This window comes from Chenopodium album, chromosome 18 (genome assembly GCF_948465745.1).
Source record: "Chenopodium album chromosome 18, dcCheAlbu1.1, whole genome shotgun sequence".
NCBI lineage: Eukaryota > Viridiplantae > Streptophyta > Magnoliopsida > Caryophyllales > Amaranthaceae > Chenopodium > Chenopodium album.
The window spans coordinates 48865103-48973216 of record NC_137851.1 but is presented as its reverse complement, the minus strand read 5'-3'; the positions used below and the strand labels follow the sequence as shown (position 1 = coordinate 48973216).

At 34.6% G+C, this 108114-nt stretch overlaps 7 protein-coding genes and 1 pseudogene across 7 annotated transcripts; 4 read left to right on the top strand and 4 right to left on the bottom strand.

Annotated features, from left to right (window-relative positions):
- Window positions 1-11442: 11442 nt before the first annotated feature.
- On the bottom strand, window positions 11443-18786 carry LOC145591003 (uncharacterized). Its single transcript, XM_081647391.1, has 11 exons — window positions 18409-18786; window positions 18217-18274; window positions 18026-18133; window positions 17531-17668; window positions 16737-16806; window positions 16579-16634; window positions 13830-13955; window positions 12916-13055; window positions 12353-12425; window positions 12199-12273; window positions 11443-11811 (listed from the first exon to the last, which is right to left on the bottom strand). Exons 1-11 carry the CDS (start codon window positions 18540-18542, stop codon window positions 11506-11508), a joined length of 1284 nt encoding a protein of 427 aa, XP_081503517.1. The 5' UTR covers window positions 18543-18786; the 3' UTR covers window positions 11443-11505.
- A 2547-nt stretch (window positions 18787-21333) lies between these two features.
- Window positions 21334-24930, bottom strand: LOC145591002 (butanoate--CoA ligase AAE1-like). Its single transcript, XM_081647390.1, has 3 exons — window positions 24633-24930; window positions 22292-23117; window positions 21334-22116 (listed from the first exon to the last, which is right to left on the bottom strand). The coding sequence occupies exons 1-3, from the start codon at window positions 24828-24830 to the stop codon at window positions 21464-21466; spliced, it is 1677 nt and encodes a 558-aa protein (XP_081503516.1). The 5' UTR covers window positions 24831-24930; the 3' UTR covers window positions 21334-21463.
- A 22713-nt stretch (window positions 24931-47643) lies between these two features.
- Window positions 47644-52885, top strand: LOC145592483 (metal tolerance protein 10-like). Its single transcript, XM_081648952.1, has 6 exons — window positions 47644-47864; window positions 49668-49780; window positions 50378-50623; window positions 50961-51041; window positions 51743-51973; window positions 52303-52885. The coding sequence occupies exons 1-6, from the start codon at window positions 47747-47749 to the stop codon at window positions 52645-52647; spliced, it is 1134 nt and encodes a 377-aa protein (XP_081505078.1). The 5' UTR covers window positions 47644-47746; the 3' UTR covers window positions 52648-52885.
- Window positions 52886-53233: 348 nt separating this feature from the next.
- Window positions 53234-57326, bottom strand: LOC145592482 (butanoate--CoA ligase AAE1-like). Its single transcript, XM_081648951.1, has 2 exons — window positions 56890-57326; window positions 53234-54862 (listed from the first exon to the last, which is right to left on the bottom strand). The coding sequence occupies exons 1-2, from the start codon at window positions 57085-57087 to the stop codon at window positions 53393-53395; spliced, it is 1668 nt and encodes a 555-aa protein (XP_081505077.1). The 5' UTR covers window positions 57088-57326; the 3' UTR covers window positions 53234-53392.
- A 10328-nt stretch (window positions 57327-67654) lies between these two features.
- On the top strand, window positions 67655-69561 carry LOC145592280 (putative germin-like protein 2-1). Its single transcript, XM_081648729.1, has 3 exons — window positions 67655-67778; window positions 67880-68167; window positions 69290-69561. Exons 1-3 carry the CDS (start codon window positions 67655-67657, stop codon window positions 69559-69561), a joined length of 684 nt encoding a protein of 227 aa, XP_081504855.1.
- Window positions 69562-72380: 2819 nt separating this feature from the next.
- Window positions 72381-73199, top strand: LOC145591001 (protein MIZU-KUSSEI 1-like). The gene has a single exon (XM_081647389.1). It carries the CDS (start codon window positions 72381-72383, stop codon window positions 73125-73127), a length of 747 nt encoding a protein of 248 aa, XP_081503515.1. The 3' UTR covers window positions 73128-73199.
- A 3532-nt stretch (window positions 73200-76731) lies between these two features.
- LOC145592279 (putative germin-like protein 2-1 pseudogene) lies at window positions 76732-79838 on the top strand (annotated as a pseudogene).
- Window positions 79839-82060: 2222 nt separating this feature from the next.
- Window positions 82061-104412, bottom strand: LOC145591000 (pentatricopeptide repeat-containing protein At1g76280-like). Its single transcript, XM_081647388.1, has 15 exons — window positions 104280-104412; window positions 103776-103910; window positions 103613-103673; window positions 103372-103429; window positions 102264-102457; window positions 101681-101788; window positions 100251-100433; window positions 97349-97864; window positions 93850-93945; window positions 93576-93749; window positions 88279-88506; window positions 86046-86186; window positions 85773-85961; window positions 83923-84042; window positions 82061-83169 (listed from the first exon to the last, which is right to left on the bottom strand). Exons 2-15 carry the CDS (start codon window positions 103787-103789, stop codon window positions 82768-82770), a joined length of 2484 nt encoding a protein of 827 aa, XP_081503514.1. The 5' UTR covers window positions 103790-103910; window positions 104280-104412; the 3' UTR covers window positions 82061-82767.
- Window positions 104413-108114: the final 3702 nt, after the last annotated feature.

Sequence of the window (108114 nt, the reverse complement as noted above, 5' to 3'; positions counted from 1 at the left end):
TATCATCATCTTTGCGGCTATTTATCATCGTCAATTCATTGGCAACTTGATCGTTAGAAGTATTAAGATTGTTTATTACATATTAGCATCTAAATCGTGATTAAGAATACAAGATTTTCACATTTTAGTAATGTTTGAATTTTGTTTTTGATAATAAAGTTATACCCATCAATTGGAGCTGAACTAAACTAATTGGAGCAGAACTGAACTGAACTGAACTGAATAGAGCTGAAATAAATATTTTATGAGAGACGAAAATCAGGAGCTAAACTAAATTGAACTGAATTGGACTGATTGGAGCTGAACTGAACTTATTGGAGCTGAACTGAACTGAAATTAAGCTAAATTGAGCAGGCCCTAAATGTTTCAGGGTTTTTTGGAATCCCTTGGGATACTGGTCACGCTCTGCCGACAATGAGACTCGGACACCTGCAAAAACACGAATCTCCGGTGGTCGGAGATCCGCCTCCGACGATCAAGTTAGTGACCGGAAACGGAATAAATGTAGAGGGAGAAAGTAGAGAGAAGTTGGAGCTTTTAGTGCTCTATTGAATGTTATGTCACAATCCACCCCTCCCATCATCAATGATTGGGGTATTTATAGGGGTGGGGATTTGTGCCCTTTAAGGTAAATGACCTAGAATTTAGTGCCCTGATTGGCTGCGCAATTAGTGAAGGACACGTGCCCCTTTGGGGGCGCCGTTTTTGCGGCATTCCTAAGATTTTGGGCCTCCTGATGTAAGGAGACCTTATGTCATTCTCCCCTTTTCAGGTGCTCCATTATTCTTGGTACGTGTCATCTTCCTATAGTGACACGTGTCGCCTTTTGATTGGGCCACGTGTCACCATGGGATTGGACCACGTACTTGGGATATTTTTTACCCTAAACACTAAATGTTGAAGTGGTATAAATAATTAAATATAATGCTAATAGTACAAATAAGTATGTAAATGGTACATCAAAATATTATACCATTGTGAGATATAATAGTACTACTAAAGTACTAAGACATAATGGTACAATATACATGCATAATAGTACAAAAAATATACCACTGACCATTGTAACCATTAAAAGTACCATTCTGGATGTCAAAACTCGGTGCTTTTCCACTTTTGCCCTCCTATATGCATTTTTGCACATGGGGACTATGCAACTAGTGGGACTCCTCTTATAATGTACTCCTTCCATCCCTTTATTTTTGCCCCATAGTCATTTTTTGGGTCAAACTTTAAAAACTTTGACCATAAATTACCGTTAATTTATAAAAGATTATATAGTCATATGATGAGTGGTCTTGTTAGATTCGTCTCATTGTATATTTTATTAATATCACATTTTTATAATTTTTACGTCTATGAAAATGAAAATATAAACGTTTTAAGATGCATCTTGGAGACCGTGTACGGTCAAATGGGGCAAAAATATAGGGACTGGGGGAGTAATAATATATCTTTGCCCACTAATATCCCCACTCATATTTAATTTATCATTTCTTACTCTTCCAATGGTCCACACATTATTGAATTGCCACTTTACTTTTCAATAAAAATAACTTTATCTACCACACTAACATCTTATTTTAATAAACTTCCTAAAACACCGAGCAAACTCATCTCTAGTTTATTAAAAAAACGGAAAAAAGTATGTGTTTATATAAAAGGAGGATTATACTAACAAACACCAATGTTGGTGTACGATTTTCACCTATGGAGTTATAATGTAAATAAATATTATTAACTCCCTCTTTTTTGTGTTTATAAATGTTAAATTTACCAACCGTGTTTCATTAAGAGTTACACTTACGACCTTTTTTTTTTTTTTTTTTTTTTGAGAAAATACACTTACGACTTACCACATGCGTTTGTGTTTTAAAAAGATTTGGAGGTGAGTTTATTTTTTTTGGCAAAAACCTACATAATATTATATTAATATCCTCTCATGGTCTTCACTAAATCCAAATAATAAAATTTAAAGATAATTAAGATAAATAAATAATATGGCTACTGTCCGTCTTTCCAAAATCTTATGAAAGCTAGGTACGGAGTAATTTTTTTTTAAAAAAATATTTTATATTACATCCGTTTCATATTATGTGCAACATTTACTAAAAGTAGTTGTTATCTTATGCATTATGTGCAACAATAACAACCAATTGGTTGTTGGTGCAGTGGTGATTGGGACTGCACTTGGTAGGGAGGACACCAAAAAAAAAAATTGTTGAAAGTATAAAAAATTTCATTTCTTTTAAAGTTTTTAAGTCTTTGGTCAGTTCATCCACATTCAATTCATCAAATTTGATATGAATACTTTAATCTAACTAATTAAATTTTAACCATGAGTATATTTTAATAAATTTAATACGGCCTCTGTTTTTTAAAACTTGTAACACTTTCCTAAATTAGATTCATAATACTTGTAAGTTGCAACACACCATATTTGATTTTTTTTTTATTATTATTATTTTTCTTTTAAGTTGTAATTTTTTCTTATTTAAAACTCATGACCCACATACCCTTACCAATCATTTAACCCTATTTTAAATCATGTGAGGTACATTTTTCATAAATACCGTGAAAATGGGTATGTTACATATATTAAAAACAAAAGTACAAAGTATATAGTTTTCCAAAAAGAAGTACAAGTATATATTTTGAATGGTAAATTTATTTTTTAATAAAATAATAATAAAAAAGCATAAAACATTTACATAAGATATTCAAATTTAATATCTTATTTTTTAACACTTAACAATTACAATTATATAGTTTTCAAGAAAAAAAAAAAGAAGTACAAGTATATATCAAATCTAATATCTTAAGTACAACTTGTAACCCTTAAGATATTCAAATTTAACGAACAAACAAGTAACAACCCCTATAAGAAGACAATTATTGCAATAATTCTATATTTTTGACTTTTTGTGTTTTAGATTCAAAAGTTTATTTCAATTTGAGGGTCAAATTCTAGGGGAATGGAGCAAGAAGACAATTATTACATCACTTGCAAAACAACAAATCAGTAAACCACCACCTACCAACATTAAATGCAAACACAAAATTCATCTTCCACCTTCAATCAAGTAACATCCCCTATAAGTAACAACAGCGAGCGCCGTTTACAAATAATATGCCAATGTGTATCGTTCTACTTCTAACTCGGCTGCTGAGTCGACATCCACTTACTCCAACTTCTGACATGGCATAAAAGATTGACGAAGTTCGTTAATCATGAAGATTAACTGGGCATTCCCCTAGATGGATAACGTAATAAACTTAAAATATCATAAATTATTGTGCACAAATATAAAAAATTAAAATAATGTCTTTTCTCAACTCAATGAAAATTATTATTAGTTCTATTATAACATTTTTAAGGGTTGACTTTGTAATTTGTAAAGCACATTCGTTAATTATTTAATTTAAATTCTAGCTAGTAACAAACAAGTTGTGATAAGAATATTCTAAGAATGCATGTGAAAAAATGAGACAACTTTTGTGACATTATTGGTTAGAAAAGTATAACAAAAACTACAAAAGACATAGTTGAAATAACTAGATTAAGACAAGTTAAAGATACAGTGAGAAATTGAACAAAATTAAACTAACTAAAGTAGAAAATTAAGGGTGCGTTTGGTTGGGGGTATTCAACAAAGGGAATGGGAATCAACTGCCCTGATTCCCTTCGTTGTTGTTTGTTTGGCACTTTCTTTCATTCCCTTTACCCTCTCCATTACCCCAAATCCCTCTAACTTCATTCCTTACCCCCCCTTAGACTTTTCCATTCCCTTTCCTTAGCCACCACAACACCACCATATCCAAACCAACTACCACCATCCTACCCTATCCCACCACCCAACCACCATTGCCGCATCTCCCCCATCCCTCGCCAGATCTTCCCTGCCCATCGTCGGAGCTCCCCCGTGCCTCGCCGGAGCTCTCCTCCCTCGAAAAACTCCCCCACTCCCCGCAAAAACCCTAAAAACCACCGCCTAACCGTCAACACCATTACCATCAACCGACCCAACTTCACCAACATCACCGCCCACCCAAATCACCCTAAACCCACTCGGAAAAACCCACGCACCCTCCTTGAAAACCACCCACCGAAATCTCCCAAAATCACCTCCCCGAAAACACCCACCGAAATCTCCCAAATTTGACCTAAACCCACCTTCTGTGTAAAGCCACCTCACCCAATTCGTCACAAACATCACATATCTCCAAAACCTCCAGATCCACCATGAAAACCAAGCAACTAGATCTAATACAAAATTTAAAAAAAAAAAATTGAGGGTGAAAAGGGCATCAACGACGGTAGAAGAGCAGCGAAAAAGGGTGGGAAACAGGGGAAACGGTGGTAGGTCATGAGGAGGGTGGTGGCTAATGTGGTGGTGGTGGTAAGTGAATGGCAGATTTAAGGGGTAGTGGTGGACTGGTGGTTGTAGAAGGAGGAGGGTAGTGGTGGTTGCAAATGTGATTCCCTTTGTTTATGTAAAACAAACAATAATACAAAAATGAGGGATTAGCTTTCCTTTCTCCTCCTTTCCTTTTGTTGATTCCATTCCGTTTCCCTTATGCGAACCAAACGACCCCTAAGAGTGAAAGTGCTTTACTACTCCTTACCACATCCCCCTTGGTCTTTAATGGGAGTGACGGGTCCATAATCTCTCCAATCCTTGGAATAGGGCATATCAGTGATGTTTTTGAATCGAAAGCTGGTGGTTGTCAAGTCATCTCCGGCCTTGATTCATGAAGGCGAATGAGGTTTTGAACTAGTACTCGGTATATCATTGACACGGACATTTAAATCTTCCTCCCTAATTTCCTATTAACTTCTAACTTTATTAATTAGTGGGGTACTTTGAAGTCGTTCAAGTCAATATAATTAGTATTTCGGCCTATTCACCGTGCCTTAAAAATTAAAAATTAATATTCGGGGTAAAAATAATTTCATTTCCGTTAAAATAAGTTCTATTCATTTCAATAAAATTAATTTCAGTTCAGTAAAAATTCAGTTACTTTAAAAATGAAATATAATAGAGAATCAGTTAAATTAATTTAAGTTCAGTAAAAATAATTTAAGTTTAGCAAAAATAATTTCAATTCTTTAACAATAATGTGAAGTGAATAGGGCCTTAGCAACAATTTAAAGATCGATGTATATGTAATTTTAGTTAAAGATAAAGAAGGTTTCTCCTTAAATAAAAGATATTATTCCTAATTTTCCAGATGCTTCACATAAGACATATATGGGTATAAATAGATTTCAACGACCGTAATTTTACATGGTGTAATTGTTGTATATATACGAGTACTGTTATACAATCTTTTAAGAAAAAATTATTCAAAAAAAAAAATCTTTTAAGAAAAAAACCTAGAGTTACCTAGCTAGTAAATTGGATATTTAATATTTTGTAGATACTTTTAAAGTAAAGGAAAATTTGTCAATTGCAACCATTTAAAGTTTGTATTTTATAGATTACAGGCATTTAAAAAAATTGAAAATTGCAGCTCAAAAATACTAATAACTTATTAATTGCCACCTATATCAATTTTTTCCTCGATGTGCATGTTGAAAAATTTTCCGTTAGGTTTTAGCGTCATTTCAGTCCTTGAGGGTCCGAATTGAGCTGGGAAGTGGGAAAAAAGGTAAATGTCTTGTGTTGCGTATCAAAAAAATGTATTGATTTGTGTGCAATTATTTTTTGTTGTGTAAACGAGGCACCTGCGTTAATTTTTTTTGCCGATTCCGAGCTCAATTTGGATTCTTAAGAATAAGGGCTAAAATGACCCTTAAAACCTTAACTAAACATTTATCACCATGCAAGTCGATAAAAAAATTAAATTGGGTGGCAATTTACAATTTATTAATACTTTTGAGCTACAATTTTCAAATTTTTTTTAAATGGCTACAATTTGTAAAATATAAACTTTGAATAATTGTAATTGACAATTTTCCAAAAAAAAAATAAGGAGAAATTAAATGATTGGAATTGACAATTTTCCTAAAAAAAAATAATTGATTTGTCGCAACTAATCATATAGTTACTCCGTACAAAGAAATTAAATTGGCATTCCACGAAAAGTCGTGTTTTTGCAGTGATAATAGAATCGACCACTTGACATAAGGGGCCTGGTTAAGAGAAAATGTACGTAAACCGTGTTTTAGGCACTAGAACAAAAGCATTACGCAAGTACGGAGAACATCACTAATCTAATATATATATAAATAAAGTAGGCATTTTTGGAGAGCATTCGGTGCGCCACATAAGATTAGGTCTTATTTTGTCCAATGAAAAATTAGATTAATAATTTATTTTAGAATTAATAAATTCACACGCCACCTAAGAAAAAGTGACGAATAAAAATTAAGAATTTTGACACATAAGTAAATACATCGAATAAAGAATAATTAAAATTTAAATTATTTTTAAAACCAATAATTATCATTTTTACATATATGGATGTAAATCTTTGATCGTAAATATCTTTAATCTCCCTAGCAAATATTATAAAAATTAGATATTAATAATGTACTCATCGAAATGAATAAAACTAAATCTCATATCACTATGTTTTTCCTTATATATAGAGAGAAATTTAGAAGATTCCCCCTAATTTTTTTAATAGTTAAAAGATTCTAGATAAAACTAACATTTTTGAAACAGAACAATTATATAAAAAAACGCATTTGCAAATGACTTATTTTAACCAATAAATAAAATGATTTTCCATATATTTTTGTAAAAAATTAAATTGTCACTTAAGCAAAATTAAAGAATGAGGTTTGAGATTTTAAATTCAAACGCCATGTAAAATTAATAAACCTACGAAAGATAACTTTAGTGTTAAAATTAAAAAAAAAATATCTTATGATATTAGTAATTTTATCCAAATATCTAATGAATGATCTTCATATTAAAAAAAATCTTAAATTAATAAAAAGATTTACTAGAACCGTGCATCACACGGGCTTATAAAAAATTCTTAAATTAATATAAAGATTTACTAGAACCATGCATCGCATGGGCTTATATCTAGTGAACATAATTCAAGGCAATTTCATATTTTCATCAAAATAATTTCATATTTTCATCAATAATCAATTTTAGGAAGAGCACATCATCCCAAAGAATCGTGGAATCCATTTTCACACAGCAGAACTAATTAGATTACTATTATTAAGGCCATATCTGTTCACATCTTTTATATAATTTAAGAGTTGTTTTACAACTTTTAATGTCAAGCCTCCAAATTCTTAATTCTTAAATCTTACATCAACTTTTTGGTGCAACAAGCCACACCATGCGGCAGGAGTTACCCGAGTTTTTTTGTTAGGGGTTACCTGAGTTTTTCAGTCGTGGTTACTTCAGTTAGTCGGTCAGGGGTTACATGGAGTTACACTTCAGGGGTTACATGAAGTTACTCGGTCGGGGGGTTACATGGGTTACTCGGTCAGGGGTTACTTGAGTTACTCGGTCATTGGTTACTTGAGGGATTCAGACAGGGGTTACTCGAGGGGTTCACTTGATTAAGGATTACTCAGTCAGAGGGGTTACTCGACTTTCTCAGTTAGGGGTTACTCGAGTTTCTCGGTCAGGCCGCATACAAAAAAATATGACTCGAGTAACCCCTGATCGAGAAACTCGAGTAAACCCCGTCAACTCGAGTAACCCCTAATCGAAAAACTCGAGTAACCCCTAACCGAGAAATTCGAGTAACCCCTGACTGAGAAACTCAAGTAACCTCGGAAACTCGAATAACCCCTGATCGGGAAACTCATGTAACTTCGGAAAACTCAAGTAACCCCTACCACACGATACAACAGACCGTATATAAAAAATTGTGTAAATCTTATTAACTTCTAGATTTTAAATTTTCTTTCTTTTTTTTTTATTTTTTTTAAAAAAATATAACTCCAAATAACTACCACATCTTTAAATTAACAAATCCATAACTTCTTTTTTTTTTTTAAAAAAAAAAAGAAAATTTTAACTTTCACTTATACTATTTTTTCCCGAAATATACATATATCATATTCTGCACAAATAAGTTAAATTTGGAAAATATAAATTGATTTTGATGAATTTTCAATTACTCCCTAGAATACAAATAACGTCATATTTCAAATGACTAATATAAAATTTTTAAGTACTTCCTCCACTTTGCATTAGTTGTAATACTTTTCATTTTCGATCGTTTCATATTAGTTGCAACACTACTATATTTGGAAAGGGCCGACTATTATTTTATAATGTCTCTCTCCCACTAACTCCACTTTCACAAATATTTTATTATTTCTCATTCCTACTAACCCTACCCACACTAATTTTTTATTATTTATTTATTTATTTATTTATTTATTATTATCTCTATCTCTTACTAACAATACTTTATATTATAGGCTTATAAGCCTAGTCTATAGTTTTCTTAAACTATGAACCAAGCCTACTGTTGCAACTAATGCGAAATGGATGGAGTATAAATTTTCTTCTTTTACTTGAACTCATCCTAGTGTTATTCTCAATCATTGTGGCTCATGCATGTCAAGCAATGTGACAAAGTTGTACATTGATTGTCATTGGCCTACCGATCTACCGTAACCCTCCTCATTTATCCAGGTTTAAGACAGACAGCGAGAAACCCACTGGCGGAGTTAATAAACATAAATTTTAATTAGACAAATTTAAATAGTAAATTTTAAAAACAAATACAATTTAAGATCCAAAATAATACTTATGTTTCATATTATCTATAACTTTGAGGTATATATAATATTTCAAAGTCGCAAATAATATAAAACGGGAATAGTACCTAAGAGCATCTCCAATGGTTTAATTGTAAGGACGACTTGCTTGCAATATAAATAAAGTTCCTAACTACATGCTTACCATTAGAGAATAAAAAATTGAGCAACATGCAAGCTACTATAGCCCAAACAAGCTACATGCTTGATTGAAAAAGAGACAAATTAACTCCACTCATATTGTAACATGTGTACAATTATTTATTTTTTGCAAACTAAAAAGATATTGTAGCTTATCATTGGAACACTTTGTTGGTAAGACGTGTTGTATCTTAAAAATTGATTTGGAAAAGCAAGCTGAAAAAGGACTTGATGTTGCGTGCATAGTCGTTTAGATTAGATGTGATCGAGATTTGATTCATAACCAACCCGAATAAAAATCAATTTAAATTTCAAATAATTTGAACACAATAATTTAGCATGATTTAAATTTGAAGTATACTGGATTCCTCTTGACACCTATAATTAGATGTATCAAGAAGTTAAAAAGGGGTTAGGATCAACTTTAGTGTCAATAAGAATATACACATTTTACATACTAGAATGTTGACTGACCCATAATTGACGGACCATAATCATATTCCAAGTTGTATTTGTTTGGAAGTTTGTTGGATATTAAGGAGAAAGTGGAAAAGACTTTAAGTTGACTTGAGCTTCTGGAATGAATATTAATTTGATTTTTGTTCATGATTATCCTTTTTAATTCTTCGTCACTCATATAATGTTGATAAACTACTAATTTATATTGAGTTAAAATAACAAATAGGGCCCAATTTTTTTTGATAAATATTGTATTTGAGGTTCAAGGTTTTTTTACTTTGTTTTTGGGGTTTAGGTTATAAATTCTGATTAGTTAACCTTAGTTTAACTCATCGATAACCTTAGATTAAAAAAATAATAATAAATTAAAAAAAAAACCTAGACCCTATTAAAAAAAGCTAGACCCCTTATCTAATAAATTTATACCCTTAATGCATTTAATTATAGAAATAGCTAATAAGTTTATACGAAAATTCCATATTAACTAATTAATAATAAAAGCTGATACAATGTTGAATTCATAAACCTCTTTTCTAAATTAATCTGATTCTCTAAATTACTATGAATGATTTAGACGCTTATTTTTTAAAAATAAAAAATGTTTTTTTTCATTAGACTAAAACACCTTTTTATGGGTGACAAAAACACTTTTATTAAACTAAAATCATACAAAAATGATCTGGTTTTATTTTAAATGATAAAATATTTTAGTAATAGTTTGTAAGTTTTAGTACTTTATGAAAATAAATATTTTCATAAAAATAATAATTAATATCATAATAGTTATTTACAAAATAATTTTTATTTGTTTGTTGTATGCCTATATCTGAATTCTCTAAAAATAAAGGGGTGCGAAAAAAACCTCCATTTTTTTTTATTTTTTTATTTTTTTTTTTTTTTACAATAACAGGATATGTCATTTATGCATTTTTTTTTTACTATTAAAATATAAGTTTATGAAATAGGAATCATATTTTATTAAATTTGTTTCAAATCTTAGTTATATTAAAAGATTTTACTGTTAATTTAATTGTTGTATTGTGAAATATAACAAAATTTATTTATTTTCTTCTAAATTACATATTTATTGAAAAGAAGCATGAATTATTATTAAAGAACTAATAAGCTAAATATGTATTTTAAAAGTGTGCTTACACTACCAATAATAATAATTTTTAAAAAAAAACTAAGTTAAATTGTTATTAATAATAAGAAATATCATATAGGAAATGATATTAGTATAACTAAAAAAAATACTAGATTATTCAGAAGAAAAAAAAAAATAGAAGGGTCCAAGTTTTTTGATTTTTCTAATTGGTTGTTTTTATGTTTTTTTTTATTTTTTTTTTAAAGAATTTTTTTTTTTTTTATTGGTTAACTAAAAGGATCCAAGTTTTTTAATTAAGGGTCTAACTTTTTTGCACACATTTAATTAAATCTCATAGGAAAAGCTATTCTAGACCCCAAACACTAAATAAAAAAAAAAAAAAAAAAAAAAGTTAGACCCCAACCACAATATTTTTTAAAAAGTTGGACCCCAATTATGATCTTAACTCATATATTATTTTTAAGGTATTATTTGTGACACATAAAATATTTTATGGTTTTAAATAATATAAAAACAAGGTAGTATTTATAGTGCAGGCAATGATTGCGTTGAGGTCTTGAAGATTCCCATAGTGTGTGACATTCAGAAACAGCCTGGTGCAACCACATATTAATTTATAGAAGGTTAATTACTAATTTCAATTCATAGTGAGTAAGGCCTGTTCTGATTGAATGAATGAAACTGAACTGAACTGAATTGAACTGAACTTATTGGAGCTGAGCTGAAATGAATTGAATATTTTATGAGAGAAAGAAATTAAGAACTGAACTTAACTTATTGGAGCTGAACTGAACTGAAATGAATTGAAATGAAAATAATCTGAAGAGAATAGACCCTTAGTGGCACTGATACTTCATAGAGTATTTCTTTTTCCATGATTACAACATTTTTGGACAAAAAAGAAGAGTAAAAAAGTGTGCATATTTTGGTGTGGACTTGAAGTAATAAAATGGAATTATGATTGGTTGATTTTAACTCTACCGCATTAAAAAGAATACATAATCAATGGGATTATATTACGTTACCAACAAAAATTGTGCCAACAGCATCAGGTAGGCAAGACAGGAGCATTAGGCCTCTGAAGCTTGCTCTTTGAAATTCTAGTACAGAACATGAACATCAAAATAATGCAAGATAGCATGAAAAGTCTAAAATAAGATCGTATCTCCTGCAATCCGAGCTCAAACACCTCCATTTTCTTTCCATATCGATTGCGTCTACTCATCAAGTATCCATCTAAATAATCATCAATTGATACCCATTTAGCTGATTCCTCTGAGTTTGCTAAACCTAGCAGCTGTGGCCCAAACTTGAACAAAGTGAAGAATGCTGCAGACCAGTCATTAAGAACAGCCTACAAAGCACAAATCAATAAAAGGATTTCAGGTTTGCTTATCACATTGTACAAAACAAGCAGTCAGACCAGAAAAAATAACACAGAAAACCAAGTACTACGAATGACCAGAGGGCTGTTCATGTTGGATTGTTGGACCAGCCTAGCCCAGCATAGATCAGTCCACCAGGTGAGATAGGTCAAGGACCGAGCTTCAAGCCCACCTGTGTGGTAGAAACAGTAGTCCAGGCGGCCAGGGCCGTTTACCCTGCTACTTTAAAGCTGACACAGTCTCAGCCCGGTCAATTCTTAGGCTGGTACTAGAACCGCCCTGAGCCCCTGACCCATATTGCACAGACCAGCCCACTGGCCACAATATTAAAAAATAATGTAAAAGAACTATCATACCTTAAAAGTGGTTAGATTTGTTGGGTTAAACATTCTGAAGCAGTCTTTTGCTGGAGCTGACTCATCTCCATAGATCTGCAAATTTGAATAATTGTAAAACTGTAGCATGAAGACACTTCATCAATTTAATACATCAAACAAGTATCTCACAAACCTCGAAAGTGAAAGCCATGGGAACTTTTGCAACATCGTATATATAGTCTGTTGCGGTGCCATGTGCAAGGTACCTAAAAAACAAAGCAGATGATCGAAGTGAGTTGCACTTCAAGTGCAGCCCATGGACAGGCAACCCATTGATTCACCTATACTACAAAACATTAAAGCCCATTATACTCGAGGAACAAACTGTGAATTCTTCTCCCTCTTTTTGCCTTGAATCCTATGAAATATACAAGATTAATATCAATCTAGACCAATGAACAAAAATTTCTATTCCTTTCTCTCCTTCACCTCTAACTTCTAAGAAGTAAGAACAATACGCAAGTTCATTATTGGGAGCAGCTATGAAATAATATCAATATATCATCATCTCAAGGCTTGTTAAAAAAGGGACTAAAGGCAAATGTGGTTCTACATATTAGGCAAAAACCAAGTGTCTCTAAATTCAACTGATAGAATCAATGTGCATTAAGCCATTAACAGAAATTAAAAGACTTTTACAAGAGCTACAGATAAATATCAATACAATTAATCTTAGCTTTGGTAAAAGAAACTTACCCAACAGAGCCTCCCCCTGAACCAGTCATGCAATGACCTTGGAAGTGACGGTAATTTAAATCATTAACCATTTCTTTCATTTTCACTGAAGAAGATCCATCCGGAGTAGTATTTCTGTGGTCATATGGCATGAATAAAGCCTGAAAACAAAAGGTTGGTTAATAATACATATAAATAAACAATAGCTTGATGTAAACAAGATAAAAACCATCAGATGATACTTTAAGATGTATAATTATTGTCATTCATGATTCATGTGTTTAGCAGCTTGGTACAAAACCACATATTGTGTTATTCTGTCACTCTGTAATTGTTTCTATAAAATAGTAATGGAGACAAAATTGTCACAAGCACTTGATAATTAAGATTCAAACTTGCAATACACCACTCCGATGTCCAACCATCTAAGGCTTGTTTTACCTTCAAAGGCTGACTAGGAGTATCTAGATGCAAATCCACCCAAACCCTACTTACATACTCTCTTCGTTCCCCAAATATTGCAACATGGGGATGGGACACGAATTTTAAGAAGAGTAGAGACATAGAGAGGAATAAAGATAGGTACCCATGTGGTGAAGAGAGAGAAAGAGAGAAAACATGTGCAAATAGGGAAATGTTGCAATATTTAAGAAACTTCCTAAAATGGTAATTGTTGCAATATTTGTGGAATGTAGGAAGTATTATTCTAACAAAGTAAAATAAAATGCCAAAAACTATGCGCAAGTCAATTGTTGAACTTCAAAAAATCGGAGGGAGCACTAAGTTGTACGAGTATATATGAAATAGGGGAAGGGGTCCGCCAGCTTTTCAGTTCTGCCCTTGACGGCTTGACCCTTACAGGAATACATCAGTTAATCTCCAAGTTTAATTAAATTACAGAGCAAAGTATCAAACATAAATAAACATGTCATTACCTGCATTCCAGAATGTACATTAACCCATAGATGTGGCTCAAACGACAAAGCAAGTTTCCGCATAATTTGGCTCTCTGGCTCGCTGAAAGGAGCAGCTCCAGGATTTTCTTCAAAAGGATCATAATCCTATTATAAAAAACCAATAACAAAAGTTAAATGGTTAAACAAAACCCAAGTGGTCAAGTGATACAGAGGTAGTTCAACTACATAGACAAAAAAAAAAATTGAAAAGAGCAAGCAGTAAGATAGTCCAAAGCAAGCTGACTCTTGAATCCATTTCCCTCCCTACTGACAATAACTAGCCTATATCAGCTGCTAACATATATGAAAGGCATGATAAAGCATTTTTTGCATTATCTTGACTTCTTGAGAAAAAAATAGACAGCCATCCTTTAATCACTGCCTATCATTATCATATTTCTCACAAACCCTGAAGGTTAGTCTGGTGACAACTTTCAATTTACATCCTGCATAACTCAACTAGTCTGGTGCATTCTTATCTAATATACAGAATGAATCGAGTGGAAATAGGGGAAGTACAGGGGTGTTGTCTACTACTCCCCCTGTTTTTTAAATTGTTCCATAACGGTAGAAAGGGGCCACTTTGTAATGGTTCCTGATTTCTGCTCTTGCTACTACCTAAATTAAAATCCTAGAATTTACTGATAAAAAAATAATAAAATATAATAAAAATGCTATTGCACTGCCAAGACTTGAAACAATCTCCATCAAATCACATCAGCTTAAACGCCACCTACCTGAGACGTTGAGCGCCAATTAACAATTCACTAGGAGATTTTAACTGCCTTCAAGTAGAAATGACAACGGTTCATTCATACACCCAATGATGCACGGGTACGCCAATGGAGTGCCGTTTCGCGTACCCGAAATGTATCGGGTACGGGTACGCCTAGGATACGTCCCCAAACCGTCCCCTTCAAAAGTGGTACGCCAAGGCAATTTGGGGACGTTTAGCATCTTGATCGGAAACGTATCGGGTACGAAAAAACCTAAATTCAGACGTTTCCTATGAAACCCACCCATATTTTTTTTTTTAAAAAAAAACCCCAAATCAGTATAATACCTACCTGATTGTCGATTTTCCCCAATTCTTAAAAGCCCTAAAACTTTCAAACTCTGATTTTGTTCCTCCAATGGTTGGATCTGATTCAAGGCGGCGACCAGAGCATTGATACACGGAACGTGGAACGACGGCGCGTTTTGTTTGTGGTGGTTCGCGATCTAGTTCGTGTTTTTATAGGCGAAATAATTTTCTATTTTCTAAAGTTTTTTAGATTTAATTAAAGCTTCAAAGTCCATTAATGGAGGAAAATGAAGAAAGAAGTGAGTAGAAGGAAGGTCATTGACGGCTAACTCGATTTTTACAGTAAAACATAATGGTTGAGTGGTGGACCCCGCCCTTTTTATCTTTTCTTTTTATTAGTACTCCTAGTTTTACTCTATGTTGAGATTGTTGACTGTGTACAATTGTTTATCTTTTCTTTTTATTTTATATTTAGTGCCTAGTTTTTAGTTATGTGCTGAGGGTAGTGTACAGTATAGCATTTTATTTATTTTTCGGTTAGATAGCTTTTTATGGAGTACTTTTCAATTAAAGTCTAATAATTTTAAAAGTTTACTAAAAAAAGAAAAATCTAATTTTAAAGTTGTGCTGTATGGATTAATTTTTTTTTAAAACAAAATTTTTTTATGGATTATATATATATATATATTTTGCCGTATCCGAGCCGTACCCGTTTTTTGAAATTTTGATTTTGTCGTATCCCGTACCCGTATCCGTATCCGTATCCGTTTTTGTCCCCGTATCCGTATCAGTGCAACCTAGCATACACCCATCTCATGTACATTGGAACAAGAGATGTACACGCATAAGAATATTAGATACTTGCATACTTTTCCACAAAACTGAACCTTGTTCAGAAATTCTAATTCATGGATCACAGTCTTTTCTACAAATGGCAAAAAAAAAAAAAAAAAAAAAAAAAACCTCCAACTTTATCTCCTTAAAAATCCAAGAAGGTTATATAAAATAAATCTCATCTCAAAAATAATTCCAAGGTTTCAAACTGTACCTCGGTACCTCCAGCCTGGAGCCCTAGAATTTAATTGATGAGGCCCGAGTGATCACACTGCTAAGCAGAGAAACTCATCTCTCCTAACCAATTCGTGCTCTAAGCCTCTAACATCTCATAAGCTTCAAATCTTTAACACACTCTCAGTCATCCAAAAAACCAATGACTTTTCTAGACAATTAACATGTGCTCTCACTTAGCACTCACTATACATTCATATCATAATAAGCATTAAATTTTCACTGGTCTAAGCAAACAATAAGAGAAGTACAAGCAACACTTATCACACACTATACAAGCAATCTCCGATCTCAAACAGGAGGAAGAACCATAGGGTCAGATCACCAAAGTATAATCAATTATCACATAAATGACATTGAATAGGGACCATGATGGGGCAATAAAACAAAATATCTCTTCCCTCATGTTAAACCAATCCACACTCACCATAGTAACCAATATATCCCTTCAACCAAGTGTAAAATATGGGAAAAAGATGCCGAACTCCCCTCACATAAAGCTTACTAACCTTCATCCTAACCTATTACTATGAAAGACCACAACAACCACATGGGCTAAATTAAACCTTGTCCATTTTATACTTATCTCCTGAACATATTGATAAAGAATGATTAAGCACAATGTGAGAGACTAACCTTCTCTTTTTTGCCCCAATCTACACTCCAGTTGCGGTTGAGATCAACTCCTCTTCCTGTCACCCAAACAAGATCAGCATTAAGGGCCATCAGGGGTACACATCATGTTAGTCACCAGATTAAGAATTCATAAAAGATACACAAAGCCATGTACACACCATTTCTCCTTTCACAAAGATCTCCTGCCTCCACACGTTTTCGGCCATTTAAATTTTCCATTGGCACAACCTAATAGATAATGATTAGAGGTGTTAGATTCTCTACATCATGACATGAAATCCAAGCAAAGCAAAAAGAAAATTAAATGACTCAATATATTCATTCTGACCACCACAATAACCTAGAAGGTTGCCTGGTCTATAGTATAGACAGACCACAGAGTACATTAATTAGAGATTTAGGTCTTAAAATCCAGGTCAGCCCATTGGTGGTGATAGCAACTTAAACTCAACCACAGGTTAATTTGTTGGGTCTTCAAAAAATCATTTTCTAGGAAAAAAAATGAAATTGCTCAGAAAAGTTTTTCAGGTTGAAGGTGAATTGAGCCCATGATAGCAGACAAAGAAGTTAACTTTGTACAAAATTATAAGCTCATCTAAGTATCCATATTATAATACACTACAGAATAAATTTGATTTTATTTAATGAGACATTTTAGCCTACTATCTGACCATGAATTGTTATATGTGATGTACTCAAATTTGTATACCTAGTGTCTACCTTAGGTTGCCAACAACAACAAAGCCTTAGTGCCAAAATGATTTGGGGTCAGTTAACATGAATTGTCATAAGGATGTGACTTTGGTTGCCAAATGAAACAAAAAAGAACCAGTTGCATCCTTGCTAATAATTACCAAATTCAACATGACAAACATATCCTCAAAGAACCAATTACATACAGAGAAAGTTACCTTGATAACAGTAACTTGAAGGTTTATAAGGAGAATGTTACCTTGATAACAAGCTTGTCAAGCGTGCTGTTCATAGACTTCCGGTCTAGTTTGGGCAGAAACTCTTCCTCACTCAAAATAGAAAGGATTCGCAATGCAAGCTCGGATGTAATGAGCTCCCTCCCATGCTGCCCAAAAGTCTGGAAGACAAGGAATCATCTGTCAAAAACAGCACCATCACCAATCTGAGACAAATCTAAATCTTGATAAATGCAATACAGATTTTACTCACATTGCATTTCATTTCTTTTTTCAATATTACACTTAACTTAATTATACAGCAACATCAACATTGAACAACCCAGCAAAAATATTGATCCAGTAGAAAATCATAATGATGCATAAATTAAACCAGAAAATAACAAAATTAACTCCTATACATATTCAAAATTCTTAGTTCTTATAGTCTTCCGGGTGTTATAAATCCCGTCTACATCATCGCCCCTAACCAATTAAGGCAACAAAAATAACTCTAATAAAAGTAGAGTGACACTTACAAGAAGGATTCTAAACTTTGATTTATCATCTTCCTTTCTATCCCTGCAGTAAGTTACAACAGCTACCTGTGCTTCATACCCTTTATTTTCAGATTCCATAGTTTCTATCTGTCATAAATCACAAACAACTAATCATTGATCCCAACTTTTCATACCATTAAATAATCAAAAATTGAACAAAAAACACTCACACTAAGCTTGTTTGGATGACGATGAACTAATGCCTCAATCTCTTCCATCAAATCAGCACTGTAACAAAAATCATCATAAGCCCAGAAAAATTCGAAGAAACCCCACAAAAATTAGACGAAAACCCATCAAAATTAAGGTTACAAATCAAACTATCTCACTGAAATTGCAACCAAAAAAGATAATTTTTATACCTGGAACGATAGAGATCGCGATTGATGGGAGTGACAATGGAATTGGGGTCAACTTCAGCATAAACAACAGATGATAAAAATGGGAAGAAAGCAAAGAATAGAAGAAAGATCCAATGGAAGGAGAAAGAATCCATCTGAATCGAAGAATAGTTGACGATGTAAAATTTCAGTAGATTGAGAAGAATAGAATTAGTAGTACTGCTGTATCATTTTTGGATTGTTAATCGAATCAATGATGAGAGGGGGCAGTTGTCAGTTGGACCTCTGAATCTTGAGTCTTAGACAACTTGCACCGGCAAAATGGCCAATTCGACCATGTGATTATGTCAACATTTTAGCATTTTTATTAACAAAACTTCTTTAAACAATCAATTGTTTGATTACATAATCGTTACGGACTGTCTTGTAATAAATTGATTAAATATTGATTTCACATGTCTGTTCTTCATCTCATCTTTTAACTAAAATTATTTTTACGGATTTTAAAATAAATAAAAACATTTACACTTAATTTGACATAAAAAATAATTAAAAATCAGTTAATAAAAAATTATTATAATAATAGTCACTTTAAGGATGACTATCTTAGGATTTTCACTAGAGGATTTGGAAAATTTCTAATGTGTTTGTTTGGCAATATAAAAAGCTAAAATTTCTAGGAATTTTAGTTTATTAAGGGGAGTTTAGTAATTTAGGGTCTATTCTGATTTACTAAATTGAGCTTAATTTAACTAAAATGTACTGATTGGAGCTGAACTGAATAGAGCTGAAATGAATTGTTTATGAGAGATGGAAATTATAAATTGAACTAAACTGAATTATTTGGAGTTGAACTGAATTGAACTGAAATTAAGCTGAAGAGAACAGACTTCTACTTTCCATGTTTTGTGGAAAGTTTAATTTCACATAAATTCTCACTTTACTCACTTTTTGTGTGTGTGTGTGTGTGTGTTAACCAAACTATTCACCTTATCAATTCACATGAATTTCCAATATCTACATTTTATGTTGTCAACCAAACAATACATCAATTAGACCAGAAAAAATTGAGACCAAATCAAACGGTCAAACCCAACTAACCCATCCTCATTAATACTACGTATAAAACAAGCTCATCTTATTTCAGGCAAAGAGTAATTAGGTATAGGTATTAGGTATTACTATGAAAGATACATAAATTGAAACTGTACTAATCAAACACAATTCGGCATGTTTAGAAAATTCAATTGAAACACCTTATATTCATGATGAGAACGTAGACATTGACTAACTATTATGATGTATTTAGCTAAAATATGAGGTAAAAAACCGAGATTAAGGATTTTTAATTTACTGTAATAATGCTTGTATAGTTGTATACGGTCCAAAGCACTTTATTTGGGCCAAGTCAATTTAATGGCCCAATATCCATATAGGCTACAAGCCCAAAAGTCCTATAGGACCTTTTCCATGCCTCTTAGTCCAAGTACTCAATTGTCCATAAGGCAATCCATTTGCTACATGGTCCAAATCAGCCCATCAGTGTCTGGGGCCCACATCTTAAAGGCATAAATACCCCAAATTTATACCCCTTTGTATTTTATTACTACGTACTTGTTTTATTTTTCCATACGCGGAGTAAAAGAAGGGTATGTATACATTTACTGAACTGAGCTGAACTGATTGGAGCTGAATTGAATTGAATTGATTAGAGTTGAATTGAACTGAACTGAACTGAGCTAAAATAAACTGAGCTAAAATGAATATTTTATGAGAGGGAAATTAGGAGTTGAACTGAACTGAACTGATTTGAGCTTAACTGAACTGAACTGCACTGAACTGAAGTGAAGTGAAATTAAGTAAATGTGAACAGGCCCGAAGTGGGATTGGTGGATGAATAAAGGGAGAAGTATTGGCGTAGTATAGGACCTATTTGCTTTGAAGCAAATAGGATAATTAAGTTTTAAGTATTAACATAAGTATAATAGTACCATAAAATGTTGTAATGGCATAAATATTTTTCTAATGGTACAAATAAGTAGTATGTAAATTGTACATCAAACATTAAAGCATGGTGACATTGGGAGATATAATAGTTAAAGGTCATGTGCAGGTGATATTCGACCATCTTCATACGGACCGAGCCAGTCTTCAACTCACAGTTAAAGGTCATAATCTTGACCTCATTGTTTTCAATGGAAACAATGCTTATTTTCATTTGCATGATATTCAAGATGTTGACAGCTAACAACTACCCTCGCAATTACACTCTGTCGAACCGGACCTTAATCTCTAATCCTGTTGGCAGCAATTGTGAACATGATTTAAAGGGGACCAAATTAAAGATCATTATTACCAAAGATCTCAAAACCGAATAAAACTACTTAAATTTTCTATTTGAACTTATCAGACAAGTACATTCTTTGATTGCATAAAACAATCAAACTAAGGACCACACATCACCCTCAAGCTGTGCAACACAATCAGTTTAAACTCTTCAAATTGAAACTAATATACACAAATATCAAAATTTAGACCATGATTTTGACTGAAACTTTGATTTTACAATTATACAGTACATAGAAATTTAAGCTTGTTAGTTTGATGATCATCATATATCCATAACATAGCACTTTAAAGAGATTTCCACTTTATGTTTAATACGAGCGAGATTTCATACAGATGAATGAATAATAAATAAGCAAATGCTAACACAATTAAGTTGCTTTCAGTTATTTTTCTTGTGGAAAAGTAATGGATAATGATATATACTACCTTTAGATTGTGAATTTGTAATTTAGCATTTAACACAATTCTTAATAATTAATATAGTACGAGTATTAATTTAGAAATGTATGACAAATTCAAACATTGATCGGTGTTTGTAAAGCTTGACAACATATATTAGTTCCATTTGTGACTCCTTATTTTAACATCCCTTAAAAAGTTAAAAGTTAAAAGTTGGAAGTAATATTCTCCAAACTTACTATAGGATATGTGCAAAAGTTTGCTTACAAAAGCTTAAAACAATTTAACACAATCTTAGAAAGCAAACCTATTGACAAATGAGTTTTGCTCAAAGTTTGCTGGTGTTTTTGTGAGAAAGGCTCCCCATTGCCTTGGCTTTCTCTCTAAGCACAAATTTCTGTGTCTTTCCAGTTGAGGTCTTTGGTAAATCCCCGAAAACAACAGTTCGAGGAGCCATATAATGAGGCAGTGAATCTCTGCAGAACCCAATTATGTCTGCAGCAGTAACCTGATCATGTCCATCCTTCAACTGCACAAATGCACAGGGGGTCTCGCCCCAGTGATCATCAGGACGGCCAACAACAGCTGCGTCTAAAACAGCAGGATGACTGAATATTACTGATTCTACCTCAATTGTGCTTATATTTTCGCCTCCTGAAATTATAATATCCTTAGAACGGTCTTTTAGCTGAATATAACCATCTGAATGCATCACTCCTAAGTCCCCACTATGAAACCATCCTCCTTTAAAAGACTCCTGAGTTTCCTGAACATCATTTAAGTACCCTGTCATGACAGTGTTTCCTCTCAGCATAACCTCGCCAATTGTCTTTCCATCAGCAGGCACACTCTTCATGGTTTTTGGGTCTTTCACATCAACGCCCTCTAGGCCAATGTGATGCACACCTTGCCGGGACTTGATTTTCGCTCTCTCATTAGGAGGTAAAGCATCCCACTCTGGCTTCCATACACAAACTGTACCTGCAATAGCAATTCCAAAAAATTCTGTTTTTGCAGGACTTGTTTTGATTTCTACTGAACATTTACTGATTTTTTCTGATGAAACTGTTTTTCTGGATCCAAAACTGAACAAAATTTCTAGAATTATTGTCCTAAAATATACCTATAAATTTACAATATGAATTAACCACTGTACCTGGACCATAGGTCTCTGTCAACCCATACGAATGTGTCACAGAAAACCCGAGATCTTCCATTTTGAAGAGAACTTCTGGAGGAGGTGGAGCAGCGCCTGTCATCACCGCGACTTTGCCAGGAAGAGGCTTCTTATCATTAGCAGGACAGTTTATGATCATAGTAAGAACTGTAGGTGCACCTCCCATGTGGGTTACTTTGTGCTCTGCAATACTACTGAATATGCCTTTTGCAGTCACATTCCTCAGGCAAACATTCGTGCCACCTTGTGCTGCAACACCCCACGTAAGGCACCACCCGTTGCAATGAAACATAGGGACGGTCCATAAATAGACTGGCATTGAGTGCATCTCATTCAACAAGACAGCTGCCAACGAGTTTAAGTATGCACCTCGATGACTATACACGACACCTTTAGGCCTCGAGGTTGTTCCAGAGGTGTAATTCAATGAAATTGGTTCTAATTCATCTTTCGGACTGTAAACTTCAAAACCAAGTTTACCTGACATAAGAAAACTCTCATACTCCAGCTTAATTTCAGAAAGATGCGTTTGATTTACAGCTCCGACTGCTTGCTTATCGAGAACTAAGACAATCTGTGGAAGGTTTTTAGCTGATGTATTCTTGGACAGAATCTGAATAGCATTGCTGGCTATTTCAAAGAATTGCTCATCTACAAAAATGAGTTTTGCCCCTGAATGTTTAAGTAAGACTGATACCATTGCAGCGTCATGACGTACGTTCAGGGTACACAACATTCCACCGGACATTGGAACCCCAAAGTGTAACTCATATATTGCAGGAACATTAGGAAGCAATGCTGCAACCTGCAGACCCAAAAGATCATTATTCATTTATTCCAGGACATTTTTATATAATTTTACATACCAGACTCACTTTATTGGTTCATACCATCATACTTGGTTGATATTCATGGTTTTACTGAACTAGCTTGAAACATTAATTCTAAACTAGACACTAGTGTAAAGCTAGGCACAGGTCGAACCGTGCAAGCCTATATGTCATGTTGTGTCTAAAAAGAGTCTAGGAAAAGTTGTAATGTATCATATTCCCTTCTTTCCTAAATTAGAAGCCTATTTCTCTTTATTATATGAGTAATAAATATTAGAAATAGACATCTAATAAAGGGACGGAGAGAGTAGCGTATTGATCAAGTTCACACTAACTATTCATAAATGAGCTCATGCATCTAATGCATGAGTGCATGACCCAACTCAATTAATCGAAAACCCCCTTAATAAAATTAAAAAGTTTGTTATTTAATAAAAGGCGTAACGAACCAATAATGCTCATGCAAAATTTGGAAATTATTTCCATTCATTAATTACAGTCCATTATTGTGCATCTCATACCATATTCGGCCTCGAATCATACCATTTTGTGCTAGACCTAATAGGGCTAATACCTAAATAGCTTAAATAGAGGTGTCGATTCGAATGTTCAGGTCGGGTTCGGTAAAATGTGATCGGGTTGAGTTTATATTTAAATTTGAGTTATTCTTACTTATTGCATCCAAACAAGTCAATATGTCATTTCGGATAGATTTTTGACACCTCTAGCTTGATACAAAGTAGTTTGTATGTCGGCCAGACCCATACCTATTTCTACGCTAGTGCATAATGCACACAAGTAGCATAAGGACATTTATCATTTTTCTCATCAATTATTAGCTCCGTATCTTTTTCCTCCTCCAATTGGCCAAATATCTCCCCTGTCACCTTTCACTTTTTCCACTAGGCTAAGCTGTTACGAATCTCTCATAATTTTGATGAATCAAGCGAGACACGTTTAGGGACCAGAACTTTAGTATGACAAAATTCAAACTTAAGAGAAAAAAAAAAACATGCATAATTATTTGCAATAGCATGGGAGTGATGGGACCAATGAACAGGAATTAAGGAAAATTACAAAAAAAGAGAAAATAAAAAAATCCAAAAATGTACTTTTTTTGTTGTTGTTTAGAGAGCCACAGACGGGATGAGAATTGATCCCATGATCTCCTAAAACCAGGGAGAAGCTCTAGCCACTTGATCTATTCCTCAATTGTACTTTTAATTCCCAGTGCGATAAACTCTAAAGTTCTAATTACTTCACAAAATCATACAAGTACATTAGATTTAAGTTTTATACCCAATGTTTATGACACAATTATTCTTGAAAGTTGTTAACCTTATTAATAAATTTTTCATACTGTATGCAACGGTGGAAAAAATCCGACAATAAACATTAAGATGAATGACTTGACTAAATTAGTCGACATTCAGTAACTCAATAAACTCGTCAAAAATGCGAAAAGTAAAAACAAGTTAAAGAAAACTGACCACATTGCCACGAGAGATGCCTAGCTGAGATAGAGCAGAAGCAAGCTTGGTGCACCTTTGGAGAGTCTCCCCCCAAGTGTTCTGCACATCTCCGTAAACAATCGAAGGTCGGTCTCCATAAACAACGGCAGATCGCCGGAGGAAGCTGATCGGCGAAAGAGGCACGTAGTTGGCTGGGCAACGGACAACTTCTTCCATAGCACAATGAAAGTTAACACAAAATCACAAGATGTAAATGTTTTGTATATAGGTGTACAAATGTTGCATTTTTTAAGAAAGATAAGAGGTAGCTTGATTGTGTGGGTCGTGTAACTTTTTCTAGAGCGGTATGATGACTTTGTATCACTATCATGTCCATCAAATATCAAGCCATCAATAAAATATGTGGAGAGTATGCAATTATTAAAGGGATGGTGATCATGTAACTAAAAGGTTTTTTTTTTTTTTTTTCCTCGCACAAATCAATAACATATGGAGTAATACAAATATCAGGAATGACATGTGTTAATTTCTAATGTAGTTTTCTTTACCTTCAAAAATACTCCTTCCTTTTTTGCTATAATCTTCTTTGAAAATTTGATATAATATAACTACTATACTATTATTCCAAATCTTATATACATATCTTTTGTAATAAATATATTCCTTTATAACTAGTACTCCATTTTCCATATTTTTTAATAATGAACAATATTTAAAATGATGAATTTATTAAACAATAGATTCGTACTACAACAACAACAACAACAACGATAATAATAAATTAATAATAATAATAATAATAATAATAATAATAAGGAAAAGTGGAAACTAATAATCTCATCTTTAAGTTTTTTGCTCAAAACAATCTCTCCTTTTCGAACTCTCAAAATAATCCAACCTTTAACCCTCATATCCTCAAAATGATCTCTTTTACCCATAACTTGTTAACAAGTTGATTATTATTATTATTATTATTATTATTATTATTATTATTATTATAAAACAAAAGGCATACAACCTACAATAAATTATTATTATTATTATTATTATTATTATTATTATTTATATTTATTTATCTATTTATTTTATTTCTTAAATCTCTCCTCCCTAACCTCTTCAATGGCGGCAACTCCACCATTATTACCACCCCTCCATAACCAGACCACCACTTCATCAACAACACCACACCGCTACCTGACCCAACCTCGCCTGGTCCAGCAGAACCCCCTACCACCACACCACACCACCCAACCTAGCCGCCTGGTCCAACAGATCCCCCCACCCAATCCCTTAACCCGACCACCCTCAAATCCCAAAATTTGTTAACTCGAGGTCTATTTTGCCATAATCGCCGCTATTGCGAACAACAACAATTTAGTCTTATCTCGAAAGAGTGTGAGTTCATCATTGATTTCGGTGGTTGGACCTGGTGAGTTAACTCAGTGCAGTAACCGGTGAGTCCGGACTGATTCAAGGCGAGTCCAGCGAGGTTGGTGGCTTACAAATGTTGCGAATTTTGCGTTTTGTTTTAGTCCTTTGGTGAGAGCTTCACCTGCGAGTCGATATCACAGAGTATGCTAAGTAGGTTTGCTCCATCAAGGGGAGGGTGGTTGTAATGGCAAGCGGCTGGTCCGGCTGGGCTCTGGTAGGGTAAGGTAGTTTTAACAGCGAGCAGCTGGTTCTGGGAAGTGCAAAGAGGGATTTTTTTTATTATTTTATTTGTTTTTAAAAAACCTATCAAAAGGTGACACGTGGCAAATCACCTTTTGAAATAGGTTACCAATTTTACAAATCGAAAAAGGCTTGTTTTGAGCAAATGGGGGTTAAAGGTGAGATTGTTTTGAGCAGAAAACCCAAAGGTGGGATAATTAGTTTCCATTTTTCCAAATAATAATAATAATAATAATAATAATGGGTGTTTATTCAACAGGTGATGTTAGGCACTATGCTTTCCTTGTGTCACATTTGTAGCCTACTGATCTTCAGGCTACGCTTCTTTGCAATTCTGATATTGTTAGTCCGGGACCGGCCTTTGATAATGCTCTTAGTCTTTTTCATAAGACTGTGGAGACTGACTTTATGCGTAACCCTAGTGCGATCGCTGCCCCCAAACTCATGAAGAAATTGGCATATATATATTTCACGAAGGATACTGCTTCTGCAACATCCACTTTCTCCTTATCTCCGCGTCAGGTTGCCTTATGGAAATCCTAGCAGGGGGATCACTCTTCTGCCTGGTTGCAGGCGGTCCCAATAACGGGTTGGGTCAGGCTATAAATGGTAAGACTTTCCGTTCTCTTCTTTGCTACAGATTAGGTGTTCCATTGTTCTCGGTTTCGGCACCCTGTTCCGCTTGCTTAAGGGTTTTCGATGGGATATATTTGGAGATCATGCAGTGTCTTGTGCTGGGATAGTGGGTATTAAACATTGGCATAATGTTGTTCGCGACACTCTTATTGATATTTGTTTTCGGTTCGGGATTTGGCGAGAAAGGAGGTTAACGTTGGGTTGACTAGAGGCAACGATGGGGCTTTTCGACCTGCAGATGTGTTGCTTTATTCTTAGAATAGAGTCCTTGATGTGTGTGTTGACTTGACGGGATCTTCTCCTTTAACACAATCAAGATTGTCTGATTTTGTTCCTGGTCGTGTTGTGTTGGTTGCTGCTCAGCGGAAATGGGACAAGTATAGGGCGCGTTGCTGGGCTATTGGTTATGGTTTTCTTCCCTTCTCCTTTTCTTCTTTAAAGGAATTAGAAAAGGATGTTGTTGCGTTGTTGAAGCGGATTTAGGCGTTCGCAAGGACTCTGGATATAAGTGCTCGTGCAGCTACTCACGTATTCAGCAGGATCGGGTTCGCTAGTAAATTGATTGACTTTTTAGGTTTTTGATAATAATAATAATTATTATTATTATTATTTATTATTATTATAATATATAATATATATAATAATAATAGTAGTAGTAGTAGTAGTAGTTATAATAATAATAATAATAATAATAATATACCCCTTATTATAATAATAATAAAAAGGGATTTTTTATTTTTAATATTTTATACTTGCCTATTTCTAATACGAATAACAAAATAACAAAATGAAGGGAGTTTAACAATATATCATAACGTTATAAACACTTCATATATATCAATGCATTTAATCATGTAAGAAAATTTGATTAATCAAAATTTCATCTTTTTTTTTATTTGTATCTCTAATACTTTCTAATATAATCATGTTTTAGGAAAAAATTGACTAAATATTATTGTAGGGAATATTTCAAGCCATCCCAAACTTGAGCCCCACTGTGATCATACACTTAAGTATGGTGGCGTCCAAAGGGAAAGAAAAGAGAGCAAAAGAGTCGCCAACAAGTTTTAGGAACTTGTAAACCGTTCACGAGGTGAAGGTTACACCCCTTAACGATCCATGAGATCGTCAACTCCAAAAGGTCTTGAACCAAATAGGGTTCGGGGATGAAGGTACAAATCCAACCTAAAAGAGATTGAACCTGCCCTAATAATAGGCCTCTACTTTATTCTTCTCGTATTCATGGGCGCTTTCTGACTAACATGCAAACAATAGGTTTACCCTAAACCTGTTTATCTATGTTGGTTGAATTTAATGCACAAATAAAACTATTATTGGCGATCACTTGAATTATAATCATATTAACCTAAACAAGATTATTAATTATCTTATTAAGCGTGATTACAAGTACAAATTCCCTTTAAACATACAAGAGAGGCGTGATCAAACAATAATAATAAATAAGCAACATAATAACAATCATCATAACAATAATTATAACAATAATAATCATGTTAAAGCACAATATTAATAGCAAGATCCTAGGCATGATACTAACAAGATTAATAACAAACCCTAGCATGTCACTAAGCAATAAAAATCAAAGCTTTAGCCCTAACAAGATACTAACATGATATTAGAAAAGAGTAAAAGACACCCTAAACATGATACTAGAAAGCAACAGAAACATCCTAACATGATACTAGGAATTAAACAAATTTAAACATGCTTTCTACAAGAATAGAGCAACAAGATTACATACTTTGATGCCTCGTACCTCTTTCTAATAACAAAATACACGCGTTTGTAATTTCAAGGAAAATAATAAATCAAATAATTGAAATAGAGATTAGGGACCAAACCCCCAGAAATTATAACCTTTCACGTCTAGGGCGAAGGCAACTTCGAACTTGGCTAGGTGTGTCTAGATCTCGTGTATGCGGAATTTTGTTTATGAAAAACTAGAGGGATGAGAGCATAGAGAGAAAAAAGATGATTGATGATGAGAATTGATGCTTGTAGATTGTTGATTAAAAACGGAGGTTCAGGACCCTATTTATAAGAAAACAGTCCGGAAATAGGTAGAATTTGATAAGGAATAAAACTCCACGCTGTCGCTGCAAAACCGACCTTGTCGCTTGGCGACAAGCTCTGTCGCGTGGCGACAATCCTGTCGTTTGGCGACAGCCTGGATTCCTACGCGCTTTCAAACACGGAGTCTACTTATCAATTAAAATCAATTTGTAAAGTCCGTATGAAAACTGAAATCATATTTTTCATAAAATAATATTTTATTCCAAGTAAAACTTATCAAAATCTAATTATTAATTCTAATCTTATTAGGATTAAAGAGAACCTTCTAGAGAATTCTAGAAGACTATAATTAATTCTAATAACTTTAGAAATAACAATTAACATTGGGCCCTCCCCTAGATCATTGGGCCGCATGTAAAGATCAACCGGGCCCAGTTTAGTTATTTGGCCATAACTTCCTCATTATTCATCGGAATTGGGCTTATAATATATCGTTGGAAAGCTCTTTGCAAGTCCCATCCAACTACACTATTATTGGACACTTGTCGTGGACCAAACTAAACTGGATTGGTTATTTTCACAAAATAGAGTTGTTTTCGAAAACAGAAAGAAAGAATTTTATAAAAACTAACAACAACACTTGACCTTTCACCTTTTTCGATAATCATTCGACGCAAAAGGTATTCATCACTGGGTTTGGTTTTGGGGAGACACATTCGGGTGTCTACAATTATTAAATTGGGGCTATTATTCCTGCTCATTAAGTATAAAATATAATTTTAAATACTTATTTAATTTGGTTAAAAATAAAAAGAAGAAATTTGATACTAATTTATCATTGAATTTTCAAATCATAGGTTCATATGGTCTAATATATATTTTTAATACACTTATTTGTCTAATCGGCTCTTTTATTATATTTCGATCATGTTCCATTTCATTATATATGCAAAATAAAAATATAATAAATATGTTATATTTGTATTTTATCTATGTTATTTTTAATACAATTTTTTTTTTCCTTTTATTGATTAAATGTAGTGAAATTACCGTGTAAGGCATATGACCTAATCTAGTTCTTTATCAAGGCAAGCTTTTATTAATTTATTGTAAGATGGATTAAAATTATCATACACAAGTATTTAAAGTTGTCCTTATATTCTACAAAGGTTACTATTTTTCTAACATAAATTTTACCCTTGAAATACACTTATAGGGGGTGTTCGGTATAAATATTGAAAATGCAGTGAAATGGAAATAAATAAGGAGAAGAAAAAGAATCATTTAATCGTTACCTTTTCATTTGTTTTGTTTAAACATGGAAAAGAATCACATTAATCGACTTCTTCTTCTTTTTTTTGTTTTTTTTAGGAAGGTAAGGGTAATCGTTACCTTATCTAATAGAAAACACCGTTGCCCTTAAATAATGGAAATTGTTACTAAATCCTTCTAACCAAATACTTGGTAATAACGGTATATATTTGTTTAACTAAATCCGTTTTCAACCCTAAAAATACTCTTACCAAAAATGCTTATAATGTATTAGAATATATATATTAGCCTTCATAGTATGTATACATTATAAATTACCCATTAAAATACAATCGAACCCAATGCAAATTAAAAGTTTTCCTTAAAGATATTAAAGTTACCATAAAAATTGTTAAAGTTACCATCAAATTAAGAGTCGTACGATAAAATCAAAGTAAGCTTGCGTTATACAATAATTATTATTTTAGGGTGTGTGTGTCCAATCTCTGGTACGGATACGACAGTTAGATGATGTGTTCATGCTTTGTAGGTTTTAAATAGTTTGTATCAAAGTTCAACAAGAGTCTCGTAGAAGAAACTGATAGAGTATAAAACATATTCCTAGGTTTCAACCATCAGCTTAAACTTTTAGTTGAGTTGGTCCTCTAACATGGTATATCAAGAGGCAACATGACACAATGATCACGGGTTCGAATCTCATTCACCCTTTACTTTCAAGTGGAACAAACCCATGTTATTCCTACACCTCAACCATCAGCTTAACCTTTTGGTTAAGATGATTTTCTAACAGCACTACTAAAATCCGGGCAAATAACAACAGATTTTCTACGACAGCTAGCAAAACTGTTGTAATTTTTTAATTTTACGATAGTTTTAGTAGCTGTCGTAATTTTACGACGGTTTTTTAAACTGTCGTTGATTTACGAGGGTTTTTGACCAGTAAAGATGTCGCAATATATAGTAAAAATAATTTTTAAAAAAATTAATATTTACGACAGATATAAACTGTCACAAATTACAACAGTTTTAAAATCCGTCGTAATTTGCGACAGTTTATAGCCGTCGTAGAAATGTTTTTTTTTTTAAAAAAAAAATTATGGGTATTTAACCCAACAAGCCCAAAGCAAACCCTAATACTTCTGACGTTTCATTTCCCTTTCTCTTTCTCATTTCATCTCCTGTCTCATCTCTTAGTTCCTTAGTTCCTCTCTCCTCTTTCAGATTCTCTCTCCTATCTATTTCTCAGATCACCTCCCCTCTTCTTCTCCTCACTTTTCTCTTTCCGTCTCCTCTTTGTTTCTCATCCTCCTTCTTTCCTCTTTTTCTTGTGTTAAAAATAATGGCGAAGGTAGTGAAGCAAAATTCGTTTATTTTGAGATTCAATTTCGTGATGTTGAGGTTTTTTTTTTGTCAAATTCGACCATTAAATTCCACATCTGGAGTTTTTATGGTCGAATTGACAATCAACACTCAAAGAAGAGGAAATTTTCGAAGGTATGTTAAATATTTTGTATTCTTCATTGTTGTTATTGTGGTTTTTGTTTATATTCTGATATTTTTGGTTTAAATTCATTATTTTGTGCTTATATTGCCTTTTTTCATTTGTTGTTCATTTGGTTTTTTTTTTTCATATTTTCGTGTGGATTTTCGTTTTATTTACGTTTTATTTTGTTACGTTTTTATTTATTTATTTTGATTTATTGTGGCCTTTTTGTTCGAATTTTGTACCGTTTAGATAATTTATATTCTGTTTTTCCTTTCATTTTTTGTTCAATGTTTTTGTGAATTTTTATTGTTTGATGTATATTTGTATTTCTTGTGGGTATTTGTTATTTTTGAGTTTAATTTCAGATCTAAAGTTTGTTGGTGGGTATTTGTGATTTTTGGGTTTAATTGGTGGTTTTGGGTGGTTTGTGGTGGGCAGGGATGGTGGTTATGGGTTTTTGTGGGTGAGGCCGTGAAGTGAAAGGCTGCTGTAGTGTTGGGTTGGGGGGTTTTATTTTTTTATTTTTATTTTTTGCGACAGTTTTCCAGTCCGTCGTAAATTGCGACAGTTATTGGCTGTCGTAAGCTTATTAATTTATTGCGACAAAATTTAAAATTGTCGCTGAAATTAGAAAAACCGTCGTAATTATTTTTTACGATAGTCAAACTGTTGTAAAAATGAAATTTTGCGACATGTCTGGTAACGACAAATCCATTACGACGGTTGGCTGTCGTAACTATTTATTGTGACGGTTTTAGCTATTTTTGCGACAAATTTTGGCTGTCGCAAAACTGCTAATTTCTTGTAGTGCAGAACCCATGTGATGTATATTGGGTTGGAAACAAATAGCTAGTAAAAAGACATTTTCTTTGACTATAGTTGTGTGAAGGCCAGGTGGGTGAAGGTAGTGTGCCATTTAGGAATTTGATAATCTATTGTGGTTTTTTTGTATGTGTAACTTTAATTTCTGTTACTCCATAGTTAGTTCCTTGTTAAAGAGGGCAAAGAAACTTTAATGCAAACTACTAATAACCATATAAAATTACTAGGTAAAGTTGATGGGGAACTCATTTTGTGATTTTGAGGTCAAACGCCACCAACTACATATGCTTGAGAGTAGGGGGATATCCTTACCTCATCCTCTCTACTCTCAAGCTTCGACCTGTAGAACTGGATTGACTTCATCTATGAGAAGTGTCGGATTAGCAAGGTATTTCATCTTATCTAAAAATAATAATATATAAAAATACAAGTAACGTAGGAAATATAGTTTTTAATCTGATTTTCATTGGACAAGATCAGGACCAAAAGTAGAAATTAAATTCCTAGATTTAGGATCAAAGTGGATCTCCTTGGGTCCATGGTCCATTTTACGAGTATTTGTTTAGATTAGACCAATTTTTAACAACCTAAATATGGATATACTATTTCAAGTGTGAACTTTATTTTTCATTTTGTTCTTAGTGAAAAACGTACTCTACTCCATATAAGATGATCCAAAATTTAGTTAGAGCAATTCACAAGTCATAATAATGGTGTAATTCATGCCTTGTATTTTGTCTATCGGAATCTTCTATTTTTAGGCCTTCATTGCTTTATGCACGCCCTCAAAGGCTCAAAGAACTTTTTTTTAGTCAAAGTATGAATTGATCAACAATCAATTTATATATTATTATTATACTTGCTAAAATGGTCCAAATATTTAACGGTAACTAGCCTTTTGACCCGTTCGATACACGGGTTGTTCTTAGGTTATTTTTCTTGAAAAGTGTCGGTTTTGTTGTGGAATTTAGTTAGGTATATATACATAGATATTGTGAGGTATGAAATGACATATTGGTTTAAATTTAGGAAATGAAAAGACTATTTTATTGTTGATGTAATGTACACAAATTAGTTTAACTTTAATTTATTATATTGAAAAGGAAACACTTAACTTTTTTACTTAAATTTTGTAATTTTTGGAATGCATAAAGATTAAAGACTTAAAAAAAAAAATTATACGTTTTGTTTTTATATCAAAAAGAGAATATAAACGAAAGGATTAAGAGAGGTGACACATGTGGCATATGAGTAATTATGGTGACATGTGGCTTAGTGTGGATTTGTGGTTTGTGTACTTAAATACTAAAGTATATATAGATAGATATAGATTTTATACATGTATTCATAATAAGAATATTTTTAACAATAAAATTAAACAGAAATAAAACATGGTAATATGGCATAATCTGTAATACCCCGTATTTTTGTACGTATTTTAATTTATAAGTATTTCTTAAAGTATTTAAATAAGTTAAAATTAATTAATTATGATGTTTTATTAATTTAAAGAGTTTTATTTTTAATTAAAAGTTCAATTTATTTATTTAATAATTTTGGAAATACTTTATTTTATAATTTAAAAACATTGGGACATATAATTTTATAAAAAGGAATTTTTAAAGTCAATGGTATTTAAGGAAAGTCAAAATGTTAGTTTGAATAGAAAAGAGATCATTAAGGGTAGAAAGGGAATTTAAGTTTAGGAGAATTTTAGAGAGGGAGTATAAATACCCATCATATGGGCAAATTAAACTTTGCTTAAGGTGGAGAATACCCAGGTAACTCTCTTTTCTCTTATTTTCCCCTTCCCCTTTATTTTTACTTTGTTTCATCACCACCACACACACACACCATCGCCAACCACCACTGCAGCCGCCGGCGCCTACAGCGGCACCATCAGCAGGCGCGCGATAGCAACCGTGCTGTGGTGTCGTGCGCCGGTGGTTGAACAAAAAAAAATCTTTTTTATTTTTAATTTAATCCACCCTTGATCTAATTATTGTTTTTGGGTTTTGTGATGATTTTTATGATGTTTGATTTTATGTATGATGTATATAAATTTTCAGATTTGGTTTTGAATTAAAAAGCCCCAAATTACAAATCCTAGGTTACTAAGTTTATGTATATTGATGGAAATTGCTTATGGGTGATTTAAATTGTTGAAATAAGTGTTTTAAAACACAATTACAGCAATTTTAGATGATTTAATAAAGCTGGAATTTTTCTATATAGGTAATATATGTATTTTATATGCTATTTTATCTCACGTCCCACGGTCATTTTTATGCATATTTGAGCTCTTTGGAGCTACTTTTAGTACTAATGTGTCGTTTCGAGTGTTTTGTAGGGTTGATGACATTTGTTTTGTAGCAGGAATTTCCCGAATTTATCGGTAATTTCTATGGTTTTCCGGCCACTACGAGATATCGAAGCTTTTGTCACATTCATGGTCGTTGATCGTAGCCCAAGACCGATCATATCGGTGATTAAGGGCTTGGTTCGTGGAATTGGTCCGAGCAATGGACCAAGGAAGAGGAAGAATTGGGCCACATAAGAGTTGAAGCCCAAAGGAGAAGAGAAGCAAGAGAACTCGGCCAAGAAAAGACCGGGCCCGATCGGGCAGATGCCCAGATTACGGATGCCCGATCGGGCGTGTGTTTTCCTGGGCGGTTAGGAGTCGTCGTTTTGGCTAAATTTTAGCTTAGTATTCAAGCTCTTTTTGTAATCTTTATTAGCTACGTTTTTTCATTATTACTTCTTTCATACTTAAACTTTTAGAGGGATTCTTGGTTGTGGATTATTTATTGTTAAACTCAAGTTTTCCTCTTTTAGTGCAATTTCATATTTTCCACGTTCAATATTAATGCTCTCTTCTTTTATCTCTTTATTTATTGCTTTGATTTTAATTGCTTTGTTAATTTGTGTTTTGATTTTAATCATGTCTTTCATATATGCTTTGATTAGTTTAGATTTAATTATGTGTCATGATTTATATGAAGGGATAATTTGTTATTGTTGATTATTGATATTGCAATAACTTCTTATTGAATTGTTTTAATTCTTTACAATTTTACAATTGGATTATGAATTGAGCAGATGTGATTTGATTGTAAAAGTATAGCAATATTAAATTGATGAAACGAGCATATGTTAATTTGATATTAAAGGCTATTTTCAATAGAAACTTAGATCTAGTAAATTGCGAGAGCCTGTTAGATTTTTATGTTGATTAATAAATTGCGAGACCTTGTTAATCATGTTAGGTTTGCAATATTAATTGTTGATTGTTATGTTTTATCCCAGAGTATTAATTATCGGTGAACCTGTGACCCTAGGCTTTTTTTTTTTATTGATTTCTCCCTAATTATTCTTCTTAGTTTAATTCTAAAAAATTAATTTGGTTACTTAATAGTTTAGATTATATTAATTAATTAGGATTAAAAGAACGTTGTTTCCCTATGCGGGGATTCGACCCTACTTCCCTATCTATTTTAGTTAGTGGTTTTAGGAATTACTTTTCATTAGGTGATACGACTTTAGCCTGTCAATGGGCTACAATTAAGTTTCTTGAAAGGATTTTTAATTGCCCATTAATTAGGAATAAAAGTATGGGTTTTAAATTAAATTTCAGCTTGTTTTCATTAGGTGAAAAAAGTAGATTGGCACCGAGCTATGGCCACCGGTTTTTAAAAACCGGTGGGGAAAATATGGGGAAAAATAGGCGGGATTTTGGTGGGAGGTTTTTGCCACTGGTTCAAACCAAACCGGTGGGAAAAATGGTTTTTCCCACCGGTTTGAACCAAACCGGTGCCATTTCTTTTAAAAAAAAAACATCCCCCTATATAAACCCTAACCCTACCCTCATTTCACTCACCGGCCTCCCTCCTTCTCACTCCTTTTCTCTCCTCTCTCTCCTCTCCCTCTCTCTCCTTCTCTCTTCTCTCCCTCTCTCTCCTGCTCTCTCGTCTCACCACCACCGCCGTCCTCTTCTCTCTCGTCTCCCTCTCTCTCGTCTCTCCTTCTCTCTCCTCTCCCTCTCTCTCGTCTCTCCTTCTCTCACCTCTCTCTCTACCGCTACTAACCACCCACCTAAAAACACCACCCACCTAAAACCACCACCAATGCTAATAACCACCCCCGCCACCAAGACCGACAACCCTCAAAGCCTTCCGACAACACACCGTTGCCCTCCTCGTGATGAAAATATAGGTTTTCAGGTCAAATTCGACCATAAAAACTCTACATCTAGAGTTTTCATGATCGAATTTGGCCTCGTAAACCCGATTTCAATCTTTTGTGTGGTCGAATGAAGGTATGTGTGTGTTTTTTTTTTCGATTTTTTCTGTTTTTGTTAATTTTTGGGTTGTTATTTGCGGAGGCGATGGTTTTAGGTGGGTGGTGGGGTGATTCGGTCATTTTAGGTGGTTGGTTGGGAGATTCGGTCGTTTTAGGTAGGTGATGGGGTGGTTTTTGGTGGCTGGTGGGGTGGTTCGTGGGTCGTGGGTCATGGGATTTGGGTGGTGGGTTATGGGTTGTGGGTGGGTCGTGGGTTGTGGGTGGTTTTTTTTTTTTTTTTTAATTTTTCAAATTTAATTTTTTTTTTTTTTGTTAATTTACAATTTTCACTAGTAGAAAAAATGCTATTTGTAACGCCTTATTTGTAACCAACAGTTTTTTATTGGTTACAAATACTATATTTGTAACCAACATTAGCTATGTCTGGTACAAATACATCTTATTTGTAACAAACAATATAATGTTGGTTACAAATACATCCTATTTGTAACGGACAATAGAATGTTGGTTACAAATACATTCTATTTGTAACGGACATTTTATAGTTAGTTACAAATAAGAAGGAAGGAGAACGGTCCAAAGCCCATTACTCCCCTAACCCTAAATATCATACAGCCGCCCCCTTCTTTATTTCTCAGCTCTATAATCTCTCTCCTCCTCCCTTCTCTTTTTTCTCTCTCCTCTCGATTCTGTCTATCCTCCTCCCTCTTCCTCCGTTCCTCTCTTCTTTCAAATCTCTATGTCCTCCCTTTTTCTTTCTCCTCTTTCCCTTAATCTCTAAGAAATTCTCTCCTCCAAGGCATCCACGACGACCACGAGCACACACCGCCACCCATGAGTCGTCAACAAATGAGCTTCATTGTCAACCCACGAACATATATATGTCGTCAACCGTCTACACACCGCTAAACAACCGAGCATCCAATGTCAAAGCAACCCTTTGTTGTCGACCGAGGTTTTTGAATTTTAGATCTTAGTTTAATGTAGATTAGACATTAGATCTAGGTTTGTTTATTTTAAATTCTAATTGTAATTATTTTTTTTTATGTAATTGCAATTTTAATTTATAATTATTTCTTCCTTTCAATTTTTTGGACTTTTTTGTGTACATAATTTCTATTAATTTTAGATTTTTTTGTTTAATTTTTTAGATAATTGTGTTTTAATTTCGTAATATATATGTATAATTTTTAGGTTTTTTTAATTTGTATGATAAATCTGTTTTTAGTGTGTTTGGTGGTGGCGTTTGGTTTGTATTGGTGGTTTTTATGGCGGTCATGGGTGGGGGAGAAGCGATATGAGTTAAGATGGTGGGATTCGTGGGTGGATGGGGGTTGTGGGTCGTCGGTGGATGTGGGTTGTGGGTCATCAACGGTGGATTCAAGTTCCACGACACATTTCAACCTAGCATCATTTGCTAGTTGAGTAGTGGAGGTGGATTTGGGTCGTCGGTGGTGGATTCTTCGGTGTGTTGTGGGGGCAGTGGGACGGGGTTCACCTTTTATTTTTACCTTTTTTTTGGTTGTTGAATTGGTGCCCTTAATTATGGATTAATAATAATAATGAAAGTTGCATCGACCTAGCATTTGCTAGGTTTTTTTTTTACCTTTTTCTTTTTTTTTTTTTACCTTTTTTTTGGTTGTTGAATTTGTGCCCTTAATTATGGATTAATAATAATAATAATAATAATAATAATAATAATAATAATAATAATAAAAGTTGCATCGACCTAGCATTTGCTAGGTTTTTTTTTAATATCGAAAATGAGCATTTGTAACCAACAATTAACATGTCCGTTACAACTAGGTACCTATTTGTATCTGACATATCAATTGTGGGTTACAAATATTTACGTATTTGTAACTAACAATTGAATTATTAGTTACGAATAGGTACCCATTTGTAACGGACAATGTCCGTTACAACTGACAGGACTATTTGTAACCCCAGTACTTGTAACGGCCAATGTTGGTTACAAAAGCCCGTTTTTGTTAGTTACGAATAGCGTTTTTCTACTAGTGTTTGTTTTAATTTTTTGCAGATTCAAGAACAATTCCAATTCTATCAAAAAAAGAACAATTCAAAGAGCGATTTTTTTTTTTAAATAGTAAATTAACAATTTATTAATGAATATATATGTGATTTATGTATATTTTGATTATATGTATTTGTATCCTGATTTTTAAGTTAAAAAAATGAAAAAAAAAATTTTATTGTATAATTGCCACCGGTTAACCGGTGGCTTTTAATTTTAATCCCACCGGTTAACTGGTGGCAATAATGGTTTTTGCCACCGGTTTTGAACCGGTGGCTTTTTGATGGAGAATTGTCACCCCTCAAATGCCCAGCGATTCAAAACTGGTGGCATAAGGGGGTTTTGAACCGGTGGGGATTTGCCTTTAATTTTTCTACTAGTGTTTAGAGGATTTATGAGTGATTTAAGGGGTGTACGTATATATTGCTGGAAATTTGTGTAGAATAGATTTTATTGTCTCTTTGTAATTTTGGATTGTAGGAGATTTCCAAGTGAGTGATTTCTTGTAGTCGTGATGATTTTGAGATCATATTCAAGATATGTTCCCGTAACTGGTAATTATTTGAGTATATAAAAGCATGCTAGGCTTTGATTAATTAATTCCAAGATAGTATCATGATAGATATTGGTTGGAATTTGTTGTATGGTTGATGTTGGAGAATGATTTGTGATGTACGGATTATTAATGATGGATTGATGATTGGAATTAATTATGCTGGCATGTTGGATATGAACCGCACTTTTATTATTAGCATGATTGAAGGCATGTTTAATTAATTTGAATGTTTAATTTGGTTTGGAATATCGAAAGGGAATTTTATTAATGGTTCATATAATTTTTATTGATGTTTTTAAGCATGGGAATTGAGTTATTAAGTATCTTAGTACATAGGAATGAATGATACTGCGGTGTCTTGGTGCACTTAAGGTGTTTCTAACGACGAGGGATGAGATTTGCGGCTACATTATGTGTTTAAGGTGTCTTTGACATCGAGATAGATTAAAAATGATTCAATACTAAAAGTTATGTAGTCACTAATTATTCAAGAATTAATTTGGTATGGTTGATTGCTTATATGATTATAATGTTTGATAATGTTATGGTTTGAGAGTCATCACCAAATTGAAAAATATGTAAAACAACGTAAAGTGAAAGAGATTTCGCACCAAAACTCTTAAAACATATAATACCTCGAGTATGAGCATATGGGGGGAGTTATGGGGTTTTATATTTAACCATAATTTCTACTAGGAGTACATGATGTTGTATTTTTCTTTTATTATTACTATGCGCAGGACATCCGTCACTTCATGTGACATTTTCTTTCCCGATTAGCTCCCGAAGTAGTTTACCTCAATTTATTTGGGGCAGGGATTTGATTAGAAACTCGTTCGATGTGAAATCAAATTAAATGGACATTGGTATTTGTCTAGTTAATGTTGAATGTCTTGTATGCTTGTTTACAGGTGCAATAAGGTAAGTTGTGTGATGATAGGATGAAATCATGTTAGTGTGTTTTATTACGCTTATGTACTCAGCATTGCTGATTGTGTTTTTGTATGTTTATTTTGCCTTGTCTTTATTTTGGCTCTACGACGACCCATTTCTAATGGCAAGTAGTGGGGACAAGTAAAGAGAAGCCTTTCAGGTGATGAAACATTTTCACGATGGACATGAGTGAAGAGCGAATTATGCTTAGTTTTAATAGGAATAAGATGTGTTTTAATTGCTTTGAATATTATTTATTTTATTATACTCATGAGACTAACGTAAAAGTTTTCAGTATCGTTTGGTTTTAAGGGCCTACAATGGTTCCAAGTTGTAGGTTGACTTCGTTTGACTTTACTTTTGTTTGATTTTGACTTTTAAGTTGACTTGTTTTGAATGGTTTTAAAGAAAGTCTTCCGCTGTATGTCTTTGATATTTGTCTTAGTCGTTCATAGTAGCGGTAATGTCTTAGATTTTCCTATCTCGTATTTTAAAAAGGGCAAAATAGGTATTTTAAAGGAAAGGAATTTCTAGGGTGTTACATAATCACACCGTCTGTTCTATTCAGCTTAATTTCAAATCAGTTCCTAATTTCAGTTTAGTTCAATTTAGTTTATCTCGGTTCAGTTCAGCAAATTAGAACAGACGAAGTCATCGTAGAGAATGCATCCGAAAGAGGAGGTACTCCGTACTTGAATGATGTTCATCTTGAAAATTTGACAGACTCAGTGTTAGTTAACCGATCCACAGCTCTATTCCTCTCCCTATATACACATGCGTTAAGGTTACATCCCAATCATTACTTTTCTTTTTTATCATCAGTCGGCACTTGTGCTATTGTGCATAATGTGAATACAATTTCCCATATGGTTCTCAATCCAAAATTGCAGCTTGATTATCCATTTGTGCCAGGAGCTTACGCGTCCCCATAATAAGAATTTTTAGTGCTCCACTATATGTCAATTGCTTTTGAATTAATTTTTTTTTTTTTTTTTAACTTTTTTTAATGCTTATAAATGGTCCAAACTTTTATCTTCTCCTCTATGAAACTATTGGAGGTATGGATAGCTTGGACTTATTCTTTTTTGTTTTCTTGATAAGAAGCATAGGCTCATTTTCACCTGATTTAGTATTTGATATACATATATGTCTATAGGGACAAAATAATTTAGCATGACTCATGTCTAAAATGCCTACTCAAATAACTCGATAGGTGATCTGAATTGACACCTTTACATACTTCTAACTTTAGAATCACAAGGTATTTTAAAGTATCATATTGATTACTCTCTCCGTTTCCCCAAAATTTCAACCCTTTTGGTTTGATTTTGCGGTTATTAATAAACTTAAATAAAAAAGCAATAAAACATATTGGAAAGATAAATTTATAAAGGGTTTGTAGAAAAGTAAAAAGATAAAGTATTAAAAATACATGAAAAACAAAATTTTATATGGGAAAGCAAATTTTGCACAAATATTATTGTAAATTGATGGGTATTTTAATGCAAATGGATTGATTATTTTGGGACTAAAATTAGGCCAAAAGGGTCGAAATTTTGAGGATGGAGGGAGTACTAAATAACTTTAGTAGTGGAAGTATGACATAACATACATCATTTAAAACATTTTTTTTTTTTTTTAATTTTTGTGCTAAGTATTAATGTATGTTCCATATTAGGTTATGGAGTAAATTAAAGCTTTATCTGCTAAAGCTCACTAGTATTAGACAAATTTTCCCAACCCAAAATGGAACAAAAAATATAAAATAAGAAATACATAATAAAAACAGTCGAGTGACTCGAATCCAACAAATAGATGATGAATTTGGGGGGGTAGCCGACTAGCCAGCCGTATAACACTAGATTAGGCAGTCACTCTCATTATCGACTCAACCCAAGTATTAGATTTTATATTTTAGTAGACCAACAAGTATGAGTTATATATTTGTGATGATGCGTGAATATCGTGGCACCATATATATTGGGCTTGGTACATAATTTATTATTAGTTCCTTGCTTAATTGCAAAGAATTCCCTAAAAAGTCACCGTCTATATACAAAAAACTGTAAAAGTATTCCACATGTCTCAATGTTGTTTCAATGAATACTACAAGAAAGGGGGTTGAATTGTAGCATGACAGATTAGTCAAATTTTTTGCGGATATAAAACTAAGTAAGCTAAAGGAACAAAAAGATAGCTAAAGGACCTAAAAGTGCAAGAGAGATTAATTTTTACGTGGAAAACTCCTTGGCCCTAATCAAGGAAAAAAACCATGACCATTTGGGATTTTAGGAAAAGAATCTTTATTAGAATAAGGCAAATGATCCTATTACAAACTAAAGACTATAACTTTGAGTTCCTTAACGAACCCAAATTCCCGAGAAACAAGTCACCCAACTTGTTACTCTTCTCTTCTCTTTCTCTCTTCTCACTTCTTTTTGTCTTTTCACTTCTCTTTCTCTTTCTCTTTCTCTTTCTCCCTTCTCTTTCTCTTCTCTTTCTCACAAATAGAAGTTCACTCAAACTTCTCAATTCCCCAAAATACAACTCGAAAAGATTAACTCTAGTATAATAACATTAGAACACTCTTTTTTCACAAGTGTGGAATTGACTCTTGACTGAATTAAAGAAAACAAAGATTGAAATCTATTTGAGCAAGGGTGAGTTTTTCCAACTGAAATCAACAACTATTTATAGACCAAAATTCGTTTGGGAAAAACCTCTTTGTGCAGCAAATCCGTAACGCCACTACTCCAACCCACTAAGAAGATTATGTCCTAAATTCAAGGAACACGAACTCCACAATGTGCAAGACCATGACTTGAGAAAGATCAAGGGGAGTATGCCGCAAGTTTTGGAAAACAAAACAGATTTTATTTGTTTAACTGATTTTCGAAAATAAATAAAATAAAATCCTTTTCATAAAGATAAAATTTAAACTCAACTGTTTTTCTAAAAACTAGCCTCCACAATATTATCTTTTTAGACCAATTCCACACAGATATTTTCGAGTGTAATATTATCCTTACACTTACATAAATCCTAAAATATAAAAATATCTTAGTTTTCATGATTCTCTGATGAAGCTTCTACTCCGAGGCTTCTATTCCTTGGAAGGAACTTCTCTCATCTGGCGAAACTTCCTCTCTAAAGCTTCTGTTCCCTGAGGGGAAACTTTTCTTCTCAAGTCTTTTTTTCTGAAGCACCAGTTCCTGTGAGGGAACTCTTCTCTTTTGGATTGCTTTGTTCCTGGCTTTCTTGTTCCTCATGGAATCTTCGAAAGACACTCAATTCTCCTAGTCATTGCAACTGATCACACACTCAAACAATCAAGCTTTTATTAGTTTGCAAATAAGTTAGGCTGTGTCATCATCAAAATCATTAAGTCCAACACTCAATTTACTTCTATGATTTATTTTTTCCGTTGTTTCAAATTTACCCTGGACCCTTTTTCTTTCTTTTCCTTCATCTTAGTTGGTCCTATGATATTTCACCTATATCTTTTACTTTTCCATTTAATTTCACTTTAATTAGAAATGTGCTAATGTGGAACAAGTAATACTTATATATGTGAGCTAATTTCAAGCAATTAGAAATGTGTTAGTTTCAAGCAATTAGAAATGTGTTAGTTTCAAGCAATTAGAAATGTGCTAATTTATGTGGAACAAGTAATATTTATATAAGTTGTGTGTGGCCCAGGCATTGTATTGTGTTGATACTTTAAAAACAGAATGTTAGTTAAAAAAGCGAATCTAAATGGAATAAAGTTCCACTGTCTTGAAATTGTTGAAGCTATTCTCTTTATTAATTTTTTATAGGCTATATAATTATTTTATATAATCCATTATTGTGCTTACTTAATGATATACTACTTTTGGCTAAGATAGTAGTATTGTGGTCAACACATAAACAATTTTAGACACTCTTTTTAATATATAAATTATAGATTGAAATGTGTATATTCTTTGATCAAAATATCCAATCCGTGTACTAGTTTTTTAATTGAAAGCTAGTTTCAAGCAATGTCTTAATAATACACTATAATTTTTGTAATAAAGTTACAAAAATATAAAGAGTATGTGAATCTATATATGTTCTCAATAACACTAGATTCACTTACAAACCAGAATAGGACACATAAAGGTGGATGATTAAAAAGTGGAGTGGTTAATTAATGGTTTTGGTGATGATGGCAAAATTAACATACTTTTAGGACATGTATTATTAATTAGGACGTACATCACACATGATATTATGTAGCTAGTATATGACATAAGCACGCATGAAATATTACTTTGTATAATATAACAAAGATTAGGTGGACCTTCACATTTATACACTTCCTCAGTAACCTCCTATTCATTATTCTCATAATCAAATTAATTAAGCAAGATTATTGTGTAATTAGTACTCGTAATACTAAATAATGGAAAACCAAGTTTGTATAGGAGATTCAAGAAGAGAGCTTCTTTCACCTTTGCCAGACGTAGAATCAGCGATCACAACTGAGTTCAACGATGAGTTTCCATCATGGAGACTAAGTATAAGCGAGTTTCAACTTCCCAAACAATCTCATCCTCCCTTTCATCCCTTACTATGTCTTAATCCTACTCGTCGTAAGTCTCTTTCCTTTTTAAATTTCACATGATTTGGTTTTATTAGCTTTTTGTACATGTGTTTTATAATTTCAATATGTATGGATAGGGATGACATTCGAATATAATGATTTAGTTTATATGTATCTTGAATCTAATAAGTTATAACTCGGATTCACTAATCAATTTATTGCACTCATTATGGTTCATTCCCTTTGTTTAACCCATTTTTGTAAATTGTGGCTTATAAGCATGATCCACACCTTAATTATGTGCAATGTTTCTCTTTAATAGAACTACATGACCCTTACTTTCAAGCCTTGATTGACGCTTTTCATGACCCTCAGTCCCTCACCTTAAGCTTTGTGCAAATAAATTCATACTCTTGGCTTGTGCCCATAACATATCTTGTACATTTTCGTATCAGTTTGACTTATTATCACTTTGAAAGATTTTATTAATCTTTGATTTCTATCTACACCCAATAAAGATAAGGAAAAGAAAACTATGCCGTTGTAATAGTATCAATAAAGATCCATATATAGATCGAGCATGTATAATAAAATAAAAAATAAAAAAAATAAAAAAAAAAAAACATAGTTATTTCACAATTTAAAAAAAAGGAAATAAACCTAATATGATCAAAATTAATTTAACAGACCAAAATAACGGACACATTTAAACAACCTAAATCAATATGACCCAACCAAATAATTAAGAATAATAAACGAATTTAATCCTAAAGACCCATTCATCACTTCTATTTAGTTTAGTGCCTACATATATAAAGTCCACAAGTTATTGATGAATAGAAAACTACATTGGAACTTTCCTTGCCAACAGCAAGGATCATGCACATTACTACATTAGTAGTCATTGGTGCATTTTTGCTGCTATTGTTTATTTGCGGTATTAACTTATTATTCTTCTCACTTCATTGGTGGATTAGTTTTAAAATTTGTTTCCAGCCAATGGCTAGCAAGTTAGCAAGAATTGCCATTACATAAATTGTGCCACAAACACCAAATATTAAAAAAATAAAAAATAATAATAAAAAAAATGCAAGAACAAGTAAATATTTCTTAAATTAGCACCAATTTGCTCATAAGCTCACAACTTACAAACACATAGGGATAAATCAATATTCTTGGTTAACTTTTAGAAAATTTTGTATTTTACCACCCACAAATAACCCACTTATTGATATTACTACACACACAAAAAAAAAATAATAAAAAATAATAAATAATAAAAATAATACCATTACCCAAAAAATCTCTTGCTTCTAGATGTTAACATGTAAAATACAAGGATCATGAACATTATCACAATAACAGAAAGTGTCAAATGGTGGAATTTTTTTTAAAATTTTTTTATTGTCTTTTTAAAATGGTATTTTAAAATAATTTTTTTTGGGTGATAATATCAATAAGTGGGTGGTAAAATACAAAATGTCATATTTTTTATTATGGAGTTTATACAAGTAAAAATTTTTGTATTTAGATAGTTAATACTTGTATAATACTCCATCGGTGTAATGGATTGTTTAATGGGTTATTTTTTTAAATTAGCTTGGGCCAACATCAATTTTATTCCGTCCATGGCATGCGTGCTTTTCCTTAAAAGTTTTTTTTTTTTTTCTTTATCCTACATATATTTCTATTATATATAAAATAATAATATTTTAACCCATGGTCTATACAATAATGTCAAAATAATCAAAATTTATACTTCCTTCATTTTTTATATAATTGCATCACTTTTGTAATTGCAAATTCCTAGTCAATTTTTTTGATTGGAGAGAGATAGAGAGAAAAATTAAATAGAGACCATGTGATAGGAGATATAGAGAAAATTTATTAACTAAAAGGAAAAGTGATACATCTAAATTAAAACTTTCATATCTGAAAAGTGATGCATTCAATAAAAAGCGGAAGAAGTAAAAATAGCAAGTGCTACGTTTAAAGGCCAGGAGGATCTAACCTTTTCTCTTGATATCATGTGCTGATGTGCAAGCAAGGGAATTGTCGAATGTTTAACGGTTCAACCCTAATGCAAGAGCCCAATACCATTTACGTAGAGAAGATACTAGTATACAAGATACACAAGATCTATTGAATTTGAAGTCTGTTGTGTCCGATCCTTTACGTATATTATTATATTCCTATTATGTATCCTAATTCTATACTTAGTTATTCTACCAAACTTCCCTAGAAAACAGAGTACTTAAAAACATGTCTCTTAAATCTTAAGGGATGCAAATAGAAAAGTAGAATATATAAATGAATAAAAACAAATACATGGATGACACATTATTAGGTAATAAATCGCATAAACCATCACTCATGCATTTGATTCAATCCTTTAAGTCATCACATGATAAAATACACTTTTAGATATTTCTCAAGTCCTCACATATCGATTTAAATCAATAGATAAGGTATCTATCAATCAATACGAGTGGGATTACCCAATATCCACAAGAAAGAATCCAACCCTAGAATACGATACATTCAGAAGTCAATTTATGAAAGAGGGAGAATAAAAATGTTGTTACCATATGTCCATATACTTAGGAGGCATACAATTCACAACTTTATTTGCGCACGAAGCTTCGTTGTTACGTGTAACTATCATTGATATATGAATATCTTTCACTCAACACATACCATATACACTAACCAAAAAGTAAAGATGTTAAGTTTCCTAATTTACCTATTTTAATCTCTTTACTATCGTATCGTATGAGAAAAAGTTTGTGCAACGACTCTTAATAACAATAACAATAACAATATGGCGGAAGCCGAGTTAGACGACGCCGAGTCATGGCGACTAAACCTCAACTCTTTCCGACTGCCGGAAAATCGTCCTCCTTCCATCTCTCGTTTTGGCCGCCTTTTCCGTACACGCAGTGAGCCAACCCTTTTTAATTTTTTCATTTATTTACAAGTTACTCCGTATTATAATTTGCATGCTATTTTATGTTTATTATTTTTAAATTGTTAGGAAGATTACAAATATGTCATTGCATAATTTCGTTTTAGGTATAATGTGATTGTATATGTGTGGATTTTTTTCATGTAAAGTTGTACAAACCTAAGATGCTTTATAGGGGTTTGTTAATTTTAGTAATTTTACTGTTCATCTTTAATTTGTTTAATTCTCACTGTTCAGGAGATGTGTATATGTGCGACTTGTTACGATCATATGTACCTTTATGCCTTTGAATAATTCTTTGTACTCGTAATTAAATTAATTGTGGTATATGTTGTTTCAAACCCTTATTATATTATGTACGACTTTATTTGTTTAGAATTAATTATCACACAACTAATATTGAAAGTTGTATCGGTGTGAAAGATATCACTACTAAGAGGTCTTATTTGTGAGTCGAAAATGGCTTGATTGGATTGCCCCCCCCCCCCCATTTTCTAAGCTGTACTATGTAACATAATTAAATGGAGAGGAATTCGTTCCCAAATACTTGCTACACTTGTGTTTGTGTTAGTATTCCCGAATACTATTCCACTTGTGTTTGTGATTAGTGCTCATTTTAGGAAGATTTTTGGGTACATGTGAAAATGAATAGGTTAATGTGTAAGCGAGTTAATGAGAGTATTTATAGTTATAGGGGGAGAAAGATTAAGTTAAAAATTAGCTCAAGTGGATACGCGAGAGAGCAACAATAATAAATTATTGTAAGTAGAGTTACTTGGAGAGTGATATAATAACATAATACTACCTCCGGTTCTTATTACTTGCAACAAATGAATGGGTAATATTTATGAGACATAAAATATTACTTTGTTGCGAGTAACAAGAATCGGAGGTAGTATAATAGTACTCGTAGTTTATAGCAACAAAATAGAAAGTTTTGCAAGTATTTAAAATGGACAAAAGAGACACGTGTTGCAAGTATTTAAGAACTGATGAAGTAATTTTCTAGGTGTTAGTGCACATGAGGTTGGAGGATGTGCATACCTTTGGATCTTCATCATAGACAAATTAGAAGCTTATATGCCTTTGGATTAGTATTGTCTTGGACATTTATCTTCGTAATGGGTAAATTCTCCTATTATTGAACATAGAAAGCCTTCTTAGGCTTATTCAATAGAAGGTCTTATTAATAGTGTAATCTAAACTACTAATATGATTTTAAAAAAAAAGACGGAGGAAGTATATCACTGTATCATTATATTGTTCGAATTATCATCTCAATCCGATTGTCATAAATTACATCGTGTGAATATATATATGGTATTGTTTTTAACAACTTGATCAAGTATGTCTTGTATTTTTATTATGCAAAGTTGGTCGATAGACTATGTAGGACTTGGATTTATTAAGTAGCACAAAATCAATAAAACACAAGAATCTGTAACTCTTTTTTCTTCCTAGCTTAGTGAAAAAGCTATTTGCTCAATTGTCTTCTGCATATACATTTGCATTTAGTGAAATGTGATCCAACCATCTGCATATATTATTTGCATTTAGGTTTCATGACCACATAGGACACTTAGCTGTTGTGTGAGACGGTGTAGATTCAGCTGTTCATACTTTTCTTGTGAGCGCTGATGTTTCATAACATTCAGTATCAGCAACTTAAATACATATTAGCTTCGTTGAATGAATTTGACACTATTGACAGCATGAAGTTAGCAAAGGGAACTATATGAGGCCAATTTCATGGATTTGTGACTTGTTCCAATTTCAGGGAGACAAGGAAAAGTTGCGGATTATTACAAGAAACAGGAAAGACTGTTAGAAGGCTTCAACGAAATGGAAAGCATCAATGAAACAGGTTTTTTTCCTGGAAGTTTGACTGAGGTCAGTTACAGTTTTCCTTACTTTGCACAAAGATTTATATAGCTTGTTTCTTGGTCCTGAGTTTATTGGAGATTTTGGTCAAGGTAAAAGACAAGGATCCTACATTAAGTTACAAAGATTGGAAAAATTCAACAGAAACTGCCTTTGGTACTTGATATAGCAGGTTGGTTGAAGAGGGTTGTCTAATAGAAAATTTATCGCATTTGCGCATAATAAAGGCATAGTAAGGAAGCAAAGTGCTTATTTGATATGATCATATGAATGAGTATTGGACCATAAGTTTAACTTTGTAATGTTTAGTGGACTATGAAATGAATGAACTTGTATATTAATGTGTGATTTGGATCCATACTGATTCTGCATCTGCTTCTGCAGCGGTGGATTTGTCATAGTGTTATTTTTTTTCCCCTTTGGGATCTCTAAGTTATGCTCTTATATCAATTCCTTTCGATAACATTGTGAACCTGAATCTAAAACATGAGCAGCACGGCTTCACTTTCAAATCATTCCTTTTTTCTATGTTCTGTTTTTCTTACTTAAATATGCTTCATAGTCTTTTTGAGAAGTACTTTTATGCTTTGAATTTTTATTCTTCAGGATGAGATGAAGCAGCTTGCAAAAAGTGAGCGACTGGCAATTAATATATCGAATGCAGCCAACGTTGTTCTTTTCCTAGCCAAGATATATGCATCCATAGAAAGTAGATCACTGGCAGTCATTGCATCAACATTGGATTCACTTCTTGATCTTTTGTCTGGATTTATTCTGTGGTTTACTTCCCATGCCATGAGAAAACCAAATCAATATTATTATCCGATTGGGAAGAAAAGGATGCAACCTGTGGTATGTCCTTACTTCATATGCATACTTAAAACAATAATGATTTTATATCAACTTTGATAAGGATCTTTCCTGCATAATCCTACAGCGAAAGACTCCTTTGTATAATATGCGTAATATATCAGCATTGAATTACTTTGCAATTGTGCTTTTAAGCTTAGCTTTTAATGTGACTTCAGAGTAACTCTTGATGAACATTTGGTGCTACAATTATGTAACCTACTCAGTGTGTCAATCTGTTTCCGAATTACTTTTATGATAGATAATTTAGATATATTTCAAATTGGACCGGCTCCTTCTTGCATTTGATAAGTCTGATTTCACCTCGTGGATGATTCAGGGAATTATAGTTTTTGCATCGGTTATGGCTACGTTAGGACTACAAATACTGCTGGAGTCCGCTCGTGACCTCATTACTAAGGTATGTTGATTTTATCTATTGTCTGATGTACAAACTTGCTTATAGTGATGAATAAGTACCCTATTCACAAGATTTGAAAAGAATGAATTGCTTAAATCCATTTTCTACTCTAGGGTGTTTGAAAAACCTTATTGAATGAAATCCAGGCAAATGTAACCAGCAATTGTTCTGAAAGTGGCAGAGCAATTTTGGTCATTTAAGTACGAAGTAAGAATATTATGCTTGGATTCCTGGAAGGCCTAATTAGATTTTGGGCTTATAATTCCTGATCAATCACTCTTGTCTACACACCTGTGATATCATATGCCCTGCGTGGCTGCGCCCCTGCCTATCCTCTGAGTAGGTCTGTGTCTTTACCTTCACTTAGATACAATATGTACTTTCTCCGTTTCTTGTTAGTGTTACATACAATAATAATAGTGGTTGGGAAGGTGTAGGGCTAAGTATGGAGAAAAACTAGAGGAAAAGGTCACTAAAATGTTGTGTAGCACTTAATATGGGACATCCCAACGAGGTATCTCAAACACTTTGTATCATGAAAAACTGCATCTGCTATGCATCTGGCCACATTAAATACGAAGTAAATGGGTACAAAACTGAGCATTTGAGAGTATTTAGATCGAATTTTTAGATTTAGTGCAATTATAAGAGCTATTCCATGTGTTGAGCAATTGAGATGCTTATGTTTGCTACTCCTGCAGACGGGGCCTAAAATGAATCACACACAAGAAATGTGGATGATCGGGATTATGGTCTCAGTAACAGCAGTGAAGTTTTGTCTTATGGTCTACTGCCGTAGATTTAAAAATGAGATTGTTCGTGCCTATGCTCAAGATCATTTCTTTGATGTTGTTACAAACTCTATTGGTCTGGCGACTGCAGTTCTTGCTGTTCGATTCTTTTGGTGGATTGATCCTACCGGTGCCATAATTGTAAGTTAACCACACTTACCAATTTAAGTTTTCTTACAACTCCTCAACTATATGCTCCAAAATGGTCATAGTAAGAGCTAGAATTATCTAACCTGGCTGTCTGGCACAACACAACCAAAAATCAGTACTTAACAATTGAGGAAAAACCAACCTAACACAGTAACACGTGCATTTTGTATGTAATGCAATTTTATTATATGAACACAACAAGAAATAAAACACGAGTACAACCATATGATCCACTTAACCAGATTGCCAGCTGAGAAAAATTGAGTAAATTATCAATATTATACTGAAAAACATTACTATCTCTTGGAACTTTGCTGCAGATTGCTTTGTACACTATCGGTACATGGGCAAGGACTGTCATTGAGAACGTCTGGTCACTGATCGGAAGGACTGCACCACCAGAGTTCTTAGCCAAGTTAACATATCTTATATGGAATCATAATGAGGAGATAAAGCACATTGACACCGTACGAGCATACACTTTTGGTACACACTACTTTGCAGAGGTTGACATTGTGCTGCCGGAAGATATGCTTCTGAACCAAGCACATAACATCGGTGAGACACTCCAAGAGAAACTCGAGCAGCTACCTGATGTAGAGCGAGCATTTGTGCACATCGATTTTGAGTTCACTCACCGACCTGAGCACAAAGCAAAAGTTTGAGGATCCTAGAAACAGATTCAAAGTTTAGGAATTTCATCAAGTATTATCAGATGAATTTTTCCATGTTTATAGCCTAATATATGTGTACGGTTTTATATAATAATATTACTTGCTGGAAAATTCCTTTGCCCCAGGATCATCTACACATCTAATCATCCTTAATTCCTGATATGTGGTAATTGATTCCTTTTGGAAGCAAATTTCTAATGTGAAATTTTATGATTGTTTTTATACTTTCCGTAAATTCCGGTATTCTCAATATACTCCCCTTCTGTATTTTATTAAAAAAAATACAGCCTTATGAGTACTGGTTGGATTAGTTTCAATGAATAGTTATTTGTACGTGTATTTATTCAATTGTTATTTTTTTTTTTTAAGCAGACCTTGAAACTTTGATGTATTGTCTTCTGTGTATTTATAGTATAAGAAGGGTTGCTAAGATTATTATAAACCAAGTATTTTGAACTTAAAACTTGTTACTATCTATATTATTTGTATCAGTAGTCTTCAAACGGGTTGTAAAACTCTTAAACATGTGTGTATTACGGTTGACAAAAAAATATTAAGGTACTACGTATTTCAAAAATTTACTTAAAAGCAAGGTATTCTGACCATCTTGCCCTGCTATTATAATGAATGTTATATGTAAGTAAAATATTGAAGAAAAATAATTATTGACAAATTGTGTAAGGAAAGAAATTACAAAGATGTAGACCAAGCAATTACGAGTTTAGGTCATCATATCTCAAAGTTTACTGGTTTTGTTGTGAAAAAGGCTTCCCATGGCCTTTGCTTTATCCCTGAGAACGAACTTCTGTGTCTTTCCAGTAGAGGTTTTCGGTAGATCCTCAAAAACAACAGAACGAGGAGCCATATAATGTGGCAAGTGATCTCTACAGAACTTAATTATATCTGCAGCAGTAACATTACCACAGCCATCCTTCAGTTTCACAAATGCGCAGGGTGTCTCTCCCCAATGATCATCAGGACGTCCTACCACAGCAGCTTCTAGGACAGCCAGATGACTAAATAATACAGATTCTACCTCAATTGTGCTAATATTCTCACCGCCAGAAATTATAATATCTTTTGATCGGTCCTTTAACTCAATATAACCATCAGGGTGCTTAACACCCAAGTCTCCACTATGAAACCATCCATCCTTCAAAGCCTCCTGGGAAGCCTTCTGGTCTCTCAAATATCCATTCATGACTGTATTACCTCTAATCATAACCTCACCCAGCGTCTTTGCATCAGCAGGAACACTTTTCATAGTAACGGGATCTTTTACATCAACTTCCTCAAGCCCAGTAGTAAGCACTCCTTGCCGGGCCTTTAATTTTGCTCTCTCATTTGGAGGTAAGCAATCCCACTCAGGCTTCCAAACACAAACTGTAGCAGGGCCGTAAGTTTCTGTTAGCCCATATCCATGTATTACAGTAAACCCAAGTTCTTCCATTTTGAAAATTACCTGTGGAGGAGGTGGGGCACCACCTGTCACCATTACCACCTTGTTTGGAAGAGGTTTCTTATCATCATCAGGAGAATTTATGATCATGTTTAAAACTGTTGGTGCACCGCTCATGTGGGTAACTTTATGCTTAACAATACTACTGAATATATCCTTTGCAATAACATTGCGTAGGCAGACGTTTGTCCCACCCTGAGCTGCTACACCCCATGTAAAGCACCAACCATTGCAATGAAACATAGGAACAGTCCACAGATATACAGGCCTTGTAAGCATTTCATTTATTAGAACTGTAGCAAAAGAGTTCAGGTATGCACCTCTGTGGCTGTAAACTACACCTTTAGGGCTCGAAGTCGTCCCCGAAGTATAATTTAATGCAATAGGGTCACATTCATCTTTTGGCCTTCGGATCTCAAATTCAGTTTTTCCTGTCGCTAAAAGATTTTCATATTCCAATGTTCCAGAAGGGGACATGACATTTCCAACTGGCATCAACTGTTGATCAATAACTATGACAATTTGAGGAAGCCTTGAGCTTGAATTTGACAAAATATCCAATGCACCTTGTACAACATTAAAAAATTGGGAATCTACAAAGATGACTTTTGCTTTTGAATGTTTTAGCAAAACAGACAACATTCCAGAGTCATGACGGGTATTAAAGGCACAAAGGATTGCCCCAGCCATTGGAACCGCAAAATGCAACTCATACATTGCTGGAATGTTAGGGATCAAAGCAGCAACCTGACATTGGAAAGTCGATGAATATGAAAAGCATAATAGTTAGAGAAAGTGATCATCTTATTCTGCTTTTCAGGGGAACAGTGTTGCTAGAAAAGCAAGGTAAAATAGAGATAGATAGCCAGATCCACAAAAAAGGCACAGAAAAAATAAATAAATGTGATAATGCCAGGGGCTAAGCTTATGGGAGCACAATCCACAAGAACTAATATATTGCATTGATATGCTTTCACATATTTATCATACAATAGCAAGTTTGCACATCAAAACCAAAGGTCATTTGCATTTGCATTTCATAGATGCCTCATTGCAGTCTACTCTATGAAACAAGCTGATAGCATACAGGTGAGGTTAGACTAAACAAGCTGAGGTAACATATGTATTACCAGCATGACGAACCCACCTGCTAATGACCATACTAATGCCCTTACCAAGGTCTGCAGGGTGACCAGATGTTAAACATAGCAATGAAAGAACAAATAGGATTAAAGAACAATTAGTCATCAAATCAGATTTTTATTTAAAATATGATGCAGTCCAAGACACACTCTTGCTTGTATAAATAGTCCTTCAAATCTTTATCTCAATGAACACTCTCCTATTTTACAATAAATAATAATGGAAGAAGGAGATGTACAATCAGAAATCTCTTGTAAACCTCAATTTCAGACCACTTGTTGGAATTGATTACAAAATTGGATAAATGGAAAATGCTAACCATCCAGAGCCACCTCTTGTACTCTATCTCTTTTTGTCCTTTGTTACCCATAACCTCCCCAAACAATCACCATTTTTCTGCTATTAATATAGCTTCTAATTGCCTTTGTACCACTTAATTTATTCCGTTAGGACTTAGGAGGGTGCCAAACTTTATATATCACTACTATCAACACAGCTGAGAAAAAACTAAACAAAGTGAAAAGCACTAGGAATTACGAATCCAATTGAAAGCAATTCTGCAGAAGTTGATTAATGCTTAAAACATGGGTATGTTGAAATCCTACTATTTCTCACCCCTCACATCCTTTAGCAGATCAAACAAAATGCAAACACTGATCCTAAGTTGTTCAGCAATAATAGTCCACTAAGCTGTCCTGACTCAATAACAACCGATACAGTATACACTGAAAGGACTAAGCACAAGTCAATCATAGCTCCAATACAAAAATCACTCTACAAGTATCAATTAGTGTCCAATGAGAAAATTATTATATTGTTATTATTGTAATTCGTGTGGCTCATAACCATAACAACATTGTCATTAGTCTAAGATTCAAACTACTCCGTAATACATAACCTTCATGTTATTCACAACGGGAGGCAAAAAAAAAAAAAAATGCTAATCAGCTTATTCTACGGGTTTAATAAATTCGGATCAAGTCAAGAAACAAAGTCCTTGAAGCAAACCAATATAGTAATCCCAAGTGGTAAAGTAGGTACTAATTGCTAAGTAAAAGTTAATCACTCTCACTCAAAAGTTTCTTATCCAATACAGTATGGTGATGATGAATTTGTGGGCCAAATTATAGGCTTTATAAAACTTTAAGAATTTTGCTCGATTACATGTATCCTATAAAATTGAGATAAAGAGTTTATACTATCGATTGAATCCAAACCAACAAGGCTAAACTAGGATTACGAGTTGTTCGAAATTCAGATTGGATCATATTATTTCAGTTTGTAGGTTGAATCAAATAAATTCCAAACCAAAAGCCGAATTTACACCCCCACTTAATCCTGCTTCTTGATATAAAGATGACCAAAAAGAATATCCACAAAAAAGAAATAAAAATCCATACACGTTTTATCAGCAATTAAACACCAAATTAAGGGTCCCTCACTTTTGATATTCAACAACAATAACACAGTATATTATGCAAATAACACCCAAATAAATAACATCGTACCAAAAAAAATAAAGAAATATTGGAATCAAATTCAACAATAAAAAAATCCCAGAAAATAAAGAACAAACAAAATCATCAAAAATCAAAATTTTATATTAATAAAAAAACAAAAAGAAAACTTACAACATCGCCGTAAGAAATGCCGAGATGGGTAAGAGCAGAAGCGAGTTTAGTGCAGCGAATGAGAGTCTCTCTCCATGTAAACTTGACATTTCCATAAATAACAGAGAAATCATCTCTGTAAACAATTGCTGCTCTTTCCAGAAAAGTTATTGGAGATAATGGTACATAATTTGCAGAACAACGAATTAATCCCTCCATTTCTTTTTTTTTTTTGGAAATCAAATACTAATCCAAGCTTATATTATAATGGGTATTGAATAAATTATTGAAATTTGTTGTTACCTAGATAATGAAAAATTGATATGAGACAGGTTAAATTTGGGTTAAATTGGATATGAACAGCCGTCAGGGGTTTTAGCCTGTTAATTGGATAAGTATAGACCATGCAATTTTAAGAAACCCCTATTTTGTTTTTTGTTTTGTTTTGTTTTTTTTTTTTCTTTCTTTTTTGTGACAAAATATTTTGTTGATTTTCATTGTTGTTTCTGAGTCAATTTCAATTTTCAGCCGTTTTTTTTTCTTTAAAAAAAAAAAATTAAAATTACTCCGGGTATCTAATTGTAAAAGTTTACTACAAATGTAAGATTGTTCGGTTTTTTGCTTTATTGGTGAACATATAAAAATCAAATTATTGTCCGAAATGGAAAATCAAATAATTGTAATTATTATAGTCTTCAAAAAAAAAAAAAAAAAAATTGTAATTGTTTTTGTATAATATTCATTTCTTATGGATAACCTCATTTATGTATAATAGTAATCCATGTTGTCCTTAAAATAATCCAAATTCATTATACGAGTAATATCGAGTAATTTTAAAAAAAACCTCCTTTATTTATTTGAGTAGCCCTATTGACCTATTGTTTTGTGTTAGGTCTTTTAACTAATAAAAGAAAAACTTCACTACAATAATCTCATTTTCTTATTGGAGTAACTCTACATTCGTTAAGGTAACTTTATTTGCTCATTGTAGTAACATATATTATCAATTAATTACCATGTAAGAAATATGTGAAGTGGCTACACCAAGTGTCTAACCATATATAGCAAAAAAGAGAAAAAACGTATTCAACTATTCATATCGTAATACTTATTTATATTTTTAAATTGACAACTAATTGTATAATTTCATATTTGCCTTTGCCAGAGAGGTCATTTTAGACAAAGATGAAAACTCCATAGAGAACTAGATGACGAATAATGACTATTTAATGTACCGAGGGGAATGACTGTACTTTTAATTAGTATATCCTCAACAATTTATCATATATAGATTCAATTGAAAGGAACAATGGAATATCATTGATGCATAACTAAGCAAACATATAAAATACAATAAGGAATAAATGAATTACTAATAACTATTAAATGATACATAAATATGGTTTGTGTTTGGGTAAGAGCAAATTTAGCCCCAAATCTTAAGACTTTAATGTGACATCATTTTTTGTGGTTCCCATTGAAAATGATGTCATCAAATTATTGTTAAGACTCACTAAGACTTGTCCAAATTTATCACTTTAACCCTAAGACTCAAATATATGACTTTTTTATTTATTTATTTATTTCTTTATATTTTATATATAATAACAACATTAATGAACAAAGTGTTAAAAAAAAAAGGATAATAAAAATAAAATTGAGGTGAGTACCAATCTCAAGTCCTAAATTGAGTCTTGAAATTTCAAAACTCAACTTGATACTTGGTTGAGATTTTAAAAAAAAAATGAGAAAAGTCTTAAACATAAGTTTTAAGACTCAAAATGATAATGTCACACTAAGTTCTAAACTTGCTCTAATAGGTTACTAGCTTCACAAGTTTACAACCGTGTATGTTTAGGTATTGGTCTTTGTCATCTCATAAACAATTCTCTTATCAGATTTGTTTTCTATTCAAGGATATATATCTATGCGAATAAGTGAATAACACTAAAACTTAAGTACATTTTTCAAAAAAATCTTTCTAACATATAGCGCACACAGAAAGATTTTTATTTATTTATTTATTTATTTTTTTTTCGAATGAAAAAAAATGAAAGGATTTGTAAAGAAAAAAGTGCAACTTTTATTGACATTTACCTATATACTGATTTCATTGCTTAGGTACTTCTTTCCTATTTTATTTTTTCTTTTCTTTCTTAGAGAATTACATTACTACTTAGGTAAGTAAACAAAAAGGTCAAAAACTTCTACAGTAGTACTACTTGGTGAAGTAATATATATGGAGGAACATGAACATGAACATGAACATGAACATTGGGTATATTAATTAGAGACACGAACTAACTACAAATCACCACGAACGAACACCATGAGCCACCTAGGGTGGCCAGCCATACGGAGGCGAGAGAGAGGGGAGGGCCGTGAGGTGAGAGAGAGAAAAGGGAGTTTACGGTTTTGGGAAAACTGATTGCCTTGTTTCACTTATGGTTAATCGTGTTATTCAACTTTAGTCATGGATCTTATTTATAGATCATATCTTTAAATAAGAGTCCATGTCAAGCCCAAATATCAAACTACTCTTACCTAACACTCTACATGGTATGTCATAATCTCATGAGGCCCATTAATTTACTTGTTTAACCCAATACCCTTGTTGTGTGACCTCATAGGATCCATTCTATTATAATTTGGACTATTTGACTAGCTTAAAGATCATTTATCATATCTAGCAACAGACAATGACGACCTAAAAGAACGAACTTATTATCTCCATAATAGTGATGTTTGATATATCTAGTAATTGCACTTATCGAAGATATAATTCCTTCATTTTGTGCAGTCTTGTATTATTGGTAAAGAAACAGTGTCTCTAGAGGAGGTTAAATATGCTCTCCAAACTAGAGAGTTGTGCCATAAGGCGTCTGGTACAGGTTTAGATGATTAGACTAATGGAACAGTAGCCAGTGAAGGTAATGGACAGGAAATTCGAGGAGAAAATCCAGAATATTGTATTCTAGGGGTCCTAATGATATCTGTAATTACTGTGAGGAGAAGGGGAAGTGGAAATCTGAATGTCCCAAGAAGATGAGACAACCAGATAATTCTGAGTCTATAGATATTGCAGATGGAGACACCCGTTCAGAAGATGAGACATGTCTGTGCTCAACGGAGCAAATCTGGTGCCTAGTGGAGGCAAATCTGAACAAGGAGAGTTTGTTTTTGGTTATCTGTTTTCTGTTATATTCATTTGTTTTGTGGTTCAGTGGTTTTCTGGTACATCTGACATTATGATCAATGCGCCTGGCACATCAATTTTATTGTGAGGGGATTCAAGTTAAGGTGAAGATTGTTGAAAATATGCCTTGAATCTGCTTTTGGGTCTTGGAGTAGTGAGTGGTAGCTCGCGAGGTAGCTTAGTAGTTCATTGGCAAGGTTGAAGATTGCGACGAATGTGGACCTAAGTAAGCGAGCTATAGCTCGTAGAGGTATTTAGAGTTGCGACGAATTTGGAGCTATATGTCACAACTTAAGCCCCACAGCCACAAAGGCAGCAAGCAACGTCAATTGGGCACTAGGCAACAATACGGGCCAAGGGAGATGCCCATGGGTGCCAGGAAGCACCTTCCCCCTAAAGAGCTTTATTTTGATTTGGGGTTGTTTTCCTAGTGAACACCCAATTGACAGTAACACAATAATGGGTCATTTGGGCGACCAAATGAAACCCAAATGAGCCCAAACTTTGGGGCCCACCGTTTTTGGACCCAATAAACACAATGGTGTAGCCGGATTTTTGAGGAGAAGTCCGGAACCTTCCAGAACGTGCTAGGGGACTCGGGATGCGTCCGGAAGCTTCTAGGACTTTCTAGGAAGCTCTTGTACATTCTTATAGGCCTAGAGTAGTATAGAATACTCCAGAATGATTTACATATGAGTAGGAACTCAGAAATATATAGAAGGCTCTAGAAAAGTAAGCTTCTAGGACCCTCCATTTAAGGAGGTTAGAATGTTATAGAGTAGAAACCTCTAGGAACTTGGGAGGCCTATAAATAGGGACCTTCCCCTCATTTTGTAAATAACTTAGACACTTGTAAACTTCTCTCAAGCAATACAAAGCATTCTTAAAGCAATCTCTCTTGTTTCACTTACTTACTTGCTCGCTTAGCCATTTTCCTAGCTTTCTCACTTAACTTGTAGCATCATACTTAGCATAGCTAAGGCACTTTGGGGATCCTTGACTAGAGTTGCAGGGGTAATTCTAGTAGGACGCGTGCAAGAGACTTGGGGTAAGAGTCAGCACGTGACACGTGGTATCAGAGCAACGCTGATTGTAGGGGACGGTCTGTTGCGGAGTGAAGCTTTGTTGCGGTACGAGGTTAAGTGCGGAGGTGATGATGGCTCAACAGAAGGAAACGCTTGGCTCAACCGTAGAGGAACCACAAACAAGCAAGAAGGTAAGTCGCACTTCATTGCTTGAAGAGAAGGTAGCTTCCTTGGAGATCTCTATCGCTGATCACCATGATAGCATACGGCAATTGGCTGACAACGTTAGTGAACTCTCGGGAAGAGTTGATGGCGTCGAGGGACTTGAAACACGAGTCCAGGAGTTGGAGTCAGATACGGCGAAAATGAAGGACGGGACGCAGCTCCTAGTCAATCAAATGGCCGATGCTCTTCGGCTAGAAATGGCTCAACTCAAGGACACCCTTATGAAGGAGCTGGGCTCCATGAAGGAAAAGATCGAGTCCCTACAAGCCGACGTAGTGCTGTGCAAGTCGGCCATGGTCGGGGGTGCCACGGTTCGGGAGGGACCTAAGATTAAGGTGCCCGAACCAGCGAAGTACCAAAGAAAGAGGGATGTTAGGGAGGTGGACAAACTTCCTATGGAGCATCGAGAGGTACTTCGATGCCATACATCTTAAAGAAGATGCTACGAAAATCAACACCGCTACAATGTATTTAGCTGATGATGCCATCCTATGGTGGAGGCGACGGGAGTCCGACATCAAGAAGGGGCTTGTCTCGCTCAACACTTGGGACGAGTTCAAGACTGACTTCAAAAAGCAATTCTATCCGGAAAATGCGGAGGAGATTGCTATGAAGAAGCTACGTGGGCTGAAGCATACGGGGTCAATCAAGGAGTATGTCAAGCAGTATACTTCACTCATGTTAGAAGTGACGGAGATGCCGGAGAAGACCCAGCTTCTTTATTTTATGGATGGGCTACAAAGATGGGCGGAACAGGAGCTGAAGCGTCGGAACGTTCAGACTCTCTCGGACGTTATTGCTGTGGCGGAATCCTTGTTCGATTATAAACAAGACACGAAGAGGGACCGAAGCAGAAAGTCTAGTAGCGGTGGCAAAGGAAAAGGTGGGGGAGCTAAACCCACCGATCGCAGCCACAATGGAGGAAAGTCATCCGAGAAACGGGACAAGGCGAAGGAGAAAGAGAAGTCCTCGGATGGCAAAGCCAAACAGGGCTACTTCTTGTGTGGAGGGCCGCACTGCGCCAGGGAGTGCCCACAGCGACAAAAGATCAACGCTTTGATCGCTGGTTCGTCCGGGGAATCGTTAGGGGACGAGGCACATATGGGGACTATGCGCTTGTGCAACGCGAAGGCTACAAAGGTCACACCAAGTGAAAGCTTAGCCAAGGTAAGTGTCCTGCCCCGAACGAAACCATGTCTTATGTTTGTAGAGGCCAAGGTGAATGGACAGGCCTCCAAGGCACTCATTGATACGGGTGCAACAAACAATTTTATTGCTCTACAAGAGGCTACAAGGTTGGGGGTCAGGTTCGTCAAGAAGGCCGGGACCTTGAAGACGGTGAACTTAAAGCCAACCCCAATCCATGGTGTAGCAAGCGAGGTACCCATTTGTTTGGGAGAATGGGAGGGTACCATCGATCTTACCGTGATAGACATGGACGATTACTCATTGGTGTTGGGACTTCAATTCTTTGACACGGTAAGACCATTTTCATTCGGGAGGGATGGAACGATGACTATTGCAAAAGATCAACGGGAGTGGTCCATCCCAGTCACTCGAGAAGAGGTGGAAGCCAAGGCAATATCGGCAATGCAACTGAAGAACGGTGTCAAGAAGGGACAACCGACATTCTTGGCTACACTCAAAGAAGAGGAGCCTCATGGGGGTGAGGTTCCACCTGAAGTATCCGGAGTGTTAGAAGAATTTATGAACGTGATGCCTACGGAACTACCTAAGAGAATTCCCTCTAGAAGGGAAGTCGACCATCAGATCGAGCTGGAGCCTGGGGCAAGGCCACCAGCCATGGCACCATACCGGATGGGCACACCGAAGGTGGAGGAACTAAGGAAGCAACTCAAGGAGCTACTGGAGGCGGGATTTATCAGGCCATCCAAGGCGCCATATGGAGCACCTGTGCTTTTCCAACGCAAGCACGACGGAAGCTTGCGGATGTGCATCGACTACCGGGCTTTGAACAAGATCACAGTGAAGAATAAGTATCCCATCCCATTGGTCGTCGATCTCTTTGATCGTCTAGGAAAAGCCAGGTACTTTTCTAAACTTGATCTCAGGTCGGGGTACTGGCAAGTACGCATCGCCAAAGGCGATGAGCCTAAGACGACATGCGTTACTTGCTATGGGTCTTTCGAGTTCTTGGTGATGCCATTCGCGCCCCGTCTACATTTTGCACTTTGATGAATAAAATATTCCAGCCATTCCTTGACAAATTTGTCGTCGTCTATCTCGACGATATCGTCGTGTATAGCGACGACCTAACAAGTCACTTGGAGCATTTGAGGCAGGTATTCCAAGTGCTACGAGAGAACGAGTTTTATGTAAAACAGGAGAAATGCTCGTTCGCTCAAGAGGAGGTGTCTTTCTTGGGGCACCGCATCAAGGCTGGAAAGATTATGATGGAGCATGACAAGGTGCGCTCCATCAATGAATGGGAGGAGCCCAAGAATGTCTCGGAGTTACGCTCCTTCCTTGGGCTAGCAAATTATTATCGGCGATTCATCAAAAGCTACTCAGCTCGGGCAGCACCATTGACGGATTTGCTGAAGAAGAAGGTGCAATGGTGTTGGAGTGAGAAGTGCCAAAGGGCCTTTGATGATTTGAAGAAGGCGGTCATCAATGAGCCCGTACTAGCGTTGCCTGACTACAACAAGCCATTCGAGCTTCATACGGATGCTTCAGACTTTGCCATTGGAGGAGTGCTAATGCAAGAAGGGCATCCGATCGCCTACGAGTCGCGCAAGCTAAGTGATACCGAGAAAAGGTATCATGTGCATGAAAAGGAAATGACGGCTATCATTCATTGCTTGCGCATTTGGAGGCACTACTTGTTTGGGAGTCGGTTCATCACCTATACTGACAACGTTGCTACAAGCTACTTCCAAAATCAGAAGAAGATCAGTCCCAAGCAAGCTCGTTGGCAAGATTTCTTGGCGGACTATGACTGTGTCATGGAATACAAGCCAGACAAGGTTAATTTCGTCGCCGATGCTCTAAGCCGGAAGGCCATGCTTGCTGCTATTAGCAGCATCACAAGCTCCATCCTTGATCGGATCAAGGATGGCCTTCCTCATGACCCCATGGCCAGATGATTAATGGAGTTGGCCAAAGAGGGGAAGACTCGAAAATTCTGGGTAGAGGATGGGATCCTCTACACCACCGGGCGTCGGGTGTTTGTGCCTAAGTGGGATAATCTTAGGCGGGAAATTCTAAAAGAGTGCCATGATTCAATGTGGGCTGGGCACCCAGGTATTCAACGAACTTTGGCACTCTTGGACGACACTTATTATTGGCCTTACATGCGGGATGATGTGGAGGCCTACGTGAAGACTTGTCTTGTGTGCCAACAAGACAAGATTGAGCAACGGGTGCCGGCTGGGTTACTTGAACCATTGCCTATTCCGGAGCATCCTTGGGAGAGCGTCTATATGGATTTCATCTCAGCTCTGTCCAAGTCCGAGGGATGCGGGTCTATCATGGTGGTAGTAGACTGCTTCTCTAAATATGGGACATTCATACCGGCACCAAAGGATTGTACAGCCGAGCAAGCCGCCAAGCTCTTCTTCAAGCATGTCGTCAAATATTGGGGCTTGCCAAAGAGCATAATTAGTGACCGAGATCCAAGGTTCACGGCAAAGTTTTGGACGGAGCTATTCAAACTCCTTGGGTCTAGGTTGCACTTCTCTACAAGCTTTCACCCACAAACTGATGGGCAAACGGAGAGGGTGAATGCCTTGCTAGAGTTTTATCTAAGGCACTTTGTTAGTGCCAATCAACGAGATTGGGCCAAGTTGATGGATGTTGCCCAATTCTCTTTCAATTTGCAGCGTTCCGAGGCAACTGGAAAGAGTCCATTTGAGTTATTCATGGGCCAACAACCCTTGACTCCACAAGGGGTTGCATCAGGCTACACAGGAGGTAGCCCCGCTGCATATAGACTTGCTAAAGGGTAGCATGAGCAGCTCGGTATCTTGAGGGCCTACTTGGATAAGGCGGCAAAGAAGATGAAGAAATGGGCCGACAAGCATAGAAGACCCCTTGAGTTCCAAGTTAGTGACTTGGTCATGGTGAAATTGCTACCCCAACAGTTCAAGGTCTTCCGCAAGGTGCATAAAGGCCTTGTGCGGAAGTACGAGGGTCCATTCCCGGTCATAAGGAAGGTCGGGAAGGTTAGCTATAATCTTGAATTACCGCCCAATCTCAAGATACACCCGGTGTTTCATGTTAGCATACTCAAGCCCTACCATGGTGACAACGAGGATCCAACAATGGGCGAGTCACAACGAGCGCCCACGGCGGTCGTGGCTTCTTTTGATCGAGACATCGAGGTGATCGAGGCAAAAAGGGTCATAAGAAGAAGGGGCGTACCAAGCTATAATGAGTATCTTGTCCGTTGAAAGGGTCTTCCAGATAGTGAGGCATCATGGGAAAGAGAGGAAGACTTGTGGCAGTTCAAGGGCAAGATCGCGGAGTTCGAGGGACGGCCTTGACGGGGTCGTCAAGACTTGGGTGGGGGAGCATGTCACAACTCAAGCCCCACACCCACAAAGGCAGCAAGCAACGTCAATTGGGCACTAGGCAACAATACGGGCCAAGGGAGATGCCCATGGGTGCCAGGAAGCACCTTCCCCTTAAAGAGCTTTATTTTGATTTGGGGTTGTTTTCCTAGTGAACACCCAATTAACAGTAACACAATAATGGGTCATTTGGGCGACCAAATGAAACCCAAATGAGCCCAAACTTTGGGGCCCACCGTTTTAGGACCCAATAAACAAATGGTGTAGCCGGATTTTTGAGGAGAAGTCCGGAACCTTCCAGAACGTGCTAGGGGACTCGGGATGCGTTTGGAAGCTTCTAGGACTTTCTAGGAAGCTCTTGCGCATTCTTGTAGGCCTAGAGTAGTATATAATACTTCAGAATGATGTACATATGAGTAGGAACTCAGAAATGTATAGAAGGCTCTAGAAAAGTAAGCTTCTAGGACCCTCTATTTAAGGAGGTTAGAATGTTCTAGAGTAGAAACCTCTAGGAACTTGGGAGACCTATAAATAGGGACCTTCCCCTCATTTTGTAAATAACTTAGACACTTGTAAACTTCTCTCAAGCAATACAAAGCATTCTTAAAGCAATCTCTCTTGTTTCACTTACTTACTTGCTCGCTTAGCCATTTTCCTAGCTTTCTCACTTAACTTGTAGCATCGTACTTAGCATAGCTAAGGCACTTTGGGGATCCTTGACTAGAGTTGCAGGGGTAATTCTAGTAGGACGCGTGCAAGAGACTTGGGGTAAGAGTCAGCACGTGACATATAGCTCCTTGGTGAGTGAGTTATAGCTCGTAGAGGTATTTAGAGTTGCGACGAATTTGGAGCTATAGCTCCTTGGTGAGTGAGCTATAGCTCTCGAAGAGGTTTTGGTTCGGCTAGGTTGAGCGAGAGCTTGCTTGATAGCGAGCGAAAGCTCAGGCGTGTGCAAGTGGTTAAGTCGCCTGCGATAGGCGCGCACAAGTGGTTCAGTTGCGCGCGGAGGGTCAGCGATCAGCGTTTTTTCTGCGCGTCTATCTATCTTATTCCGGATTGCTATATATATACCCTACGGTTATTTGTATCCACACATATGATTATTAGTTGAGTAATTATTCAGAAATCTGAGTCTTTTGTGTATTTCTCATCTTTGAGATCTGAGAGAGATAACATTAGAAATCTGAGAGACAATCAATCTGTTTTCTGTGATTGGTCTCAAATTTGTTCTAAATTTGTACTACGTTTCCCCAAAATCAATAAAATTATTACTCTCGCCTGCCCGTGGACGTAGCCAACACAACGTTGGTGAACCACGTAAATCTGTGTTTTTCTTGTCAATTTTGCATTCGTTAATTTGTTCTTTCTTGCATCCGTGATAACAACCTGTATACTAATAACTTATTTCATTGCTTAGGTACTTCTTTCCCATATTATTTTTTGTTTTCCTTCTTGGAGAATTACATTACTTAGGTAGGTCAACCAAAAGGTCAAATATATATGCTAGAACATGAACATTGGGTATATTAATTACCAAGTCTTACCTGCTAAAAACAATAACAAAATCAAAAATCAAACCATGCATATGACTTAATTAACATAATTAAATGACCATTTCGACCACTTTCACATGATGTAGAAGTATGTATACGTATGATTTAGGACCAATTCAGCTCCTAAATAGTGCATTATCTATAACTATATAAAGGGACCTTTGCAATGCCTAAGAACCATAACAACTCACAACTCACAGATAATCTTTTCAGAGAAAAAAGGTCATCATAGCAGCAGAATTTGGAAAGGAAACCATGGCAGCTTACAGATTATTCGCATACTTAACCTTTGCAGCCCTTACTTTCTCTGTTGCATATGCCACTGATCCTACACAGCTCCAGGATTTTTGCGTCGCCACTAATGACATGAATAATGTTTGTAAGATTCAGTTTTAATTCCTATCATGCAGGATTAGTACTTCTTATGTCTGTTCAAATTAGCATTAACACAATTACTTATCATTCTGTAAATATCTGCAGTGTTTGTAAATGGGCTATTCTGCAAGAATCCAATGGCAGTCACAGCAGACGATTTCTTCAAAAATGGCCTAGACAAACCTGGTAATACCGACAATATGCTTGGCTCAGCTGTCACTCCAGTGGCTGCAGCACAATTGCCAGGACTTAACACCCTTGGCATATCACTTGCTAGGCTCGATTTTGCACCATATGGCCTTGTTGCTCCCCACACACACCCCCGTGCAACTGAGATTTTCACAGTGGTGGAGGGTACCATCTATGTTGGTTTTGTGACCTCTACCCAGGCCCGTAGAATAGGGAGTGCAAGGTGCCCTCTTGCACAGGGCCTCCAATTTAAGAGGGCCCATTTTTTTTCCTATTTTTTTCTTTAATCTGTATTAAGACTATTATTGGCTGTATAGTCTTCTTGTTTCTAGCGCCTTCAAGTATTCAATGCAGCAAATCACGCCTTTATTCAATCTTCATATTAATTACTACAACTTTCCAAATTCCTTCATCAATTTAAATTAGTATTATCTTAACTGAATAAATACAATTCCATGGAAAATAATTTCTCCATTCCAGGATTATCAATGGAAAAATAACATACTCAGTCAAATTCACACGTTTTTTCTTCCATAACATTGGCAATAAACAATTAATTTTGATTTTCCATAATTATTTCATTTAATTCACAATTGATACACAATCAACAAAAACAAAAACGAATTAGAACTTCACTTGGGAGTATTGTTTTGATAGCTTTGTGAATGACTGATTTCAGTGACTCCTTCTTGCCCATTGATTAAAGGTAAAATTTTGATTTTTATTTTTTTAATTGTTCTGGTTTGACAATATCAATTAAAGCTATTTTAATTGAAACAATTTTCTTATACGGTTCTAGACTCCCGGTTTCTAATTTTTCTATGAGCATGTATAATTTGTATGAATGCAATATCTTAATCACTCCTATTATTTCACAGTTGGATGATTATTTTTTTTTTTTTTTTTTTTTTTTTTTTTTTTTTTTTTAGTTTTGCAACTTATATGTTAGAGATTGTAATCTTAATTGGTTGTTTTTTTTGCTTTGGGTTAGAATGTTAGATTGTTAATTTGTTAGAATCTTGATTGTTTCTACAGGCCTATAATTGTATATATGACACTATTATTATAATTATGATGTTATATTTAGTTGTTATTATCAACAATTCAACATGAATAAGCTGTTCAAAAAAAAATTCAACATGAATAAAATATTCGAAATTAATTTTGTGTAATTGAATGCATACATCATTGTTATACGAAATCATTTTCATTTTGTGATGTATATATAGGGAATTTGTGCATTGCAAAATAGTATTAAGGGCCCCTTTTTCGATTTAGAACAGGGCCCCCAATATCATTGCTACGGCCCTGCCTCTAACCCAGCAGATAATAGTGCAAATAAGCTCTTTACCAAAGTTCTTAAAAAGGGAGATGTGTTTGTTTTCCCACAAGGTCTGATTCACTTTCAGCTCAATGTTGGTAAAACACCTGCTTTTGCCCTTTCCGCCTTGAGTAGCCAGAATCCGGGTGTTGTCACTATTGGTAATGCAGTTTTTGGATCTCAACCACCTATCTCCATCGATGTTCTTTCCAAGGCATTTCAGCTAGATGCTAATGTGATCAAGCAAATCCAGGCTAAGTTCGCGATGACCTCTTAATTTTCTTTTTTCTTTTTTATAGCTGTGGATTAATAACACAGTATTGATTTAATAAAAGAATCCTTTGTATCGTACCAGTAAAAAATTTTCTTTGTATTATCCAACATAAAAATATATAATGAGAAATAATGTTATTACAATGATTATTGAATTGTATGTGTAATATGTCATAGGAAAGAATGAGTGATTGCCTTTTAAGTTTGGTACGATTTTCAACTTCAATGTATTTTTTTCTGATAACATTCAATGTTTTCAAGAAATAACTCTCTATGTTTCTGTGAAACTTATTTAAATCGAAGAATTACAAAAATCATAGGTTGTTTTTGTGATGTAATAGACAAGGTTGACATCAGTGAAACAGAGGACTTACCTGATCACAGATCATATGATAAACTCCATTGCTTTTGATTCTGCTCCCTTAAAGTATAGACCGAGCTGGGAACTTCACCAGATCACTACACAAGTTGTGACAAAATCATCGGAGTACACTCAATAATATGCTGTTTCATGTACATTTGGTGTATCATGCCTATATAAGATAATTTCAGTTACACATGATGCATTCCAAAGAAGAGACTGTTTTAAATCAATGTTTTTGAAGCATTAGGTGCAAAAACATCAATCACAATTGGCGTTAGTTTGAGGTCTAAGCTAAATCTTTAGATCAAATCAACTAAATTAGATCTCTCCAGCACTAACATAATTACACCCTTCCTACAGATGAATTAATATTAGAGATTTTATCTCAATTAGGCCGATGTTTTCCATCAGCTCAATTAAACTATCAAAGTAATTGGGCTATTATTTTTGTCCCTGCTATGGAACCATCTGCCTGAGTAGCCTTCAGAATTCTCGAGTACTTCCTCTGACCATTGCCTTGCTTATTGACTTCCTATCAGAATGTGCACTTTTCATCGAAATGGGATCTTTATATGAGCACCAAATTCGTCAAGTCCAAGATGAAGCCTCCTTTTTGAGCCTTAGCCTTTTGCCTCTCCATTGAACAAATAATCAACACGAGCATCCAATCATAAACTGTGGCATACTGGCAGTCTAGTATGTTTTTGTCCTCCCAAATCCGTGTGTTTCAACAATTTTAATTTCTTCCATTTTTATATGTATTAGTGCAGGAGGTAGGGGATCACCAGTCACTGCTAACACTATGATCATATAGTGTACAAAGTCATTTATGTGCTTAGCAATATTACTGAATATATCATGCGGAGTATGTAACAACTAACAACATTATGCAGAGTTGAAGGCAGATAGTTCCTGAACCTTGCGTTCATGCATTGCTACTACTCATTTAACTGATGTAAGGCACAGACTACTGCAATGAAACATAGGGAGAATTAAGTGACTTTGGTCAGTCCATCCAAGTCTAGCAGGTATTTATCTAGTTTGCTTGAACCATATCCATGGAGTTCGGCTACCTACACCACTACAATTTATAAACTATCATTGTTAACGGCTTTGTCCCCCACGAGAGTTGGAATTTTATCAAGCCTTTGTACTTGTACTCTCCCATTAGACCATAGTAATACGACTCGTAGCATAACATGAAATGTGTAGTACTCCGTATGCACCAAGATTAAGCCGTAAGAGGTAAAATGGGTCAAGTAAAAATATTAACGGTTTTTTCACCATATAATACCGAGTTTTAACTTAATTCACCATATACCACCAAAAACTTTCTTATTCACCATGTACCATTGAGTTCCTGTGCAATACCACAAAATACCTTTTTGGGTAACTGCCGTAAGTCTGTCGTTAGCCTGTCATTTGGGGTATTTTACTAATTTAACTCACCATATACTCATTTTTATAAAATTATTTTACCATATACCATTAAATTAAAAGATATTTCACTATATACTTAGAAATTACAACGATTATTTTTTAAAAAAAAATTAGTCGTTGACTGTTATAACGAATAGTTTATGTACATAATACTTGAGGGATTGAAACAGCACTTTACCCTTATCAAAACATTTGCAAAGATGTAAACACACTCGATATCGTTATTGTCATCTTATATGCATACATAAGAATGCCAAACAAAGCTTGTACATGTGGGAAGAAATTTGCAATAAGGAGCTGTGATTCGACAAAATATCCATAAAATTTGTACTATAAGTGTGATATATGAGAGAAATTTCGATGGTGCAAGGGTAATGCCGAGCAAAATGTCCTTTCGGGTTATGAATTTCAAAGCAGAGGAAGTATAGACATACAATGTCATGGAGACGAGAGTATGTTGAAGGAGCTCAAGAGAAGAGTAGTGAAGCAACAAAAAATAGTAGATGCAACAATTAAAATAGCCGTTGCAAATTCTAGGTATATAGTGAAATATTTTTTAATTTAATGGTATCTAGTGAAATAACTTTATAAACATGGGTATATAGTGAATTAGTAAAATACCTGAAACGGCAAACTAACGACAGTTATCAAAAAATATATTTTATATTATCACAGGAACTCGGTGGTACATGATGAATTAGAAAGTTTTTAAAAATATACGGTGAATTAAGTTAAAACTCAGTGGTATATGGTGAAAATTCCAAAATATTAATATATCTCCATTATAAACTATTACAACAATTAGACTTTTTATGTCAAATCCGAGATAGTACATGATTACTAAACCCAAATCGTTGACTACAAAATCTACACAGTAAACTAGCAAGACCCGAGTGCAAAAACTTCCCGCCCTTTGTTCTATATATACCCAATTAAACTGAAGTCGTAATTACTATTCATTCCTCTATTTCCTAAACTCAAAATTGTACTCACCCAAATTCTCTCTCCTCAACCAAAAAATGTCAAAAATAGAATTCCTCCGTCGTATGCTCCTCGGCTGCTTCACCGTGACCACCGCACCCACCGCCTCCGCCACCACAACCACCACCACCACCACGACCACCAAGAAACGCCTGAGCACCTCTCTAAGAGACGACATTCTCTTCGACTCATACAAAACTCATGATTCTTTCGACAATGACAATGACGACGACGACAATGACAACGACAACAACATTGTGATTTCCGAAATGGCAGCACCACCGCGCCCCTCGAAATCGATGGTAATCTGCACCTTCTTCGGGCAGCGAGGTGGGTCCCACTCCCATGTCTGGTTTTGCGTCCAACTCAACCGTCTCTCTCCGAAACCATCTCTCCTTCTAGAACTTTCTCTCTCCACTCGAAACCTCGTTCAAGAAATGCGATGCGGGCTCCTTCGTATTGCTTTGGAGTGCAACAGCTTGGAATTCAGCTCTTGCCCTCTTCATCAAGTCCCCGTTTGGAGCGCTTTCTGCAACGGAAGACGGGTCGGGTTTGCGGCCCGGCGAAAGCCCAATCAAGAAACCCGAGAAATGTTGAAGAAGATGGAGAGTATTACAGTGGGTGCTGGAGTAATTGAAGAATTGATGTATATGAGGGCCAATTATGAATGGGTTGTTGGAGGTGCCAATTCTCAGTCCTTTCATTTGATCAGCCCGGATGATGGCCCGGCTCAAGAGCTCAGTGTTTTCTTGCTCAGGTCTTCTTCTTCTTCTTCTGTCTCATAACTCTATCAGGGCATTTTCGGTACTAACTTTTTTTTTACTTGGCTCCGTTTTCTAGACAGAAAGGTGCTTGAAAACTATGCGTTTTCGACTTCTTACTTTATGGGGTCTTGACTTCTTTCTTTAATTCTTTTAATTGTAACCTTTTTTTTCCTTATAATTCTTGTAAAAGATAGTCTAATTGATTCCTGGTGGGAATTAGAGTGTTATGGATGGAATATTGATTGTTTTGGTATGTTTGTATGTAAAGATTGATTGGCAATAGGAAAAGAGATTGATGGTGCACTGTAATAATTGAAAGCTGATACAATGCAGAAGATGCATGAAAGCACATTGTTGATTAAGTGAGGAAATCATTGCTTTAGTAATCAACCAATTTTAAAACATATATAGAAGATTTATATTTTATCCGTTTGTTTTTTACTTGATCGGTTATATTTATCATGCTTGTCATTTAGAGCTGGCAATTGCACTCGAACCCGCGGATAATCGATCCACCCGATCCGAAAATATGGATAAAAACCCGATCAAAGGCGGATTATAAATGAATGACGGGTGACGGATCGGGTCGGATTCAGGAGGACCTTCATCCAACCTGTCACCCGATCCACCCATCCATCCACATAAATATATTAATAGTCATTTAATAAACATAAACTAATATTAAAATAAATAAAAATATATATAATATTTACTACATCTAGAAGCTACTGATAGAATGGAGAATTAACTACAGTCAACTGTTTAATTCATGGGTGTTGATATTAGTGAATTACATTTCCAAATCTAAGTTTTTTATTTAAAAAAATTAGAATGCAAATAAAACTTGAATTTCACCCATTTATCACCCGATTCATCCGTAGATGATGGATGGATTAGATATAGATGAAGTTTGGATCGGGTGACGGATGGTTTGGGTGATGGATTGGTATAGGTGGATGGATGCAGATGGAGCATAATCTGACCCGTATCCGATCCATTGCCAGCCCTATTGTCATTGCATATCTTTAAGCATCAATAACTTTAATTCTTCACTAGTTTTGTGTCTCATGCGATGCTTGGGTTGTTTATTGAATTTTAAGATAAATTTTTAATCTATACATCAAATTTTAAAATATATCATTATACAAAATTAGTTAGGAATTGATGTGCTTTTGTGACGATTTGCTATCTAGTAGGCATGTAATGACTAATAATATTGTTAGTGAAAATGTTCGATTTAATACATTAAAAAAAATTAGCAATAAATAAATAAAATAAAATAAATGTTCAAAGCCCATTGAGTTGATCCAAATTCAAAACTTTGGGCAAGGGTTGAACATTTCTTGACTCGTAACCTGAAGTGACCTAATTTGAGATGACTCATGATTCGACCCTTATTGACAGATCTACATAGTAACAAAATTCTATTAGATTGTGAAATACATTATTTTAACCAATTAGTATATATTATAAATGGATGTTTTATGATTTGAGATACTTCCTTCGCTCCAAAAATTTTATGATATAAAAAATAAATTTATATGATAGTTTTTGAGAATTATAATCTAATAATTTTTTTGAATAAAATTATAATTCAATTTGTACATCTGAAATATTGGTATTTTATCAAAAATAAAACTCTAAACTAACAATTTTATCCTAAAATTCTATCCAAATTTGATTGAAAAACTTATATATATATAGGGGTTTTTTTCCCGAATTTTTCGAGAGCTACGTAGGATTTAATTTTTTCAGCGCACCATATAGGATAATAAATTTTAGTGGTAACCAATTAAATACGAGATTATTAACTTCTTTCAGAATTAAATAATTTAAGTGACACGTAAGCAAAATTGGCGAATGAGATTTCCCAGTTTATATTAATTAAATATAAAATATTATCTTTTGATAACAGGAATTTTTTCTAAATATATAACAAATTTTAGCGCGCGCACACACACACACACACATATATATATAATTATTTTTAAAAATTCAAACAAACCGTGCATCGCATGGGCTTCATCTAGTATAATTCTACACTAACCTTTTTATCTTATGAAATCTATTTAACTCTATTCAATATGGCGCGACACTTGGCGAAAAGTTAGAATGCCAAGTGTCGCTGTCTCTTGACCTGGCTAAAAGTTTAGCTTTATATATTAGTTATATGATAGTTAATTACTATTAAGACAAATCTAACAAGATTTCACGCAAATATGTTTTTTTTTTCTTAAATATAATTTACCAAAGACAATCAAAGAAGGGTTAGTAAATATTGTAAAAGTAAAAACCAGTAAGTATAAATAAACAGAGGAAATATTTTATTTTTTTTATAGAGTACCTGTATTGGCTTTTGATGGTAATAGGGTGATCTCACACGCGTTGGGCCGTAAGACCAGACGAGTAGGATGTAACATTGGTATAGCTACTCTATACTTTTTTTTTTCACACGCGACATTGTATATTTCTCTAGTAATTTGTAGAGGTAGGCATCGTGTCGCGGCGGCCGGCCGCCGCGGGTCGTGCCTCGCCGTGCCTGGTGGTGGCTCGTGTCGTGCCTACATCGTGTCGTGCCGGGCCACCATTCAGCATACCTCGGCCCACGTGCCTGATGTGCCGTGTCGTGCCGCGCAAATATTTGACTGAGGTCGCGCCCAACAAATGAACATCTACTAGAAAAAAAAATGAACATTTACTAGAAAAAAAAAGAACATTTATTTCTGAACATTGTATTATATAAAAATGTATATTTAATATTATATAACTGAACATTTCAGTTGTAAATAAAAATGAACCTATGATATTATTTATTCATCATTCATCAACATCTTTTTAAATTTCAAGTTAAATACCTTGATGTGTTCAATTCTCTTGAATGTATATCATGCAATTGAGCTATATGATTTAATATCAATTAAATAAATCAATAATATGTTTTTTAATAGTGAACAATATGCTAATGTCTAACATTATTAATGCTAATGTTCATTGAACATCCTTTATTATAAAAACGAACATTTTATACAACTAAACAAACACAAAAATTTGTATTTCGTACACTACTAGAAATAGGGCTATTTCCGACGGAATTCTTTCGACGACACGTAAATCCGTCGGAAAACTGTGAAATTCCGACGGATTTTTATTCCGTAGGAAATTTCCGACGGATTTTAACAATCCGTCGAAAATCCGTCGTAAATTTTCGACGGAATATAAATCCGTCGGAATATATGGGCTTTTCGACGGAATTAGTATCCGTCGAAATTTCCGACGGAATATTCCGTCGAAAAGCCCATATATTCCGACGGAATTGAAATCTGTCGGAAATTCCCGACGGAATATTCCGTCGGAATATATTTTAAAAAAAAATAAAACGAAACCCTTCACATTCAAAACCCCCTTCAGCCGTTACTTCATTCTCTCTCCTCTTATCTTCTTCAATTCCTTTTCCCTCTCTACCCCTTCTCTTTCTATCTCATCTCCTCCTCCCTCCTCTGTCTTTCTCGAACTTCTTCTTCCTCCTCTTTCTCTTGTCTTCTCCGTCCTCCTCTCTCTCTTGTCTTCTTTGTCCTCCTCTCTCTCCGGCAAGAATCATCGACATCACCAAGAAATTCGAAGGTTCATGGTGAAATTCTTGGTATATACGGTCAAGTTCTTGGTTTTACGGTCAAATTCGACCTTGAAATCCCTAGATCTAGAGGTTTCATGGTCGAATTTGGCCGTATTAAACCAAATTCGAGATGAAATTCGAAGGTTCGACCTATTTAAGGTATGTTTTGTGTTTAATTTTCTTTTCTTTTTTTTTTTTTTAATTTTTGGGTTTTGTTTTTTGGTTGTTTATTTTTTTGGTTGTGATTCTGGTTTTTGGCGGTGATGGTGGTTTTTGGCGGCGGCGGCGGTTTTTGTTGGGGTGGTACGGCCGGATTTGTTGTAGATCTGGGTTTGTTTTGGTGGTAGATATTGATTTGGGTGGATTAGGGTGGTGGAAATGGTCGTTTCGGGTTAGGGGGAAGGTCTGGTTCGGGTTAGGGGGTGGGTCTGGTTTGGGTTAGGGTGAGTGGTGGTGTGGTTCGGGTTTGAGTGGCAGTCTGTGCTTAGGGTTAGGGTTAAAGAGTGGTTGTGGCTGATGTGGGGGTAGTGGCGGCGCTGGTGGTCTGCAGTTGGGGATAGGGTGGTGACACGCCGTGGCCTTGGTGGTACGGCGTGTTTTTTTTTATATTTTAATTGAAATATTTTCCGACTGAAATTTCGTCGCAACTTTCCGACAGACATAATTCCGTCGGAAGTTGCGACGGACTTTTCTGGAGCCAGAAGATCTGTTCCGACAACGAGATTCCGTCGAAAAGTCCGTCGGAGAAAGGTTTCCGACGGAATTTTCGTCGGAAGATGCCGTTTTTCCTACAAAGGCTTTTCCGACAACCGGTTCCGACGGAAACGGCTTTTTCGACAGATTTTGGGGTTTTTTCGAGGAAATTTTTCCGTCGGAAACAAGCAATTTTCTAGTAGTGGTATTAATTAAAAAATAAAATGATAATTTATTTTTATAAGAATGAACATAATGCGACATGAAAATAAACATTTATTTTATAAGAATGAACATCATACTGCATGAAAATGAACATTTGGTTATTGAAAAATACAAAGTTATTGTAAAATAGGTTCAGTTAGAAAATGTTCATTTTTATTACACTAAATGTTCAATTTTGGCGATGACCTCAGCTAGTGTTGGCTGAGTTCGACCTCAGCCATTAACTACTGGTCGTGCCGGGCACTGGCCGCCCACAATATTTTTTTTAAAAAAAAAATACTATATATATTTGTTTTTGAACAACGTTTTAAAAGGATATACCATTTAAATAATTTTATTAATTTATATGTTTTTTTGTTATTATATTATTATTGTTCTTTTTATTATTGTTCTTTTTATTATTATTTATGTTATTTTTATGGTCTTGTCGTGCCGTGCCTGGCGTGCCACCAAACTACCGTACCGCCCGCGGGTTCATGCCGTGCTTGTGCCGGATTTTTCGAAATCGTGTTCACGGCACGACCCATGATCCACTCCACGGTCACCATGCCGGGCCAATCTCGTGACGGGCCCTTGCCGCTCGCGGGCCTGCACGGCCCATGCCCAGCACTAGTAATTTGTTTGACTTTTTTTTTTCTTCATATTTATACATATATATACTATAAGTTTCTCGAGTATTAAATATTTTGTTTATTTTTGTATGAATTAAACTTTAATTATTTATTTATTATTATAGAAAAATAATGGTTTTAATCATGTAGATATATATATTAAATGAACTTAAAAATATTTTTTAGCTCCTTTTGTACAAACAAAATTATAAAAGTTATAAATTTTTAAGAGAGAAAAAATTACATGTGGATCCATGTGAAATTTGGATTTGTGGATTCGGATCAATGTCCTTAAAATAAGTTTGGATCCAAATTTAGCAGGGTCTGGTCCAGTTCCGTTCCGTTGCCACCTCTACTAATTCTTATCATGAGCCAAAGAAATTATGATCATGCATGTAATGAAAAAGGTCTTTGGTGCGTTGCTCATTAGTCATTTGATACTTGATGCTTAGAAGTAGTACTGAATAAATCCAATGCAACAGCATTGTGCAGGGTTGCATGCAGATATTTCCTGCACCTTGAGACCAACTATTGCAATCAAACATAGGAGAGTTCAATCAGTAATACGGAGTAATAAAAATTTTAAATCCCTACTTTTGGCTAAGTCATAGTTATAACCTAGTGAAAACACATTAATATATTATCAAAAAAGGATTGAATATTAATCTGTGAAAGAGTCCAATATAGTTTTTTTTACCAATTCACGCCATCTTACACTGATTTCATAGCTTTATAACAGAAAATACTCCAACGATTGTTTGTGAGCACAGAAATTGGTAGGCAATACCAAGTCAGTTCCTGCTTAAAAGAGAAATATAAGTTAATAAATCAACTACCTTAAGACTTAGTTAACATGACATGATAACTTTCTTGACAAATTTACGTGGTCTACAAAAATATGACCAATTCAACTCCAAAACAATCTAAACCTATAAAAAGGGTGCGTTCCCAAGCAAGAAACCATCACAACTTACAAGTGCTCAAACTCATACAAAAGAAATAAAAGTTCATTACAGCAGAAACTAAACGATAAATCAGATTTCGATTGTAAATGGGCTATTCTGCAAGAATCCAACGGCAGTTACATCAGAAGATTTCTTCACCAATGGGCTAAACAAACCTGGTAACACCAACAATAAGTTAGGCTCAGCGGTGACTCCAGTGGCAGCAGCACAACTGACAGGACTCAACACCCTTGGTATATCACTCGCCAGGCTTGACTTTGCCCCATATGGCCTTGTTGCTCCCCACACACACCCCCGTGCCACTGAGGTTTTCACTGTGATGGAGGGTACCATTTATGTTGGTTTTGTGACCTCTAACCCAGCGGATAATAGTGCAAACAAGCTCTTTACCAAGGTTCTCAAAAAGGGAGACGTCTTTGTTTTCCCACAAGGTCTCGTTCACTTTCAGCTAAATGTTGGCAAAACTCCTGCTTTTGCCATTTCTGCCTTGAGTAGCCAGAATCCAGGTGTGATCACTGTTGGTAACGTTGTTTTCGGGTCTGAAGCACCTATCTCGGTTGATCTTCTTTCCAAGGCCTTTCAGCTTGATGCTAATGTCATCAAGTACATTCAGTCCAAGTTCTAACTGACTGAGAACAGGCACAACTACGTAGTGCAAAGTGATTTCATTATGTTTGCAGATGTTTTGATTTTCTAATAACATTATTTATTTGTTTTTAATTTACAACAATAATTGAATACCTTCTTCATACAGTATAAAAAAGTTTATTGAATTATAATGTATACAATGTCTGTTCAATATTAGCCATGGAAAAGAAAGCAATTGAATCATATGTTTGCTGTGCCTTTAGTCTTGTTTTCCCTAAACTCCAATCCCAGCTTCTTATGCAACGTCAAGGTGCTTACTAGTTACTACTGATGTTGCTTATACTCTTCAGACCTCCCACACATCTTATGAGAACCTTAAATGCTTCGTGTATCTCAGAAAATATCCTTGTAACATAGTGATTTTTATTAAAACTCGTGCGAGCTTGGTTTGAGGTACACATGTGCCACTTGACGTAACTTAAACATAATGACTTTATTTTCAACTTAATGGCCAATATATTAAAATTTTCATTCTAATATATATTACTCTCTTATAAGTTATAATCTTTATTTTCTCAAAAAAAAAAAAAAAAAAAAAAAAGTTATAACCTTTATTATATTATACGGGCTTTTATTTTATGAACTAAAAGTGAAAAGAATAAACATAAAATTAACATTTATTACACCGATTTACTCGTGAATTGTTGATAAATTTCCAACTTAATACTAAAAAAGGAAATATATTAAATGCTTATATGCAGGGCTGCATATAGCATTACCTTTTATTTTAACATAATAACTTTTATTTTAACCAAGTGACTTTTTTTATTAACAAAAAACTTTTATGTTTAAATAGCAACATTTAAACATAGTAACCTTAATATTAATGGTTTGCAATAAATTAGTGTAAATTATATTTATTTATGAGTTAAAAACTTATGAGGAATGCATGTGTTGGAAAGCAAATTTTATTTTCTTTTTATAATTTAAAATTTGAAGATAAATTTATTTTTATAAACTTTAGATGCTCTTTTAAGCCGTTGGATATATTGTTGGTTTTGCTTAAGTTGTTAATTGCTCCGAAAATCAAGGAACAACTTAACAATAACTTTTGATATTAGAGTTGTGGAAGAATTTTAAGGAGCATGTTCTATTTTGTAGCAACATCCTTAACCTCATTCCAACGTACATTTTTATAGCCTGTATACATATGTTGCAAATGGTTCTGGCCAAAGTTAGAGGAAAAACAGTCCACAAAATTTCCTATAAAATTAAAATCAAGCAATACTATAATTATTATGAAACATTGGTGTAATTTGGTTCGGGGGTCTTTTGCTACACACAATTGATCCAGGGGTCGTTGTATCTTGGGAGAGGAGCGCGTAAATACATTCTTCCGGTGCAGTGGGGCATTTTCTCTTTAAGGATAGCGCGTTGTATGCTACAACCCAGGCTATTCTAAACTCATTCTTTTACTATTATTTACTTCTGTCTACTTGATTGTTATTATAAGTAGGAATTTTTGACAATTATCACTTACAATTGTTGCTGTTTTAGCAATTATCACCTACAGTTTTACTACTATCTAAACAACAATAATTTTTTGAATACTATGCTACAAAAGCACGGGGAAAGATAATGACTATAACAGGAATCGGCAAAGAAATAAGGCCATCATAACTTAAAGTTTACTGGTTTCTGTTATTTTGTTAAAGACTTCCTCCATTATCAAATTTCTCTTTTAGTTGCAAAACAGAGCATATATTCGCAATCTCTGGAAATTTGTAGCATTTAGATTTTCACACTTTTCAATGGAAAACTTTGGCCACTAATACTCCGCAATTTAATTTGGTTTTAGTAAATAAGATATTAAATTTTGATAATTGAAAAACATAAACAAATCTAATAAGATCTCATGTAAATGTTATAACCATATTCTTTCTTACGTAAAACACAAAATATATATATTTTTTTAAAAATGTGCGATTAGTAAAAACATTCAAATGGCGCACTTAAAAAAAAAACTGAAGCAGAATATTCATCCATGTTAAAAATAGACCAGATTAGATAGTACCAAGTTCATGAGGCAGACTAGAACACCAAACTATACCAAACCAAAATTTGAAAAGCAAAAAAAAAAAAAAAAAAAAAAAAAAAAATCAAATCAGAATATGTTCAATAGTGTGAAGAGAACAAAGCTTAAGTTATGCAAAAACATTTGTATCTTTATTCTTGAAAAAATATTGTACTCCGTAGTAGTTAATTTTAAATTTAAGGAAACCAGAATTAGCAGCCATATACATGTACGAAGAATATCATTACAAAAAGACGAGCAAATGGTGCTCCTTGAATGCTTTAACCTTTGCTAGTTTGCTATAGATAATTCAGACAGATTTCAGCCAAAAAAGAGAATTACAATCCTTTACATGTACTGCTTTAGCCATTATTAACTAATCATCAGACTCTGTATTTTTGAATATTGAAATACCAAAATAAAATACTTCGTACATCTGAGTCCTGTAAGAAAGTCAAAACATCAACTGAGTCACATCGCCATCGAGCTGTCGTCATCATTCAAATAAACATGACGGACTAAAAACTCTTTGGTATGACATTGTTTCTCCTTGTTCATTGCAGGGAAAAGGAAACCTTTCAGCCAGTAAACACTTCTCAACCCCATCATTACTAGTCTCCAAAAATGTAAGAAGGAACCTTGGGTGATGCGGATAGAACAAAATTTGCACAAGCATAGCAACCAACACTTCAGTTCCAATTAGGAAAAGAGCCGATGACTTAATGAGAGCGTTTCAATTGCATTGAATGCTTCATTTTTCACTTGACACCAGCACACCACAAGATATTGAGAAAGAGACCTCAAAATACATGGCAGGAGTGGAAGCAAGTCCAGTTTGGCTAAAAGCTTCATCACCAATTCACCATATGACAATCAAAGTTCATGTGCTCTTTCACAAGACATTTGTTGTTTGGGCAGCAACACTCACAAGTCGTTTGGCCCATGGACTCTCATCAGGCACCCATGAAATTGAGGACCCAACAAAGGAGCACCATCTTAGATTCAACAGAGCAGAAACAAGGTTCTCAGAATCTCTGAACATCTGTAATATATGTGTGTCAGCATTTTGTTCTTCACTAAGAATGAGATTCTCATACAACCTTCTCATATCCTCGAGAGTCTCGCGATCTAGGGAGATCATTCGCAAGCTCAAGACCTGCAACGCCTCTACTGCAGTGCCAAGAAACCCTCGCTCAACATAAGCACTAAATACATAACTACAGGTTGATTGATCTGGTTGGATCTTCTCCCGATGCATTGCCTGAATCACAGTCTCGATAACATCGATCCTTCCCTGCATCATTACATGAAAGCAAAAATGCTCACAAGATGCTCAAAATCATAAGGAAGGAGATCAACACACTAGCTGCCTTGTGGCATTTGAGCATTTTCATAAAAACTGCTAACCCTAAAAGAAACAAAGATAAGAGGGGGGGGATATAAAGGAAGCATATTTTAGCATTTGTTTAAACAAGACAGGAAAATAATACAACTTTCCAATAAGGTAGTAGAGATGCTGCAAATCGTGCTAATACAATAAAAATAAAAAATAGACATATGGAAAGATGCAATGCACCCAGTAAATGAGTAATTCTATCAGCCTTACCTTGGATATTGCTATAATTTCAAAGTCAAGACAACAAATTGCATAAAATAGGATTAGATGAAAAGGCCATGTTTGGCTACACTTTACATCGATCCTCAAATTTTGAGGGAACTGCAGATGCAAATATGCAATCACATGATTCATAGCTTACTTCACTTCACAGCAGAGATACGGGAACCTTAAAGTTAAGGCACTGATCTCTATACTAGAGAATCATAATCTGATTTCTAATTGTTTGTTGAATACAATCTACATCACCAAGCCAAAACACAGCACAAAACACAGCACTAACCAGAGCTATTGACATTTGCATTTCAACTAGAAATCCTCTCTAAGCCACTCTTGTTTTGCTTAAAGTCTGTAGGGGTTCCGACTTTACATGTATAACAAAAGATTGAAAAATAAAAATAGGATATATGTTTGACAAAAATAAATAAATACCTTTAAACTTGCTTTTAGAAGAATGGGATTGAAAAGCAATACATCAGGTTTTTTTCCTTCAGATATAGCTTGATCAAGAAGATCCACAGCATCAGTGAAAGCATCATATTCCAACAGAATCTGAAGATGTAAAGAGAATTAAAGCACACACAAAAGCTTGCATTACAGATGTTTGGGCACTCAAGTGCAACGGAATTGAACTACAAATATTATAGGAAGAACTAACAAACCAGCTTGGGTTGCAATTTATATCATATTTTTGACTTGGTAAAACCATATACTTTTGAAAAGCAAACACCTCTAAAAAGAAAAAGCTATTAGAGGTAATTATAAGTCAAGTTATCAAGTAAGACAACAGTATAGCACTTTCCACCGATGAACATTTCTTTAGATGCATCACATAGCACTATAGCAGATAAAAATTCATGGATAAAACTTAAGCTCTCGACAGTTCGACAAATTCAAAATTTCCATAATAATCTAGGTATAGCTTTCATACAATCAGTTATGAACATACTAAACTTATCACAATAAGTTCATATCAAAAAATACTACCCCTGTTTTGTTATAGCAACACTTTCTTTTACACAGACTCCAATGCAAACCTTTGACAAGTGATTTTACAAGATCTCACATAGTAATATATTTATGTCAGTAAATACTGTGAAATACTCTACACATCTAATGAATTTTACAAGATCTCACACAGTTAAAAATTTATGGGATATTTTACATGGTAGCTTCATACTATCACAAATTTCGCTTGGTAGAACATTTTTTTTGTCATTTTCTCAAGTGACCCTGTGGTTATGCAAGTACACATAATGTGCCCTCTTTGCTCATTTAAATGGCTAACCCATCATTTAATAACTGTTTTTAAACTTTAATCATACAAACCGCCCCCAACACAACCAACCACAACCCCCTAACCAAACATCCAAAACCAAAACCAAACCCACCAAAAATCACCACTTAACCCCCAAATAAACCACCCACCCACTGAAAACCTCCACCCACCCTTAAAACCACATTTTAACTCTCCAGATGACCACCTAACCCTTTGAATACTACCTTCACCTTGAGTCCTTCACTGCTATCCATATATTAATGTGTATTCCTTTAAACACTAAATCTAGTGAAGATCAGAGGGGGGAAAAAGTGGTAGCCAAAGTTGGTATGGTCATCAGATGTAGTCGGTGGGTGGGGTGGTGGGCCAAAGGTGGTGATGAGGGGTGGTAGTCTGGTGGGCTTGGTTGGGCCAAGCAAGGGTGCAACATGGTAAGAGGGTTGTAGAACGCATTAACTATACAGGTAAGTTAGTATTTTAAAATTTTAAGCCTAAATTGGCCATGTATATTACAATTGACACATCCTAGTTATATTGTAAAAGCAGAGAGTCATGAAAGAAAACAGCAAAAATATAAAATTAAAAAACCACCAAATGGAATTTGCAAACATACTAGGCCACTATGTAGAATTTATCTCTAAAGTTTGACCACCAAAAGGCAAGTGTTGCAATAATTAAAAGAAAAAAAGGTTGAAAGTAATAAAGGAAATGCCCAAAGGCAGGGTGGCAGACAGAAGCCTATGCCTCATAGTACAAAATGCAACACCATTCACGAATTAATCCTAGCTTTACAATTGAAGGCAAATGAGCTCTGACTTCACATGAAAATGTATGAATTTGATTGTGTGAGGAGTATGGCCCACCTCATACTCTCACCCTTTGCTTTACCTCTAGCTTAGATTCACAATGGTTAGTGAGCGGGTCAATCCACATACTATGCCAACGTAAACAAATAAAAACTAATAATTAATATGCTTTGAGACAAATTATAATGAACCAATACCTTTATAAGTGCAGTATATGTTAACGTCTGGGGAGAAAAGCCATCACGAATTATCATCGAAACCAAAGCACATGCAGACTTGAAACAGCGAATATTTGAGCAGCAATCAATCATAATATTGTAAGTAGCAGCATCAAGCTTGATCCCACATAGTTTCATTTTTCTGAAAATTTCAATTGCCTTGTGATTCTGCACAACAAGCAAAACATTAAAGCAGTCATCAACGGAGAAATAGATTCCTGGCTGATAGAGAAGATTGTAGGAAGAGCACACCTCTTTAGCCTCAACAAGTGAATGCAGTACTGTATTATAAATATCTATTCCAAGATAATTATTGACCGAAAATTGGCTTTCTGCTCGATGCAAGTACTTTAGCAGCTCCTGCACCATCCCTTCTGAGCCAAAGGCTTTTAACTTCAGAACAGAGAAACCCAGGGGTGAATTGAAGTGAAAACATTATATATTTGGATAATACAATACATAAAAGCATGACACATTTCGGAATAACAAGGCTTCCAACTTCATAAAAGATGAAGCCAGAGGAGAAAACCTAATACATTATATTCAGATGATAAATTGCACAGAGCATGATGTGTTTCAGGAGAACAAAGCGCCCAATTGTTTCACATCTATATTCAATACATAAAACCTACTTGAAACTTCATAAAGTTCAACATATAATAAATAAGTTAAAACTACAGATGATATTATAGAAACTATTATGACAGATGAACCTTAATGAAGCTAACAATTTTCTGCCTTATCAGTTTTGATACAGCAACTCCACAGTAGCTAATAATTCAAACCTAATCTGCAAAACATACTTGACCCATCATCGGACAAATTTCAACTGTTAATGGCATTATACAAAATTTAAGTCCCAACTGAGTTGTCATGTTGTATAGTGGCATGTGCAAGTCAGTCAATGCCCTTCTAGAATGTAAGTAAGAGCCTCATATGAGGCATATGATATATAACAATCTATGCTACTCAGACTATATTTCACCTCAAGTATTTATGTCAGATCTTCGACCCTGCAACAGGGGGCATGCAAACTTCAGTAATTCATTTTGAGTAAAAATCAAATAACTTTTCACAAAAAAGAAAAGTCAACACATAGATAAACACTCAGGTCCATCACAACTCACAGATAATCTAATCTGAGTAATATAGTCATATAGATGACAGTTCTTCATGTCATCCTACTTCACTTCTCCCAAAACCCTTGGAATTAGCATCACAAGAAAGCATAAAAAGGCCATAAACTACACAACATCTTCAACTTATGAACATGGTATTGGTGTAATACCTCAATGGTGTTGGTGTTGTCCACCTAGATTAGTAACTCAACCATACTTCAATGTAAATTAATGTCAAATACCATAAAATGTTCAACTTTTTAGCAATTTGCTACAGCAACATCCACTTGAACATCGAACTAGAATAACCCAAAACAAAAAAAAAAAGGTATGAAAGGCTACAAAAATTCATAGCTTATGATGGTTCATATGGAGATGCAGGGTCCAAGGATATGATTTAATATAAGGATAAAACTGTAATTTTGCACAGTTAAAAAAATAATAGGAAAAAAAAAAAAAAAAGCATGTATAGTGTGTTGCATTTAAGATGACATTTCCATTGATGAGAAGTGTTGTAAATAAAAGAAATTGGAGGAAGTATATATAAAATTCAATAAATGTACCAATATAATGATCATGAATGGAACATAGATTTTTCATCTCAATCAAAGGAGTCCTACAGCTCACAGCCATGTTAGAATTCTATTAGAGGTCAAGCTCACAAGGAAAGCAAATATCATTTTGTTCATTAATGTAACCAGTCTGTTTTTGAGTCCTATCCTCATGACGCAAGCTTACCAACAAAAATGATTTTGTGAATGACCTCAGACAACCAAAAAAAGGGAAGGATGATCAATTTCAACTTCATTTTGAGCCACAGCCAGCAAAATCTAGAATACATGGTATAGAATCTAGGAGATGAAGCCAATATGCCCTACCTCAATTTCAACAACTTTTACCAATTCTCTAGTCCTTTTGTGACTAGAGAGGGAAGCAGTGAAATAAATCAATGGGCAAAATGCACAAAGCTGTCACATATCTATGTATACCAATTAAGAATAATGAAGATGCTAAACCAAAGCCTATATATATTCCAATTGCAATGCAGGAAAATCAATCAGTGAAATACGTGTATTAATAATTATTTGTCCACCAACAACACATGAATTAGCTATCTTAGAAGATAAGAAACCACGGTCAACGCTTGTTAAACAAAATTGCAAGAACATGCAGAGACCATCATCACAATCAGAAGCTCACTACTCAATGATCATAATAAATTTTAACACAAATGAAGAAATCAAGTATATTTAAACATACTTGGTAACACAAATGATAATATGCATAAAGCCACAAATATTACATTCGAAGAAAAGTTAAAACCATATCACAATAAAAAAAAAAAAAATTTAAAGTTTTTTTTTTACCAAATTCTTCATCGAACGCTGACTGTGCTGAATTCCATTTTGGAGCATATCCATTTCTATGATGTTGATCCTTTTAGCAACATCTGCATGCGATAACAAATTACCTTCTTCATATGGGGCATTGACATTCCCAAATAAAGAAAATAACAGCTCATATGTTCTGATATCTGGCTTAATTTTCACTTTTCTCATCTTAGCCAACATTTTGATAGCACGTTCAGGTTGATCCTACAGATATCAATGGCGTCAAAATTACATATCAGAGAGGCAATTCTTCAGCAATAGCAAAGGATCAAGATGATGATAGGAAACCAGCCTCAGCTTTATCAAATTATATGAATACTTTATGCCAAGAATTCAGTCCAACAACCTTCTTTAAAAGCGAATCTCATAGAATCATGATACTTCCAAGCATGTTTTTATCCTGAACTTGTTCCCTCAAGAAAACGTGGAATACAGGAAATGAATGCAAGAACAGTTTGACACTACAGTGTCTTCTCACAAGTATTCTAGCATTGTCGGAAAAAGTCACTTAGCATTGTCAACTTGTTATGGGCCTAAGGTGGTAAGGGCATTCAACAGTCACTCCATTGGGAAATTTTTTTGAAATTTGGATACTTTGTATATTGGTTTTTCTGTTTGATTAGCTTGTTTTCTTTCTCTGAACTTCAATCCATAATATATTTTCTTATATAATAAGTGATCCCTTAGGTCCTGCTTTACGTCGAGCACAAGAAATATATCATCACTCTTCAACTTCACCCCAACACCATGAACTCCAAAAAGGAAAGGTACAACAAGAGTGACACTCAGACAAGACTACTATTACATCACCCTATGACCCTAACAAGAATTAAGCTCTAATCGCCAGTTTAATTTATGAGATACTTTTCAGTAGGGGTATTAAAAAAAAACCCGACCCGATTACCCAATGACCCGGGAAAACCCAATGAATAATTAGCCAATTTTTATCATTTTTTGGGTCGGGTACCCGACCCGCCAAAATAGCCTGATCGTAGGCCGGGTCATCGGCCACACTTTGGTTAACTCGGGTACCCGACTACCCGTATACTTTAACAGAAAATAAAAAAAAAGCCTCAATTCCTCAGCCACCTAGGGTTTTAATTTTCACAAAGCAAAACATAGCTAGCTGCCTAGCCCTTCCTCTCTTTGTCTCCTCTCTCTCTCCTGCTCATTCTCAGTTTCTCACTCTCAAACACTTATCCATCTTTTATTCTCCAATGTCTTTCTCCAACCTTGCTTATAAAGTTATAATACAATATTTAATCCTCTCATTCTTCGGTACTCTCGTGATTGATTATTTATTTGCTTCTTGGTTCTAATTTTGTTCGAATTATGGGGGAGGTGGGTGGTTCGAATTTGTGAGGGGATCTTCATTTTCTGGGTTATAATCGAGGAAAGGTGGTGGTTGATTGTGGGCCTTAATTTCTGGGCGAGAATCGTGTGGTGCCTTTGATGGTGGATAATGATTTTGATGATGGTTGGTGTTGGTGTTGATGATGATGTAAATGACAGTGGGAGGAAGATAGCTACTAACGAAACTGAGTTTCATTTTTTTATTTTTCTTTTTTATTTTTGATTAAATCTTTAATTAAGATCTATTTTTAGTTGTACACTTATACTTAACTTCTTCTAATTGTGTGTATTTTTAGATTGTTTATCATTTTTCATATTTTGGGCAAATTATTGTCATATTGAATCCGGGTACCCTATTACCCAACCTGGTACCCGGTTTTCTCGGGTCGGGTCATGGGCCGAGTTTCAACTACCCGAAGATCTGGGTACCCATTGTTTCGGGTACCCGGATTTGAACACCCCAACTTTTCAGACACTAGGCTTCCAAAGACATTTTTTCCATAAAGGGACTAGATGCAAATTTCAAGAATCTGACACTTAAGAAGAAGAACAATAACGAATCCTGAAATCTAGACTACCTAAGACTTATTCAAGCCTAAAGTACAATTTAATTTGTTTGTAAAATGATAAGCACAATTCTTAAATCTAGGCATAAAAAAGAATTAACACAATATCAACTACAAATAAGAATCTAAAGACAGTCACAACCACACCCCCTCTACATAGTGTACTCCATTCTTCAAAATAATAAATTTTGATAAATCCAATTTTGGAGTAAAAGCAAAATCTTATAAGCACTTTTTTTTATCTTTTTGACAAGAAAAATTTCATTAGAACTGCACAGAACAAAGTTAAAAACGAGAATAAGGTGTCCTCATGAAGTAACCTATAAAAATATTATAGCTATTATTAAAACAAGTCATTGCTTACATCATTAATGGACATATGTCAACTTCTTGTGAAAAATCTATTTATAACATCATCCTTATTAAATTTTTTTCCCTCTGAAGTTCAAAGGCTAAATAAACAATTCTTTTATAAAAATGAATAAAATTATAACCACACATTTTTCGAACAAAGATTAAGGACTATTTTATACTTCTTCCATTCCGCAAATATTGCAACAATTACCATTTAGGAAGTTTCATAAATATTGCAACATTTCTCTATTTGCACATATTTTCTCTCTTTCTCTCTCCTCATCACATGGACCCCTATCTTTATTCCTCTCCATCTTTCTCCTCTTCTTAAAATCCATGTCCCCCCACCCATGTTGCAATATTAGGGGAACATAGGAAGTATAAAATAAATAAATGTATTTTAAATCATGCAAGGCGTGGGATTATCCTTTTACTTAACTACAAATCAGCCTAATATCTGGCCATCTTCCCAGTATAAAACTTTGGGAAAGCTCAAACTGCTTAAGCCCATAATGAAGCTAGCCCAGCAAGAATATTCTCTTAGACACCAAGTTCCCAAGATATAAACCACACATAGTCCTAAAACCCAAGTATACAACCTTGTCTCCTCGAGATAATCTATTTTAACCTCAGGAAATCTTTTGGCTACACCCATTGGAATATTGATGGGTATAACAGAAGAAAACTGGACAAAAAAAGATTGAATAAAAACAACAAAGCATCAAAAGACATATGTGCCCTCTTCCATCATCAAGAAGAGAAACACTTTCCAATGTAAACAACTCAAGTTTACCTTTATTGTTTTGGATCTACAATTAATCCTGCGGATCCTTAGGATTGGTAGAATTGGTAAATTCTTATACTTCCAAATAAAGGCCTCCAAGATTACAAAGAATAATAATTTTAAATGAAAAAAAAAAAAAAAAAAAAATTCTTGATTTAGTAATGCAAGTACAAATGTACAAACTAGCTTAATAGCATACCAGCTAAATTATCAAGTGTAAATTCATGCCTCGCAACAGTAATAAGGATCTTAAACTTCCAATTAGTTTCCATCATAGTAAAAATCATACCCCCCCCCCCCTTTTTTTTTTTTTTAAGAATCACACTTTGATCATAGTTTTAGATAATTTGATTGACATTATGATAGAATAAGATGTAAGTGGGGTAGTTGAGGTATTAAAAAATAATAAGAAAAAATATTGGAGTTAATAGTTTGTTAAAAATTAAGAGATGTGAGATGGAAATAAACAAAAAAGAATTTTTTTTTTTCTTTTCAAAAACTACCTAAGAAAACCCAAATTTTGTAAGAAACTACCTAATAAAAAAATGTTGTAAAAAATTACCTAATAAAAGGTAAGGTGTTGTAAAATACTACCTTTAGCTGGATTTCCACCATTGACCTAGTTTTCCGGCGTTTACCCACCTCAAAACACCCCCAAACCCCTGCGAGGATTGGTTTTCAAGGTGGTAAGCTATTTTCGAGGTGGTTGGGGAATTTTCCGAGTTGGTGGAGGTAGTTTCAAGCTACGAGATGGTTGTTTTGGGGTAAGGGGTGGTGGTTTTGGGGTTTGAGGGTAGTTTTGGTGTAGTAGAGGCAGTTTCAAGCGAGTTGTGTTGGTTTTGGGGATGGAAGAGGTGGCTTCCAGGGGTGTTTTTAGGTGGGTCATTTTTTTAAAAGGTAGTTTTTTTTTTTTTACAATATTTGACCTTTTTATTAAGTAGTTTCTTACAATAATTTTTAACTATGTAGTTTCTCCCAAAATCTTGGTTTTATTAGGTAATTTCTAACAAAAAAATCCTTATAAAAAAGTAGTAGTGGTTTTAAGTGGGGATCATGAGAAAAGAGAGAGATAACATTAAAGTGTAATAGCTGCCAAAAATGGAAGTGTTACACTTAAAAAAGAATAGTTGCATTTCGAAAGCGTAACACGTACGAAAAAAGAAGGGAGTATTACTTGTTCAGCAAGAACATGTTGGAAGGATAGAATGATATATAAATCAATATAACACGCACCAAATTTGTTGCCCTTTCTTTCCCAAAGAAAAAGTGAATATTCTTACACGTGTACTTATATGAAAATTTCCAAATAGAGTAAAAATCCACCTTAACATATGCAAGGACAACAAAACAAAATTCTAGAGCACAATCTTACCCTCATAAATGAATTTTCAAGATTTAGTGTGGTACAATTATTTCCTTAAAAGACCTACTAATCCACATAGCTAAACAACAACAACAACAACAACAAAGCATTAGTCCCAAAATGATTTGGGGTCGGCTAACATGAATTGTCATAAAGATCGTCCGATATAGAAAAAGGAATTTAATAAGATAATCAGTTGAAAGTGTTTGAAAAAAAAGGTGTGTAAAGTGAGAAAAAGAAAGAGCACCCAAGTAAAAATTAAATTATTTTGACAGAGAACAAAAAAAAATGTAAAGAAAGTTTTAAAAAAAGTGATAAAAATGTGTGAGTAAAAGACATAAAGATTTGAGAAAATTTTAACAAAGGAAATGAATAAAGTTCATAAAACACGACTTGGGTAAAATAATTAAATTAGATACTAAGATAAAACAAACAAAAGTATGTACTTCGTATATAATTATGACACATTGTTGAAGTTAATGTTCTTCCTCCACACCGCCCTATCAAACACCATATTTCCTCAATCTCCAAAGCACTCATACCACTCTCAATCCCTCTTCCCTATTAGTTCTTCCCCTACCCCTTGTGATCCAAAGACTTTGCAACTCTTCAAGCCTCCTTACGAGAGCCTCACTTTGTCTACTTCTTACATGGCGAAACCACCTTAAGCGATTCTCCCTTGTCTTGTACTCAATCGATGTAACCCGTACATTCTTCCTAAATATCTCATTCCTCAAACGATCCTTTCTTTTATGGCCATACGTCCATCACAACATACGCATCTCCGCCACATTCATCTTATGCAACATATTGTACCATATAACAGAGCTATAATAAAGAAAAATCTACTTACCATCCTATCACATGCTCCAAGAAAAGCATTGTACGGAAAAGCATTAGGACTTGCTGCAATCTGATAGAGTAAGTCTTCAGCCAAATCCAAGTGCAAAGCTCTGCTACAGAGTATCGAAAGGGTCGAAAGAGTGGAATCATATGGCTTCAAACTTTTACTTCGCATCACTTTCATCTGCAAATGTTGTCACACAGGCAACAGAATTAGTGCTCTTGATTAAATTTAATATCAAGAGCAAGCAGCAAACCAGATAAGTATGAGATTTACAACTTACTAGTTCCAAAGTATCGCTGATGCCTCTCCTTGGAATAATCGCTTTGGCCAAACCATCGTAAGTATGGGATGATGGTTCCAGCCCAAGATTTTGCATCTAAGGATATTTGGACACTAAATTCAGTATTCTGTATTGAACAATATATGATGACTTGAGACAACAAAAGAAATGGAATTCAGAAGAGAAATGCAATATATAAAGCAAGTCCAAAACAGCAAAAACAAATGATGACTTGTAAGTATGACAATAGAGCAGTAAACACGGGAAACATTGCAACATCATACTACGTATTACACTCTATCACAAACAATTTGTTCAAACTTCAAAGGAAACACTATTGACACCAAAAGCATTAGCAGATCAAGGAACACCATGAACACTTGAAAATGTATAACCGACTTAGGCTGAAATCGTAGGCCAGAAGATTGGATAAGTGATTCTCTTAAATAGGCAAGTAATGATAATTCATTGGTCGATAGAAGCATGGAAATGTGATAATTACCTCGCAGAGGATAGAAATCATACAATTTCATGGGGTACTTCATATCAGCAAATACACTTTTCTTGGAACATAGCAGTCACATTCATGGCAATAGATATGTAAGCATATGGGCTGATCTGTAATGTTTTTCTAGGCTTACTGAACCAATATCTTCAAGTCATAAAAAATTATTAGGTATCAGCAAATCAGTGATACAGACTCGTGACAAGCCAGACATCACCAGCATGACCAAGTCATGCCATGTCAACAACTTATAATATCACAACACCGCAATAAAATAGCTCAAGTGGCAGGAAATCGCAAAGGACACAAACACAGCCACAGCCACAATTTAAAACCCAAGAAAGCCTCTGCTTAAGGAAATAGAAAGAATAAAATCATTAGGTTTTTGAAATAGGGCATATTAGTTATCAATACTTCCTTGTACACATATAAAAAGGAGTAGGCAACAACACCCGAAGATCTGTCCTTTTTGATCAATTATTGCTTCAAATTTCAGATGTAATCATTTCTTTACATACACATTCCGCCAAATGGGAACACTTTTGTCTATAGTTGTACACTAGTATACACCAGCTTTTTTGCAAATGCATGCAAAAAGCTGCTTAAATTAGGGTTATTATATGGTATAGCATGAACTGCTCTAAAGAATTAAATATTCCTACTCTTCAATCTGCTACACCTATAGGTACTGCACCACGGGTTTATACTAGAGGAGTACTAGATACCTAAGTCGTGTTCAACGCTAGTGAACTACAAAGTACAAACTCAGTATGGGGAACACCAGTAGAAGTAGACCCTGCCTAAAAGGTGGTGAGGGTATCTGAGTCAGCATAGCCAATAGCCCAGAAGCACGAGCAAATACAGCATTGTGTGTGTGTGTGGGGGGTGGGGGGGGGGTGAGGAAAATGACATGACCCATTCTTTCCATCCATGCTCGGCAAATTGCAAAAGAAACCAACTTTCACACTTCAGCAGTCCAAGCCATCTTCATCCTCCTTTCTAAATCCCCAAGCCACAAACAAATCTTGCACTTACCAGGTTTAACTAACTCGCCCCAAACAAAGCTAGTGTTAAAGAGAAAGAGATGGCAGACAAAAACCATCTCATCTTCACACACGCACAAACTAAACTAAATTGTAAGGTTAAACTTACTCCTTTAAAGAACATCCCCCTACAAAAACTAAACCACTCCAGACATGTGCTTTTGGAGAGAAGCATTAGACAGGGAATTAACAAAAATTAGAGTTCATGTATAGTTCTACAGAAGAAATCAAAATATTCATTGTGTTTTATAGAAGAATCCATCGATGCACTACATTTACAGCTATTATGTAAATGTCTTAAAAGCCATTAATCCTTAGAAGCAGAAGACTTGTTATCAATCCTTAGTCCTTACTAATTCTTCTTCCCAAGAAATGATTTCTCTGAGGCTGTTTGGCTCAGACCTAAAGGTCTAATAGCAGAGATCGAGTAGCTAAATTCTAACTTTGTATTTCAGAGAAAGAGTAAAGTATTAGGAATATCTGGGTTGGGAGCAGAAAAATTCTGTAATTTGAATAAGTAAATACCTTCATTTTTCAGTTCTAGCACTAACTGTAACTCATATTTCTAGGAAAGTTTGAAAAAAGTGAGTGCAAAGGTGGATGAAGTAAGAGCCATGGAATAAAATAAATATAAAAACTGAGTAAGAAGGTGAATAAATGGCTAAATACAAGTTTCTCAACATGAGAAACATACCATGTTTCTCACAGGGGTATTTTCGTATTTTTGCTAAAACAACCAAGGGGTATATGTGTCATTTCAGCAAAACAAAAAACCCCATACTCACTACTCTCTCTCCTCCAACAATGGAGTTCATTCAACAATAGAGTTTGGAGATCGAAGAATTCTTTAACAATGGATGCAAAGCTCACAAACAATAACAAAAACCTACCATTTAGGGTTAACCATGCCCTTAATTTATATAATTTTTTCTTAGGGTTTTCGTAAATTCGACGGCATAGCCGCCAGAGATGGCGGGGTCAGGGTTTGTTGTGGTGTCGGTGGTTTTGGGCATGATGTTGGTGGTGATGGACATGGTGTTTGTTATAGTGTTGCAATTCGTCTGCCATTGATGATGGGAAAGCAAGGTTGAAGAAGATAAGGAAGGTTGAAGGAGGGAGAGGATGAGTCAGCCACAAAAAAGAATAAAATATTTATAGAGTTGCTATTATTTACCATTTTGCCCATATTGAGAAACATTGATGTTTCTCATGTTGAGAAACTAGGGCAAGCCCGTCAAGTAAGAGCCATGGATTCCAAAAAAAAAAAAAAAAAAGTGCAAATGTTGTGAGGTGAAAAATGGGTAATAATATATCTATAATGGAAAGTGAGTATAACCAAAAAAGATGGAGTACGATTAAGGGCCTGTTCTCATTGACTGAAATGAGCTGAGCGGAGCTGAATTGAACTGAACTTATTAGAGCTGAACTGAACTTATTAGAGGTGAAGTGAATATTTTATAAGAGAAGAAAATTAGGAGCTGAGCGGAACTGAACTTAACTTATTAGAGCTAAACTGAACTGAACTGAAAATAATCGTATGAGAACAGGCCCTAATACCCATTGCTTGTGCAGTACATATCCCCTCCCCAGTTTTTTTCTGCAATCTACACGTCACTAAGCAAGAAATTTTCCATGTGTCGGCAAACAGAAAGGTCTACAGCAAAAGAATGCCGGACAGCAGAATTCCCAGAAAATTTAATCACAACTTGATCCACTGAAGATCTGAATGTGGAGCAGATTTTTTCCCATAATATCTACTAAAATAATCGCGAAGTTTAGGTATCAAGGCAACATATTCTCTACAAAAATATTTCTAACTCTAAAGATACTTACACAAGAAAGAAAGTTAGAAGAAGCATGACTACGGTATGACACTTCCCTAACCATCATCATAAGTATGTTCAGATTGACCAAAAAAGTACAAGAATGTGAAATGGTACAAAATTATTACCTGCACAATCAATTGCTGAGCTAACTCAGGCTTTTGACAATGACCACATGCATGTATAACATCATTGAAAGACCACCTCAGGATCTTCTTTATGGGTTCCTTTCTCAGATCCTCAAGCATTTTTATCACAGTTGAGCTGTCTATGTTATCTTCGACATGTAAAGGACTACACCGCAAAGCCTCAATTGAGTCCATAATCATTCCTTCACCATTAGAAGAGGCAGAATTGGCAAGTTGGTCCTTGTGCAGGTTGGAGCACACCACACTGCCAGAAGGGATAGGAATATCCAGCTGTGGGCAATAAATCTTTCCCTCCACAGATATACGCAAAAAGATGTATTCTTTAGACACCAAAACAACCATATGTTGCAATGTTCTATATGCAGATTCTACATCCTTCAGACGTGCAAAAGACCATATAAACTTCCTCAAAGACAAAATGTTCACTTTATAATGTTTGCAGTGCTCTTTCCAAATTTCATGCACAACAGACAAATTTTTCTGCCAAACTGCAAGCTAAAAGCAGTCAGTTAGAACAAACAACCATTCTATAGACTGCAAAAAAGCAATAAAGTCATCCTAAAACCTCAGAGATAGCACTTAATAGAACTAGCAAATTGCCCAGAGAACTAGAGCATAAACTGAACAAACCAAAGGCTGGCACATAATATATTAAACAATATCATAGAATGACTAATATGAACAATATTAGAAATGATATTATTATATGACCCATATAATTTAGGCAAAGGCATCATGTTGTCTCCCCAGCTTCACAATTACTGCATTCAAAGAATAAAGAGGATGCATGTTGGCTCATAAATTATAATCTATAGGTCAACAACTTCTTTCCTCCCACCCTACAGGAGACTAAATATGGATTGAAGCTTCTCAAAGGTGCCACTTACTCATCCACACTTACCAGTAGGAACATTATCACTTAGCTGGGTGTGGTCAGTGATCATCGAATAATATATGCCTCTAAAAGACAAATTATTTGGTTCATAATTCCCATGAGCTATCATCTCAACCAATCTAGTCCTCGTCTATCCTATAAAGTAACAACTTATAAGGCACGTCGTATTGTTGCATTCCTGCTATATTCTTAAGCATAAAATGCCCCATGAGACTCAAACCCAGCTTCCAACAGAGGTGAATAGACAGTACTTACAAACATAAGGAGGCACAATCCTACCACAATATGTTGGATTCAGTAAGAGAGGGTACAGACCCCGAAGTAAGCTAGCAAGCATCATCAACATCACATTATGGTTAGTCTTGTCCACCACAAGATTTTCTTCACTAAAAAACAGTTACAATGGGTTACAATACTATTATAAATATACTTTTAAAAAGAGAAATAAAATGTTTTAATTACTTAAAATTCTACTTTAATAAATCTGTATAATTCCACTTTGAAAACATGTAAATTTCACATACACCCACAGTCCCCAAAACTTGGTATATGTATTTTTCATTTTTCTTTCTCCTTTGAACAGCACATTCTGGCCGATACCTCCTGACTCAATAACAGAGCTTAAATAGGCCCTAATCCAAGAAATTTTCTCTTCCACTCAAAACACCTACAACACTAGAAGCGCATAGCATGCACCTCATTATATTTTAGACCTAACTTGAAAATGTTCTTTTAATAAAGGGGGCTGTCTAAGAATCATATGAGAATTTTGAAAAATCTTTATTGATATAATTGATTGCACTTAATTTGTTACGCATTTAATTATTTGTATGACATGACAGAACTAAGTCTCCCACAAAGATTAACATTGGATTTACTAAGATAAATGCATCGGTTCACCTCAGCAAATCAATCATCAACCCCTAAGCTGCTATACAGAAATATATATACAAAATATCTCAGGGATCCAATGAAGACATTATATGTATTGGAAAAGGGGAAGGAAAGAAAAATTAGACAAAAATCTAGTTTAAGGTCATTAATTTCGTCTACAGTTTACTGCAGTGTTGATTCCAAAATTCCAATGAAAGCTTGGTTTCACAGACATTGGTAATTAGTTAATGAGTCAGGTTACGAATTGTAATTTTTGTAACATTACTTCATGTTTTGGCTTCAATTTTATGTTCCATATAAGGTGCTAATAGGCTACTCTTTAATCTTTACATCATCTAATGAGTTGAAGTGAAAAGAACTTGCTCCTATTCTTTGTTCTGCTAATTTCTACAGTTAGCAAATAGGTAGTGTCATATATAACACCCATATTACTGATAACTTGTAGAACCCCACATACAATCCCAAACCGTATAAATAAACACTTGAAACTAAACTGATCCTCGGCTACTCATATTTAGCTGTTTGATTAGATTTGTTGACTTCATACCGAATGACTTTATTAAATCACTATCTAATGCACCATCAAGTTGGTTTAGGATTTCCGACCTTTTAGTGTATTTATATTTCATTGGATTAGTACAAGTATAGCAGAGTCTTGCCTTTTTTGGTGTTGAGTGTTGAAATATCTAGAAGCTTAATCAAAAAGGTTGGCGTCGGTATACAAACACTTTTCTTGAAAAGGTTGAAATGATTGTGTTGACTTCAATTAGCTCTACAGCTTAAATGGGTGACACAACTCTCAATACTAACATGTTTATTTAGTCTGGTTCTTGTCATGTTACCATATGCGATTGGCTTTTGCCAATTCTAAATAATTTTCCATTTTCCTCTGCTCATCTTTTTTTTCTAGCACACTTCATTATCTCCTTCAAATATCCTATAATAGCACTGCAATTTAACCGACAAAAGATAAAATAAATAAATAAACTACTAAATAAAATCAGTATATTTTGGATAGAAAAAACTTCTAAATTTTAACAATTAATCTTGTGAAAATGATTATTTATTTTATTGCACATTTAAATTATATACCTTGAGAAGTGCTGAATATGTAACTTCATTCTTCCCCAAGCATTGGCTCTCCATCAAATCCAAGCACTGATTAAAAAGCACCACATCTTTCATTTTTGTACATGCTGACAAAAAAGTATTGCACAGAGGGAGAATAAAACTTATACGATCATTTTCTCCAATAAATTTCACCAGATGAAATGCCTGGAAAAAATATATAGATAAAAAGAATAAGATTTAACTAAACATCAGCAATACAAATTTTTAACATCAGCTATTAATAATTAATGTGTATTGCACAGTACACAAACACGCAGCTGGAAAAGGTACATTGTTACCAACAGCCTGAAGCTGTGCACTGCCACATGCTATTATTCAAGCAATTCATGAGCTAAGATAAACGAGCAAGTTTGGAATGTTAGTTTGCAATACATCTCTAAAGCACCTCCTTCGTCCAAGCCAAGAGAGATGCATCCCTTCGTCCAAGCTAAGGTGTTTCGCCTAGTTCAGGCATGGGTGGTTGGCTAGAAGAACAACCAGTGAAGAACAACGAAGAAATCTAGTCCACGAAGAAGGGAACTAAAGAAGCGAAGTCCATCAAGGTCAAAATACTATTATAGCAATGATAAGGGAAACTATATTTTCCCATCGTCAGAGTACATGGCTAGATGTGGGAATAAGGTTCGTTGAAAATATCGAAACTTCCTCATTCCCTTGGACTACAAGCGCTATTAAGTGTATCGAGTCAGGTAAGGACAATAAGACCTTATTGACTCAAAAGTTTGATGTATCATGTTAGGATCTTTGCAGTTCCAACAGATGTAGGAGAAGCCCTAAGGATTTGGGAGTTACGCCCAACACTTACAGATTGCTAACAGAACGATGTAAGCAAAGAGAAGACAAGGGGCCCCATGATCATCTTTACTACCCTCACGAGACTAAGTTGCACAATGAAGAAATGCTATGGTCTTATGGTATGTTCGGGTGATAAGATACAAGGATACTCAGAGTTACAAGATACCCTGGCAGCCCCACAAGGTTGTCTCAACCTCAGCAAAATTGGTTTCAGGGTCGGTCGGTCAGTCCTCATGAAAAGCTTCTAACGTTCAGTTGCAAATGAGAGTTCAAGCCCCTTATACACCTTGTTTTCTCATGGAAAGTTGAGACAATTCTTATATCCATACTGCTTCCGATGCAATTCCTCCTTTCTAGATTATGCTAGTATTAGATGTCTAATAGAGTTTTATAGGGTGCAGATAAAAATAAATAAAAAATAAATAAATAAAAAATAAAAAAAAAAAAAAAAAATTGGTTTAGTCCTGATTTAAGGATGAATAAGTTTTGACACTTTAAAGAATTGCTAAAACTTTATTTTGAACAAAAAATATAGATAATGCTAATAAAATGCATGTAAAAAATTAACTGCATACAGGCTGACAAATACTCCATACCTCTTCCAAGTAACCGCCTTTACATAGAGCACGAACAATAAGCATATAGTGTTTCCAGTTCAAAGCAATATCATGTCCTTCAAGGACTCTCCAAATTTCCATAACAAACTGCAGCAGGTAATAGATTGCATTAATAAAGAGTAATACATTATGAGAACTTATCTTAAATTTTAAACATGTGAGTAAAACTTAGAACATATGAGTGAAGGCTTACAGCATATGATTAAAGATTTTAAACACGTGATTCAAAATTTAGAACATATAAATAAAAATTTAGACTATCCGCATAAATAATAATTTAGAACACCATTTAAATTAAAACATGTGAGTAAAAATTTAGAAAATCTGATTTTAAAATTACAACACATGAGTAAAATTGCCTGGTGCACCTCTTAGAAAAAGGGGCGTAATAAAAGAACCAAGTGCTTCGGGTGTGCCTCAAAGAAAGCGCCTCACCTAGAACAAAAAATGCGCTCTATCTTAATTTCCTAGCACTTAGACACGACTTAGACGCGCTTTATTATACAGTGTTGAGGACAATGCATTCACAACATAAAATTGTCTCAAGAATAGCTACACTCACCAATGGATCCGGTAATCTTGCACAGTATTCAAGAATGTAAACAATATCTTCAGCATTAATTGCATGGATTGCAGCACCAGCATCCGAAAGCATATAGGAAGCTTGGCTTCTGTGACCTGATTGAAGAGCATTGACTACTCGAAGACCCAAGGAATTGGTGATTGTGTCTCCCATGCAGCCAAAAGTAAAGAGATCTGCGAACAAAAGCACAATTGAAAGTTTGAACCACAATAATGACAAGAGAAAAAGAAACGAAAGCATGATAGCAACTAACTTCTAAGCAATCTAAAGTTCTGAACAATCTAACATGAATAGCTTAAATTCAATCTGCAACAAATCATAAGCACATACATATGAACAATTAAACTAAATTTTAGTTGCATTATGGTATACAATTTTCCTTCAAAGGACTCTATTAGTAGCAAAAGTAGTTCACTATTGAAATGATACAGCACAAGCCAAGCTTCTAACTGTATGCCAAATAGGATTATTATAATACTATCCTGAAAAGTAAAGTGATAAAAAGTAATAACATGAATAATTTCCTCATGAATCTGTAGCCTGCAATGAGCATGCAGTCAACAATTGTTTACTACAGTTCTATTTTCTAGAAATTCGTTGTTAAACTTACTCTCAGAGGGGTAATGATTATCCATCAAACTCGCAGAAGCTATAACAATGAACACACCAAAAACAATTGCAACACTGTGCTCGGAGACCAGAAAATAGAGTCGACAAGTGTACAACTAGTAATAGATACCAGATAACTGAAAATGTAAAAACATGCGAGGTGTAAAACTGTAGTGAGAGAGGAAAGCTCTGGACAGTTCCAACGTTTACAGTTACATTTATTTATGAGAATGACCATAATAAAAAAAATTTGACGATATCTTGAGTAGACAAGACCCCTCACAAACCCTTCATGTTCTTGTTTAAATACAATGCGGCGATATATATATATATATATATATATATATATATATATATATATATATATATATATATATATATATATATATATATATATATATATATATATATATATATATATATATATATATCAAAATCAGAAGAAAAAAAATAGATCAGCCACGAAATTCTCCCTTGCCTTTTGTGCCAGCGATAGTTTGGAATGATTCCACCATAAGATGTCCATTAGTCTTTCCCTGCAACAGCATAAAAAGTCAATCATGATCCATAAACCATTATATCTTAGTTCCTCCATTTCTTTATATATGGAGCACTTTGACAACTTTGTCTAACAATCGCAGCGATCAAATAAAACCTATCTACATAACACAGCCACTGAAGCCTAAACATGTATGTCTAAGAGGCCAGAAAATGCATACCCTTTTTGGCAATAATGGTCCAGAAAACAATTCAGCAATGGACCGCCGAGGGCACTTTAATCTGTACAGCAAGAACATTAAAACCATACAATAAGAACAATTTGGAAGACAACCATTGTAAAAGGCGGCAGATAAACAAATGGAATGGTATAGAAGCTCTCACATCGTCCGATACATTCCAGAACTTTAGACAGCATAGCCTAACATACAGTAAGAATTAGTTGAGCAGTTTTTGTAGCAAATGAGCATTGAAAGCCAAATCTCTCCACATTCGCCGCTCACGAATCGAACAAAGTTCCTGCTTCACACAACCATTTGACCTTTCTCACCACCATATAATAACAATTTTCACAATAATTGACCTTTGGTCTCTCAGACATTTATCAAACATTCCAGAACTTTAGCAGAGCCAGGGCAGGAGGAGCCGCCGCCCTGGGGCCAGGAAGATAAGGTCTAATTTTATAGTTAAATCCTAACATTAAAGGATTGTGCAATACATAAGCAATCAAATTTGATTCAATTATCAAATAAAGCTCACAATTTTAGGGATATGTGATTCAATTATCAAATTTCTAGCAACACATACAATCGCTGGTTATATGATAATCTTTTATAATTTTAGATTGTGAAATTGATATGATAATTACTAAAAGAAACAACAACTTACCTCGAACAATTAATTTGTAATGGAGAACGTCAAGTGCGAAGTTCAAGTGCGCTTCAATGGAGAACTGAGCAAGAGAGCAAGAGCAATTCACTTTGGGTCAGATCCGTCCAATAAATAAATAGTTCGAGTCTCTATACAATCGTTTAATTATGGGTCTAGGACGGGTCGGGCTTTATAATGATTTTAAATTAAAAACATCAATTTTGCTTTTATTCGGTTAAGTATTGGCGCATAACGCCTATTACGCTTGAGAAATAAATAGGATGATAAAATGTACCAATATAGCATAATAGGTGACAGGAGATAGGTAATTTAGGAAAAAATAATCACAATATAGGTATAGGATGCCAAAAAGTACCACTACATATATAATAATATATAAAAAATACAATTGAAACAGCTTATACTTTAATAGTACATTATACATGCATAATAGTACACAAAAATGTAGAAATATATCAAATGAAAAAAATAATAAAAACCCCATAATGTCCTCCTATATGCATGCCTAACAAATAGGTGTTATGTGCCTATATGCACTCCTTTTATCCTTCTATTTTGTCAAATATTATTTTCTCACACCAAATCTTGTACTCCCTTCGTTTTCAAATGATAGCCCCATATGAAACAATCACGTAAAATAAAAATAATAATAATAATAATACGAAGTAATTGGAATCTAACATTAAAGTACAAAAACAATTCATAATTAGTTTTGACTCGTTTGAATTTTTTTATTTTTTTACGAAAAGCATCGGTCATAATTACATAATTCAGGTGAGGGATTTCCTTACTAGTCATGTCATCAATCCACAATCAATTAATACCAATCCGAATTCTTTTGGCATCAATCCGCCTTTGAATTTACAAGCTTCTATATACTATACTAAAACACGGTACACTAGTTCCATGGCTAACATGTATCCCTGTTTTAGGTTAGCTTATTTTTGGTTAAAAATTATTACGGTATATCTTTGTCAAAAATCCTATTAAGATATATTATTGCCATATTAATTTTACGGAGTATTACATAATCTTCTCCAAATATGACACATGTCCCTATTTTAGTTTATTTTTATTCTTAGTTAAAAATTGTTATAGTGTATATTTTTCAAAAATCCTATTCATAAACATTATTGCATATTTTTACGTAGGAATATTTTAGTAAAGTAATTATTTTATGGAGTACGTACCATACTTAATTTTGCAATAATATTTGTGAATAGGATTTTTGAAAAATATACAAATAACATGTATAATACCTCAATTTTATATCACACGATTCTTTTTAGGTCTCGATTACTAGAAACAAATATGTCTATATAGGTATTATTATACATGTTATTTCTTAATTGGTTAACCATTGTTTAAGTAAATGAATTAGTTCTAGCATAATTTTATACAAATATAAATTTTCTTTGTAAAAAATATGATTGTAAGTTTTCCTTAAAAGTTAAAGATAGAAGAATATATTCTAATGTTTTTGACATTTTATATTTTTACTACAATGTATAAAATAACGTATATATGTCATAATTATTGAATGTTTGATTATATACCATAAAAAAAAAAGTATTGACGGCAAAAATTGTAACACCCTAGAAATTCTTTTCTTTTAAAATACTTGTTTTGCCCTGTTTAAAACTTTAAATAGGAATATCTAAGATATTACCGCCACCGTGATAACGGCTAAGGCAACTATCAAAGACACACAACGGAAGACTAATTTCAAAACCTTTCAAAACAAGTCAACTTGAAAAGTCAATCGACAAAAGTAAAGTCAAACCAAAGTCAAACGAAGCAAAATAAAATCTACCTACAACTTAAAACCATTATAGGCCCTTATTAAAACCAAACCAAATTCAAAACCTTTTCGTTAGTCACGCATAATAATATTATCATAAATAATTAAAGCGATAAACACTTCATATACTTATGGAAACTAGCATAATACGTTCTTCCCTCATGCCCATTCATGAATGTGCTTCAACACCTGAAAAGCTTATCTCTACCTATTTCCACTACTCTCCATTAAAAAATGGGTCATCATAGAGCCAAGATAAAGACAAGGCCAACAAACACACAAAACACACCATCAGCAAAGCTGAGTACATAAGCGCAATTAACACACTAGCATACAATTCTCTATCAACACACTATTTACCTTGTTGCACCTGTTTTTCAAGCATACCACACTCAATAAAAATTCTCACTAGACACTAAATAATTTATTTAACGTTGATTACACATCGAACGGGTTTCCCACTAACCTCCCCCAATAAATTAAGGTTACTGACACGGGAGCTAACCGTGCCAGCATCAAAACTACACATAGGTGGCGGAATTCCAGCGCATAATAAAAATTAAAAAGGAATATACAGCGTCTTGTACTCCATTAGAAGTTATGATCAAATATAAAGTCACATAACTCCCCCCATATGTCCATACTCAAGGTATATACGTTCCAAGAGTTTTGGTGCGCAATCTCTTTCACTTTACGTTATTTACCGCTTATTAAACTTGGTGATGACTCTCAAACCATAATCATTCAATCAACAATAATTATTCAAACAATCAAATATATCAATTTAATTCTTGAATAATTAGTGACCACATAATATTTAATGTTGAACCCTTTTTAATTCTACCTCGGTGCTAATGACACCTTAAATGCATAAAGCGCCACAAATCTTATCCCTCGGTGTTAAAAACACCTTAAGTGCACTAAGGCACCAACATACAAGTTATTCCTCGTGTACATAGACACTTATATAGCTCATTTCCTCATGCTTATAGCATCAATAAAAATTATATGAACCATAAATAAATTCCTTTTCAATATTCCAAACCAAATTAAACATTTAGTTTGATTAAACGTGCTCTCTATCATGCCATAAATAAATATGTGGTTCATAAATAATATTCCAAGCTATTGTTTTCCATCCAATAATCCATCACAAATAAATCATGCTTCATAATCCAATCACCAATAACATCCAAATCATAATTTCCAATCCAAACCTAGCATGATACTATTTGTAATCAATCAAACACATTTAGCATGCTATTACATCAACATAATTATGCTAAGTACGCGAACGTACCTTGAATACGATCTTAATATCGCCACAATTAATAGAAATCACTCACTTCAAAGTCTCCTACAATTTAAAATCATTGAAGAATATTAAAATCCACCCTACACAAATTTCCAGCAATATATACTATTATAAAACCCCTCATACTTTATTTAAAATAAGCTGAAATTATATTTAAAACATCATAAGTCAATCCCAATTAATGGGTAATTAAAATTCCTTAAAGAAACTTGATTTTTAACGCTTTACCAAAAATTCCAGCACTATATTTTAATTAAATCTTGCTGTAATTTAGTCTTAAAACACTTTAATCAAAGGTTTACACCATTATATATCATAATCCTTCAATAATTTATAGATCAAGAACCTAGGGTTCCAAAAATTGGGGCTTTTTAATTAAAAACATAATCTGAAAATTAATTAACATAATACTTATAATCAAACATCAAAAATCAAATCACAAAACCCATAATTAATATTTAGATCTAGGATTAAATTGATTTTTAAAACAAAGATTAAATTATTTTTTTTTATTCCAAAAAGAGGGAGGAAGGAGGTGGCGGCAGCCACCACGCCGGCTGCCAGCGCCGGTGGCCGCCTGCTGCCGGTGGCTGGCAGTGGTGGTGGTGGGCAACCGAAAAAAAAGAAGGGGAAGGGGAAAAAAGGAGAAAGAAAAAGAAAGAAAGAAAATAAGGAAAAGGAGAGAGAAGTTTACCTTGGGTTTTCTCCACTCTGGG

What these genes read in the sequence shown, in the direction of transcription:
- LOC145592482 (XM_081648951.1), bottom strand. Translation starts at nt 57,087, where the DNA reads ATGGAGGGATTAATTCGTTGTTCTGCAAATTATGTACCATTATCTCCA. An exon ending in GCATTTCTTACGGCGATGTT is followed by an intron (nt 54,863 to 56,889) that starts GTAAGTTTTCTT and finishes TTCCAATGTCAG; the next exon opens with GTTGCTGCTTTGATCCCTAA.
- LOC145591002 (XM_081647390.1), bottom strand. Translation starts at nt 24,830, where the DNA reads ATGGAAGAAGTTGTCCGTTGCCCAGCCAACTACGTGCCTCTTTCGCCG. An exon ending in GCATCTCTCGTGGCAATGTG is followed by an intron (nt 23,118 to 24,632) that starts GTCAGTTTTCTT and finishes TTGGGTCTGCAG; the next exon opens with GTTGCAGCATTGCTTCCTAA. An exon ending in GACAGAGACCTATGGTCCAG is followed by an intron (nt 22,117 to 22,291) that starts GTACAGTGGTTA and finishes TTGCTATTGCAG; the next exon opens with GTACAGTTTGTGTATGGAAG.
- LOC145591003 (XM_081647391.1), bottom strand. Translation starts at nt 18,542, where the DNA reads ATGGATTCTTTCTCCTTCCATTGGATCTTTCTTCTATTCTTTGCTTTC. An exon ending in ATGTACATTCTGGAATGCAG is followed by an intron (nt 13,056 to 13,829) that starts GTAATGACATGT and finishes TTTTGTTTTCAG; the next exon opens with GCTTTATTCATGCCATATGA. An exon ending in CCATGGCTTTCACTTTCGAG is followed by an intron (nt 12,274 to 12,352) that starts GTTTGTGAGATA and finishes TCAAATTTGCAG; the next exon opens with ATCTATGGAGATGAGTCAGC.
- LOC145591000 (XM_081647388.1), bottom strand. An exon ending in AAGGCGGTTACTTGGAAGAG is followed by an intron (nt 100,434 to 101,680) that starts GTATGGAGTATT and finishes TATTTTTTCCAG; the next exon opens with GCATTTCATCTGGTGAAATT. An exon ending in TTCTAAAAGCAAGTTTAAAG is followed by an intron (nt 83,170 to 83,922) that starts GTATTTATTTAT and finishes GTAATGATGCAG; the next exon opens with GGAAGGATCGATGTTATCGA.
- LOC145592280 (XM_081648729.1), top strand. Translation starts at nt 67,655, where the DNA reads ATGGCAGCTTACAGATTATTCGCATACTTAACCTTTGCAGCCCTTACT. An exon ending in TAATGACATGAATAATGTTT is followed by an intron (nt 67,779 to 67,879) that starts GTAAGATTCAGT and finishes AAATATCTGCAG; the next exon opens with TGTTTGTAAATGGGCTATTC. An exon ending in TGTGACCTCTACCCAGGCCC is followed by an intron (nt 68,168 to 69,289) that starts GTAGAATAGGGA and finishes CTAACCCAGCAG; the next exon opens with ATAATAGTGCAAATAAGCTC.
- LOC145592483 (XM_081648952.1), top strand. Translation starts at nt 47,747, where the DNA reads ATGGCGGAAGCCGAGTTAGACGACGCCGAGTCATGGCGACTAAACCTC. An exon ending in CCGCCTTTTCCGTACACGCA is followed by an intron (nt 47,865 to 49,667) that starts GTGAGCCAACCC and finishes TTCCAATTTCAG; the next exon opens with GGAGACAAGGAAAAGTTGCG. An exon ending in CTCGTGACCTCATTACTAAG is followed by an intron (nt 51,042 to 51,742) that starts GTATGTTGATTT and finishes CTACTCCTGCAG; the next exon opens with ACGGGGCCTAAAATGAATCA.
- LOC145591001 (XM_081647389.1), top strand. Translation starts at nt 72,381, where the DNA reads ATGTCAAAAATAGAATTCCTCCGTCGTATGCTCCTCGGCTGCTTCACC.